The sequence below is a fragment of the Ruditapes philippinarum genome, unplaced genomic scaffold (assembly GCF_026571515.1).
Source record: "Ruditapes philippinarum isolate M1 unplaced genomic scaffold, ASM2657151v2 ctg1153_1_1_1_1, whole genome shotgun sequence".
NCBI classification, from domain to species: domain Eukaryota; kingdom Metazoa; phylum Mollusca; class Bivalvia; order Venerida; family Veneridae; genus Ruditapes; species Ruditapes philippinarum.
The window spans coordinates 90,341-234,298 of NW_026856520.1; the positions used below are offsets into that span (position 1 = coordinate 90,341).

The 143,958-nt window shown below is 32.3% G+C and overlaps 2 protein-coding genes across 2 annotated transcripts; both read right to left on the minus strand.

The window, feature by feature from the left end:
- Positions 1-17,286: 17,286 nt before the first annotated feature.
- Positions 17,287-32,496, minus strand: LOC132746869 (uncharacterized). Its single transcript, XM_060736145.1, has 3 exons — positions 29,335-32,496; positions 23,627-24,947; positions 17,287-17,424 (listed from the first exon to the last, which is right to left on the minus strand). The coding sequence occupies exons 1-2, from the start codon at positions 30,659-30,661 to the stop codon at positions 23,632-23,634; spliced, it is 2,643 nt and encodes an 880-aa protein (XP_060592128.1). The 5' UTR covers positions 30,662-32,496; the 3' UTR covers positions 17,287-17,424; positions 23,627-23,631.
- A 13,481-nt stretch (positions 32,497-45,977) lies between these two features.
- LOC132746870 (uncharacterized) lies at positions 45,978-114,858 on the minus strand. Its single transcript, XM_060736146.1, has 16 exons — positions 114,237-114,858; positions 97,391-97,651; positions 82,463-83,479; positions 80,395-80,444; positions 73,198-73,372; positions 72,004-72,107; positions 69,503-69,601; positions 68,523-68,612; positions 61,897-61,986; positions 61,482-61,571; positions 59,484-59,573; positions 57,091-57,186; positions 55,123-55,212; positions 53,641-53,730; positions 50,267-50,362; positions 45,978-47,757 (listed from the first exon to the last, which is right to left on the minus strand). Exons 2-16 carry the CDS (start codon positions 97,434-97,436, stop codon positions 46,207-46,209), a joined length of 3,774 nt encoding a protein of 1,257 aa, XP_060592129.1. The 5' UTR covers positions 97,437-97,651; positions 114,237-114,858; the 3' UTR covers positions 45,978-46,206.
- Positions 114,859-143,958: the final 29,100 nt, after the last annotated feature.

Sequence of the window (143,958 nt, forward strand, 5' to 3'; positions counted from 1 at the left end):
GAAGTATAAACTTTTGTATGTAATGAGTTTATAACAATTTCAAAATCAGATTTAATAACTTAAAAGCTTCCTTTAAAGTAAAGATTGTATTAATAAAAAAGTGTAACTATCATCCAGTTTGTAATTTCTTTTTATCATACAACAAGTGATATTTTTAGATTCAAAAATTTTATTGTGACATGAAAATTTGTCACATAGTAAAGTGCAAGACCTGAATGTTATGTTTTTTGAAAAGGCTAGGTAAAGTCAGTCAAAAAAATATAGAATTAAACAAATACTAAAGATAAGCGCTCTTCTAAAATTAATGGTTGAGCCCTCCACTAGTTTTTGAAGGCAGACTTGACTGTATTTTATAATTTAAAAAAAATATGCATCCATCCAATTATATTTTCTAAGGAGGACCATACTGTAAATGGTATGGTAATGGTTTTGTTACAGTAGAGTATGTAGAAGGTTTTTGAGTACATGTATTAGTTTAGCTGAAGTTATTACTGAAGACTCAAATCCTTTATGTCTGAAAATCCATGATGTGTATCCAATTATACCAAATTTACATAACATGTAAAACAGTATTATTTGTTTAAGGGTAACTGTGGTAGATTGTTTTAGATAATTTCCTAGGACATGCTTATGTAAATACAGTGCAGCTTTATAAACACAATATCAATTAAAAATGTTGTACTTATTTCATAGAACATTTTAGTATTCTTCATTTACACTGATTGAAAAAAAAACATGTACTTATTTCATAGAACATTTTAGTATTCTTCATTTACACTGATTGAAAAAAAAACATGTACTTATTTCATAGAACATTTTAGTATTCTTCATTCAGACTGGCGAAAGAAAATGTGTACTTATTTCACAGAATATTTTGTATTTTTCATTCACATTGGCTGAGGACTTTTAACATATGATATGAAAGTAGTATTGATGATGCTGTTTCTGTATGATTCACCTTTTTTGTTTCCCCTGTTAGTGATATATTTTGGCATTTTAGTTAGGTTGTAATGAAATTTATTTTTTACATTGTATTTTTATTATTTCCTTTTTACTGCCATCTAGTAGATTTAAGTAATCAAGATCAAATTTTAATTATATTATGGATAATTTGTTTGTATAGATAATAAGAAGACTTTGATGAAGTGATAAAGAATCTGTCTATAATATAGTATAAATTGGCTTATATATGTGATCCTGAATCTTGTTTCAAAACCATTATATTGATATGCATGAATTTATGATGTTCAATAACACACTTATTAATGTTAAGTAAGAATTGGACATTTATATTGAGGACAAGCAACTAGCGACTAGATAAACAGTCTGATGATGGCTTTATCAGAAAGTCTACTAGAGGGTGAAACAGATACTGATGATCTACCTGTAAACATAAGAATTTCTGAACTTTAGTCAGATTATCATTATAAAAAATTACATTGAAAAAGAATGTTAAGACAATTTAGATATAGAGGGAAAAAAGAATGTTAAGACAATTTAGATATGGAGGGACTCTTAAATTTTACACCAGTTAGCTTATATTTGTTATTAACACTGTTTACTGAAGACTCTTTTTTGTTTCCCCTGTTAGTGATATATTTTGGCATTTTAGTTAGGTTGTAATGAAATTTATTTTTTACATTGTATGTTTATTATTTCCTTTTTACTGCCATCTAGTAGATTTAATTAATCAAGATCAAATTTTCATTATATTAAGGATAATTTGTTTGTATAGATAATGTTGAGCCAATATCTATTGAAGAAGACTTTGATAAAGTGATAAAGAATCTGTCTATAATATAGTATAAATTGAATCTTCCATAGAAGCTCATAGGGAAGATTGGGCTTGCCTAACTATGTTGCCTCTTTAAATAAAGTCTTTATTATTATTATTTACTACAGATAAATAGATACCCATGTGCAATGATCATCAAGACAAAATGGCGGCATGTGAACCTGATTAAATGAATATTATATATTAACAAGACTACTCTCCAGTTGTTTGTCCCATTATAATTTGTCCAAAAGTAAAATAATCCTTTGAAATGAGATATTTGTAAGTGTTCAGAAAATTGATGTATAACTTGTGTTAAATACTTTACTATACCACTTCTTACCTCAAAGAAAAAAAAACACACAGGATTTTATCAAAATGAATAATCTTTACAAGAAATGTGAAGAGACTTAAATCTCTTTTAACCAGGAAAAATAGATCTGAACTTTAATGTTTTTAGTGTTTCTTTAAGAGTTCATTTATAATGTTATATATGTATACAGTGCTTTTACATCCACATTGGTTCGAAATTTTTTACATATATGTTAGCCATATGGAATTAAGGTGTTCATTTGTTAATATGAGCATATATACATTTAGTAATGATTATAATGAAATTTTTAACTGAACCCATGACTGCATTTTATAGTTAATTGTATTATAACTATACATGTATATTTTCTGTTTTCTTACATTGTTTATTTTAATTGTTATGAATTTTCATTTTTAGTAACTGTATGGGTGCTCACTTTTTAATGAATAGTCACTTTAAAAATAGTTTTATTCATGTTATTTCTATGTTAGTTATTTTTGTAATGTTGTAAATGTGCTTTTTAAAATCTTTATTTGGTTTTATAACACTTTGTAGCAATGTATTCACACCAAAACAGAAAGCATAATTTTCTTGGTAGCCACATGCAGTTCTTTTAAGAATTCTATGAAATTTAAAAAAGAAATCACATACATAAAATCATTTAACTCCTTAACCTGCTTGAACAGAAAGTTATCAGCCTACGTCACCAGTATAGATCCCAGCCTGTCTGTACAGTCTGACCAGGTATAGATCCCGGCCTGTCTGTACAGTCTGACCAGGTATAGATCCGGGCCTGTCTGTACAGTCTGACCAGTATAGATCCGGGCCTGTCTGTACAGTCTGACCAGTATAGATCCGGGCCTGTCTGTACAGTCTGACCAGTATAGATCCCGACCTGTCTGTACAGTCTGACCAGTATAGATATCCCGACCTGTCTGTACAGTCTGACCAGTATAGATCCCGGCCTGTCTGTACAGTCTGACCAGTATAGATCCCGGCCTGTCTGTACAGTCTGACCAGGTATAGATCCCAGCCTGTCTGTACAGTCTGACCAGGTATAGATCCCATCCTGTCTGTACAGTCTGACCAGTATAGATCCCGGCCTGTCTGTACAGTCTGACCAGTATAGATCCCGACCTGTCTGTACAGTCTGACCAGGTATAGATCCCGGCCTGTCTGTACAGTCTGACCAGTATAGATCCCGGCCTGTCTGTACAGTCTGACCAGTATAGATCCCGGCCTGTCTGTACAGTCTGACCAGTATAGATCCCGGGCCTGTCTGTACAGTCTGACCAGTATAGATCCGGGCCTGTCTGTACAGTCTGACCAGTATAGATCCCGGCCTGTCTGTACAGTCTGACCAGGTATAGATCCCATCCTGTCTGTACAGTCTGACCAGGTATAGATCCGGACCTGTCTGTACAGTCTGACCAGTATAGATCCCGACCTGTCTGTACAGTCTGACCAGTATAGATCCCGGCCTGTCTGTACAGTCTGACCAGGTATAGATCCCGGCCTGTCTGTACAGTCTGACCAGTATAGATCCCGACCTGTCTGTACAGTCTGACCAGGTATAGATCCCGGCCTGTCTGTACAGTCTGACCAGGTATAGATCCCGGCCTGTCTGTACAGTCTGACCAGTATAGATCCCATATAGGCCTGTCTGTACAGTCTGACCAGTATAGATCCGGGCCTGTCTGTACAGTCTGACCAGGTATAGATCCGGCCTGTCTGTACAGTCTGACCAGGTATAGATCCCGGCCTGTCTGTACAGTCTGACCAGGTATAGATCCCGACCTGTCTGTACAGTCTGACCAGGTATAGATCCCGGCCTGTCTGTACAGTCTGACCAGGTATAGATCCCGACCTGTCTGTACAGTCTGACCAGGTATAGATCCCGGCCTGTCTGTACAGTCTGACCAGGTATAGATCCCGACCTGTCTGTACAGTCTGACCAGGTATAGATCCCGGCCTGTCTGTACAGTCTGACCAGGTATAGATCCCGGCCTGTCTGTACAGTCTGACCAGGTATAGATCCGCCTGTCTGTACAGTCTGACCAGTATAGATCCCGGCCTGTCTGTACAGTCTGACCAGTATAGATCCCGGCCTGTCTGTACATCTGACCAGGTATAGATCCCAGCCTGTCTGTACAGTCTGACCAGGTATAGATCCCGGCCTGTCTGTACATTCTGACCAGTATAGATCCCGGCCTGTCTGTACAGTCTGACCAGGTATAGATCCCGGCCTGTCTGTACAGTCTGACCAGGTATAGATCCCGGCCTGTCTGTACAGTCTGACCAGGTATAGATCCGGCCTGTCTGTACAGTCTGACCAGGTATAGATCCCGGCCTGTCTGTACAGTCCTGACCAGGTATAGATCAGTCTGACCGGCCTGTCTGTACAGTCTGACCAGTATAGATCCCGGCCTGTCTGTACAGTCTGACCATCCCTCCTGGACATAGATAGATCCCGGCCTGTCTGTACAGTCTGACCAGTATAGATCCCGGCCTGTCTGTACAGTCTGACCAGGTATAGATCCCGGCCTGTCTGTACAGTCTGACCAGTATAGATCCCGGCCTGTCTGTACAGTCTGACCAGTATAGATCCTGGCCTGTCTGTACAGTCTGACCAGGTATAGATCCCGGCCTGTCTGTACAGTCTGACCAGGTATAGATCCCGGCCTGTCTGTACAGTCTGACCAGTATAGATCCCGGCCTGTCTGTACAGTCTGACCAGGTATAGATCCCGACCTGTCTGTACAGTCTGACCAGGTATAGATCCCGGCCTGTCTGTACAGTCTGACCAGTATAGATCCTGACCTGTCTGTACAGTCTGACCAGTGTAGATCCCGGCCTGTCTGTACAGTCTGACCAGGTTTTATACTGTCAGTAGCTCAGATAGAAATCACCACAACCTGTTCACACAAGTCTGTTACACAAATTCAGTAGGTTAAGAGTAATACGGAAGAATTTATGTTATTATACCCCCAAAAACGAAGTTTGGGGGGGTATATAGGAGTCACCCGGTGGTCGGTCGGTTGGTCGGTCGGTCGGTCGAGCGGTCCCTTGCATTTTCCTTGTCCGGAGCATAACTTGAAGACTAATGGTTGGAATTCAATATAACTTCATACAATGGTCAAGCACATTGAGAGGAAGTGCAGTGCACAAGAACCATAACTCCATCTTGACTAATTACAGAGTTATTGCCCTTTGTTACTTTTCCTTGTCCGGAGCATAACTTGAAAACTACTGGTTGAAACTCGAAACAACTTCATACAATTGTCAAGCACAATAAGGGGAAGTGCAGTGCACAAGAACCATAACTCTATCTAAGGTAATTACAGAGTTATTGCCCTTTGTTATTTTTCCATTGCTTTCTTTTGTCCGGACTATAACTTGAAGACTAATATTTGGAATTCAATATAACTTCATACAATGGTCAAACACATTGAGAGGAAGTGCAGTGCATAAGAACCATAACTCCATTTTGACTAATTACAGAGTTACTGCCCTTTGTTACATTTCCTTGTCCAGAGCATAACTTGATAACTACTGGTTGGAATTCAAAACAACTTCATACAATGGCCAAGCACAATAAGGGGAAGTGCCATGCACAAGAACCATAACTCCATTTTGACTAATTACAGAGTTATTGCCCTTTGTTACTTTTCCTTGTCCGGAGCATAACTTGAAAACTACTGGTTGAAACTTGAAAACTACTGGTTGAAACTCGAAACAACTTCATACAATTGTCAAGCACAATAAGGGGAAGTGCAGTGCACAAGAACCATAACTCTATCTAAAGTAATTACAGAGTTATTGCCCTTTGTTATTTTTCCATTGCTTTCTTTTGTTCTTTGATACTTTTCCTTGTCCGGAGCATAACTTAAAATGTACAAGTTGGAATTCAAAACAACTTCATACAATGGTCAAGCACAATAAGAGGAAGTGCAGTGCACAAGAACTATAACTCCATCTTCAGTATTTATAGAGTTATTGCCCTTTGTTCCTTTTCCTTGTCTTTCTGGACTTATTACAGAGTAATTCAATAAAACTTCATCAATGACCAACCACATTGAAAGGAAATGCAACATACAAGAACCACAACTATCTTTAATTGCCCACAACCATAACTCTATATTTCAATTCTTTTACAAGATATTCTGTTACTAGTAACATCCTCATTTCCGAAGCAGTCTTGTGGGGGTATTAATCACATTTAGTGATAGTTCTAGTTTATTTTTTAGATTGATAACTTTTATAACTCAAGGTTTGTATTTGTCTTTGGTGTTGTGATTATATTAAAAATGGAACAAAAAGTTGGCAGTTTCGAAATAAATTTTTTTCCAGATTATTGAAAATGAGAAATGTGTTTTAAAATTACTCTCCGTTTTATATATGCATTTATTATACATTTTGACCTAAAATAACTGAAATGAGTGAAAATTTATTGTTTCTTTATGGAATGATGTGTGTGACTTTTTTTTATATGAAATGTACAATTTGTATGATATAACATAATGTCAAAATAAGTTACCAAAGATTTTGTTTAGTTTTAAACCATAGTATGCTATTGTTTATTATGAGAAATTTGTTAATTTGTAGTTAAATTCAACATGACCTTTCTAATAAAGGTTCAATGTATGTCTGCACAGCAGCAAAATTAATTTGATTATACTTAATTGTAGCAATGAATTGTGAATGTCACTGACAAGATATGTAAGTTTTATTAGAAAGGTCAACCTTTATAAATCTATATGAGGAAAAACAGGGATTCATCCGAGGTTATTACTTTAAGTTGATAAAGTTACTGGCTAGTGTTGTTGTACACTGTCTGTATATGAGATATAGATGAGATTTCTACCCGTTGATAAAAGTATTAGATGTTGATAAAATATGTGCCATACTGCATTGACTTTCAGGCAATAAATGTTTTATGCCATAGCTTTAAAGGTTGAAATAATGAACATCCTTACAGTCAAAAATGGAGAGACCCCTGAGCATAACTTGAATTATCTTGTTTCATCAACCAATCAAAAGATTTGAAATTTATTATTGGAAAGTATGCATTTTATGACTGGTCTTAAATTTATCGAGTTAATTAAATAGTAAAAGATAATGTCATGCCCAATCTGATTAAAATCAGCTCTAAATAACTTTCCGCCTTTAGATCTGACTGTGACCAAATACGAAATCATTTCTGGTGACCTTTCACACAGTCAATCATCGGCGAGCTTTCATAGTTTTGAAAGCGATACAGTTTCTAATTTTAACCGTCCAAAAACCAATACCGAGTTGGTAATTTTCATGATTTCCAGAACAAACATAGCGTTGTCCATATAGCTGACAGGTAAACTGGCAAAACAATCTTGCCCATTAAAAATGGACTCAATTTTTTCAAGTTAATTTGTTAAAAATTATATCAAACAATTTTTTTTCTAACAAAAATCAACAATTTGTTTTAACTTCCACAGATTACATTCTTCTAATGCCTATCTGTAAAAACTGGTTTGATTGTATGGCTAAAAATAGCTTTCTCGGGAAATCCTAATAATAAAGAAGGCGAAACATATATGGTCGTCATCAGATCTACATGAATGAAATAAATAAATCTGAACTTTAGTCAGATAGGTGTCATGTCTTTTGTTATTGATCTTTAGCTCAGATCATTAAGAACTGCTTTATATCTAGTTACAAAAATGACATGCATTTTTGGGCTTTTTTTATACATTAACTGATTAAAAGAAAAAACTTGAAAAAAATTTCTTGTTGAAACTTAAATACCCAGGGCGGTAGCATTCTCAAGTGATTCTCTGCACAAAGTGTATAAGGCCCATAGGTCAAATTGCCATTCTCCCGGTGGGGGGGGGGGGGGGGGGGGGGAATCTTCCATTCGACATGATGAGTGATTATTGAAAGTGTCTCAATATAGCTATTCAGTTGAACTGTTTACACATGTTTTTAAAGATTTGATCATTTCAAATTTGTCTTTTAAGAGGAATATGTGTTTCAATAAACAAATTTGAAATCTAGTCAATGTATATGTTCTTAAATTTTTAGATTTACACCAATCAATGTTTTGATTTCTTTTTCATTATTCCATAACAATAACATTTATAATCAAATTTCATGAATTCAGAAATGATTGTTTACTGATGTAGTTATAACTCTAATATATCAATTCTTTTCTTGGGGGGGGGGGGGGGGGGTATTTAATGAGAATGTTGTTTCATATAACATACTACTATATACTATTGGTTAAGTAATAATTTTATGAGATCAAGATTTGTTTGAAAAGATCATAAAACCAGTAAATCAGTCTATAAAACAAGATAAAAAGAGAGTTTTGGCTAACCTAAACTGTTTGATTGAAAGAAACCTGTCTAATATATGAGGTAAAAAGTAAGTAATACAGAAACCAGTCTGTTTAATTGGTTAACCAGTTGGTTCAAAAAAGGAATTAACTGGTCTGGCAATTAGGTAAACCAGTTTTTATAGTGACTGAGATAAACAAGTCTGAAAGATTTCAATGAATAAGGTAATCTGAATGTTGGTAATAAGGTAAACCAGTTTATTGGTTAAAATATATATGTAGTGGTCAATCAGTTGTATTTGTAATGAGGTTAACCAGTTATTATGTCTCCCCCACCTCGGGGGGAGACATATTGTTTTTGCCCTGTCCGTCCGTCAGTCCGTCAGTCCGTCCGTCAGTCCGTCCATTCTTCGTTTCCGGACGATAACTAGAGTTCCTTTTGACCTACAGCCCTCAAACTTCATAGGATGATTGGTCTTATAGAGCTGATGATCCCTATTGTTTTTGGGGTCAGTAGGTCAAAGGTCAAGGTCACACTGACCGTTGGTCAATTTCTCGTTTCCGGATGATAACTAGAGTTCCTTTAGACCTACAGACCTCAAACTTCATAGGATGATTGGTCTTATTGAGCAGATGATCCCTATTGTTTTTGGGGTCAGTAGTTCAAAGGTCAAGGTCACAGTGACCGTTGGTCAATTTCTCGTTTCCGGATGATAACTAGAGTTCCTTTTGACCTACAGCCCTCAAACTTCATAGGATGATTGGTCTTATAGAGCAGATGATCCCTATTGTTTTTGGGGTCAGTAGGTCAAAGGTCAAGGTCACAGTGACCGTTGGTCAATTTCTCATTTCCGGATGATAACTAGAGTTCCTTTTGACCTACAACCCTCAAACTTCATAGGATGATTGGTCTTATTAATCAAATGATCCCTATTGTTTTAATGGTCAGTAGGTCAAAGGTCAAGGTCACAGCGACCGTTGGTTAATTTCTCCTTTCCGGATGATAACTAGAGTTCCTTTAGACCTACAACCCTCAAACTTCATAGGATGATTGGTCTTATTGAGCAGATGATCCCTCTTGTTTATGGGGTCAGTAGGTCAAAGGTTAAGGTCACAGTGACCATTGGTCATTTTCTCATTTCCGGATTTCTCCATTTCCATTCCTGTTTCCATTCACAGTTATTCTCAGCAGTGGGGGAGACATGCGCTTTTTTACAAAAGCATCCTCTAGTATTTGTAATGAAGTTAACCAGTTGTAGTTGTAATGAGGTTGACAGTCTATTTGTTATAAGATTGGACAGTCTGTTAATATTGAGATAAACCAGTCTATATGTAGTGAGGTAATCCCATTTGTAAGAGATTCATCTGTCTTCCACATTTTTGTCTGTCTTATATTTAAAATTTAAATTGTTTTATAAGCAGTTGAAACACAGTTATTGTTGTTTAAGGAGACAAGTTTATTTTCCAAATCAAAGTCAACTTTAGTGTTTAAGTTTTAGATAGCACTACATGTATAAGACTACATGTATAAGAAAAACGTGTTTTTATTCTTATCTTAAGAAACATATATGACAATTTTTTAAGAAATAGTTGTTAGCTCTTGTATATTAAAATAGCATTTTTTATTGATTTAGTTAAGAGCATTTACCCACATTATAACACTACTGTAAATACCATAACAATTGTTGACATGATTGATCCATGCTTGGCCTCCATCTATTTTTGACTGTATTATAATGCACTGTGCACAATTTTTCAATCCATTTTACACATTTGGTTTTGGCCGTTTAAATTGTTTCAATCAAAATGGTTCACTGAAATAAAATGGCCAGTACAATAGTTTGTAAAATCTCATTTTGTTTGTACATTTCTATCATATATAGCAGGGCCGGATCCCTAAAATCCATGAATTAGTGTCGTCTTCTCATGTTTTTGTCATCAGTTGTGAACAATTTGATATAGTATAGTAAATTCTACAGATGTTGTATAACATTGTGTTGTTTTATTTTATCCACCAGTTTTATTATTACCTCCACTTTTCTGGTTCAGAGGGAAATACTAGGTAACTTACTATAACACTTTTGGTGCCCCTCTGAGGTTCAATACAATATTTGGTTTATACAGAATTTATTTTAGTTCTATTGTGTAGGAAGCTATATGCTTATAAACTCACTTTCGAATTTGTTCCTGGAACCAACCAGTACTGAGCAATGAGTGTAAAGTTTCTTGCTCAAGGAAACATTGATTTGCCCCTACCGGGGTTTGAACCCATGCGGCTAGCGATCATGAGATTACTAGTCCGACATGTTAACCTCTCGACCATATTTCGGTCCTGTGAGCACCAAAAAGAATCATCAACCTTCCATAAGCAAGCTAAATTGCTTCCTAATGAATAATTCTCATAATTCAATGTCTGTGCCTGGATTAAAACCCATAGCAGAAAGTAGTGGGTAACCGTCCTGCTTTACAGTTGGAGGCAGTCTAAAAATGCTTTGCCATGCACGTTTTGACTTAAGCAAATACCCAAGTATAACCACTGACATTTGTTAAGCTTGTTGTATGTTTCCACTCTTGGAGAAGTTTCTGATGAGTTATTTGAAGCCACAATAAGGATGAGAACCAGTGGCCCTCACCACATTGTTGCAGGTCAGGAAAATATCAAAGAAAAAAACAACAAGAACACATATTGAAATGATAGGACCTTTAATGCTTCCTTAAAGTTATGCCACAAAGATAAAAAGCTAAATGTTTCCATATTTCTAGTTAAGCTCTAAAAGCTACATACTTGTAAATAAGATCCTGTAAAAATATAAATATTAAGGTTGTAGTTAACAATAATAACATCTAAACTGATAGTACAAAGTTGTTTCTTTGATTTATAACATCACTATGGTATAATAGACTTTACAAAAGGTGAATTCAGCTTGAAATTATTTCATTTTCTTCCTTTGTAGCAAACAACATTTTGTGTCTTATGTTGATTCTTTCAATGTATTTTATAATATAATCTATAGATAGACTGGCTTATATATTAATAATAATAAAGTCTCTGCCAACATGGACATTGATGTTGTGTCTTTCAACAGCATTAAAGGTTCCTGCTTTCATGTTACACAATCATTGTTCTATGACCTTTAAGAATAAGATATAGTATTCTTATGAAACTAAAAGATCTTTTCCTCTTTTAAATATTCAAAGTAGATCGATTTGAAAAACACCAAAAGATAAGTAACAAGTTCTGTCAAAGAAATAAGTGTGTCAACAAAAGACAAAATGGACATAATGTTGAAATTGTTGTTAACTTAGTTACAATACATTCTCCATATGACAATATGAAAGTCTACAATCTGATTGATTTTAATTTATTAAAAGTTCATCACAAAACTGTTCCTATAAACTTACTCTTACATTTTGTACAATGAAATTTTTAATTGTGGACTTGTTCATTATTATATTAAAGGGTTTTAAATAACAGTATAGAGTGCAATCTCCTACGCGGTCATCTCCCCTTATCAGTACAGAGATCTCTGCCACCACACACATTTTTAACAGCATTTTGTTTAAAATATTTTTTCCGCTTTTGAATATATTTTTCATTATTTTGTATACTTTTGATAATTTTTGATAAACTATAACAAACGTAGGTACGAAAATGAAAAATAAAACAAAGAGAAAAATGACGTTAGATTTTTCTATGTAACAGTCGATTTAGACATTACGTCATGTGACTTTTATCATCATGTGACGTCTGTGAAGGCAGCGATTACAATCTGTCAAGGGAGGTAATCACTGTGAGGAGTTTGTATAGAGTGTAGTAAGACTACATGTAAGGATGGGTGTGCCATCATCACAAAGTTATATTCACACAGTAAAGAACATTTCTTAGAGAATACAAACCTTAACAAGATCTACAGCATACTGTATGTTCCCAGTATTTTTCAAACAACCCTTAAATAACACTTTACTATAATTCTGCTTAACAAATAATTCTTATGTGATACATAAATAATATTGCTCTAATGTACATTCTGTTCATAAACAAAATACATGTAGATATAAAAACAATATTTTCCACATCACCAATGCCTATCCTGCAAAAAAAACATAAAAATAAAAAAAATGGTATATTAACCAGCCTTGCACACGAATCTAAAAAAATGTTAAAAATGATGTTTTCATTTAAGATTGGCAGATCTAATGAAAGAAAAATTGATGAAACAATAAATGAATTCAGTAACAATAAAATTTCCTTCTATTTAATCATTTGCTAGAACTAATGAATCAGTATCAATTTTCTGTTGATAAATTAGTAAAAGTACTTGATTAATCAATTCTGTATTGATAAATCAGTTGGAAAACTAATTTATAAATTTTATATTGATATCTCAGTAAATTGATGAATCAATTGCCTAATAATGTTTCAGTGAAACTGCTTATGAATCAATCTCCAAATATCAAATGATAAAAAAGTGGTTGTAAAGTCAGTGATATAGACAAAACACAAGTCATATTCTGTAATGTTCAACATATCAATGAGTTCAATAATGTACACGATGTAAAATTAATGTTTCATACATAAATGTAATCTGGTCATGATTTGAAATTTTCATTACAAAAATTGTATCCTGTATATAAACAGGTTGAAGGTAAAGTATTTCTAAATTCTTACTGTGTTTTGTTAACTATATCTCTCAAGTGATGTTAATGTGCTTTCATCTTTCACAAATTAGAAATTATCTGGAAATTGATTATACATAATTGTCTCTCTTTCTTAAAGTTAAACAATTTTGTAAAGTTAATGCAATGTAAATGAGACATTTGTAAAGTACTCGCAAAAAAATCTTCTGTTATACTATAAATACATACATGTCTTAGTGGCAAGCATAGAGTGTAAACTGTAGTATGTAATATACACAATAACAATGATACATCAACTAAAAATAATACAACTAATAAATCATAAAACAATAATGGTGTTTATATATGTGTACATTATATATGTAGTGTAAGCTATCCGTCATCCAAATATCTTATTAAACAATTGGCATTTAATATATTTATCTTTTTTTGACATAGTTCTCAAACACATCTCTAATGATTTAAAAGAAACTAGAACTGCCACTATCATGGCGTGAATACCCCTGCATACAACTTTGTCAGAATCAACAGTGGCCATTTAGAGCTCAAGGACAACCTCCCTGCCAAATCTGAGGTTACTAAGCCAGTGCATTACTAAGTTATGTATTCTACATGCTTCAAATGTGAAAATGTCAAAATCAATACAATGCGGACAGGACATTTTTTAGGAATTAAGAAGAAAAGCTTTTTTTTTGTCAAGGTCCCTGTGACCTTGACTTTTGACCCAGTGACCTCAAAATCAATAGGGGTCACCTTATAGTCATGATCAATATCCATGCCAAATATGAAGACTGTGGTCAAAGGGTCTTAAGTAAATGGGTGGACAAACTTTTTGAAGTCAAAGTCCCTATGACCTTGACCTTTGATCCAGTAACCTCAAAATCAAAAGGGGTCATCTACTAATCACGATCAACATCCATGCCAAATATGAAGACTGTGGGTCAAAGGAATCTAAAGTTATTGGGCGGACAAACTTTTTGAAGTCAAAGTCCCTGTGACCTTGACCTTTGACCTGGTGACATCAAAATCAATAGGGGTCATCTACTAATCATGACTAACCTCCATGCCAAATATGAAGACTGTGGGTCAAAGGAATCTAAAGTTATTTGGCAGACAAACTTTTTGAAGTCAACGCCCCTGTGACCTTGACCTTTGACCTGGTGACCTCAAAGTCAATAGGGGTCATCTACTAATCATGACTAGCCTCCATGCCAAATATGAAGACTGTGGGTCAAAGGAATCTAAAGTTATTTGGCAGACAAACTTTTTGAAGTCAACGCCCCTGTGACCTTGACCTTTGACCTGGTGACCTCAAAGTCAATAGGGGTCATCTACTAATCATGACTAGCCTCCATGCCAAATATGAAGACTGTGGGTCAAAGGAATCTTAAGTTATTGGGCGGACAAGCTTTTTGAAGTCAATGCCCCTGTGACCTTGACCTTTGACCTGGTGACCTCAAAATCAATAGGGTCATCTACTAATCATGACTTACCTCCATGCCAAATATGAAGACTGTGGGTCAAAGGAATCTTAAGTTATTGGGCGGACAAGCTTTTTGAAGTCAAGGCCCCTGTGACCTTGACCTTTGACCTAGTGACCTCAAAATCAATAGGGGTCATCTACTTATCGTGACTAACCTCCATGCCAAATATGACGACTGTAGGTCAAAGGAATCTTACGTTATTGGGCGGACAAGCTTTTTGAAGTCAAGGCCCCTGTGACCTTGACCTTTGACCTCAAAATCAATAGGGGTCATCTACTAATCATGACTAACCTCCATGCCAAATATGAAGACTAAGGGTCAAAGGAATCTTAAGTTATAGGGCGGACAAGAAAAAACCGACGGACGGCCGGACAGCCGGACGGACAAGCCGATTCCAGTATACCTCCCTTACAACTTTGTTGTGCGGGGGTATAATAATCCCATAAACAGATTCAAACAAAATAAGAAAAAAATAAAATAAAATTATAGACACCAATAGTCCCACACAACTCTTAATCTCGGACAAACATGACAACCCCTGTATGTTAAACATGTGTAACTATGTATGTAAAAAAAGATTTCAAAATATCTATAAAAGCAATTACACAATGTATATGTAGAAGCTCTGCTTAAAATTAATCTTTATACAATATAATGAAGTTTTTGACAAATTAAAATGTGTAAGACATTATTAAAATCAACCCTTTGCCGACTCACTCACACTTTTGGCAAAAAATAAAATATTAAAGATTCAGTTAGATGAAGCATTTGAATGGAAATCACATCCTTCCATGGAATTCTGACAAACAAACATGTACAACTTATTTCATCATTCCCTTATCAAATGACTTTAATTGATGATTATGATAATTATGATCTCACCTGATTTCTAAAAAGCCACAAACTAAACATACATTCATCTTTTATTCATACTGAAGTATAATGTTGAAATTATCCACTCAAATGTGTTTTTCAAAGAAAAAATATAGACACAAATCAAAATGTTTACGAGTATTTTCACCTACTTAAATAATTATAATATTAACAAATCTCAAGTCAAAAATATCGTACAATCTGGATTATATGCTGTACATTGAAATCTTCATAAAAGCCAAATTTTATTATATTACAAATGACAAAAAGCAAACTATTCACTACATTGTGCTGTCAAGCATACAAAACTATTCATAACTATCATCCACCATGTTGAATGTGCAGTAAAATGAAAGTATATAATGACAGTAATACATACATAATTTCATCATTAAATGTTCAAATACTATGGTAATGCAATGATACATGTGAGAAAAAAATGTAAATCAAATTGTCTTTGGAATAAAACATGGTTCTTAAAATACTTGGTATAAATTTAAAAGCTAGAAAATAATCTGATAAAGGTTTTCAAATTTATGGTTTTAAAGACATTATAGACACAGCTGTTGATACCATTTGAAAATATGTAAACAGTTTCCCTTTCAGTACTTACACAAAGTTGATATTATCAATCATCAAGACTAAGGGCATTAATGAGGACTTGCAGTTATGACAACCTAAAAACTATTGCCATTTAAATGATTTGACAGCATTTTAATAAAATATGCTAGGTAATTGTTTGGTTTTTATTGAGGGATCTCTATTGAAGATTTTACATTTAGTATAACTATTTGTTTAAATATGTTTGTACAGTAGTTAATCCTAGCAAACAGGCACTCTTTCTTAAGTGCTGTGCTGCCGTATCATGGGTATGTATTGTTCAATATGGTAAATTATCCTCCCTCTTTAAAATTGCTTGTTTAGTATTTGATGTATACTGTTTAATATCATTGATATTATAGAGCAAATAAACTATAATTAACCAAGTCATTATTTATTCCATACATAAAACACAATCCTTATTTCTGGTCTACATTCTGGAAATCCAATATTTACAAAGGCAATGTAATTGACCTATATTTATATAGAGTATTCAAAAATATACAAAAGAAACTTAACTGTTACATGAGAATTAACATAATCATTATAGTTTTTATGAAATAAGGCATACATAGAATATTTTCTTATATAAAAAGCATCAATGTGTCAATTAACATTATTTTATTGGGGTAAGCATTGAAAGCCAACAAAAATCCCATACTAATTAAGCAGTATTGAATAATGACTATGGAGTAATGTAAAAATATGACACATTATTTGTTTAACAATATCAATATAATTTTGAACACCTTGTTACAACACCTGTGTAATAAATATACCCTTATCAATACTATCTTACGAGAAAGTATTTACTCCAAGTTGCCAGAAAATATTCCACACACAATAATGTTGCTAATTTTATTCATAAATAGATCACTTAACAAGCTTTTAAAAATTTGTCTTATTTGACATATTTATGTTTAAAAAAAGTGACATTTCTTATTTTAGAAACACTTTTGTCCATATCCTGTCTGACAAACCATTGCTCCATAATTGAATGCTAAAAACTTCAATCTCCTGATAATTACATTATCATTTGTCAATATATACGAGACATGTCACATAAAACATACCATCTATTGTTTAAACCACAAAGTTTCTGAAGACTAAAAAGACAAATGTCTTGTTTTGTTAATAAGTAAAAAAGTTTTCATAACAAGAAGAAAATAGGTTTTCTCAACATTTCAAAGGAAGACAACAAAAAAAAAACACAACATTTTGTTTTAAAAATCAGACACAGCTAGATGGTAATTTTATTACATAACTTCACTTCTCAAAGATGTTGAACCATGTTTTATTCCACAAGACTGCCATCCTGTGATGAGGTTACACTACCAGATCTCAGGGAGCTCCGTCTCTCCCCAGTACTGGCTCCAGTGTCCGTACGGGCCTTTGCTGTTTCTTTGAAGTTTAATTTCTGTGTTTCTATCTGAAATTACATAGATAGGTATATGATTGATTGATCATTTTTATAATAATTCAACACTAAAACAATTACAAAATTTAAAGACATTGGTATTGACTTTTCAATAATCACAATAACCAGTATTGTAACATTACAAAACAGAAAACTGAAAAATGTTAACCTTATTGTATAGAACTAAAGAGATAAGCTTGTTCTGCTAAGAAGATAGCACTGTCAATTAGTTGATTACTTTAATGGATTTTAATAGAAAACTATAAAATAAGTAAACAGTAAAGAGTGTGGTCAGACTACACATTTGCTATCATTACTGCTGATACTACAAGAGTGTGGTCAGACTAAACAGTTGCTATTATTACTGCTGATACTACAAGAGCGTGGTCAGACTACACAGTTGCTATTATTACTGCTGATACTACAAGAGTGTGGTCAGACTACACAGTTGCTATTATTACTGCTGATACTACAAGAGCGTGGTCAGACTACACAGTTGCTATTATTACTGCTGATACTACAAGAGCGTGGTCAGACTACACAGTTGCTATTATTACTGCTGATACTACAAGAGTGTTGGTCAGACTACACAGTTGCTATTATTACTGCTGATACTACAAGAGCGTGGGTCAGACTACACAGTTTTGCTATTATTACTGCTGATACTACAAGAGTGTGGTCAGACTACACAGTTGCTATTATTACTGCTGATACTACAAGAGTGTGGTCAGACTACACAGTTGCTATTATTACTGCTGATACTACAAGAGTGTGGTCAGACTACACAGTTGCTATTATCACTGCTGATACTACAAGAGCGTGGTCAGACTACACAGTTGCTATTATTACTGCTGATACTACAAGTGTTAACTCTTAACCTGCTTTTATGTAATGGATTTACCCTTCTTTGAATTTGAAACAGTATCAAAGACATTTCAATATAAAAATGCAAAAATAAAATAACCAACAGTATAGAGCTTGGTCACATTGTACATAAGAGCAGACTGGCATGACTCTAAAATGACGGCAAATTTTAGACCAATTACTTTTGGTTACAGCAGGGTAATGGTTCAAAACCATTTACACTCCAACAGACTTCTGTCTCTGTCAGAGTTAAAACCATTAACATTCAAAGACCTTGAAATAAACTAAATGTAATTCATCAAGATTATCCTTCATGATTCTGAGGAACCCTTTTAAATACTTTTGTAGCAAAGAAATCAAACTTTAAGCGAAACTTATTTCATTGAGAAGGTAATTTTCAAAATTGTAAGTCAACTGCACTAATTTTCAATTCAAATTCAAAGTTTTCATTATATTGTAAATAAAATAAAACATACTGTAAGATAAGAATAAGTCAGAAAGAAAACTTGAAAACGCTTCACTTTAAGTACATGTTCTGATGAAGAAAAATGTTGAAATGTAATAACGGTGCTTCAGTGATACTAAACAAAGCTGGATTAAAATGTTCTGTTTTTATAAATAAATATTCAAGCCTTCATCAGGAAAATGTTGAAATCTGGTTAGAAAATTTTAACTGACAACTGAATTTTCAAGCACTCAAATTTCTCTGTACCTCTAAATATATCATCAATTTAGTATAGATTTAGCAACAATTAAAAAAACCCCACTGAAAAATCATACCACAGTTAGAAAGATGAATGACTTCCCCCCTCACATTAAATAGATAGAGCAGCAAGCTACTGTTACAACATTAACATCATATTTATTGTGACTAGTTGTCTTATCTAACTACACAAGGTAATCTTCAACAAACAGCTCTGTCTTATCATTTCATACAACTCTAATTGATTCTAGGCCAAATTTCTTAATTGTTTTATATTTTAGAGATACTCCAGTTCAAAGAAGAGCAGCATTTAACATTTAAACTTTTATATTGAATGTTCAACACAACTCTGTCCTAAATATTATCACTCTTTTCTGATTAACATCTACTCTCATCTTCAATTAAATTTAGTTTGTCTCCACCACACATATTAACATGTTTACACTTGTAAGACTTGATCAAAACAAACTGCTACATTACATTGGCCTTAAATTCTTGTAATTCTAAAATTATCAAATACCCCAGCAAAAGCTTTCATGAATCTCACAGAAAATGTGCTGACTCATGATATAAATTCCAAAATTACATTTAATTGGATCAGTTGCATTAACTTGTTTATACAGATGTCACATGTTTAGTTAACTGTTCATTACACTATAAAGGGAAACAACTCTGTATTTGCATTATTACAGTTATAAATGAACAAGTCCATACTAATGTATTAAGATAATTTAGATAAAATCAAACATTTTTTTTTTCTAAATAAAACAATGAACCCATTATTTTATAACTGCAAGTAAATTAAGCAATCCTTACACAAACACAAACTAATTAAACAAATGAAAGAGTTATGACCCTTCTTTTTCTCCAAGCCAAGTGCCAGTAAGAGCTACCTTCAGGTTTGGTCTACTGTTCATCTAAATTTAGTTTATTCAGTCAAATCTAAAAATATCAAACTTACTCTTTCAAGTTTTTTTTATGATTTGCAATTTTCTCATTCACAATTTTATCTCCAGACAAAATGCTGCAGGTTTAATGCTTATATCTTTCTCTATCTATGTATATTCAAGTGAAAGAAGCTAAACTTAAGTACCAAAGAATTATATCACCAGTTATGATAAAAATTATGATCAAGGATATGTTCTATCATCAGGTGGTTCTGAAACAAGGCCAGTGAGCTAGATATTGCTGTAAGACACTTACAATAAAATTTCATCTTTCACTCATCTCATATAGTGAAATTCTTATGAAATCTTAAGATAATGAAAACATTTTTATAGTTAAAGGTAAACCATACAGTCTTGTATAAAATGTTTAAAATTTTGTGTGTTTCAACTAGTGTCTCTGTCTTCTATACAACAAGCTGTATACTAGAATTTGTTCATTACATAACGATAAAACATTTATCTTGCACTTGTCAATATATCTTTATGAAAATTTAAAACACAGATAACTTAAATAATTCTACTGTAAGAAACAACTTTGGAACAATCATGCCATAATTGTTTGTGTTAGAAACAGTTTAAAAAGATAAATTGACACAAAAGGCTATAAAAACTTTTCTTGAAAATAAAACACTTTTTACTTTCATTTTTACAACAGATCTTTCTTGATATAGGTTTGAAACTATCAAAATCTTGCCACAATATACTTGTACCTTCTAATACATTCAAAACTTTGTTTCTATTAGAAAAAACCTTCCAACAAGATTATTTTTTGCTATATCTTAAAAGGATACAGACTAGATAAAAGTACCATAACTACAGCTAAATGACTGTACATAAAAAGTACAATAATGCACTACTTCATTACGTAAGTTTATTTTTTGCTGTTTTAATGTGAATGAGGGCTTCTAAAACATTGAACTTGACATCAAATATACAGGGTACGTATTTGTTTTTTACCCAATCAATTAAATAATCATTACTTAACTTCATACTTAAAGAAAAGAAGATTAAAGATTGATCTCCTGCAATTTATGTTCAATAGACCTCCTACTTTAAACAAACATCTGAATACAAAGATACAACAAATGACTTCAATATTTTAACAGCAATATTCTCTTCAACATAAACTGCTGTATTTTTTTCTTGTTTTCTAAATCTGCATTAATGGTTTGCCTTTCTTTGACAACAGTCCATTCAAGGTTTATGGGAAGAGATATCCCAGATTTATTGAGTGTATATGTCATTTTAATTAACAAATAAGATTATACAACTTAAGAATAATAGTTACTTAAAATTATTACTTAGGTCTTTTTTAACTTGAATTTTAAAACAGTTCACAGGACTTCATGTGCAGTTTAGAGGCACACATATTGACAGGTTTAAATAGATCTATATTTAAATAGTAAAATATAAGACAAAACCATGGGTATATTTGATGACTTAATATGTTACACAAGAATGTCTTTTGATCACAATAATCAGCTGTCAATTTAAAATGACATATACACTCAATAAATCTGGGATATCTCTTCCTTATACAATGTACGGAAAACTATATCATGTACTTCATCAAAGATTCACGAGTGACAAGACGGCCAATAATAAATACAATCTCTCAGTTACTATCAAGTCTGCCTACAAATACAAACAATATGCTTAATCATTCATTTTGTCTAATATAGATAAATGCACTCATTATGAACAATGAGCCAATATTTAAAGTTTAAATACCATTTATGTAAACTACCAAACATGTGTTTACTTGATCTGACAATAAGTATTATAAGTATTACCTCGACCTCTTCATTCAAAGAATGTTGACATGGGGAAAGTAACACTAGCCAACATGACACCACCTTTGTTTAAATTATTATGCTTGAAGTATTTTATAACTTAACCAAATCAGGTTTAAACTGGAATGGTTAGACATATTCTATGATTATATTATACATGACAAGTTTCTGAAAATTATACCTATTTCTGTCTTACAATGTAAGAAGACGGAAAGCAAACCATCCCAGTAATGTTTAGTAAAGTATATAAAATCTGCATATCAACAGATATATCAAACTTAAATTCTGTAAAAAGCTATTATCACTAATAGTATTGCACCTATACTAGTTGCCTATATTTATAAAATTTCTAAACTGAAAAAGAGACATAATTTTGTAAAGACAAAATAATGCACATGTGCAAACAAAGTAAAAGTGATGGTCATTGTAAGTATTCCATGTTTCAAAGAAGATAGTACAAAAAGGAGGCATAATTTTGTTGCCAGTTATAAATACTTATATACAGGAATAATTAAGTTAGATTATAATTTCTCACTTAAAAAATAAAAACAATTTAAAGAAAGTAAAAATGAGGAGTTTGGACAAAAATGTTGTTATCTCAACATGATATTCGTCATATGAACTTACAGTGAAACTGCAGCTAAAAATACGTGATTCATAACCATTTTAAGCAAAAAGAAACGCAAAAAGGTCAAAATGCATTAAAAATTTGTGAACTAATCTATTAAATTGTCAAGGAATCAAAAGTAAGATTAATTTAAAATTTCACACTTAAATAAAGATCCTAGTTGTACTACTAAAGGGGTCCGTAAAGATTTTTCCATAACATCCTGACATCAAAAAAGGCACAACGTTTTAAAATAGTAAGAAACAATTTGTGAAAAAATCAGGATATTAATAAACGCTTTTAATGTCAAAAAAATTAATGTTTTTATTGTGTTATAATGGTACAGTCTGTGGAGCCAAGGCTCGTTCTCGATGGAACCGATCACCCTCAAGTTGGGATTTCCCTATCCTCTATCAAACCCAATGATAGATTCTATTATACTGCTGTGACACTGTAAGTTATAATAAAACACAATTAAGAGAAAGTAAAACATTGTGAAGAGAGTCATTGAGATGCAAGTAAACCCTTGTTTGTATCACTCTTACAACATGATATTCTGTCTAATTATGGAAGCTTTACAGTGAAACTGCAGCTAGAACACTACATGGTGATTTCATAAAACCATTTCCTCTGCAACATCAAAGCACCAACAGCAAAACATTGAAGTGAAGCAAAAGGAGCAGAACAATATTTGTAAACATAATTATTAGTCTATTAGGTTAAAGTCAAGGGAAACACGTAAAGAATGTCTTTGTGAAGACTCTAATAAAGTTTTACATTTAAAAAAAGATCACCAAAATTAAAGTTTGTACACCAGATACTGACAGGTGAATCAAGCTGTAAAGAACTTGTTATGCCAGAGACATCCTAGCAACAAATCCCAACAAAGAGAGTATCAGCTAGACAGTAAAATATATAAGGAATAAAAGGTAAAAGATAGACAAGTTTGTGGGAAAGCAAACTCAGATATGAAAGTATTACATAAACTGCATTTTAAATTGTAACAAAGCAAAACTGTAAATGAAAGAATTATTTCAGGTCCAACATGTGCTTAAGCTCAATAGACCATCCCCAACAATTGATCCACACCTTCAAAAACAGGCCATAAAACAGACAGCATGACCTGCCTTTACTGCAGGTCATCACAAAATCATTTTTCACAAATCTCAATAGTTTTCTTTACAGACATGTGTGAATGTTTCACTCTTAAGAGATTGTATAACCCTTAAAAATTTCAGTTGTTTGTTTTTGTCTCAGACATTAAATGACCAAAGGTTGTAAGAATGAAGGGCTGACTTACATCTCTCATGGTACAGTCTGTGGAGACCTAAATGAGCTCCCAGTGGAACTAGCACTATATCTTAAATCCTCAGCCATACTTAGATATCCTTTCTGTTCTGTATACTTGGTTTCATATTTTGAGTATTGAATCTTCCGTTTCTTGCCAATATTTGCAGGCTTATGGTGAGCATTTGTAAGTGAATCTACTTTTGGTAATATACCGTCTTTAAAATTCACGTTGTTTTTTGCTATAGTTACATGACTTGGTTTTGGCTGCCAACCAACATTTTCAAGGGAATTCACCTTTGGAATCTTTGACCAATGAAGATGGTTTTTATGGATCCTAACATCTCCACCACGTGGTCTATAGTCCACATTTGTTAATGATTGTATTTTAGGCAGAGCACGCCATCGTGGAATTTCATTCACAATATGTACATCGCCACCACTGGGAGTATACATCTTGTTTTCAAAACTATTAACTACCGGTTTAGCATCCCATCTGAGGTTATGTTTAGGTATATGAACATTTCCACCACCAGGATAATGCCTCAGATTGTCATTATCAACTTTTGGATATGCTCTCCAATGCACTGGTTCATTAATTATCTCAACATTACCACCTCTAGGTTGGTACATATGGTTATCATCATCGATTTTGGGCTGAGCTTTTATTTTCAGTGGACTATTTATGATTTTACGAGTGCTAGGGGGTGGAGAGTAACGTATATTTTCACGTGTATTAATTTTTGGTTTATCATGCCACTTAAGTTTCTGGGTAAAAACTTGAACTCCTCCACCTTGAGGTTTGAATTTAACATTCTCTAATGAATTAACAGCAGGTTTTGCTTTCCAATTCAGTTTTTCAGTATGGATTTTTATTTCATGCTGACGTGGCGTGTAGTCAATATTTTTGAATGTCTCAACTTTGGATTTCTTCTGCCAATGCGGTTTCTCATCTACAATTTTCACCTTTGGTTCTGGGGGATGATAGTCCTTGTTTTCCAAAGACTTTACTTTGGCCTCTGCTTGTATTTTTTCTTGATTGACTATCATGTATGCACCCTTCTCAGTATATTCAACATTTTTTAAGTTCTCTGTTGGAATATTTGGTGGTAATTTAATCTTTTTAGTCAGATCTTCAAGTGCCGGGGTATATCTTTGTACTTTTCTCATATGCTCTACATCAATTGAATTTACCTTTGCCTCCCCTTTCCATCTTACAGGCTGAGTTTCTATAACTTTGTTCCCACCACCTGGAATGTAGTTTATATTTCCCAGAGTTCCAACTTTAGCCTCTGCATCCCAGCCCATATCGATGGGCGGCACATACAACCAGTCTGCCATAATTAAAATTCACCACCTTTGACTCAAGTATAAGACGTCCACTGTTTCATAATGAAGAAATGCACAAATTCATGATTCATATTTGATGTCATTTGATGTGAAGATGTCTTACATACTCATCATTGTCACTATGTAAAACGTCAATCATAATGTCAAGCTTTCATTTAAAGTCAATATCTATATAGTCCAAATAAATTATAAATCAAACTTCTTTTCTGCCAGTCCAAAAATCTTTTTCAAGCCATAATAATTTCAAGTGAGATTTTAACTTGATGGACTCTGATTAATATTATAAGTATCCATTATAAACAAAGAGTCAATACTATAAAACATGGTTTTGTTATATGAATCTTATAAGAGTTGAAATGAAAGTTTATAATAATTATGCCATTTGTCACTGGTAACTAAGTGTTGTAAAGGAAGTTACTGAAGTGAAAAGATATATCATATAGCCCAAATTAATACCACAAAAAGGAATGCTACTTATATAAATGACAAAACCTTCAATAAAAAATAAATCAATTTTACCAATATATGGCTTTAAATGACAAGGATTCATAACATTTAAATTGGTAAAATGTTTTGTGAAGAAGAACTTCAATAAAAGGAATCTATTGTTTCCTTTAAATGGCATTCACCCAGCTAGTTTTTCCTTTCATTAACAATTATAGACAGTGATTTTATACAAAGGGCCATTGTTTGCATATATTTTGATTAATTAAACCTTAAATGCCATTTATTTACTGTGTGCCCACTCTGTATGTGGAATATACATGTCCTGGTTAATCTTTTTACCATGCGTCTTTAAATTAAAACATTATTCTGAACAGATATTATCCGGCACAATTCCATAATTCATTATATACACTGTCTATAATTTCACTAAATTGTTTCATTTGTTTGGTTTTTATCAGTTATATTTCTTTCAAGTCAAATGTGAATAACTGAGGTTAATGTTGCTCAAAAAAGATTCACCAAGATATCTTCCTTCATGTTAAAAGATAATTATGTTGAACTGTCTATGAATTACAGGAAAATTTGATTCTTCTTTCCATGCAATATGAACTAAAGTAGAAAGAAACAAATGAAGGTAAGAAAACAAAGGGAAACAACTCTTCTATATTATTTCTATGTTACTTGTTTGTTATCTAAATATTTCAGTGTAAAATTATGTATATTTTCCTGCTTCTGACAAAAGCATATGATGTTCTCTATAGCTGATCCATAACTTTCTATAATCACAAATGATACAGGTATGAAACTTTTAAAATGAACTTTGATAAGACAGAATTTACGATAAGGAGCCTACCAGTTACCAAAATTGCTATCTGTTAACATAGCATTGAGTCTTGCAAAATGGTGCACCTGTTTTTAACATAGCAACCTGTCTGTTCTGATAATCATAAACAACATCTTAATCTTGGGAAAAAAAGCAACTAAACATTTTTGAAAATACGTTTCAGTAATTTTATTAAATTAAGCTAAAATGGAGTTGAAATAAAAAGTAAATTGAAAGCCAAGGAGCTATCCTGACATAAACCTGTTAATGGCTAATTTAACTTTCTATATCTCAAGTGACTATGATTAACTAGATACATATAAATGAAGACTGTTGAAAGCTGTTCAGTTTCCTCCCTAACATTTAGGAATTAAGAAATAATACAGCTGTTACATTTTACTCCAATGCACATATTGTGCATTTAACCCTTTACCTCATATAGACATGTTTTGATGGCTTTTCGACCCCCACCCGTACATGTTTTTTTCATGCCAAGAAAATTTTGAACATGTGACAGGCTAAAAATGGCCGCAGGTTGCCTATCTCAATCCATTGAGAAGTTGCAGCACTTTGAAATCAGTTTTGATGGAAATAAACAATGCAAAATAGTGATTTTTGGCAATTTTGAGAAGGCCCCCCCCCCTTTGCCAAGGTAACAGAAAATTTAGGATTGAGCATGCTGTTACAGAGGCTATGGTCCAGTCAACATTTGTGCCATGTTTTATCAGTATTGAAGCTTTTTTCATAGTTTTATAGCAGTTTGAACTTATAACAGGAGGATTTTCAGTGAAAACAGTGAGGTTAAGGGTTAACACAGTTTACAACCTTAATTTTAGAAATAATTAATAGCTTGTAGCAATTAATAACTAGGATATTGGCAATATCTTTCGATAAAATGCTTTAAAAAGTATGTGGCCTTGTCATATAATTAATATAAATACAGACCTATGTTTAAATTTTGCAAACAAAATAAAATACAATTTTAAACATCTATAATTTCATATTATGAGTTGTTGCATTAGATAAGGCAACTTATGTTTACATGTCTTTGCTCAATTATAACCTGTACAGTGGGAGGGTACCCTATATAAAAAGTTAAAGGTATTAAGAGATCAATAACATTTCAATAAACAACTTTCAAAGTACTCTCTCTCTCCCTCTCTTTCTTGATTGATTCATATTCCAATATAGTCCATTGACTAGAATATGAATGAACCATTTCAAGCTTTTTGAATACAAATGATAGCATTTATGCAGTTGATATATAATTATTGGTTACTACATGTAAAAGTGCAAACTTTTATACCTGAAAAATAAACATTTACATGTAAACATTTTGAACCTAAAGCTAGAAGAGCTGATTTACTCAATATATTTCATTTATTGAATGTGATCACTTAGATCTGCTACAGAAAGACAATAGATGCCCTTTTTTGTCTAGTTAAAAGTAGAATTAGGTAGCATTTTATCCGGTCAAAACCAAATAAAAGGAGAACCTCAAACTGCCACACTGATTGACCACACAGTGACAGGTAACAGCAAAGATAGGGTCTGTGACAGGTAACAGCAAAGGTAGGGTCCAAGATAGGTCACATCAAAGATAGGGTCCGTGACCAGTCATGGCAAAGGTAGCCTCTGTGACTGGTCACAGCAAAGGTAGGATCTGTGACAGGTCATGTCAAAGATAGCGTCTGTGACAGGTCACAGCAGATAGGATCCATGATCAGGTCATGGCAAAGATAGCGTCTGTGACTGGTCAAAGCGAAGATAGGATCCGTGACAGGTCACAGCAAAGATAGCATCTGTGACTGGACACAGCAAAGATAGAGTTTGTGACAGGTCACGGCAAAGGTAGCATCTGTGACAGGTCACAGCAAAGATAGAGTTTGTGACAGGTCACGGCAAAGGTAGCATCTGTGATAGGTCACAGCAAAGATAGCTTCTGGTACAGGTCATGGCAAAGAAAGTGTCAGTGACAGGTCACAGCAAAGATAGCGTCTGGTACAGGTCATGGCAAAGACAGCATCTGTGACAGGTCACAGCAAAGATAGCGTCTGTGATAGGTCACAGCAAAGATAGTGTCTGTGATAGGTCACAGCAAAGATAGTGTCTGTGATAGGTCACAGCAAAGATAGCATCTGTGACAGGTCACAGCAAAGATATATAGCGTCTGTGATAGGTCACAGCAAAGATAGTGTCCATGACAGGTCATGGCAAAGATAGTGTCTGTGACAGGTCATAGCAAAGATAGTGTTGTGCAGGTCACAGCAAAGATAGTGTCTGTGACAGGTCATGGCAAAGATAGGGTCTGTGATAGTCATACATACACTTGTAAAATATGAACTTTCTCATTTAATTGGTGTGTCTAACAAGACACATTCTAAGAATCAGGTTACATAAGGTACTACACTTGCCTATGTTACCTATCTTGTTACCTTTAAAATGATTGGTCAGAAACAAATTCAACTTTAATAATGGTACACCACAGTTTTAAACTGGTCTCAAATGTCAACATTAATAACCTTGGTACTTGGTAAAAAAAAAACAATTACAGAATAAATAAATGAAAATCAATTTGCTTCAAAGAATACTTTTATTCTAATGAAAGTGGATTTAGTTTACTGTTAGCTTTTGCTGTGTTGATGTCTAATACCTATATCATATTTCTAAAATGAATAAAAGACAATTAGCTTATAGAAATGAAAATTTGGTCTTCAAGATTTTGTGTATCTGAATCAATATAAAAGTTCTAATATCATATCTATTTTATTCTTCTAATAATGTTCTACTGCTTGTGATATTTTCATAAATTTAAATTTCAATCAAATCATATATATACATGTATTAGAAATTTCCATGTTGAAAAGTTTGAAACTTTTAAGGACAATAATATTGATGTTATGCAAAAAGAAAGAGGAAGATCATTCTAGAAGCCATACAGAGTATAAATCATTAACTCATGTAATCAAATTTTATCTAATTTAAAAAGGGAGGTAACTGGAAAATTGCAATCTTTTCAAATCAATTTTTCAATAAGTTAAATTTGTATGTTAAAATTTTGATCATCTTACTTACATGAACTATCATGGTGAAGTATCAAGGTACTGTCTGAGCTGAATTTCTTGAATATGCTCGACTCAATGATCTAGAAAACCGCCCAAATATACTTGGATCATACATGGTTTCATCTTTACCATACGTCAATTTAAAAGGTTTATTGAAATGTCCTGGTTTATAATGAGCATTTTCTAAAGATCCCACTTTTGGCGAAACTGTTTTTCTGTAAGATGGAATAGGACTGGATGATATTGACTTCTGTCCACCACCTGGTCGATGATGAGCATTATCTAAGGAACCCACTTTGGCATCAGCTTTCCACTTTGGTTGATCGCTAAATATTGGAACATTTCCGCCACCTGCTTGATGAGTAGCATAATCCAGTGAACCTACTTTTGCTTCTGCATGGTATCGTCTTGGTTTATTTTCAATCTCAACATTGCCACCTCCTGGTCGATGGTTGGCATTAATAAGGGATCCTACTTTTGGATTGGCCTCCCAAATTGTTGGAATAGTAGAAATTTTCACCTGACCTCCAGCTGGCTGATGATCTTTATTATCTAATGATCCAATCTTTGGGCGAGCATTCCAGTGTAATTTTGTATCTACTATTGGAACATTACCGCCACTTGGTCTATGATCTTTATTTTCAAGAGATCCAATTTTAGCTGGTACATTAAAATTCACTGGGTTATCAATGATCTTCTTAGTTGGCTGACGTGGTGTATGATTTTTATTGTCTAATGATCCAATTTTTGCCTGTGTTTCCCAGTGTAACCGCTGTGTTGGAATATGAACACCACCACCACCAGGCTTGTAATCCTTATTGTCTAATGATCCCACTTTTGGTGTTGCATTCCACTGAGGTTTTTCATCTATGATAGGTCTATTGCCACCTTGAGGTTTATGATGGGCATATTCTAATGAACCCACTTTTGGTTGAGCCAGCCACTCAGGTTTTCTGTTCTCAATCTTAAAATTCCCACCACCTGGCTGATGGTTTTTATTATCCAGAGAGCCAACTTTTGCATGACCATTGAATTTCTCTTTTTCCACACGTATGTAAGGATGACCTCTCTCATCATAATTCAAATTTTTAAACTTTTTATAAAACTCATCTCTGTATGGAAGTAAACGTACAATATTGTCTCCAGGTTTGTTGCCATGCAAAGATTTAGGACGTGCTAGTTCCATGTGCCTCTTGTCCAGAGACCCAATTTTTGACTTCTTTTCCCAGTGAAGGCGTTCAGTATGGATAAGTTTATTCCCACCACCAGCCTTGTGGCCAATGTTATCTAAGGATCCAACCACAGGCCCACTCTCCCAGCCCATGTTAAATCCTTTCGGTAAATCATTATATGGATACGACATTTTCTTTATTTTTTTCTTGCTGTCAACAGTACTTCCTTAGATAAATAATACTAATACATTCCAAGAATTACTCCTTACTTTTATACAGTAGTAAGGAATAGTTTCTTCCACTTCTAGTAGCAGTGAATAGTTTCTATGACTTAAAACTGACTCCCTGATATCTGCTTTCAATACATGCAATAAAGTTTTTGTAAAGTTATTGTCAGCGTATAAAGAGATCTACTCTTATCAACATGTTGCAACCCTTTGTATAATTTTATATTTGTATATTGAGCTATTGTACAGGCATTATACTTTTTTGAAGTTATTCTATCAATATATACTTCTAAATCCTTCTACTCCATATACAATAACTCGTCACCCGCAAGTTTATTTTACCTATACACTTCTGAATACTCCAATATTTAAGTCCATTTATCGTTTTATCCAACCCTATATTTGTTTTAATTGTCACAACAAAAAGTCCTTTTTAACGACAAAATAATCCTTTTAATACTTAGCAATACAGTAAAGACTTTAGTGTGTCTGGTCTGACATAAAAATTCTTTTCCAATAATCTATTACCAGTACGGATGTAGCTGTCAATATACATAAACAATTCACACAATAAAACTTTTCAATGACATTCAATTTTGATTTCTTCACAGCAAAAAGAAGGAAATGTCCTCAAAATCCGAGGTTATTCTAAAAACACATGCAACAATAAATGAAATATGTCAATAAAAACAGTCCTAATCCTTTAATCCATCGAGAGCAAATTAATCCACATTCTATTCCATAAAATCTACCATAATTCTCTCTATATAATCATTTTGATTTCAGGGTAGAAACCAATATCTCTTTCAGTGGGTATTATGCATTGACTGAACTTCAAAAACGTATTGTCACAAATTATTTGCTAACATCCATATCAATACATCCAATAAATTATATCTTCCAATTTATAAGTCTTAATATAATGAAATCAAAATGTTCATCGAAATGATACATGTATAAAACTTTGTTGACATGTAAAATCTATCTGTATTCCTACATATGTTATCAGAGATCCAGCATCATGGAACAAATTTATCAACACTCATTAAAATTCTATCTGTAAGAAAAATTCATCCTTATCTGTCTTCAAAGTGCCGTATTTCTTTCAATTCTATTCACTCCATCAAGAATAAGTAATACACCTGGATGCTATTCTACTACTGCTAGGCAGAAATTCACTTTGTTTATTTTTTCATCAACAAGTCCATGCTATATAGAAGAAGAATTTCTTTCAAGACATCATTTTCTCCCCACTAAAATCTGAACTGCAATACAGGTCCATCCTTAAAATCAGATTGTTTGCTTTATCTCACAGATTTGTTTTTTTGTTTTATTTTTAATTGCAAATGAAGGTTGGCCAAAAAATCAGAGTTGTTCCAAACGAAAAAAAGAAAGTCACCAATATTGAATATTTGGTAACTAAGGCTGTAAGGTATGAAGATATCAAATTTTCTCTGTGAATTTTGAACAGTATTAGAGAGGTATAGTGGACTCAGTAATCAATGATCACCCATGATTACACTTGAATACAATCTACTGATACATGTGCTCATGGTTCGTCAATAGGCAAAAAATGTTGGTACCGTACTTCACCTATAAACAGTGCACATAATTGCCAGCCAACCAATAAACTTATTTAGTATGATATAATAAACTTATTTAGTATGATATTGTAAGTACCTATTTTTATTTGATCTAAAACTAGACTCTGAGAACAAATTGTTTTTGTTTTGTTGTTTTTGTTGTTTTCTGACAAATCTGAAATTCATGAATCAGACATAACAGGTTGTTGGTTAAAAGTCTTAGTTTAACCTTTTCCCTTATATAAGCGTGTTTCGACGGCTTTTTGCCCCCCCCCCTTTTTGAGGCCTCAAACAGTGAAAAAATGTCCTATTTAGACCCCAAACACTGTTTTTCGTTTGAGAAATGTTGTTAAAAAAAGTGACCATTTTTTCTGCGCCGTCCCCCATCAAAATAATACATCAGGGGGTTGCCAGAAGGGGGATGTGCCCCCTTCTGTTTGGGGGGTTTGATGGGGGGCGGAGTCCCCCTCATCGCCAAGAAAATTTTGGACTTGTGAGAGGCTTAAAATGACCCCAGGTTGATCATAAAGTAACGTGTAACCAACGCTGAAAAGCCTTTGACTCTATCTCAATCCATTGAGAAGTTGCAGCACTTTGAAATAAATTTTGATGGAAACAAGAACCGGTTGAACCGGGTGATGCTCCCCGAGAAGGTTCTGGACACAGGAAAGTATAAAAAAAATGAACAAAGGGCAATAACTCCAAAATTAGACCAGGCTTTGTTTAGGTTCTTGAAGCGTTGCAGTTCTATCCAATTATATCTAGCTACCTACAAAGTTTCATGTTGATATCTCTAATAGTTTTAAAGTAATGTCCAGGACAAAAGTCAAAAAGTAAAAATAAACAAAGGGCAATTACTTCAAAATAAGGCAAGGCAGAGTAATGATTCTTAAGCACTGCACTTCCACCCAATGAGACCTATCTATCTACAAAGTTTCATGTTGATATCTCTTATAATTTTAGAGTAATGTCCCAGACAAAGTTCAAAGTGTCAAAATGAACAAAGGGCAATAACTCCAAAAGTAGGCAAGACAGTGTTACAGTTCTTGTGCACTGCAAACTTACTCAATGAGATCTATCTACCTACAAAGTTTCATGTTGATATCTCTTATACTTTTAGAAATATGTCCCGGACAAAGTTCAAAGTGTAAAATAAACAAAGGGGGATAATTCAAAAATTAGGCAAGGCAGAGTTACGGTTCTTGTGCACTGCACTTCTACTCAATGAGATCTATCTACCTACAAAGTTTCATGTTGATACCTCTTATACTTTTAGAGTTATGTCCCGGACAAAGTTCAAAGTGTAAAATAAACAAAGGGGAATAATTCAAAAATTAGGCAAGGCAGAGTTACGGTTCTTGTGCACTGCACACCTACTCAATGAGATCTATCTACCTACAAAGTTTCATGTTGATACCTCTTATACTTTTAGAGTTATGTCCCGGACAAATTTCAAAGTGTAAAATAAACAAAGGGGGGTAATTCAAAAATTAGGCAAGGCAGAGTTACGGTTCTTGTGCACTGCACACCTACTCAATGAGATCTATCTACCTACAAAGTTTCATGTTGATACCTCTTATACTTTTAGAGTTATGTCCGCGGACAAAGTTCAAAGTGTAAAATAAACAAAGGGGATAATTCAAAAATTAGGCAAGGCAGAGTTACGGTTCTTGTGCACTGCACTTCTACTCAATGAGATCTATCTACCTACAAAGTTTCATGTTGATACCTCTTATACTTTTAGAGTTATGTCCCGGACAAATTTCAAAGTGTAAAATAAACAAAGGGGGGTAATTCAAAAATTAGGCAAGGCAGAGTTACGGTTCTTGTGCACTGCACACCTACTCAATGAGATCTATCTACCTACAAAGTTTCATGTTGATACCTCTTATACTTTTAGAGTTATGTCCCGGACAAAGTTCAAAGTGTAAAATAAACAAAGGGGGATAATTCAAAAATTAGGCAAGGCAGAGTTACGGTTCTTGTGCACTGCACACCTACTCAATGAGATCTATCTACCTACAAAGTTTCATGTTGATACCTCTTATACTTTTAGAGTTATGTCCCGGACAAAGTTCAAAGTGTAAAAATAAACAAAGGGGAATAATTCAAAAATTAGGCAAGGCAGAGTTACGGTTCTTGTGCACTGCACACCTACTCAATGAGATCTATCTACCTACAAAGTTTCATGTTGATACCTCTTGTTGTTTCAAAGTTATGTCCCGGACAAGAAAAGGGGACGGACGGACGGACGGACGGACGGACGGAAAGACGGACGGACGGACGGACGGACAAGGCGGCGACTATATGCTCCCCCGAAATTTTTTCGGGGAGCATAAAAATCGAGGCAAAATAGTGATTTTTGGCAATTTTGAGATGTCCCCTCGTTGCCATGGTAACAGGAAATTAAAGACTGAGCATGTCGTTACAAAGGCAATGGTCCAGTCAACATTTGTGCCAAGTTTGATTAGTATTGAAGCATTTTTCATAGTTTCATAGCAGTTTGAACTTGTAAGAGGAGGCTTTTCAGTTAAAATGGCCATTTTTCACGATATGCTCATGGGGGAAAGGGTTAAGTTAAGAGAATAAAACAATTTCCCTTAAAGTATTCTATTGATTGGTGGGCTTATAGGGAATGATTTCTGTACATGCACCTATCACTTAATATTGTTGTATCAAATAAGATTCACCTCTGTACAGCAATATACCTCTTAAATCAAGAAACGATCTAATAATGAAACATAAACATCAACGAATATCCAGAAACAAACAAACCTGTTTGAATCTAGAATCAAAATGAGCCTATATTCAGTGGCAAAATCTGCATCATTTCAACTTCCAACTTGTACTGAAATGATTTCCTAAGATTCATAAATGTTCCAATTTTGTTTTAGTTTCAAACTTTTTGCCAAGATCATCCACTGATAAGTAAGCATTCCAGATTTTGATTTTTTTCTCCCTGTGAAGTGGTACAACAACTCAATAAACTGTTTATAACTTATATCAGAACTCATATCAGATATTCGTCTTGCTGAAATTAGGCAGAGATCAAGCAATTATTTCTATGAAATCTTGCAAGAGTTCAATACACCACAAATGTACCTAAATACAAATAAATAAAACTCAAGTGTATATCTTGAACAATTGTTTCTTTGGTGCAAAACGTTCAAAACTTTTTATGATTAATATTTTCACAGAGAGTAAGTGTACTGTTTCTTCAATTACAGTTAAAGCTTGCAAATATTTTGAATATATGAATTTTCACTACTCTTTCATGTCATATGAGTTCTTCATGAAGATTTCATAGAGACCATCTAAAGGGGTTTAAAGTATAATGCCTCAACCTTGATGTTGGATAAGTATCCCCCTCCCATACCATGATCTCTGGTGACGTTAAACCAACTATGTCCAACATGTAAATAAATATATATTGCTCTAGTTTTAATATCACAATCAATTGAAATTGCACTCAAGTTTATATATTATATATCAAAGTACTTGTGAACATAGGTGGGTGCGTTTACAATGGGAAATATGGTTTGTAAAGGTTAACATATAATAATTAAAACACTGTAATATACACATTGATTTACACCTTTAAAACAATAGCCTTCAAACAAAATTTGCATTGATTTTTGACAAAGTTTTAATTTTCAATATCCTTTACAAGTTTTGTATTTGTTTATTACCTATTAACCTTATAGAATCAATACCCTTTAAAACACATTTAATCCAAAACTAATTATTCCTATACAATGGCCTTCTATCATAAATAACCTCAAATATGGTTACATAAATTTAATAAATAAATAAATATATACATGTACATCATAAATATATTTTCAAGGTTTTCATTAATTAAACTAGAAATGTGTCCATAGGACACGGATGCCCCCACACACCACTGTTCTGTCAATCTTATGACTCTAGGTCATATATTTTATGGACTACAATGTGCCACAAGTTGAAAACTAAAAATCAACAAAGGGCCATAATTCTGTTAAATTTGGTCGCAGCAAAAATTCCTTCCTTTACTACCATCTACACATTAAGGTTGTTCATCCCTGGAAGTCAAAGCAAAATCTGCCCTCCGGTTTAAGAGGAGTTGCGTTCACAAAATTTCTACATAGTATATAGTGAAAAAATCAACAAAGGGCCATAATTCTGTTAAATTTGGTCGCAGCAAAAATTCCTTCCTTTACTACCATCTACACATTAAGGTTGTTCATCCCTGGAAGTTTAAGCAAAATCTGCCCTCTTGTTTAAGAGGAGTTGCGTTCACAAAATTTCTACATAGTATATAGTGAAAAAATCAACAAAGGGCCATAATTCTGTTAAATTTGGTCGCAGCAAAAATTCCTTCCTTTACTACCATCTACACATTAAGGTTGTGCATCCCTGGAAGTTTAAGCAAAATCTGCCATCCGGTTTAAGAGGAGTTGCGTTCACAAAATTTCTACATAGTATATAGTGAAAAAATCAACAAAGGGCCATAATTCTGTTAAATTTGGTCGCAGCAAAAATTCCTCCCTTTACTACCATCTACACATTAAGGTTGTTCATCCCTGGAAGTTTAAGCAAAATCTGCCATCCGGTTTAAGAGGAGTTGCGTTCACAAGATTTCGGGATGTACAGACGGACGGACGGACGTACGTACGGACGGACACTCGGACGGACAAGTGCAACGCTATATGCTCCCACTCTGTGGGGGCATAAAAACTGTTTATGTTTCGTATTCCTAAACAAGTGATTTTAAGAGACAGTCTAAGTTGAAAATGGGAGATCTTTAACTTATTTGCAGCATACGGTACTTGAAGACACATTTCTTTATGAAAATATAAGAATTGCTTCAATAAGCAAAATGCTGTCATTAAAGTACAATAGTGAAAATTTGTTTGATCATGTGGCAATATTGAAACAAATTGAAATATGCTACTATTACTATTACTGGACAACCAGTTTGCTGGTTGTTATAGATTTGAACTTTCTACAATTTATAAATTAAAGATTCATTGGTGCTCTGATATTACACTGAGGTCTATAGTTTGATCTTCTGGTAACTAAAATTATTAACAGTCGATTGGATCTGACTTTGAAAACCAAAGTCCAGTGCTTTAATACATTTTTATGTTATTGAACCTAATGCTTCATCTTATGAATCAATTGACTACTCTAGCCCCCATCCCAACTTGCTAAAAACCAGCCATCATCCTCACTTGCTAAAAGCCAGCCAGCCACTTGCTAGAAACAATGATATAACTTTTCTACAACAAGATGAGTTGGCCATACAGTTTCTGGAGAAGATTATAGATAATTGAATGTATTATCACTGGAGTATGATGACTTCAATTCCTTCATACATGCAGTATATTTCTCTAACAAAGGTAAAAGCACAAACAATAAATAAACAATTGGTAATGGATCAACAATACATTGGCCTACCATGAGCTAATGAGTTAGAAAAGGAAAAAATGTGTGCCAATTCTTCTTTGCTGATGCTCTAAGACTCTGCAAGAATGCCGTCTGCTATTCATTGAAGATTTTTGCTAAGCTTTGTATATCAAAGCTTTGTATATATTTTCATCAAATGTTATTTCAAAACAGTTTGAGTTATTAGGTTTATTACTAATCTTCTCCTATAGATTGTTTTTGAAAATATACAAAAATTGTTCTTCCTATCTAATCTAACTACCATTGCTTCATGAAATTTTCTTATATACAAAGAAATCTCTCGCTCTAGAGTTAAGAAAGCAGATGTCTCTAAAAAGTATTGTTCCTTCTATCATTTGAACAAATAAATGAATAAATTTATGATTCAGCAAGCAAACAAACAAATAAATGTGAATGAATGAATGCGAGTAAGCAATCAAGCTTACTACAAATGAACATATGAATAAACAAATTAACAACTGAACTGAATCAAACAATGTAGGAAAGCTTTGTTACAGGCCAGACAAATTTCAAAAATTTCACCAAAAAACAACATTTTTTTCTATACACCATGACAAGTATCTGTAAATTAAAACTGAAAACTTACATCTAAATTTATGCTCAAGTGTATCAAAGAGACCTTAAACACACATCATAATCAAAGAATAAAAGTGCCAACTTTTAAATAAACAGAAATTCCACTACAGGAGATATTTCAAATTTACAAGCAGATTAAAGGATATCTTTTTTCTGATTAGGTCTATTTTAAATCTTTGAGGCGATGTTTAAAAGGATTTAATATATCTGAGAGAATGATATCACTTTCTGTAATCATTTAAAGATGTCAAAAAAAAAAATAACATCTGTTATTTTTTTTTTCTAAATATTTATGTAAATAATCATCTGGAGGCGTGCAGCTTTAACAGTCAACCATTATGTCTGATATAGATATATTTACTGTAATTGTTAAAGAGTTCAGACATTATCAATAGAAAACATTGGTATAACAGACAAATAGTGGCACACACACTCCAACTGACCACTGTATGACTGCCTAACTGACCACTGTATGACTGCCCAACTGACCACTGTATGACTGTCTGCATAACAAAGGACAGAAATAAAACCCAGTATAATACCTACCCATACTTTTTATGTGTTGGAATAATAACTTACAAACTAAACCATTCAAATCTTTATTGACTTATTCAAGAAAATCAAATTTCATTTTGTAGTTACAATTTAAACAAGTCCCACTATTAGATGCAATATAACTGTCACTGCCTTCCAAAATGAGGAAAAAAAGGTTACAAATTTGAAAAAAAGCAGCAATATTTGAAATTAACTTCAAGTGTTGTTTGAAAAGGGAATTTAATTTCATTCAGCCTATAGGCCAAAACACCGTCAAATCTGAATATATTTAAACTACCTTATCTATAGGCATTTGACAGGTTCAATAATATCAAATAGCGAAAGTACAAGTTTTGAATGACATCTGATCATGTAAGAATATGATCATTCTAGAATTATGAACCATAAAATTTATATACGTGTTATGAAAAGAATAACCAAACCCAAAAGGCATGTCGCCACAAAACAAACAAAGTAACCAAGGAGGCATTTAAAGTATACAAGACAAGCACCCGAGCCGAAAAGAAAAATAGAATATACTTGAGGACATTTCATTTAGAACAGATTATCCCCTCTGTTTTTTACTTCTACTTCAAGCTATAATATATGATACACTTGACATGGATATTGAAACAGGTGCTCTTGCTACTGAAATATTTATATAAAAAATTTAAGTCAGAAATGTGATCGTAATTAAGAAATTCAGCGAACTATTAAACACTAAATTAAGAAAGCAGCCCTAATGATATCATTTACCTCTGTACAACAACAATATTATTCACAATAAAGTTAACCTTTCTAGAACAGCACCTCTAGGCAACAACCTAAACCTTTTGTCTCCCATAGAGTTTAGGTCCATAACTAGTTGATTGATCTTGAAGTGATTATGTTTTTGGGAGAGCATTGTAACTGAGAAGATATCTTTACATGTAAACTATGGTCTTTATAAACAGATGATTGGTACATACAGGTGATTATTGTGGTAAAGCTATTCAGCTATTTTTTCTGTCTTTATGACAAATTAGAAAATTTAGGCAGTTTATGCAAGGGAAGTTACTCTTTCAGCTTTATGGACAAGAAGTCTAGAGTTTACTGCTTATAAACATAATTATGATTAAGATGAAATAATTTGAAAAATGGATTTCCTTTAAATCTATAAGTCAAAGTTTACGTTAAGAACTTTTTTTGAATGACTACACTAGGACCTCTATTCCCCCTGAATAATTTGTGCTCCAAGTGAGATCTAAATAACATGTTACAATTTAAAATTAAATATTTCAAAATTTGAAAATCACCTTCCATTAATTATTTAAGGACTTTAATATATACAGTATTCCCTAAACTCACTACGGACAGTTCAGTATTTAAACAAGAGCTGTCCGTAAGACAGCGCGCTCGACTTTTTTATTGCTTGCCAATAAAAAAAGTTTTTGCAGTAAAAGGCAATACAAGAATCTCTGTATTTTTAAAGTGAACAATGGCCATGAGCATTAAGATATTTAGTGAAGAATTATTTTACTGAATTGTGTGATACCCTTGAACACTGCAGCAAAGTTTGAAATGTTTAAGTCAAAAGAGGGCTGGTAAGAAAGAAAAAAAAACTGAGTTGAGCCTTAAATAAATTTAATAGTATTAAACCCACTTTGAGAGAATAAGGTATTTTTACGTCACTCAGAACACCTTGGTAAATGACATAATAACATAATTTTTCAAGAAATCTATGCCAAGGAAGCAGTATATTTTTGTACAATCAGCATAATATATAGATTTGACTTTGTATGTGAAAGTATTATAGTTACCTTATAATACAAGTAATAGATAAATTTTATCAAGCTTTTTTAGATGTTGTCAGTTGGTCACAAGTGGATTCTCTTTCTAAGTCGATAAAAGGCCTTAATTTTTAAAACAAATCCTTGACAGAGTTACCTTCTCTTGCGTACAGATGGGGGTAATGATGTGAAATAGCATTAAAAGTTTCAAAGCAATATCTCAAAGGGTTAAGGCAATAAGTGGATTTTACCCATATTCAATGTATTTTCTAAGTCAAAAGGGGCATAATTCTGTCAAAAACCTTGACAGAGTTATGTCCTCTTGTCTGTTGATGAAGTCGTGATGGTAAACAAGTATGGTCAGTTTCAAAGCAATACCTCCAATGGTTTTGAAATAAAGTGAGGTGGTACAAAAAAACTTAACCAAGCTCAATACACTTTCTAAGTCAAAAAAGGGCCATAATTCTGTCAAAAACCTTGACAGAGTTATTGTACTCTTGTCTGTAGATGGAGGTTATGATGGTGAACAAGTATGGTAAGTTTCAAAGCCATACTTGTAATACTTCTGAAATAAAGTGGGGTGGTACGAAAAACTTAACCAAGGTGTGACGCCAACGCCGACGCCGACGCCGGGGCGAGTAGGATAGCTCCCCTTTTCATAGAAAAGTCGAGCTAAAAATGTTCAAGTCCATCACACAGATTCAGCAGAATAAGGATTGTTTGATCAAAAAATACATTATAGTGACAATGGACAGTTCCAAACATTGTTTCACTAGTCCATTTAACGTGATCTTGGAAGGTTAACACAAACTTTCAGAAACACAACAGCTTAACAACCCTTTACTTAACTACCCTTAACCCTTTACCTTATATACGCGAAACAACGCACTTTCGACCCCCCTCCCCCCTCTTTAAGGCCTCAAATAGTGAAAAAAATTTTGGACTTAAAGAGAGGCTTAAAATGACCCTAGATCAATCGTAAGGTAACATGTAACCAACACTGAAAAGTATTAGACTCTATCTCAATCCATTGAGAAGTGGCAGCACTTTGAAATCAATTTTGATGGAAAAAATCAACGAAAAATAGTGATTTTTGGCAATTTTGAGATGTCCCCTCGTTGCCAAGGTAATAGGAAATTTAAACCTGAGCATGTTGTTACAAAGGCAATGTGATCCAGTCAACATTTGTGCCAAGTTTGATTAGTATTGAATCAGTTTTTATAGTTTTATAGGGATTTGAACTTGTAACGGGAGACTTTTCAATGAAAACAGCCATTTTTCACAAAATGTTCATGAAGTAATGGGTTAAAATGTTGTACATATGACATTGGCCAAGTCAAAGAATACAAAATTAAATTTGTAAAATATTGAAATTCCAATTATACTTCAAATTTTAATTTTGCTTATTAAAATCTTCTAAATTTAATTAATGTGTACTTTCCTCTTGTCTTAAGGTAAATTAATATATTCTTGATAAAATTTCTAGTTATGTAAATTCTTGGCTAACTATCTGTAACTTTTGTCACTTTACACATATTTATTGACCAGAGAAAATTAAAAGCAGTAATACCAATGCAAATCATTTAATCATGCTTTTTCAAAACTGCTATGGTAACAATAATGAACGCTTCCTAAAGTCAAAGTTTAAACTAAAATGACGATAAGTGCTGCATTCATGAAAACCTATGTAGTTAAACAGTGACCTTCAGATTAGAGGTCCATTGAAGGTACTAACAAAATATTTATGATGATCAGTCAGTAAATGATGGTGTTGTGTAACCCTTTACCTCATATATACGCGAAACAACGCACTTTCGACCCCCCCCCCTTTTTAGGCCTGAAATAGTGAAAAAATGTCCTATTTGGGCCCCAAACACATGTTTTCGTTTTAGAAATGTTGCTAAAAAAAGTGAGCACTTTTTCTGCGCCGCCCCCCATCCAAAAGATACATCAGGGGGTTTGAAGGGGGTGGAGTCCCCCTCATCGCCAAGAAAATTTTGGACTTGTGAGAGGCTAAAAATGACCCCAGGTCGATCATAAGGTAACGTGTTACCAACGCTGAAAAGCCTTTGACTGTATCTCAATCCCTTGAGAAGTTGCAGCACTTTGAAATAAATTTTGATGGAAAAAATCGAGGTAAAATAGTGATTTTTGGCAATTTTGAGATGTCCCCTCGTTGCCATGGTAACAGGAAATTTAAGACTGAGCATGTCGTTACAAAGGCAATAGTCCAGTCAACATTTGTGCCAAGTTTGATTAGTATTGAAGCTTTTTTCATAGTTTCATAGCAGTTTGAATTTGTAACACGAGGCTTTTCAGTGAAAACGGCCATTTTTCACAATATGCTCATGAGGGAAAGGGGTAAGTGTGATAGAAGGAAGAACAGATGACAGACAGAATGAATGACAGAATGATGGACAGATGGAAAGGTATGGCATAATGTAGGATATGTGAGAAGGTATGGCAGAAAAGACAGCTGGGAAGGTATGGCAGTAAGGACAGGTGGGAAGGTATGGCAGTAAGGACAGGTGGGAAAGTATGGCAGTACGGACAGGTAGGAAGGAATGGCAAAGTGAAGGACAGGTGGGAAGGAATGGCAGAATGAAGGACAGGTGGGAAGGTATGGCAGAATGAAGGACAGGTGGGAAGGTATGGCAGAATGAAGGACAAGTGGAAAGGTATGGCAGTAAGGAAAGGTGGGAAGGTATGACAGTAAAGACAGGTGGGAAGGAATGGCAGAGTGCAGTACAGGTGGAAAGGAATGGCAGAATGATGGACAGGTGTGAAGGAATGGCAGAATGAAGGACAGGTGGAAAAGAATGGCAGAATGAAGGACAGGTGGGAAGGTATGGCAGAATAAAGGACAGGTGAAAAAGAATGGCATAATAAGGGAAAGATGGGAAGGAATGGCAGAATGAAGGAATGGCAGAATGACGGACAGGTGGGAACGTATGGCAGAATGAAGGATAGGTGAAAAAGAATGGCAGAATAAGGGAAAGTTGGGAAGTAATAGTAGAATGTAGGACAGGTGGGAAGGAATGGCAGAATGAAGAACAGATGGAAAAGAAAGGTAGAATGAAGGACAGGTGGGAAGGTATGGCAGAATGAAGGATAGGTGGAAAAGAATGGCAGAATAAGGGAAAGATGGGAAGGGATGGTAGAATGAAGGACAGGTGGGAAGGAATGGAAGAATGATGGAGGGATGGAAAAAGAAGGCAGAATGAAGGACAGGGGGAAGGAATGGTAGAATGACAGAAAATGTGGGAATAAATGGCAGAATGAAGGACAGGTGGGAAGGTATGGCAGAATGAAGGACAGGTGGGAAGGTATGGCAGAATAAAGGACAAGTGGAAAAGAATGGCAGAATAAGGGAAAGATGGGAAGAAATGCCAGAATGAAGAACAAGTGGGAAGGAATGGCAGAATGAAGAACAGATGGAAAAGAAAGGTCGAATGAAGGATAGGTGGGAAGGAATGGCAGAATGAAGGACAGGTGGAAAGGAATGGCAGGATGACAGACAGATGGAAAAGAAAGGCAGAATGAAGGACAGGTGGAAAGGAATGGCAGAATAAAAGACAGGTTGGAAGAAATTGCAGAAAGAAGCACAGGTGTGAAGGAATGGCAGGCAGACTGAAGGATGAAAGGGAATCCAAACTGCCAACTTTATGCTCAAGTAAACAATCAAAGGAAGCATAACATTCAGGTATCAATTTAATCATTTGAAACTGAAATATTGACAGTATGTGTGAAGAATGATTGATTGAAGGAGTACGGCCTGGCCAATCTATTTCATAGACTAATTCTTTGAAATGTCAAACAATCTAGACATCTCTTATCTAAAACCTTTCTATTATAAGACATTTAAGTTAATTATACACATGTATTAACTATACTATATAGGTAAAATCTAAAAGACTGTGTCTGTTCAAAATATTTTAATCAAAGAAAGTCACAATAAAATCAAACAGGAAATAGTGCTACTGGCAAGATAATGTAGACATATAATTAATATGTGAAAAAATCAATGACTGTAAAATAGTAAATTAAAAGTAATTACAAAGTGCATGTACTTGGGAGAACTAAAAACACATCATCTTTCTGTTAATAATGCCTTGTAATTTTCAATAAATAAAAATTCATGTTATCAATATTATAAGTTCTCATAATAAACTGTTGGTTACACTCAACATGCTAAATATGCTTGTTTTGACATACCAATTTTTAATTTAAAGGCTCATTAAGCCTCTAAATTGGTATTTTATTTCTCGGAACCATTTTACAGTGGTTTTTTCCCCCCACATTTTCTTACATTTTATCTGAGCCATCTCTTGTGTTTGAGCTACAAGTAAGTACAACTTTGTTTATGTTTTGCTAGTTTTCTGATAAATTCTTCTTATTGAATGCTGCTTTCATCATGTGATAAGCATCTGACATGCTCCATTACTAAACATTATAAAACAGTTTGGTTTTTTTTCATATATTTCAATCATAAAAGTATTTTTTAAACAGTGGGTCAAGCTAATTGAGGTCAAGGCTACAGAGAACTTTACCTCTGTCTTCTATAAGCCATGACCAAAAAATTCAAAATGTCAAAAAACCTGAAAAACATTTATCCATGCTTCCATAACAAATCTTACTAGTTATTAGTGGACAAAAATTAACAGGACAGACAAAAGCCCACCAGTGAAAATGCCAGGGCTGATGAAAGCCCTTTTTCCCTTGTGGGACAAGCTTTCAGTGCTCATGAGGGCCATGGTGACATCGATCTACTGACCTCAAAGTCAATAGGGGTCATCTACTGGCCATGGACAATGTACCTACTAAGTTCATAAACCATGGTTATCTCCTTAAGTTATTTCTCAGACAAGTAAAACATTAATATGTAGGACCAACACCTACCAACAGACCAGACACATTATACTCCATTTTAAGATGGGGATATATACCAGTAAAAACACTTGATGAGTAAGGAATTATAGAAATGTATACACAATTGCTTGCTAAATATCTTGCCCTATGTAGTTTGGGTTATATAAACTTATTGGCCATATAACCTTTCAAATAATGTTCAATAATATATCACAACTATCATTCTCTGATAAATAAAACAATATCATTATCAACCAAGGATAGTTGATGAAATATATATTACCTAAACCGAACGAAAAAATCAACATCCTGATATTTAAACTTTAATCATCAGTCTTAAAGCAAAAGAAAACCAAATGAACCTATCAATTAAATAAAACATCACTTGTAATGGAAAAAAAGATACATTATAAAAATAAACAAAATCATATTAATGTTTTATGCTGTTATTTGTCAAACATGTCATAGCTAACATTTCATGTACATATATTACTATATAATGACTCCTTTGTATTCATAGCCTGTGCTTTGTAGACCTTTATCAATAGATAAAACAATAAACACAAATGATGTATTTTAATCTAGCACTTGTGCTACACACTATAAAAATTTAAACACAGCCTCCCCTTTCATATAAAAGAAAGTAATGCTCTTGCATTTTCATCTTTTTTTTGTGAGTGTTTAATTGTCGGAATGTTTGGTAAATGTGAGATGCCAGGTACTTAAATTACACAGTAAATGGTTCAGAGCCAGCATTGCTGAAACTCTGACCATCATAATTGTTGTCATTCTCACCAAATAAGCTTTGATAGTCATAGTTAAATTTCCAATGTGTATCTATTTTTGATTTAGCTTTCCAATTCAATTTTTGATCTATGATCTGCACATTACCTCCCCTTGGATAATGGCTGACATTTGACAAGGAGCCAACTCTTGATCGAGCAACCTTATTCCAGTCTTTATCAAAGTGAGGAACTTTAAAACGTCCCTTTCTTGGGGTATGATCAGTATTGTCTAATGAACCAATTTTTGATTCTTTATTCCATTTCAATTTATCTTCAAATATCTGTACATTACTGCTTTTGGGTAAATGAGTGACATTATCAAGTGATCCTATTTTCGATTCTTTTTTCCACTTTATGTTATTTTTGGGAATATTTACATCTCCTCCACCTGGACTGTGACTTATATTGTCAAGGGATCCAACCTGTGATTTGGCATCAAGCTTTTGCCTACGTAAGATCACGTTACCACCAGGTGTGTAATGAATGGATGTGAATGACCCTGATGCAGCACTTGCTCCAAATCTAGGAGAAATGTTCGGAAACTTTGGCATGTTCTGAGGCGATCCATCTGTCCTTGATGTATTTGGAAGAGATCCCACCTTAGCTTGGGCTTCCCATTTCAATTTGAATGAGGGAACCTTATGTGTCCCTCCACCTGGATGATGATCGTAATTATCTAGTGAACCTACACGTGAGTCAACGTGAGAATACCTAGTTTTCATAGGTGGTAGATATGGCTCATAGTATTTCCTATTCATTGACCTTTCAATGAAGTTACCTTTGGTTGACCAACTCCAGGGAGCTTTCTTTTTTGTCCATGATTTTTCTGGACCAAATATATCTCTTTGGTATTTGTGGTCCACTCCATCTGAAGTGTCAGTAAACTGTGTATGTATTGGTCTTTGCTCAATTACAACATAACGTCCATTTTTTCTTTCAACAGAAACATTTGTAAATCGTCCATGAGCAAAGCTTCGATGTGGCACATAAACAACAGTTGGAGCTGGTGTTTCAAAGTCAACAAATTTTCTACCTTTCTTTAACTTTAATGGTTCATTAAACCTTGGGAGAGTAAGGGGATGGGAACCAACCTCTACGTTTGCAGTTTCCATTGTTGGTGATAATCTGCCACTCTCCCTGGACCGATGTGTCATTTGACTTGTTGTTAACATAGACCGTTGAGTCAGCTGACTCTGTCTTGCTGTCTTCCTAGGTGATGAATATTCCTCCCACTGCTCTGAATAATCAGGAGAACTAATTGTTGACCTTTCATCTCCGGTAAGCTGACCTACTTCACTAGATCTGCCCAAGTTTAAATTCAGTGGCTTATAATCAGAGTCATTTGACTGATTTAAAGAAGAATCAAACTGTGTAGTGTCCATTTGTTTTGACCCTGTCCTTTCTGGTTTGGGCGATTGATCCCTTGTAGAAATAGGGGACACAGACGGTTGTGGAAGCTTAGTAGTTTCACTCATTGTCCTGGTATAGTCTATCTTCAATCATCAATTATAGAAACAGCTTTTTCACAATATATTTCCACAGTTAAGTCTGTTGATTTTACATTTTACAGTCTCAATTATTTTTATGCCTCCTCTCCATTCATCATGTTATAGGGATCAAACAATCAAAGCAAGAAGTTAGCTAATAAATATCCAAAGCCTGTAAATGGATCAAAGTTTCTTATCAATCCAGTCAGATGATTGCAGTTCTTTACACATGTCACATAACAGCATGCTATTTTTGGTCTCAAAAGGTTACAATAATTTCAATATTGTCTCGATCAAAATTAAATTTCACACTCAATAATGAGATATTGATTCATGCGGGTCAATGTAGATTTCTGCATAGGTCAATTCCACATAAAAAGCCACCTACAGAGTTCTCTGACATTTTATTCAATCATAGAAAAGCTACCAGTCTATGCTGAACAAACAATGCTTCTATAACCACTTCTGTCTGTATATCTGACTCTTTAAACCAATTGAAAGTTAAATAGCAACACAAGATTATTCTTATTCCGAATGTTTAAATTGCTTATCTATGTTCATAAAACAAGATTTATTAAAATCAATTACCATTCATTTAAACTAAACGCTGACGTCATCATGTCCGAAATTAAACTTTTAAGTCAATGTATCAAGTTTGAATTTTTCTATAATTTCACTGTATAATTTCACTGTCGCCTATTTGCTAGATGTTGCATAATTCCTTTTGAAAGTCAAATTGTATTCTACACCTTTCCTTCACATGTGTAAATAGAATAACTAATCTAATCCGATCATTAAAAAATTTCTTTTATAACTTTGACCTACTGTTTGATTATATTTAGCAATATTTTAATCTTCTTGTATGTCCTGACCAAATTAATTAGGCATAACCTTGTACTTTTAAATACATAATTCTATTATATTTTTTCAATAAAAGAATAACTAATTTGTATTTTATGTTATGCTACTCTTTATTTAATAATCATAAAAACACATCAAAATTTTCATTTTTTTTGTTTTTTTAAATACCATTTTGGCATTGTTTATGGAAACATGAGATCTTAAAGTCAAGAACCATTTAAAGAATGTTTCATGACTGTCATATCAAGTCAGTTCATGTTGTTAAGTTTGGAGCACTTTTTATTTTATCAAATTACAGACAGTTAACTACATGTTTATGTCCTTGTGCCAAAATGTATGTTCAAATTATTCTCACATTTGCCCAAATTTATTAATAAACATTTATTCAAATGTTGTACATTTTACTTTTAAATTCAATGGAATATTCAATCATTAAAGAAGAATTCAAATTATGTAAAGTTAAGTATTTTTCATTTTCTATAAAATGATTTTTCAAGCTGAATATCAACACATGATAGAAAACACAAGTCTTTTTTTGGAAAAAAAAAAACACAAGAAAATAGAAATAATGCAGATCAGAAGCCAGTTTGTCTTGTAAACATTGCAGATTTTATTCCCCTTTGGTCAAATCTCCGATGACATTTTACTATCAATTCTTTATTATTATATCTGAAATGATTGAAATCTTGTCATGTTTTCAAATCAGATTATACATGGAACTCTTCTTCCATAAGTAAATCTGAATAAGATTGTATGAAATAGAATTATTTTCTTTGTCATGCCTGTTGTTTTATGATTAACCTTACTTTAAAATGATTAGTGAAAAACAAAAACATTTAATGTGAATAAATGATTTCTTATTGTTTTTTGCCAATTTTTCAAAACATATTCAATCAAGCAGATAGTCAAACTTTCAATTCAAGTGATTATGATATATTTGTTAATCTTAAAATCAATACATATTTATACATGTACAATATACGTTTTGTAAATCATCCAAAGAAAATACCAAGGGAGAGAACTAAAGAATCAGGAAGAAGTTTCAAGCCCTGCTTAACTCCCTTTACAATCCTCACTGAATTAGAGAGAAAACACTCTTTGCATATTAAAAAGAACATGACCTAAACACAGATTAACAATACCAGAATATATAATGTATGACATTTGTGTTAAAAGTTTAATATTGCTTCATGCTCTTGACTTAAATTTAGATATTCAAGATGAGAAAATTAATGACATGATATCAGATGTAAACTAATGAGATTGTAAAACAAAATGTGACATCTATACATTTATTCAATAATATAATTATGTACTTTTGGAATTTTGATTTATAAACTTGTAAGCATATTGAATCTGTTTATCTTTCTTCCAGTATCCTTGTTTTTTTTATAAAACTTAAACAAAAGTTCATTTCTGTCTTTATACCACCAGGCCTGTGTACTCTGACCATGCTCTATATATGTCTTTATCATTTTTATATTCAAATTCTTTTAACTCTGAACAAACTTTCAAAAATTAAAGCATGAAAATTCTATTACATAAATGTCACAATGTATAGAAGACTCTAGTGTGTAACAATAGGAAAACTATAACAAGAGTTTTTCTCATGATTTCTTGGGAACATTTCAAAATGATAATGCCAGCAACTTACCTTTTTATCCCCACCCCCAGGCTGATGTTTCACTTTATCCATTGACCCTACTTTAGGTTTGGCTGTATTGGTAAAGTCTACTTTCTCATCAAGAATCTGTAAAACAAACAGTTTACTTTCTAAACTTTTTAATAAATTTGTATTAAAAAGACCACTCTTTGAACATCAAAAAAGTTAATGGAACACTCATATCTAGTGTAGATATATACAAAAATCTGCTCAATTTTCGCCTGTACAAATATATAGATTTTCCTTTACAATACTTACAAAGGTACAAGTTATAACAAAAAAAAAGTAACTTTAAAAAAAAAAACATTCTTAAAGTTTGAATTCATAATGTTTTTCTCACTTACATTACAATTACATTATAACCTGTTCAACATGCCTGGCCGCCCTGCAATAACAAAAGCTAGGTTCACCTCATTAAACTTATTACCTCTATTTCTACATTAAACATCTCACCATCATATTAATCAAATATGTAGATCAATGATCCTTATTTCTTGTCATCAGTCATAGTTTATATCAGATCTCAATAACCTTAATATTTGGGTGACTATTTATAAGAAAAAGGAAAATGAACAGATATAGAAAATAATCATCAACTACAATACATACAAATCACTTCAAAACAACATATCATTTTACATGTAGAAGAAACACTGTACCCTTCTTATATTGTGGTGCTTGTGAAAATAAAAACACACCAGACAGTTTTAAATCTACAGAGATTAGCCTTTATCTAAGGACTACAATGTTGTTACAATCTTTACCAAAACATGTTTCAATATGTTTATAAGGTAAATGAAGTAATTTTAATACAATATGCTAACTCTGAAACTTATGTTAATGTTAAATTTTGAATAAATTACAATATTATTCAAATTTTCATAAAAATGGCAAGTTTTGCATGTAGCATCAGGAAGAAATTTGTGAAAATGGCAGACTGAATTAATCATGTTCCTAAACACAATAATAATGGCAAGTTTTGCATGTTTAAACATTTAAAAATTTTAATAATGGTAAGTTTGGCATATCATTTCACAAAGAAAATTGTGATAATGGCAAGTTTTACATCTGTTAAAACACCAAGAAAATTGTGATAAAGGCAAGTTTGCATAATTATGTTAACACCAAGAAAATTGTGAATAAGTTTTGCATATAAATATCACAGGAAAATTGTGCTGGCTGCAGGTTTAACATGATTAATTATATTGACACTCAGACTTTGTGATCAACTCACATGAATGTCTCCACCCCCTGGTTTATAATTTACATTTCTCATGGAATGCACTTTAGACTGAGTACGCCAGTTTAACTTTTCATGACGAATCTACAGAAATAATCAAGTTGGTCAAATATAGAATACCATGCTTCATTTAATTATGTAATATAAAGAGCATCAAAACACAAGGCTATCTGATTTGTACAAGTGTTTTGATGTTCTTTCTCTTTTGTATCATAGTCAAACAAATAAACATGTTCCCTGTTGTCACAATATGAATCCCCAGAAAAAAGTAACCAATGAACGAGCATCTGAACATGATATTTCTATCACCTTCCCTTTCTCTGCCGTCACAATAAGTAAACCCCAGCAAAAAGGAACCAATCAATGGGCATGCTCTGGAGTGTGGGTAACTAATACCTGCACTCCAGTTAACGCACTGTGCATGTATATGTATAAGATTTAACTCTGACACATTTTCAACAGAAAGGTCTCCAAACTATGATACAAATGACTGATAGTGAATCAAAATAAAATAAATTTGTCTTGTACTGTGGTAATGATAATGCCTACATCACATTTATCTCTAGTACTCTATACTGCTGGCTGCTCAATAATTGAAATCTCTCAAACTTATATTATGCGAGCCTCTGGTGGGCATAATATCATTTCATTCAACGAGTTCAATAATTTAGTGATGACCTTACACAAATTTAATATTCTTTTTATCACATACCAAAAATAAAGACCGTTTAAAGTGAAAAAGAATCATTTTTCATTGACGCTCCTATAGTATAACTGTAACATTTGGCACATCTTAAGGACGTTTTCGGGAGTTTTCATATAGACAAAATTAAAACTGTTCCATAGAATTTCTTTAAACTTGGCATGTTATTGGTGACCCCAATTTTTTTTTCGCTTAAAATGTTTCTGTTATCATATTCTAACAACATGCCAAGTTTAAAGAAATTCTATTGAACAGTTTTAATTTTGCCTATATGTCTATATGAAAACTCCCGAAAACGTCTTGAACGCTATGTTTGTATTAGGAAAATGATGTAACATCAAAATATATGCACGGCCATTTTTAATGAGTCGCAAAAGCGGTACGGGTATGTGATAAATAACATAATTTTTACAGTGACTAAAAAATTACAATATGTACATGTATAATATCTTTATAGAAAGAAAGAAATTAAATCTGAAACATAACTTTAAAACCAAATACAACTGGTAAATTAACACAAACTTCAAAAAGTATAAAATAATTATAAAGATAGGCCGCTTAATGCTTTTGACTTTTTTTTTCCTTAAAAGTTGTGTTATTTTCTAGTCAACAGGTTGTTTACATATTTTTATGCCTTAATGTTTTAACATTAATTTACTCAGGCCACTATGACATAGTAGATTTAACCTAAACATTTATAAATGTTTATAATTAAATGTTCAAACTCTGCCAAATGGATAAATAGTGGCAAAATAGTAATATATTTTATATGCAGTAGGTATAAAATTTCACTTTATTACGAAAATGTGATTATGTCATTTAATTTAAGAAAGTTTATAATTTAGTTGAAAGAAAGACTACATTGTTTGCTACCATAGCAAGCTACATGACTCTGTCAATGTGACATACATAATTTATGCAATTCTGAGTTTATCAAGCAATATTATATGCTCTAATCTAGTATAAACTATGTTCTCTTTAAAATATTTACTATAAAGCTTGTTTATTTCACTTAAAATACAAATCCAGACCTTACGAAATCATTTTTACTGCCATTTAGAACAAAGAGGCAAAAGAAACTATCAACAACCACAATAAAATAGGAATAATAAATGAGCCGTGTCACGACAAAACCAACATAATGGGTTTGCAACAAGCATGGATCCAGACCAGCCTTCCCATCCGCGCAGTCTGATCAGGATCCATGCTGTTCGCTATCAGTTTCTCTACTTGTTATAGTATTTGTAAGCGAACAGCATGAATCCTGATGAGACTGCGCGGATGCGCAGGCTGGTCTGGATCCATGCTGGTCGCAAACGCAATATGTTGGTTTTGTCATGACGCGGCTCAAATATACTATAATGTACTAAGATAAAGCATTCTAAAAAGAACAACATTAATTCTATAATATGTTGTTTTTACTTTCACATGTCCGCCACCAGGAACATGGTCGGCATTTACAAGAGACTCAACTTTAGGTGCAGCCGTCCATACTGGCTTCTCATCGACAATCTAACAATATCAAGTTCACATTTATATTTTTTTATGTACAACAATTCCAGTAGGAAAATACTTGTAGCATTAGGGCCTGGTGCAGTATTTATCTTCAATATTATTTGATATATCACATGGTAACAACAAGGCCAACTTATTTCAAGAACACAGTACAATGTAATTAAAATATCTTTCACTTTCTTGTACCTACAATTTGCCATTTATAACATTAAACACTCATAAAAATTGGTCTCATGTAATTTATGACATAACATTAATTTTTGTAAACAAAACAGTCAAAATGAGGGTTGGTGCGAAACAGTTGTAACTAATTATGACATAAATGGAGTTACAACTGTTTTTCACCAAACTAAAGAAATACCGGTAGTCTAATTTAACTGTTTTTGATCAATAAGGAAATGTGAATTTTGTACAACTTAGTAAGTAAATTATTATGGCATTATGTGACTGGATTCATAATATTAAAAACATGATTTAGTTTGAATTACACCAATATTGTACAAAAAAGAAACCTTTTTTTTTAACATTATAATGACTTATAGACTATACATCATTTAATATGTTTAATTTCTTGAAAATACCTACCCACAAAATTTCCTGTATAAAATATTTATTATAAGTAACAAGCAGTGCTGCTCAAAAATCAAATATAAAGCTAGAATTTGTTATATGACAATTTGTTATATATAATAGCAAACAAAATAAAGCCATTTTATTAGTGTAAAAGCCTTGCAAATGCAGGATTTTAATCATTCCAATCCTACAACTATGCAACCAAGCTTAATAAAGGGAAAAATATTAATAATCACACAATTTGTTAAAAAACACAAAATCATATAATGTTACCTCCGACAGAAGACTACTGTTACTATGTATGTATAAAATAAGATACGTTTGAACGTTCTTAACACAATTCCCTCATACCCATAATTTAGAGACTACAAATTGTGCTCTATTAGAAAAAAAACAACAACAAATTTTGAAAATATTATTCTGGGGTCAAATTTATATTCAAATGAAAGAAAAAAGAAAATCTCGAAGATTTTTGACTGCAAACATGAAGGCTCTAGCTTATAGAGACCAAGGTTGAAGTAATTTGCAGATAGGACAAAAAAAACATCCAGGCCTAGAGGTTATAATATGAAACTTTCCGAGTTCTTTCTCAAATCTAAGTGTTTTAATTGGTCAGTGAACAATCTGTGGCTGTTTCTGATCAATGAAATACCTTAGATCTGAGACTGAGCTAAAAGATTTTCTTTATAATCTGATCTATTGACACAGATGTGTTCTGAAGGATAGACAAAAGTGTCGGGCACTACCAAGTCAACATTACTGGGCTGTGAAGAAATTCTTATATTGTGACTGTATGGAGTGAAAAGTCAAACCTACTTTCACATTTCCACCAGTTGGTACATGATCAGCATTTTCTAATGATTTCACTTTTGATGTGGTTTCCCACTTTAGCTTTTCATTATGGATCTGTTAAAATAAAAGAATAGACACACAATTCTCAAAACAAGAGCATTTCTTGGTGTGAATCTGTAACTCTGTATAACACCTGAAATCTTTATAATTCACATGAAAGTTGTGTGATGGTTGAAAATGCCATGATTGATGAAAATGGTGAAGATATAAAGATAAAATATGTAAAGATAATGTGATGAAAATGGTGAAGATATTGATACAAAAAACATTGAAGATATTGATATAGAAATGGTAAAGATATTAAAATGCCATACAGGGTAAGTTACTTTACATATAAATGTTTAAAAAAAACTTTATGTGATTCAAACATAACCAATGGCCTTCAGAGAAACTGGCTTAGATGTGTTGAAAAGGGAATAACTTTTGTGGCATTAGATTGTCACTGGCCAGAAGAATGACAACACTGTACAGGTAACAGAATTGTCAAATCAGGTTTTAAACAGCTAACACTAAATTTTGATTGAGCTAATGTACCAGAAATTTTTTTAAAAAGTGACATATTTATGTCAAAATACAATTTAAAGTGGTGAGCTAGCAGTATATGGGTTCAAACCCAGACAGGGGTAAGACATTGTTTCATAGAGCAATAAACTTTACACTCATTGCTTAGTACTGGTTGATTCCAGGAATGGATTGGCTAGTGTGTCTATAAGGTTATAGATATAAGGTTTAACAATGGAACTAGAGTATAAACTAACTAACATGACTGTTTGAAGTGGATGAATTGATGATGGAAGGAAAGATAGTACAGTGAAAACTGTATGGTTATTTGTTTTAAAGAGATTGCAGATTTTATTTTACTGAAGTACAATTCACTTTTACCTTATCATTTCATATTGAATAATTAGGTCACAATATTCATACATGTAGCCAAAATCAAGAATAATTCAATAAATGAATTATTTTATTTTATTAATGTATCAAAAAAATATGATAAGAAATTTAAGCAGTTATAAGTTCTAATCAATACTTAAATTTACAATATTATAAATTCCTTTTCTCCATACTTTACATTATAATGTAAGTTTTAGTAAGATGTTTCAATTTCAGATGAGAAGTTACAAACTGAAATCAATACAAAGGTCAAAATGCTCCTGTTCACTCATGGCAAGGTGCCTCACCTGGGGTAAACTTTCTTATAGTCATTGTGCTGGAAACTTAACAACAGGTAATCAAAATACAAGTTAAAATCAAAAATTTAAAATGTTTTGTTAGTCCATTTTGGTGACCAACAACATTTTTCACAATCATATTTTACTTTTCCAAACCAAAATCTTGCCAGAATTTTCAGCAACTATGACCATAAAAAAGTTTTGTCTTGCAGCAAATTATATTGAATTCAGCAAAGAATTATTATTATATAAAGCAATTATCTTGCATTTCTAGCATCAGGAGTTTATAATGATCAGTATTATCACTGTGAAATCATTTAAGTTGTGAATCTTGTAACAAGCACTTTATGTATGTCTTATTTTAATACATTAATCCACTTGTTTACAAACATCAAGTAACGGTATCCATTTCACCATTTGTTAATAATGGCTATTAGTCCCCAAACCATTCCACCAAAAAAATAGCTGCATGAATTAATTTATTCATGAATTAAACTTTTTAAAATGAATTTCTAATTATGTATCAAATTATTTATGATAATCAAATGCTTGTGGTAGGTCTTATACTTCCTAACATTAAAATTTTTGTTTATGTTTATCAAAACTGCAAACATTAAATGATTTCACAGGGGGAAAAGATTGGCATAGCATTGGAACAAATAATAAAAAAATATGCTTTCCAATATGCAAATCAGTCCTCATAGCTGTATTGGTTATATAACTTAGAAATTTTTAGTAAATTGTCAATATGACCACTTACCACAATATCACCACCACCTGGCTTATGTTTAACTTTGTCCAATGACCCGACCTTTGACCTTGCAGTCTCCTTGAACTCAAGTTTCTGTGATTCTATCTGGAAGCGGTAAAATAAAAACAAGATTGCATTTGAGAAAAATGCTATGCCACCGCATTAATACCTAAGCTCTAGGCCTTTTGGGCATTTACAAGAAGGTATTTTTAAGTTTTTGAAGCCTTGTACCTTGTACCTACAGACAATAAGATTTTTTTATTTTTTACTATATGTATATATTGAAAATCAATGACCCCCGGGGCGGGGGCAATTTTGACCCCAGGGCTATAATTTGAACAATCTTGCTAGAGGTTCACTACACAATGTTTCATGCAAAATATCTAACCTCTAGCATTTGTCAACTGCTAGAAGAAATTTTTTTTAAGTTTTTACTATATACATATAACGAAAACCAATGACCCCCGGGGCAGGGCCGATTTTGACCCCAGGGCTATAATTTGAACAATCTGGGTAGAGGTCTACAACACAATGCCTTATGCTCTAGGCCTTTTGGGTCTTTACAAGTAGGTATTTAAAGTTTTTACTATATGTACATATAGTGAAAATCAATGACCCCCGGGGCGGGGCCACTTTTGACCCTAGGGCTATAATTTGAACAATCTTGTTAGAGGTCTACCAGGCAATGCCTTATGCAAAATATCTAAGCTCTAGGCTATTTGGGTCTTTACAATAAGATATTTTAAGTTTTTACTATATGTACATATAGTGAAAATCAATGACCCCGGGGCAGGGCCGATTTTGACCCCAGGGCTATAATTTGAACAATCTTGGTAGAGGTCTACCAGACAATGCCTTATGCAAAATATCTAAGCTCTAGGCCTTTTGGGTCTTTACAAGAAGATTTTTTAAATTTGTTCTTATAATTCCTTTTGGTTGCCATGGCAACCAGATTTCTGCATGGAATGAAATTCTTTGAACAACTTTGGAAGCCCTTTACCCAAGGATCAATCCTGCCAAGTTTGGTTGAAATTGGACTATTGGTTTTTCACAAGAAGATTTCTTACGTTCACTATTATATATAATCTATATAACAATGACCCGGGGCGGGGCCTATTTTGACCCCAGGGCTATAATTTGAACAATGTTGGTAGAGGTCTACCAGACAATGCCTTATGCAAAATATCTAAGCTCTAAGCTATTTGGGTCTTTACAATAAGGTATTTTAAGTTTTTACTATATGTACATATAGTGAAAATCAATGACCCCGGGGTGGGGCCGATTTTGACCCCAGGGCTATAATTTGAACAATATTGGTAGAGGTCTACCAGACAATGCCTTATGCAAAATATCTAAGCTCTAGGCCTTTTGGGTCTTTACAAGAAGATTTTTTAAATTTGTTCTTATAATTCCTTTTGGTTGCCATGGCAACCAGATTTCTGCATGGAATGAAATTCTTTGAACAACTTTGGAAGCCCTTCACCCAAGGATCAATCCTGCCAAGTTTGGCTGCTGGTTTTTCACAAGAAGATTTTTTAAGTTCACTATATAATCTATATAACACACACACACACACACACACACAAACAAACACACACACACACAGGTGAATCTATATGCCACCGCATCGCAGATGCTGCAGTGGCATAAAAACATGCTTGAACTGTGTGGTAATACATAAATTGTGTTTTAACTACTGGTATAAGAGACTGAACTCCTGGGATGATGATATAGTATGTGTTATGCTAGAAAGAACAAAGCCCACAATGTATAAGAGAAAAAACTAGACAGCAGGAACACAAGATCAATGGATTTCACAAGTAAAATATTGTAATATACAAGGTGTAACAAACTTCAAAGCAACATCAGGGGTCAAAACCATCTCACCTGCTGGAGCTAAGAGATGCATAGACTCCAATTATTTTAACCAATTTAGTCACCGCTTATGATCACTCAGGGATAAACAGTGTCTGCAATTCTTATGCCTCATTGAAATTTAAGGCAACCCCTAAGCTACAAGACTTGAGACTTACAATGTTAGAGTGTTAGCCCTTATGAGGATTTGCCTATTTATAAAGCCTAGTCATCTATACATACTAACTCTTTACTATAGGTCGAGTATTTTCATACTGAAATCCCCTCAAACTACAAATGGATTGTTCCAAATTCAAAGCAGGATTACTCCATTATAAAAATTCAGCAGGGAAAGGGTTAACATTTATATCACCTATACCGTCTTTTTGCCAAGGAAAATTATATAAAGCATAGAAATCTTGCAAAAGCTTTAAAAAGCAAAATAACTGCCACAAATAAAAAATATTTTGTATAATATAATGACTTTTAACAATTGATATTTAGATATAATCAATGAATGTTTATAAAACAAATAGTATCTTCACTACCTTTTTATCACCTCCACCTGGTTTATGTTTTAAATTTGCCGTAGATCCCACCTTTGAATGTGCTTTAATTTCAATTTTCTGGTCCAAAATCTATAAATAGCAGCAAAACAAAACTCATTTAAACAAAGCAAAAGAAAAATAAACAAATTGATTATCTAATCTGATCCACCTGTCTGGAATTCATTCTCCCAATAATTACAACATATGTAGAAAAGATTTGGGATAATACAGTATCAAGAAAGTCCCCATGTATCATTTTACATATACACATGTAAATAGTGATGAATAATCATGATTAATCAACCATGCATGAAATAATGAATATTAATGATGTAAAGTTAATACATTAAAGTAATTAGTAGAAATTATAAAGGAATTATAATTACATGTTGAAAATGGAGTAACTATCACTTTTAAAAAATAAAATTTAACTTCACCAAATATTTGAACACAAGTTAATGTGTTAAATTAATATAAAAGACCAATTAAAAACAATTACTTATGCTTTGATGTTTTGACAAAGAAAAAGAAAGAAAATGCATGAAGATGACTAAATTTTTAAAACTTATGAAGAAGACCTTTTTAGAAACTAATTCTGTAACAATTCTATAAATACAACTTAATCATAAAATATAATATGTAGTCCTTTTCCTTATACAGCCTTCCTTCAAAATATTTTCTTTAACAGATGTTTTTCTTTTACTATGTTTTCTTTAAGATTCTGAGCAAATAAGATGTCATTTGTTTAATTCAAATTATAATCCACGTCTCACACACCCACACACACACACGCACACACTATAAATATAAAACTAAGTAAGAATCAAAGCTAAAGCTAGTGGAAAAAATTTATAACTATATATAACCTTAATTTTATCCAAAAAAATGAAACAAATCAGCAAATTTTTTTCTTAATTTACAAATTCTTTCCACTGACCCATCACCAGTTTTAACAGCAATGTACCATGTAAAACAATTATCCTTTCTTATCTTTTTCTTAATTGCATTTACAAATAAAGGAAAAGTAAGCACAGGCCTGAATTCAGATGTAACCATGTGGATGTATTCTTACATTTTAGCAAAATTTTAGAAACAAATATTAAATAATTAATATCTACTGTAATATACGGTACTTAAAAGTCACTATAAAAATTTTAATGCTTCACACTGATTGACAAATAATGAACATTAACTAATCTTGTACATGTATATAGTATTTTGTTAAAATTAAAGTGTTAAAGTGACTTTTTATTTAAGAAACTAATAATTTTGTTACATCTGAAATTCTGGGTTATCAGTGTTACACCTATCACAGACTATCTACATAACACTAACACATATACATGTAAACAATTTGACATCACTCACACAAAAATATCACCTTAGTGACTTGATATAAAAAAAAAATAACAAAAAGTAGTCATGCTTAAGAAATTTTTTGGCCCCCATTCAAATGACATAGTCTGAAAACAATTGCTTGAAAATTATCTTTGTTGTTAAGTTAGTGACTTTACAACAAAAAAAAAACCCAAACCCAAAACACCAGTTCTTTTACACAATACTCTATAAGTCCTTTAATTCAAAAGTTCATCGGACGGCCTCAAATTTAATTTTTTCCAATTCTTCATAAAATTCTAGTTTCATTTCAAAAGTAAATTATCAAATAAATGAAACAGCAACTTGTACCATACTACATGGTGTATTTTATTTCAATCTTTGTTTCAAAATAAAAAACAAGATATAACAGACCAACAAGATGGTTTATAGTTTACCAATGTTTAATATTTGCATGCCAACACTTGTTGGAAAAGTGTCTGTTGCTGTTTAAATCTAAAATCTCATAGTCTTTGCTTTTCACAGTTTTCATTCAAGTTTAGATAAAATCGTTTTTATGAGTCATATCAAAATTATTTCTAGGCCAAAAACTATCTAATAGCTTGGCACACCCAAACACATCCCAAAAACATGAGTAAAACTAGTGCACTTATTCTCATATACTTTAACTCTGCCACCGCCCGACCTATAATGCGCATTGTCTAATGAACCAACTCTAGCATTGGCAGACCAACTCAATCTTTGACTGACTACCTACAGGCATAGAAATATACACTCATGTTTTCTAGACAATTTTATAAATTTTTTATGTTATCCAATTCTTTATATTTTATATAACATATACGTAAAAACACAGGGTAGATCATATTTAGAAATGCATTAACAATTGAAATTTTACCATATGAACTAACTTACACAAACTATGGGTAAACACAACAAATATTGACGTAAACATCAAACTTAACTTAGAAATTACTGGTACAGAAAATGTCAAAGTGTGTTTCTCATCAACTAACAGTAGGTGAAGTTTAAAATAAAATACATAGTAATAAACTAAATGTCTAGAAAATGACTGTACTTTAACGTTACCACCGCCTGGGGAATGAGTCGCGTTTTCAAGAGATCCAACACGTGACTTGGCTGACCATGACAGTTTTTGACTAACCACCTGTGAAATATGGCAGACAAATTTCTTAAGTTAGACATTTTATATTAACTATATATATAAACATCCCATAGGTGACAGTATTTTTTTTTATATTTAATTACCTGAATCAAATACCCTGGAGTTCACAAAACATGAAATCATATCAAATAAAACAAAGTATGTTTCTTTCTGTTTCTTACAATGGGATGTTAACTGTTTGATTGTTTTTTATCAATTCAAATAATACACATTTTTTGTAAACATTTGCTATGAATAATCATTCAAATATATACAGTCAAACCTTTATAAAATCAACTGTATAAAGCAAATAAGAAAAAGTTACTAATCTGGTTAGACAAGTTTATCAAAAAAAATTAAACAGTAAAAAGGGAAAAAAATATATTTAATAGAAAGTTCATTGCATTTATAATTTCTGTAGAAGCTGCTTATTGCTGAAGATTAATTATAATACTTAAATTATTTTGTTCAATAATTATAGGTGGTTCAATTTGAAGTTGTGTTGTTTAAAACCAAGGTTTGACTGTACTTATGATGCTATACATAAATGTTTAACGTGAAACATGCTATAACAAACACTATCTTAACTAAATGTTACATAGATAATTAACTGCAGACTCAGTGTAAAACAGTTGTATTTTCTATTTCAACTTTTTTTTTAAAATTAGCCTGCAAAATATATAATTATAAAAGCTCACACAGGTATATGATAAAATATTGGTATTTGACATTACTTTATATATAAAAAAGCTAACATACAGCTAATCTAACAAGTATAACACACTTCATTATAAACCTCTCAGTAAATACAACAGATAATCCATATTTTAAACATGTATTCTATAAATGATGCATATTTGTAAATATACTAAAATTTCAATGTAATGTATTCACTTCCAAAACAAAACAAATGAACAATTAAAAATCTAAAAAAAAAAATTCAGATCAGTCAAAACTTATTGATTTTCTCCATGTTCTGGTAAAAATATGCAATGCAGCAGAAATAATTCTTTATATATATAGTAAAGAACTTGTAGATATACTCTTGTATAGACTGAGGTTATTTATTCTAACTACAACAGGCATGCTATATAATGATGTGCATATTATCACCATATCTTCATGTGTATTTGAGTGCCCTGAATGACCTCTTGTGTTGGAAATTGTGTTCAATGTTCTAACACTTTCACCTTCAAACACTCCAGGACATAATCCTGAACTAGTTCTAAATCTCTCAAAAGAATCAAATTTCAATGATTCATTATTTTTAGATATTTCTAAAGAACCATTTCCAGCGTCATCATATAGTCCTGATACAAAATCTCCTGTCATTTCTCTTCCACTTGTTGGTTTAGTAGATAGCAAACTACGTTCATTCTCTGAAGTTATTTCCATTGGACTCTTCTTTACATCATCAACTGGTGCTGATTTCAAATCAATCAGTTTAGTATACCTTGCTAAGTTTCTTGCAGATTCTCTATCTGATCCTCTCAAAATGTTTCCTGACCTCATATTGACAGCTCCACCTCTTACCATCATACTTTGGGTCCTGTTTGACCTTCCAAACAACGGTTGGGTGTTTTTGGACAGGTTGTCATCACTTAGGTATCTTCTCATTCCATACTTTTCACCAAAACCATTCCCTTTTCTCTCTTCTTCTGCTTGCATCCAGATTGGTTTTACTGAAATCTTAGGGGTTCCAGGTCTCGACCCTGTCTCAGTACCCTCATGTCTTCTGGGTGTCTTTAAAAGAGAACTCTCATTATCATGCATGTTAGCCAATACTGCTCTTAACTCCTCATCCAAGGTCAGCTCATGTTCGATTTCTTCTTGATCCAAATTTGATTTCCTTTCACATTTTGTGACAGTCTTATGCATCACCTTATTTTCAATATTATCAAATACATCTTTTTCAAAATTATTTCTTTCACCTAATCTATTTCTATTATTTTCTGGATTATTTGCATTTCTTTCCAAAACATTTTCAGTTTCATTTTTATCATCTGAAACTTTCATATTCTCCAATTTATGTACAAGAGCATATCCAAACTTATCGTGAGTTGGTGCAGATTCCTTCTTTGCGATGAAGACTTGATCAACACCTTTCTCAACATCAGTCCTTTCGTCAATACTTAGACAAGTCTCTGCTATCTTTTCATGTTTAATTATATTCAGTGGACTAGTTGGTCTCTTATCCATCTTGTATTTGAATGTTGTAGTTTGAATCCCTTTTTGAGATTTCCTGTTACTGTTAACTGTAAACTCTGCTACACTTGTATGTCTTTCTTCTTCAATGCTTTCATCAGTATCATCATCTTCGTTAGGACTCTCTGTATCTTCATCAGAAGCAACATCATCATATTCATAGCCTTCATTCACAAAGCCATTTACTGGACTTTTCTCTTGCATCTTTACATATTTTGTCTCATTCAAAATGGTTAAACCATCCACACACCTACCATTTTTAATATCTGCAACATTTGCTCCAAAATCAATATCTTGATAATCACTAACAACTCCTTCATTCACACTAATCATTTGTACATTTTCACAACAAAGAAGATCAAGTCTATCATTTTCATCTGTTATACATTCCATAGTTTCAACATTCATTTCTTTGTTTCCAAATCCTGATTTCCGTTTCAAAGTTGGTGAACCTGTCATTATTGTTGGTTTTCCTCCTTTCTTTGCCAACTTCGGGCTTTTATATCCCAAATTTGCAAGCTTTTCTATTGGCTCACCCTTTTCCATATGTTTCTTTTTCAGCACATTTTTACAGCTTTCTTTCTTTGATTCTTTGTCTTTTTCCTTTATAATTTTCCCCTTTTTTGACAATATAGGACTATGATATCCTAAATATTTAACCATAAGCTCAACTTCTTTCTGCTCTTCATTGGCAAATTCTTTAAGCTTCTTTCCCTTTACACTGATTCTATTTGAATTTGAACGATTAATATTATAACTGGTACTTGAAAAGCGATTTTCTTTGTCATTCTCTTTTGCTTGTTTCTTCTTAGAATTAGAGAACAAACATCTCATTTTATTTACAAATCCTGACTTTTTCTTGGATTTGTTCAGTGAAATATCTACATTTTCTTTCCCATCACATTTTTCTATAACCATTCTTTCTAACACTACAGTATCTTCCTTGTGGTCAACTGATTCCATTTCACTTTCATTTTCATTTGTTATATCATTGATTGGAATATGGAAATTGTTTCTATCATCCTTGATTTTAGTCTCTTGTTCTTCCACCTGCTTGGATTGATTATCAGATACATTTGTGTCTTCCTGACGTTCAACAAAATCTCTTTTCCTCAATATTTCTTCCAACTCTTCTTCTGTAAATGTTAAAATTTCCTTTTCATCTGATTTGCTAGTATCAACTTTTTCATGTCCCCAATCTTCATGAATGCATCTTGGTGGTTTGGGTGGTGGAGGTGGTCCCTGATTCCAATCCTGTTGTATAACTTTGGCTGTATCAGTATTATCTAATACCCCATCTGTTTGATCTATGTCAGGATCTTTTATTACTTTTGAGTCAACAACTTGAGATCTTAATGGTTCTATTTGAGTCTGATCCCTTTTAATATCTGCTGCAGACTGGTACTCAACTTCTGGGACTGGTTCCAAATAGGAGTGATTAAATCTTTCAGGGACTGGTTCTATAGTAATAGAAACTTGCTGCTTTGAACTGTCATATCTCTGCAGGTCAGATTTAACTGGAATATTATCATTCTGGATTTTGTCACTCTTTCTTTGTAGGCCAGTATCCACTTTAGGTTCTGCTTTCCAGTGTAGTCTCTCACTAAATATCTACAAGCAAAAATTACAATTCTTTATTTGAAGTAAGAAAAATAAATTATCTGTAGAAATATGATAAATATAAACTAAGAATGAATTATTATATTTCTTGATCAAACAATTCTTTTAAAATGTTTATGTATAAATGTATGATGGCTGAAAACTGACTGCAGATCAGAATAAACTTTGTGAATATAAATAATAAGATAGAAATCATTACTCCACCTTGACACACCCCCCTCCTGGCTCATAGTCAAGATTATCAAGTGTGTTAACTTTGGCATCAGCATCCCAATCTAAATCTTCTTCATAAGGCTCTGGAACCTGCATAAAGGTATTTATATTATATTTACTTCACCTCTTATCCTTCTCAATATCTAAAATGAACATTGTCAATTTTTTTCTTGTCCATTATCAATTTTTTTGGATATTATGATGAAAAATAAAAGATGGTCAAAAATACACAAATGTACAGCCTTAAGTGTCCCTATATTGGTGGCAAGGCTAATTATGTTTGGTTAAAGCAGAGAGGGGTGTATCTGTATATGACAAATATGACACAAATTCACAAGAATAGTTTAAAATTACAGAAATTGACATTGTTTTTGTTTTCCTTTCAAAATTAAAATCAAAACGAAGTGAGAAAAATATGTATGACAGGATGTTTTTTTTACAATGTTTATGAAAGGGATACCCAAAAAGTGATTATTGTATAATTATGATACGTACATTTCCTCCCCCTGGTTGATAATGAATGTTCTCCCTTGTATTCATTGTTCCAGTTACATAACCAATGTTGTCCTACAATATATCAATTATATTCTGTTTCCATGGTTACACATGTAATCATAACTTAATTTACAATTACGAAACCAGAATTAACATGTAATTTATATAATATTACCAAACCATAATCTTAGATATTTCACCTTTAACCATACATGTATTTAGCAGGTTTTTTATTGATCAATTGTGTTGCTTCTTACTTTACAAAGTCAACCCCACCACAAAATGTTTAAGTTCTTTTGACTGTGACATTGTTTTTATTAAACCATCTGATTGAATTCACCCAGTCACAATAAATCACAAATGTAGAATATGAAATATAATAGTATATTGTATAATTATAAAACAGATCATTTAAATAAAAGAATTGTTCATTTTGTTCTTAATATAGCTGGTACATTAAATCTTTATAAAGTTATAATAAGCAAACTTCACAACCATGCAAGTTATCATGTTTATATAGTATATATTATGCTCTAGGTGCTGATGAATATAAATGAAATTATAACTTACCTATATTGTTGCTTCTACCGATAAGATACAACCAATTCTTCTTCACACATTTTCAGCATAGTCAATATATTTGTTTTTGACTTACAAGCTTGATCTTTTCAATATTTATGAATGCAGCTGCTCACCATTTTCTTTGAAATTACTGTTGTTTTATTGTTGTTTTTTTTTTCCCTTATACTTTTCTTATACGCACATTGTACAAACAAAATGACTCTTCCCTAAACTATAATGAGGATTCAGTCTGAATACCTTCAATAACGCTGTTATATCAAATTTTTTTGAATATTGAATTTTCATGTCAGAAGCTGCATCACTACATGTCATGATGTGTGAAACAGTAGGAGTTAATCTATGACAAAACAATCTTTCAAATTTTAAAACCAGTTTAATTACATCTTTACTCTTACACAGTATCATATATCATTGTCCTTGTAATTTTATAATATACTTATCTAATACTATAATCACATATATAAATTTGTAAACACATTTTCAATATTTTATAAGTGTACAAAACAGCATGCATCAGGGTTGTATTCTCACACATCACAACTTGCATCCTTCTCAATCTCATTAAAATATGACGTAAAATAGTCACTACTGACAGCAGGAAAAATTAAAATGGAAAGTAAAAAATATTCACCAGCAACGAAAGTAAAAATGTAATAAAAATCATTGAAGGTAAAAAAAGTAGGTAGTGACAACAAGGTGATGCAGTCAGCAGATACTAAACTAGCTGATGACAAAACACTTGACTGAAGCAAGGCATATATAATGAAATTCAAATGTTAAATCATTTATCATAAATTATCTTGTTACAAATGGAAAGTTTAATATCAATTAAAGAAAAATAAAATGTTTTACTTTGATTTTTGCCTAAGAACCTAAAAAGAAAGTCTTAGAATATACAAAGGTACATCATGACATTTCTTTAAAGTTTAGTTTAGTAGAAAAAAATGTTTTTCCATTAATGATTTGTTTTAGCTGATAAATTTGTAGCTTCATCTGTGATTCCAAGTTGAGCTACAATAAATAAAAATTCTTAAGGCATCAAAAAGTATGATTGTTTCCAGTGTATAAACCTATCTTATCTTTCACTGAGAACACAGACATTTTAGAAGCCTAGTACCAATTATAATTCTACTTTAAATTCTTTTTTCTTTGATAATTGTATATGACCTATGTAATGTGAAGTAAAAAGCACTTAGCTTCATGAGAAATAGACAGTATAAAGTAATACAAGAATATGTAGTAACTGGTACAATGCTCCATATTCTTGTGTTTCCCAGGCTACAACAGCAGACACAATAATACATATTGTGTGAAAATTACCATCTGCCTCCCTTTTAATAAAATGCCTACCAGGCTACCCGATTTTGATGATGGAAACAAATACCTTTTTGCCTAAAAATAATCATATAATACAGACAGCATACTTTCAAATTTCCTCCTCCCGGCGTATGTTTCATGTTCTTTAAACTGCCAATTTTTGAGTCCGTCTGCCAGATTAATTTTTGACTTTCTATCTGTTAAAAAAAGCCACACACAAAAGAATTGAAAAATTTATCTGTTAAATTCAATGCCATATCCATTTCCTGTAAAAGTAACACTGAAATTTTATTCGTGCAAAATAAAGAATACAAAATGAATGCAAAAGCTGATCAATTTTTTGTGTCAACTAAATAAAGCGCCACACAGTATATAGGTTGTAGGTACATGTATGATTGTATCTACATTATTACTATACTTAGGTAAATTTCTATATTGAAGCAAGCTTAAAAACACAATTATTTTTAACACCACAAGGCGAAATAGATGCATCACTAGTTAAATATTTAATTTCCCCAATAATTGCCAATGTCCAGGTAAATGTTCAAAATTAAAATTGAGCATTTACTTTCAATTTCATCATAAAATTTACTGCAATTAACATTTCAAATTTTGATAAAGCACCTTGGTATATACCTTTGAACAATATTCCAGGAATGAGTAAACCACAGGTTACTATATTTATTGCTTTGGGCTAGCTTTTATAGTTAAAATCTACTGACATCAATGCTCAATGTTATTCATTTAAAACCATTCCTAGATAACATGTTTCAATCAATTCTCTGACAATTTCCAGCACACTAGCATTCATGGCCAAATCTTACAATCTATCACCTGATTGGTCAGCAGTAAACACCAGTTCAAAACTGATCAATGACCAACTGTCATTCAACAAAACTTCTCTCACAACTATTTGTGATCTTTATCTGCAAGACTTGTTTCAATAACCTTTTTTTCTAACCATTTTGTAAATATACAATATATATCTCACAGCAAACTGATAATAATTTAATAAAGCTAAACATTATAAAAACCTATTCTAAGCAGATTGGAAAACCAAACGTGAAATAAAATCTTGATCACTTACCTTTTTATCACCTCCCTTTGGTTTGTGGTCAATTTTGTCCTTAGAACCAACTTTACTTTGAACATTGGAAAAATCTACTTTTGCATGCAATACTTTAATCTGTAAGAAATGATAAACAACACTTATTTTCTGTAATGATATTATAAGTTATTAATTTATAAAAGATGTTTAAGATGATTAACATTATAAATTATGAGCTATCATTATGTAATACATTTTTACAATGATCATATAAGATATTAATCTGTCAGACATGTGTTGGATATACACTGAATAATCAAAAGATTGCACTGGTTCTTCAGTAACTTTGTTTTATTTCTGATTACCGGAAGTCATCTCATATCAATGATGTCAAACATAACAACATATAGAAAGGTGCGTCACGCTGATGTGACGCTAATATTGGCATATTATTCCATGTACATGCATATGTACTTTAAAACATCATTGTTTGACAAAAATATTAAAAGCTTTTAGTCTATAAGACATAGTGTATAATGATAAAGTATTAATCTGTTAAACATGTTTTACAATCTCATATCATAAGATATTAATCTATATGACATGTTTTACAATCTCATATCATAAGATATTAATCTATATGACATGTTTTATAATCTCATATCATAAGATATTAATCTATATGACATGTTTTACAATCTCATATCATAAGAATATTAATCTATATGACATGTTTTACAATCTCATATCATAAGATATTAATCTATTATGACATGTTTTACAATCTCATATCATAAGATATTAATCTATATGACATGTTTTATAATCTCATATCATAAGATATTAATCTGTAAAACATGTTTTACAATCTCATATCATAAGATATTAATCTATATGACATGTTTTATAATCTCATATCATAAGATATTAATCTATATGACATGTTTTATAATCTCATATCATAAGATATTAATCTATATGACATGTTTTATAATCTCATATCATAAGATATTAATCTGTAAAACATGTTTTACAATCTCATATCATAAGATATTAATCTATATGACATGTTTTACAATCTCATATCATAAGATATTAATCTATATGACATGTTTTATAATCTCATATCATAAGATATTAATCTATATGACATGTTTTTTACAATCTCATATCATAAGATATTAATCTATATGACATGTCTTTTTATAATTCATATCATAAGATATTAATCTATATGACATGTTTTACAATCTCATATCAAAAGATAAATCATGACAAATATCATATATTATCTATATGACATGTTTTACAATCTCATATCATAAGATATTAATCTATATGACATGTTTTATAATCTCATATCTCTATATGACATATAATCTCATATCATAAGATATTAATCTATATGACATGTTTTATAATCTCATATCATAAGATATGTTTTAATCTATATGACATGTTTTACAATCTCATATCATAAGATATTAATCTATATGACATGTTTTATAATCTCATATCATAAGATATTAATCTATATGACATGTTTTTATAATCTCATATCATAAGATATTAATCTATATGACATGTTTTATGATCTCATATCATAAGTATTTTTATAATCTCATATCATAAGATATTAATCTATATGACATGTTTTTATCAATCTCATATCAATCAGATCATAAGATATTAATCTATATGACATGTTTTACAATCTCATATCATAAGATATTAATCTATATGACATGTTTTACAATCTCATATCATAAGATATTAATCTATATGACATGTTTTACAATCTCATATCATAAGATATTAATCTATATGACATGTTTTACAATCTCATATCATAAGATATTAATCTATATGACATGTTTTACAATCTCATATCATAAGATATTAATCTATATGACATGTTTTATAATCTCATATCATAAGATATTAATCTATATGACATGTTTTATAATGATTTCATAACCAATTAATCTATATGACATGTTTTATTATGATATCATAACCTAGTAATCTATTTGACATGTTTTATAATGATATCATAACCTATTAATCTATCGGGCATGTTTTATAATGATATTATAACCTATTAATCTATAGGACATGTTTTATAATGATATCATAACCTATTAATTTTACAATAATATCATAAGCAGATGTCTAACAATGATGTTATAAGTTATCAATCATTTACCTTTCAATTTGTAACACATAAATTTAAATTCATTAAGTTTCTATGTGTTTATTTCTAGCTATTATGCATTAAACTAGAACTGGTTATATAAATTTTTCAATGGGGTTTTTACCCAAATTTCTTGGTACTTAACAGAGAGGTGTTGTTTATGTTGTTAAATGACATTGTGGAAAATGACAGCCAGTGTATGTCAGCCATAATGCTATCACTCAGAACTATGTGCTTCTAAGAGCTAATAGAAATTCAATACAATCATGTTAAGTAATAAATGTGTTTTTATTTTCATTCTCAAGTAATTTTCCTACCTGAACAATGGAACAAGACAAATACTTACATTACCACCTCCTGGTGAATGCTTCACATTATTTAGAGATCCTATCTTTGATTGCACATGTTTGGTGTTGGGAGTTGGAGCTTTTGGGAGAGAGGGAGCCCTGTCTGTAATAATCAACATCAAAATCAGTATAGTTTTTGGCATATTGCATCTATACCTATGTGACAAAGAAAGCATTTGAGCCGCGTCACGACAAAACTAACATGTTGCGTTTGCGACAAGCATAGACCAGACCAGGATCAGGATCCATGCTGTTCGCTTACTAAATCTATTACAAGTACAGAAACTGATAGGGAACAGCATGGATCCTGATCAGACTGCGCAGATGCGCAGGCTGGTCTGGATCCATGCTGGCCGCAAACACATAACGTTGGTTTTGTCGTAACGCGGCTCATTTACTACAGAGTAGAGTAACAGAAACACACAGCAGCAATAATGATACTTCTCCTCTAACCCTTCAATGTGATTTCATTGAAGTAGATATGATCAGACAATTCTTGGTTAGACGTATGTTATGAAATACTACATACTATTGTGTATTCAAGATAATTTCCAATGTTCTAGTCATCTTTATTGAAATTTCCTAAAATAATACTATCTATGCTTCCGACATGATTGCCTCTTCCCTGCATTAACTAAAATATCATGTCTTACATTATTGACCTTTGATACAAGGTGACATATATCAATTTCACATTTTATTCCAGGGTTGGCTTAAATTTTGACATAAAATTTGTGTTATCATATTTACAATAGATCAAGGTAGATTTACTTTTATCTTCAAACAGGGAAAGGTTTTATATGACAAGTTGTTAACAAATACAACCATCAAATATATCACTGATATACCATTTACCTTCAGTATTTCCATTTCACTTAAACAACCTATAAAATGGTGAGCCTTTAATGCCACTTTATGTGGAATAGTTAAAAGAAAAAATTTGTACCGGTAAATAAATAAGTATAGTTAGATAAAGACCAGTATTTAGCAAAGATGGCATCTTTAAACTGTATCATTATGGCAATATTTGATTGTCCCAGTAGGTTGCTTCCTACATACTGTCTCCTGTAACTGTATAAGTCATACTTTCTCACTTACACTAGCTTTACAACACATTACATTGTGATTTTGTGAATATATTTAGGCCGATCTGAAATTAATAAATTGTGCTTAAACTTGTAGGGTATATATACCTTTGGAAGGGCTTATTCTGGGACTGAGAGCTGATCTAGGTTTAGTTGTGTCGGTGCGCGGGGTCACCGATCGTGTATCAATTTTCTGTGAGAACACCTGTATGTTACCACCACCTGGTCTGTACCTTTCATTCTTTGTATCTGTCCCATATTTCTTCTTTACATCTCCAGAACTCTGAAATAAATATTTTATTTATATTATAGTTAGTTGATGCTTATACTGTTTTTTTTAATGAAAGTGATGCTTACACTTGAACAACATTCATGATAGATTGCACAATTTCCATCACAATTTCCATGGAGTCTAGTCAATCTTTATGCTCATTTTCTGATTTTTTTTTTTATCTTGAAACCCTTCCAATTATTCCAAATTCAAAACAGGGCCAATCATGTATATAAAGTCTGGAGATGATTTGGTTTATAAAGTTAAGTACTTAAAGTATTGATACATGGACAAAGTGATTCTTTATTTTGAAGGATAATTCATTAACACTGTTTAGTTCTCACTAGAAGAACCATTTTGTTACGGGTAAAATGGGTTAATAATGTCATTCAAAAAGCTTTATAATTTATGGTATGACCAGGTCATACTGAAACAAATAGATTATTAACCAGTCTGTGGTTAAATTATATAGTCAAAGCTGATATATTAAAAGGTATGCCATATATAGTCATTCATGATATAAACTGTTCTATTAAAAAAAAATGACATTGAATGAATAACAATAAAATTACCTAATTAACAAAATTAGATTGAAATTGCAACTTTTGTTATAAACAATACTTACCTTAAGGTTCAAAATACTAAAAAAAACACCACCAAGAAAAACACAAAAGAACATGGAATTTTAAAAATACATAAACTGATGAAACTATAATTACATTAATGGTATAATATGGTGATATATCCCCAAAATACACAATAGGATGACCCCTGGTCTGTTCACAAAAACAACTTCCCATGGTACTAGCCATACTTGATATATCTTAATACTTTCCTAATCTATACACTATTACTTGAAACTTCTATAATCTTGTAGAGTTAAATAACAAAAACTTTAGGCATGTAAAGTGTTAAGAAAATCTTATCTTTGTTTCTTCAATGAATGAAATGTCAACAGCTTATCTGATTGCCAATGTAAATACTGACAAAAAATCACTTTGACATTTGTTAATTAAGTGAAATGCAAAAAATAATGACAATGTTTAAAGCTGTTTCAAACAACAGATCTCATTCAGAAAGATTGTGTTAACTAAAGGTGTTGCTTCATTAAAATGATGTTGTTTGTCAGTATAATTTATGGTTATTCAGAAACAAAAACACCATGACTTTTATCTCAACAAAGACAACATGATTATCCTGTAATACAATAAGCAACCTTACCAAACATAATCAACAAACTATATATGTGTAATGGACTCACAATGTTTGGAATTTGTAACAATTGATTGTTTATATAAGGGGTTTTAATATGAAAATACATGTATTAAAATAAGCAGCAAACATGTATCTTCTGAGCCTTTACTTGACTGCATTTGACCTGTTTTGAACTAAATAATGTTCATTGCTTATATAGTTTCTGAGAAAATATACCTTAACAAAATGTTAACCAAAGCCCACACCTACACTGATGATCAGTGGGCCATAACAATAGCAGCTAAAATACCAAAATTGATTATAGAGCCTGGCAACATGGATGTCCAGTCTGACCTGGCTCTATACTTGTGACATAGTACATTCTCTACCACTACTAACATCTAGGACTAACTGCAGTAATATGCTTAGCCCTTCATTTATTTAAGCATAATAATGTTTCAAAATTTAAATTTAAACCAATATCTAAATACTAAAAAGCACTTCATGTCATAGTTTTAAAATATTATAGTAACTAGAAATGTGTCATCATGCCACGGATGCCCCCGCATGCAGCCAAAATTTCAGATGGTGCATTAATTTATTTTTTTTCATTTTAAGTTCAAAGCCCTTAAAACTTTTCAATGTTAACACAAACCATTTCCATACAACGTTCAAGGCACTGAAATTATTCAGTCTTAACCTTTAGAAAAAGCATATTGCATATTTGTAGCCAAAATAATGGCTAAAAGAATGAGTGCTGAAACTGAAAGTTCAAAATTTTTCCAACATTCAGGAAAGATAAGTTTGTCTAAAATCATTGAACCATGACCAAATTCAAACTTAAACTGCTTATTCCTAAGATGTATCAAAGTGAAAGGGACATAACTCTGCCAAAAAACCATCAAACCATGACCAAATTCCAACTTGACCTGCCCATTCCTTTGACATATCCATATGTCAAATTAAAATTGAATATGTAACACTGTCATTTCATATTATTTTCAAAGTAAAAAGGGGCATAACTCTGCCAAAAATCATCGAACCATGACCAAATTCGAACTTGACCTGTATTTTTTCATGACATATCCATAGGTCAAGTTTGAGTTGAATGTGTTGTACCGTTTGGGATATAATGAACAGAAACTGTAAATTTCATATTATTTTCAAAGTGAAAGGGGCATTACTCTGCCAAAAATCATTGAACCATGACCAAATTTGAACTTGACCTGGGCATTCCAAAAACATATCCATATGTCAAATTTGAGTTGAATGTGTTGTACCATTGGGGAGATAATAAACGGAAACTGAAAATTTCATATTACTTTCAAAGTGAAAGGGGCATAACTCTGCCAAAAATCATTGAACCATGACCAAATTTGAACATGACCTGCGCATTCCATTGACGCATCCATATGTCACGTTTGAGTTGAATGTGTTGTACCTTGAGGGAGATAATGAACGGAAACTGAAAATTTCATATTATTTTCAAAGTAAAAGGGGCATAACTCTGCCAAAAATCATCGAACCACGACCGAATTTAAACTTGACCTGCGCATTCCTTTGACACATCAATATGTCACGTTTGAGTTGAATGTGTTGTACCTTGAGGGAGATAATGAACGGAAACTGAAAATTTAATATTATTTTCAAAGTGAAAGGGGCATAACTCTGCCAAAAATCATCGAACCATGACCAAATTCAAACTTGACCTGTATTTTCTCATGACATATCCATATGTCAAGTTTGAGTTGATTGTGTTGTACCATTGGGGAGATAATGAACAGAAACTGAAAATTTCATATTATTTTCAAAGTAAAAGGGGCATAACTCTGCCAAAAATCATCGAACCATAACCAAATTCGAACTTGACCTGTATTTTCTCATAACATATCCATATGTCAAGTTTGAGTTGAATGTGTCCAACCGTTCTTGAGATAATGAACGGAAACTGAAATTTCATATTATTTTCAAAGTAAAAGGGGCATAACTCTGCCAAAAATCATCGAACCATGACCAAATTCGAACTTGACCTGTATTTTCTCATGACATATCCATATGTCAAATTTGAGTTGAATGTGCCCAACCGTTCTTAAGATAATGAACGGAAACTGATGATGACGGAATGACAGAATGACGGAATGACGGAAGGACGGAAGGACGGAATGACGGAACAGGGTAACACTATATGCCCCGGCCATTACATGGCGGGGGCATAAAAATATAAATTTACTGATCCAATAAAAATGATTTCACAAGTACCTCAAAAATTCAGTTCATAAACTTAACTTACCATATTCTTTAAGTTCAATTATCTATCTCAATTCATCTAAAGTTTATCCAACTTTTATATAAAAACACAGTATAGTACAAATTTTCAGGCTCAGTTAAACACTTGGTTTGATGAAAAGGCCTCTAGTCCGTATACATTAGATTTCAAAAGTGCATCACAATAAAGGTGTTTATGGATTTAAATAAATCCCCATGGAATGATGACACTATTGGACATCAGAGATAATATTTCTTTTCATTTTCGTATCTCGGCCATTAACCGTTTACAAGGTAACTGATAACTTACAGAAACATCTTTACTATGGGTAATAATAAAATAAAAATTTCAGTTTAATGAATACTTGTTATGTTGTTGTTTATTCCAATTTTTATTACCTTTAAATAATTATTTTTCATGAACTTTATCTATATGTTTTCACAATCTAAAGAAGATTAAAAGTTTTTGGTTTTTTGGGTTTACAAAAGGAACAAAAAATTTAAGATATAATCATATTCTAAAATATCAAGTTTAATTACAATAAACATTAGATAAGATGACAAAGGGTGTTTACCAAACTCATATTTGTTTTCATCTTTTTATTTACCTTTGTTATTTAATAGTTTTAAGACAAATTGAGATTAAATGACAACATTTGAACTTCAATGACAAGAAAAGATCTCGATGACATTTTGTTAATATCAGACATAACAAACAACAGCTAAGTAAGTTTGTATGTTGGTAAAAACCTGTAAATAATCTGGTATCTTACAAGAAGGGGAGCTAAACTCAGTCTTACAGAGTTTACCTCAGTCTAACATAAAAAGGAGCTAATCTCAGTCTTAGAGAGTTAATCTCAGTATAACATGAAAAAGAGCTAATCTCAGTCTTACAGAGTTAACCTCAGTCTAACATGACAGCTAAACTCAGTCTTACAGAGTTAACCTCAGTCTAACATGACAGGGAGCTAACCTCAGTCTTACAGAGTTAACCTCAGTCTAACATGACAGGGAGCTTACCTCAGTTTTACAGAGTTAACCTCAGTCTAACATGACAGGGAGCTAACCTCAGTCTTACAGAGTTGACCTCAGTCTAACATGACAGGGAGCTTACCTCAGTCTTACAGAGTTAACCTCAGTCTAACATGAAAGGGAGCTAAACTCAGTCTTACCGAGTTAACATCAGTTTAAAATGAAAGGGAGCTAATCTCAGTCATACAGAGTTAACCACAGTCTAACATGACAGGGAACTAACCTCAGTCATACAGAGTTAACCTCAGTCTAACATTTAACAGAGCTAAACATCAGTAGCTAACCTCTTCTTAGATGGAAAAAGCTAACCAGATTTACAAGGAGAGCTACCTCTGTCTTACAAGGAGAGCTGACCTCAGTCTTACAAGAATGGGAGCTAACCTGAGTCTTTGTCTTCCAAAAAAGGGGATATAACAAAAAAATTCTTCATTTACATCCTCTGCCTAAAGCTTTTTTCTACTTTAATTTTATGTGCCCACAAACTACTTTTATTTGGGAGTGGTCTGTCTTAAGAAAACTTTAAATAAACAATAAACCTCTTATAGAACAATCAATTAATGGTTATTGTCCAGTTGTATATCACTTTAATACATCATGTATGCAAATAATATGAAGTAGTAAGTAAACAAGATAATTACAATATGTAAATACTATAAAATATGGTATAGTTATAACTACTTTAATTAGGAAATGCACTTAAGAGTACTCCTAAAGAGTAAAGACACATATTACAATTAAAATTTTTTTAACAAAATGTTACGACTTAATACAATTGAAACCTAACAGCAAGCTTACTAGATAATGTAAAGATATAGATCTGAGGTCATTTTTTCAGCTTGCAGGCAAAAACAAAATTCTTACCATGTTTAAAACAAAGTGTTTTTTTAACTTGTTACTAATTTTTAATGTATGAAAAAACTAAATTTATAGAGGCTAAAATCATTTTAATTCTGTCAATCTATCATTGCATTTATCATGTGCAGTATCTAAATTCCAGTGAATAGTTTTCATATTTTCAATCATCAACAATTTAAAATTTGTCAGATAATGATGACATAAAGGGAAATAATTACTGCCAAACTGTCTTAGCAAATAAACAAACCTCATTATTTACCCTTCGATGTTTACGTTCCCATTTCATGCCAGGTAAAAGACAATTTAAACAGTTACACAGCGCAAGACAACATGGCGGACATTCCCCGTCACAATCCCCACAGTCTATAAATAGATTACACCCTAATTCCTCCTCCCAGCATTCATCACTCTCAGAATGGCTATATTTTGGCTTTCCACAAATTTTGCACAATTTTTCTTTCTTCGGACGTTTACAACAAGCAAACATTGTTTTTCAAAATCGCTTGATTTATTGTTTCAAGAGACTTTTTTTAAAAACACTTATAAATTTAATTTGACCCTAACTACAAAATCTTTTTTTATTCATTTATAACAAATATAAGTTCCAAATCATTATTTTACAAATTATCTTAATTTAAAACTTTCTTTTTCAATTTTTGCGAAATATTTCAAATAAAGTCAAAAACAACAATCCTTCAAACATCTGGTTGAAATTCACAGTCCAACCAAAATAAGTTTACCAGTATATTTAATTTTGATTATTTTTCAATTTTATGTAGGAATTTGTAATATGATATTTGACAAATTACTAATTTACTCTAAACGCTCGTTAATCTGCCATGAAACACACCATACCCAAAAATTATGCATTAAAGGATAAAGAACGCAAGTTATGTACATGAACAAAATCAGCGTCTTTATAAAATAATTAGCCGGCCTTGGTTGGTGTAAAATAATACATCTTTATATCATTGTGACAAGAATTAGCAAGAAAAAAATTGTGTACCAAAGTTTTATTTGCTTTTGATTATAGTCATAAATGCAAATTTGATACAATGATTTATTCAAAGAGAAAAATACATGTTTAAAAATGTTTTTCATATTCAAAAGTAAGTTGAAACATGCATAACTCTGACATTAGAATATTTTATTGAAACAAACATCTCTAATTTTTTTCTTTTTGGCATTTTATATTATTTTTTAATAATTCAATGTCTATTGTGGGATTTGTACCCTTAACAGAGAGAGGCAAGTAAATCTAAATCAGAGAACTTAATCACTCAGCCAAGGATGCCAAACTTTTGATTTATATATTCCTCGATTATACAAATAAATAAATAAAATATGAAATAAAAACAAACAGCTTCTTGTCTTTATCAGCATTACATAACACATGTATTTACTGTATATTAATGATCAATTCTGACTACAGAAACAAAATGTTACTAATACACAGGTTGGTGTTTAGATTTATTTATAGGGTCTACTAATTATGATGTTATAAAGTAGAATGTTTAGTATAACTAGATCAATATGACATCACAGAAAAATGTTGACCAGCGGAAAACATCCACAGATGATCATAACAACAATGGTGCTATAATGATGTTAACTAGCTAGAAAAATTACCATTTAAATATTGGCCTGTTATTAAGCTGTTACATGTAGAGTAAGGTTAAGACAGTTACCTTTCTTGGTGATTTGGCCTCTTCTTCGACTCCACTGTCCGAGGAAGCATCTGTAATTGTAAGAAGACTATTGATTACTGTTTGTTTTACAGAAATTGAAGTAGCATTACATCTGTAATTATGAAAAAATAACAATTACCGTATAACCTTTAGAATACTAAAAATACTACAAATTGATAAAATAAAGGGAAGAAGTTAACTGTTAAGGCAATATAACTATCATGTACATGATTAATTGAAATCTTATAATGAAGAAATTTATATCATTCTATATAAACAGTAAAATATGCTTAAAAGTGAGGATGAAGCTTTTCGAGAATGAAAGAAAAATCAAATGATTATTTTATCAAGAGCTTTATATCATGAAATTAATCTACATGTTACACATAAATTTAAAGCATTCACTATGCAACAACTGTTAAAGAAACTGAAGTGGTGATAAAATGGTAATAAAAATGCAATAACAAGAAATGTCCAAAGCATTACTGGCAATATACATGTATATGTTACAATACTTATTTTTACTCTAGCAAAACTCAGGAAAAATATAATTAAAGTTTACAAAGGGAGGTAATTCATACATGCTAAATATCATGCAGTATAAGAGTTACCTACCACTATAGATTTGGATAATGTTAAAGGTGGGTATATAATAAGTAACATTTTAATATGTTGTTTTTTTCTTATAATTTAAATATCAAGAAAATGTCATGCAAAATCTCTTAAAAGTCCAAACGTGTCATTTTCTCAGATTCAATAGTTATTGTGTTGTTGGTTTTTTTTGTTTTGTTTTTTCAGATTTGACAAATTGGCAGACCTTTGAAGTCTTGTCACTAATGCTAAAGAGTTCTCTGTTATAATAAGCCTGAATCACAATCACAAAACCATCAACATGTTTTATTTACTTGGTTTAATTTATATAACAAAAGGGTATAAACATAAAAAGTCACAAGTATATAGCTCTATGTAAGCTGCAGCCAAATGATATTCCCTTTTATAATCATTACCCTTCAACCCTTTCTCTTATACTTAAACTATTATATAATCAATAGGATGTTCCTCTATTACATCAACACTAAATAATTCCCCCTTACCTCCTCTACCCTACCTCAACCTTCAGACTAATGAACATCAGTCATGTCATTAAATTTAAGCCAACAAGAACTTTATTCAGAATATGATTTAAAGAATAACCCCGAAGTAAGCAATGAAGTATTTGAAGAGGGTTTAATAATGTTCAAAAGCTCTATATCAATTAGTGTGCATTACTGCCAACAAAGTCTCTTATGTTAACAACATATACTGTACTTTACATCTATCTAAGTTATGATAATAAAACAAAACACACACATATATCATAAAAATTAACAAGACTAGTAACTAAATTAAATAACAGTAACTAAATTAAATAACCTATCACAATTAAAACACACAACTAAAATAATATAGTAAACAAGCAAAACATAAGATGTGAAATAAACTAAAAATAGAACTACATGTAGTTATTAATAAAACATGCAGAAATACAAAGCTAAAACATACTGTAAAATCATCTTTGTTAAGTTGGAATTATGGAACAATGTGTTAATAAAACAAGTTTTGGAAACGAAAATAATAATTTTATTTCAGGGTGATAAATGCCATGACTAATTGCACACCACAGCATGCCTTTTTTGTTTTCAAGGACTTTAGAAACAATTATAAAATCCATGAAGATTGTTTCTTGTGTTAGAATGATGATGTGACAGTAGTAAAATAAAGTCTAGATTACATACAGCCACACAATGTATAATGCACAAGCATAGAGATTATTTTAAGTAGTTCATCAGTGCTCTCTCATGCAGTCATTTCCTCTAGTAGGAAGCTACTTTAACAAAACTGGGGAAAATATCAATAGTATCAGACAAAAAAATATTGGTGCCTTAGCACACTGAAAGTTGCCAGATAAACTGCAAACTTTACTTGGAGAGATGCTGGAATTTTTGTTGTTTTAAGATGGGTTTTTTTGTAAATGATGACAGAATGTTGAAGCACTGATAAAAGTAGAGATGGCAAATATTAAAATAACCTTTAGCATTGTGGCGTGCTGGTGCTGTTCTCGGCCGGTGTAACCGCGGAGGAGACGGAGGTGGTAAGTCAGCCTGTTTACCAATCAATGTGGGTTTCATCCTGGGAAGTTTTGGTATCACTACGTTATCATCCCAAGGGGGCAGTTCCAGAGGTTTCTTAGTTTTAGGTTTTGGAATTCTTCGTCTTCTTGGTGTGCCTTCGCATTCTGACCTTGAATCTAAAGATTCTGTTTCCTCGGAAGATATTTGCTGGGATCCCTGGGAAGTTAAGTCTGGTGTTTCAGCACCTTCTGACTTTGGAATGAATGGATCTTCTCTGTGAATATTGCTCATTATAGGTTCAGACATAGGTCCAGGGTGAGACATTTCAGAAGGGGAGCTTATCACATCAGAGTCCATATCACCACCACTTTCTGTATGTACATAAGGTGAGACTGACCTTTCTGGTGACTGTGACCTTCGTAATCTCTCAGGATCCATTTCAGGATGCCATGAATCTGGGTCAATTTCATCATTGTCATAATCAACAGGTCCATCAAAATTCTCCCTGTCATCATCCTGAACACTATCATCGCCCAAATAATCATTTTCAACATACTGATCATGTAAATTTTGACTAGGGTCTTGACTAGAATAATCACCTCTGGCACTATGATCTTGAACATGAATATCTACTACATTATTATCCTCCTCCTCACTGCCACCAGTATATTCAACTTGTCCAGTCATCAATGACTCACCATATTCATTCTGATATCCTAAAATTTCACCAGTACTCATATGTCTCGGAATTTCACCCTTTTGACCTACACATTCACCTTGACCTTGATTAATGTATGAAGGGTCAGGAAGGCCTATACCAGCCTCCTGATCAAAGGACACATGTTTGTCATCACCATTTGTCATTTGTCCATTTTCATAACATTCCCCTAACAAATCCACAGGTTGCTGTCCATTATTTATACTAGCCATTTTATTTTGTGGAGCAAAAGGGTCAAATTCACTTCCATCAAAATCTGTGAAAAAAGAAATTGCAATTTAAACCACCACCAAATAATCATCCATTCTAAACAATACTAAAAATCAACCTATTAAGTTTTTATCATCCTGAAACATTAAGATTTTTTTATCAAGTTGATAATCTATAGCATTTTCAAATGTCTAGGTAATATATACATTTATAAAATCCTGAGTGAAAAGTTCATTGAAATGCATACAACTTGACATTATATCATATTTTGTTCATCTGCAATATGAGACAGGAATGATTCACCATACAGTGGTGGCCTGCAGTGGCAGCCTGTATTTTACTATATTAAAAGGATGAGATATCCTGTTACAAATTTCATTACGTTAGCAAATAGAAGCTTTAAATATCCAGCTGAAAAAACCTGCCACCCAAAAATAAAAATATTTTACCCATTGCCTGGTGTCTAAATTTTCATCAAATATTTAAGATGTTATAAATAACATAATGAGCGTTATTATAAAGATGGAGCATTTTGGTCTGTGGGTTGATGAAAATCTGAGTGTCCTTGCTTTTACTTGTTGGTATATAACAATACAATATATGTATTATCAAGCTGGTAATTCAAAGTTAAAGACCCTACTACTTCCCCAATTAAGTCATGGAGCATTATCTTGTAACCTACATATTTAAATAAAGTAACATAATATATCTATTCACAAATCAGTTTAATTTAAAAAGAATCATGTAAAGCAATAAATGAAAATTTCCTTTACCAATCCAGGAATTTATGAGTGAAATGAAGATAGATGGAATAGAGCAGAAAGCTATCAATATTTAACCTATGTATGACTGGTATACAGCCAGGCCAGTCAGTACATCCGTGCAGTATGACTGGTATAGAGCCAGGCCAGTCAGTACATCGTGCAGTATGACTGGTATACAGCCAGGCCAGTCTGTACATCTGTACAGTATGACTGGTATACAGCCAGGCCAGTCTGTACATCTGTACAGTATGACTGGTATACAGCCAGGCCAGTCAGTACATCTGTACAGTATGACTGGTATACAGCCAGGCCAGTCTGTACATCTCTACAGTATGACTGGTATACAGCCAGGCCAGTCAGTACATCCGTGCAGTATGACTGGTCAGTACATCGTGCAGTATGACTGGTATACAGCCAGGCCAGTCAGTACATCTGTACAGTATGACTGGTATACAGCCAGGCCAGTCAGTACATCCGTGCAGTATGACTGGTATACAGCCAGGCCAGTCAGTACATCTGTACAGTATGACTGGTATACAGCCAGGCCAGTCAGTACATCTGTGCAGTATGACTGGTATACAGCCAGGCCAGTCTGTACATCTCTACAGTATGACTGGTATACAGCCAGGTCAGTCTGTACATCTTTGCAGTATGACCAATATACAGCCAGGTCAGTCTGTACATCTGTGTAGTATGACCAATATTCAGCCAGGCCCGTCTGTACATCTGTACAGTATGACCGGTATACAGCCAGGCCCGTCTGTACATCTGTACAGTATGACTGGTATACAGCCAGGCCCGTCTGTGCAGTATGACCGGTATACAGCCAGGCCAGTCTGTACATCTGTGCAGTATGACTGGTATACAGCCAGGCCAGTCTGTACATCTGTGCAGTATGACTGGTATACAGCCAGGCCAGTCTGTACATCTGTACAGTATGACCAGTATAAGCTTCAATGGCAAGCCAATATTAGAAATTCAGGTTAAAGGATAGAATAAAAAATACTATAATTTTATCAAATCTTAGTATTTTTTTTAAGTACAATGTACTTTTCAAAATTGTCAGCTAAATTTAAAAGAGAAACAATACATGCCCTATAACTCTATATTACATCGGAGATATCACTTTCTTTGTTACAAAAAAAACCCCCTCCACAGAAACCCTAAAATGTTTTGCTATTAGTATTGTAAAAATGAAATCAAGCATTTTGAAGAGAACATTAACACCAAGTTTTATAACCTTACAGCTTTTTATTTGAACTGAAGGTTTGTAATCTACCAGCATTTCACAGCTCATTTATATGTTAAATTGGCAGATGGTGAGGAAAAAACTGAATTTTTATGTGTACCATACTTTTTCAAATAAAAGAACCAAAACATTCTTTTCTTATTCATGCCTAATGTTGAAGTTTTGATCCAAATAAATACATTCTATTATGATTCTGTGGAATTAATTAAGTATCAAAGTTCAATAGACATATTGTTCTTCTCTTACTTACTGACTAAAATTATCTTGCATTTTCATATTAAAATATTTCGCTCAAAAAAAAGTTTATTATTCTTATATCATTTCAGCATTTCATTCAGATACTATGGACAAAAAGTTCGATTTTCAGAAAGTTGAAATTCATTATTTTTATTGTCTTTCTGAACAATACCAAACACCACCCCACCCATCCCAGTAAAATTTTATCATAAGAAATAAATATATTTTATTACCAACAATTGGCAGTGAGTAAGAATACATGTATATATATTTAGTTTAATGATATGTTACATGAAGATGTGCTGCTTTAAACAAGGCAATTTGGCAAAACTTTTATTTTCTATCTAGAGAGACAATCTGAGATAGATTAACTTCTAATAAATGTCAATGCCTCCAGAAATTGTTAGATCACCAGAACTTTTATTCCTACAATCAATATCAAGTTTGTGCAATATTCCAGTACAAACTTGGCACACAATTGACATTCATGTTTAACTATTTAGGCTGTTCATGAATACTATAAATTTTATGAAGTATAACATTAAAGAAATGTTCCAGTTAATTGTAACCCCTCCCCCATCCACAATGAAGAGTAGGGCTTAGAGGTTGAAAGTGCTTTTATGTCACAATGTATTTTGTGCTGGCAAAATAGAAAGTATGTCAAATTCACTGAGCAGGGGGGGTGTTCATTTTAGTGAGGATTTTACAATTTTACTTCCCTGCAGGCATGGCGTGTTTCATGGATTTGACATTCACAAAATTCCTTAGGGTGGGGTTGAGGTTTCTTGGATTATAACCTACTGATGAGCAATATTATTTTTATAGGTACGTGAATGATTTCAAACAGTTTTCCCCAAAATCCAGTTTGCCTAAGCTATTACAAGTATCTTATTTGTTTTAGATAGGCTGCTTTCAGTAATTTTGATAAATAGATTTGACAGGAAATTGGCACATCTTAAATGTAGTCAGATTACATTCCAACAGAATGATAATACTTTACTAATTCTAATTAATGTACTCATGTTTATCTATATGCAATTAATGATGGTATAATTGTTCCCAATTGCTGGTTAAACCACAGATGAAATATTTATATGACTGTGTATATAAATAAACCAGTTTATTAAATAATAATTCTTGGACAATACAATTTATATAGTAAACAGGTGCTGATAGTTATTTTGTTCTTGATGATCAAGGGGTGATTTTTTATGGTAATTTGACCGTTACTGGCCTGGCAAATGTGCCGAATGCCTGTGGTCAATAAACCAATGATGTCATGAAAATTATTTCTCTGCTCAATACAGCTTAAAATATTCCTATCAATTTTCTTTCTTTTTAGCATGTGAGAACAGAAATCAATTTTTCATGTGTTGTATGACAGTAATATAATCAAGCATTGGTTTATCATTCAAATAATTTGTAAATTATCACTCCGGCCTATTGGTCTAAGTTATTATATTACTGTGTGTTGGAATTATTCAACAATAATGCACTATAAAGTGATATCTACCTTAATCTCTTCAACTGAATACATACAGTTTAGCTAACCTTATAGTGCCCTTTATAAAACATCTAAACTGTTAAACATTTAACCCTCATTTCACTAATTTTTTCAAAAATGAACACTGTGAGATGTCCCCTGAGATGCTTTTTTGCCAATTTTCCAGGAGAAATATAGTACACAAATATACTGCCAAGAGCTGCTGGCTTGAAAAAACAGATATTCACTTAAGCTGTTAAGATGTGTATCTTTTACAAAACCTAGATATCAGAAAGGTTAATTTTGATAACTTACATTTGATAAAATACAACTATTTACATTTCCCGTAATAAAAATAGCAATGTGTATGTGTGAGAAGTACTTACTTCTTGTTTACATATAGTAAAATTGTTATTTCTGTCACAATGTTGGAAAAAATCATTGAAATGTAACAGTTGATCATAGCTTGATAATTACAGTAATGATAAATTATGTGAAAGATCAGTGATTGTAAAGAACATTTATATTTCAGATATAAAAACTAAAATTGATTTAGCATGACAAAGCACAATGCATTCAACTTCAAAATTCATTTAACTTCTATTTAACTATTTCCCTGCAGACTTTTTGCCATGGAGTCTTACCATGTTTTTTATATGGGAGATTTCTCATTCTAAGTTTGAAGTTTCATGATGATTAGAATCCAATATACTTATTAATAAATTAAGCTGATTATTAACAGTATTTCTGGAAATTATATGAAGAGTATCACATATGATGCTGGTGATATTAGTACACATATATTTCAAGTTTGAAGTAAATTGCTGAAGAAATAAAGAAGTTCCAAGTTGCAAGGAGAGATAATTCTAAAATAATGACAGCTAGACTTATGAACCTTATCAGATTTATTCATTGAGGAAGTATGAAGAAAATATCTTTAGAAATGTCGTGGGGACATATAAATAATTTCATAGCAAAACTTTAAGTTAAGAATGTACATACTAATATAGGTGCCTAGGTTATATAAACCTTGTATATATGATGTGGCTCAAGAAATGTTCATTAATTTGAAGTTTGTAATCACCCCAAAGTTATAGCTAGTAAAAATATATTACTGCATAAAACAGAAATCTTAATGTGGACCCTGCAGTGACTATAAAAATCAGCTTAAAACAGTTATTTAAACTGCCTTCAAACTAATCATTTACCAAATGACCTAAAATATTGCACTTTTACATTTTCGTGGGAATGGTATAAAATTTGCACCTAAACAAATATAAATCTGAAATGTTAAAATAAGCAGTACCTTGATTTTGCTTCATCTTTGTATTTTCACACAATACTCTTTATTCCAACTTAAGTTTTAATTTATAATAAATAATTTTACTATATAAAATGTATAATAACAATCTTTATTTGTAAACAGTCATTTTCCAGGTGAGAGCATATGTACAGGTGTGTGTCAATTGTATAATTATAGAAAACAATGGAACTGTTACAGTACAGATTAAGTTTCATAAACATTTTAATGGAATATCCTATATAAGTGCACATTTATGACTAGGTTAAGGATTGGCATGATTAAAAGTTTTCTTGTTTTTTTTTCAGATAGCATAAAGACAAGTAATTAAAGGAATGACAAGTACAAAGTAAGGATATAGATCCACTGATCAGTCCACACCCTTAATAACTTCCACAAAAGTGGTAATCAAGTAAAATGAAGCAAACATGGTGACCATTCAACTTCCATTGCTTACAGCCCTATAAGTCATCATTTTGGATTGAATCTAAGCAGAAGTATGTCTAAACCTACTGTCTCTAAAATGGACGGGATCAACAAACAAGAGGGCCATGATGGCCCTGAGGTCGCTCACCTGTATATAGGGCCCCGGAGCGGGGCCAGTTTAAACCCCAGGGCTTTTATTTGAACAAACTTGGAAGACACCCATAAGAAGATGTTTCACGATGTTAAGTTTTTACTACACACATATAATGAAAAACAATGATCTGCCCCCTCCCTCACACCCGCCAGGGCCAATTTTAACCCAAGGGCTTTTATTTGAACAAACTTGGTAGACACCCATAAGAAGAGGTTTCATGCTAAACATCTAAGCTGTAGCTCATTGGGTTTTTTAAAAGAAGATTTTTTAAGCTTTTACTATACACATATAGTTAAAAACAATGACACCCCTGGGGCAGGGCCAGTTTTGACCCCAGGGCTTTTATTTGAACAAACTTTGTAGACACTTACTAGAGCATGTTTCATGCTTAATATCTAAACTCTAGCTATTTGGGTTTTTTCAAAGAAGATTTTTAAGTTTTTGCTATACACATATAAGGAAAATCAATGACCTATGGGGCAGGGCCAATTTTGACCCCAGGGTTTTTATCTGAACAAACTTTGTAGACACTCACTAGAAGATGTTTCATGCTTAATATCTTAACTCTAGCTATCTAAGTTTTTTCAAAGAAGATTTTTTAAGTTTTTGCTATACACATATATAAGGAAAATCAATGACCCCCAGGGTGGGGCCAATTTTGACCCCAGGGCTTTTATTTGAACAAACTTGGTAGACACCCATTAGAACATGTTTCATGCTAAATATCTTAGCTCTAGCTCTTTGAGTTCTTTAAAAGAAGATTTTTAAGCTTTTACTATATACATATAGGGAAAATCAATGACCCCCTGGGGCGGGGTCAATTTTGACCACAGGGCTTTTATTTGAACAAACTTGGTAGATACCCATTACAAGATGTTTCATGTTAAATATCTTAGCTCTAGCTCTTTTGGTTCTTTAAAGAAAGATTTTTTAAGTTTTTACTATATGCATATAGGGAAAATCAATGACCCCCTGGGGCGGGGCTAATTTTGACCCCAGGGCTTTTATTTGAACAAACTTTGTAGACACTAAGTAGAAGATGTTTCATGCCAAATATCTAAGCTCTAGCTCTTTGGGATTTTTAGAAGAAGATATTTAAAGTTTTTTCTTTCGGCTGCCATGGCAACCAGAGTTCTGCATGGAATTAAATTCTTTGAACAATTTTTAAAGGTGACCACTAAAGGAACATTCCTGTGAAGTTTGGATGAAATTGGCTTAGTGGTTTATGAGGAGATGTCATTTAAAGTAAAAGTTTACGGACGGACGGATGGACAGACGGACGCCGGACGAAAAGCGATCACAAAAGCTCACCCTGTCACTTTGTGACAGGTGAGCTAAAAACTAGCTACCAGCATTATGTGCTTTCTCAATTTATTTAGATAGACTTCTTACTTTATTCTTAGAAAGGAAATTGTTTAAAAAAAGAAAAGATCTTATTGTATATCAGAAGAGGATTGTTAGAAATTACAGATAGACGTGTAATTATGTATTATAAGTTTTATATTAGTAACTTCACAGCCTAGTATAGGAATCTACACCCCTGGTTGACTTTTGCAAAAAAAAGTAACAATATGCTTGAACATAAAGCTAATTATTATTTTTCTTTCTTTTTTGTCTTTTTTTATGTTCTTAAATGTCATTTTTGATAAAGTCATTCTGTAAATATTATGATAATAAGTCTCTTCAGATTAAATAAAGTGATAAAACTAAGGTATTATTTTTATTAAGGTTAACCAACAAATGGTGTTTCAGTTAGAATATAATAGTATCCTATTTTTTAAACATTTCTTATTTTCAAACTTTATCTTTCAAGTTTATATTTATCAGTTGAAGTTTTCCCTCAAGGGTTTCTTGACATATGACATTTTTACAGTAGAAAAATATTTAATAGCAGATTTAATAGATAACAAATCACCATAGCTTGTAACATGGTTAAATATAGAACATAGTAAAATCATGTTTTATATGTCCCCTTCTCAAACTTACATTTACATTCTGCACAAATTACATTATACAATGTTTCATCAAAGACTACATGCTGTTTCTTTACAGAAGAAACTAAGCAACTGGAGTTTCAAAATGTGCAACATTGAGATATATGATACCTTTAAAATAATATAAACTTTAGTTTGCTTGTTTTCACAATTTCAATTATTTTTTAATTTTAAAACTGAACCTTGATTAACACAGATTATAAAGACTTTGAAATATTTCAAGATTCCAATCAAAATTGTACTACATCATTTCATTGACTCAGATTCAAGATACATTAGCATTTCAAAGTCTAATAAATTTAGACATTTTGAGATAAATGAATGAATTAAATATGTTTGTAAACTAGAACTATCGCTGAATGCGATTCATACCCCCACCAATGTCCTTGACAGAAGACAACTTGGAAAGGTGGTTAAGGGAATAACTTAAGTGACACAAATACATAAAAAGAAATTATCTCTGGTGAAAAAAAGACTACAGTCTAACTTGCCCATGCGACCACGTGTATTAAGCGACTTTTGTCTTAAACGACCACTTTAAATTCCCCCCGATCATTTTCTCTCTATATCTTTAATGTATTAAGCAACTTTTCCTCAACGCGACCAGCGACCGCTAATTAGTCACCTAATTGTGATCAGTCTTTTCATTAAACGACCACTTTTACCTGTCAAGTAATTGTGTTTTTAGAGAACGCTGCCTCGTAAAGTGACAAGTGTCAAAAATCAAACACAACAAATAAACGTGTGAAAAACTCTATTTCCCAAACCGTTTTAGCGTATGCAAATGAAGTTAAGTATATGCGTGACGTGTATTATCCAATAATATCGAATAAACAATGCAACGCTCCGCCCCTACTGAGATGGTGTATACGCTTCGCTTGTTGACATTACGACTGCATTGAATTGACCTTGAACTTGATCAGCAATTAAATTCATCGTAACAATTAGATGTAGTTTGTTTATTTCAAACGAAAAAATGCACAACAGAAAGTATCTTCACTAATGGGGTTTTCGTGTTGGAGTAAAGGACAAACAACGGAGAAGTAAAAAAATTCTGGAAAAAATGTCAAACATGTACTTAATGGATCAAAACTGTTTTGTAAATAAATATCAAAAAGTTTTTTTACATAAGCATCCATTTAGATTATCAGAGCGTACTAATTATTCAACATTTATATAAAAATGATGTTAAAAAACATTCCCACCGCATTAGAAAGATGTCATGTATAAATTTTGACTTTTATATCATGCTTTGTCTTAAGAGACCGTTTCATTAAGCGACCGTTTTGGGTGTTTCCCTTGCGCGGTCGCTTAATACAAGTTTGACTGTAATTGTACAGGTAATAGTAAAAATATCTATTATCAAATCATGTTCGAAACAGTTACAAATAACCTTTCATTTTCCCAATATACTAAACTTTTTATAAGTCAATTTTTGACCTTCAAGTGTGGCCTTGACCTTCAGCTGGCACAAGGGTAAGATGGGTTCTGCACATCGCCCAATTGGAGTGAACATTTGAGTAAAGTTTGAAGAAAATCCTTCCATTAGTAAAGAATTTATAGAGCGGACACAACATATTGTCTAGTATTGATTGTATGTAAATTTAAAGACTTAACAAGAGCCACCGCCGGGCGGGGGCAACGCTCGACTTTTTACTTTTTCTAAACGCAAACATAGAAAGGTTTGAACATATATTAACGTTTCCTTTTTATAAATTTAGTTTGTCTGTCTTGTCACATTAGTTTTCTTTATATATTTTGTATATATATGAATAGAAACATTAAGCATATTTCTAAAAATAGCAACAGTACGCAATTTCTTAAAATAGCAACATGACGCAATTTCTCAATATAGAAAAAATGACGCAATTTCTAAAAATACAAAAAATGACATAATTTCTAAAAATAAAAAAGTGATGCAATTTCTAAAAATAGCAACAATGATGCAATTTCTAAAAATAGAAAAAATTGACGCAATTTCTAAAAATAGAAAAAATGAAGCAATTTCTAAAAAAAAGAAAAAAATGACGCAATTTCTAGATATACTAAAATAGAAGTTATGACGCAATATCTAAAAATAGAAATTATGAAGCAATTTCTAAAAGTAGAAAAAATGACGCAATTTCTAAAAATAGCACCAATGACGCAATTTCTAAAAATAGAAATTATGACGCAATTTCTAAAAATAGAAATTATGACGCAATTTCTAAAATATGACGCAATTTCTAAAAAATAGCACCAATGACGCAATTTCTAAAAATAGAAAAAATGACGCAATTTCTAAAAATAGAAATTATGACGCAATTTCTAAAAATAGAAAAAATGACGCAATTTCTAAAAATAGCACCAATGACGCAATTTCTAAAAATAGAAATTATGACGCAATTTCTAAAAATAGAAAAAAATGACGCAATTTCTAAAAATAGCACCAATGACGCAATTTCTAAAAATAGAAATTATGACGCAATTTCTAAAAATAGAAAAAATGACGCAATTTCTAAAAATAGAAAAAATGACGCAATTTCTAAAAATAGAAATTATGACGCAATTTCTAAAAATAGAAATTATGACGCAATTTCTAAAAATAGAAAAAATGACAATCTCTAAAATTAGAAACAATGACGCATTTTCTAAAAATAGCAACAATGACGCAAATTCTAAAAATAGCACCAATGATGCAATTTCTAAAAACAGAAATTATGACGCAATTTCTAAAAATAGCAAAAATGATGCAATCTCTAAAAATACTAAAAATAGAAATTATGACGCAATTTCTAAAAATGCAATTTCTAAAAATAGAAAAAATGATGCAATCTCTAAAAATACTAAAAATAGAAATTATGACGCAATTTCTAAAAATAGAAAAAATGACGCAATATCTAAAAATAGCACCAATGACGCAATTTCTAAAAATAGAAATTATGACGCAATTTCTAAAAATAGAAATTATGACACAATTTCTAAAAATAGAAAAAATGATGCAATCTCTAAAAATACTAAAAATAGAAATTATGACACAATATCTAAAAATAGAAAAAAATGATGCAATTTCTAAAAATAGAAATTATGATGCAATTTCTAAAAATAGAAAAAATGATGCAATCTCTAAAAATAGAAACAATGACGCATTTCTATAAAAAAAAAACAAAAAAACAATGACCCAATTTCTTTAAATAGAAACAATGACGCAATTCTATAAATAGAAACAATGACGCAATTCTATAAATAGAAACAATGACACAATTTTAGTTATTGTTGTTGTTGTTGTAAATATATATATATATAGACACACACACACCAATAAATATTTAAATATGGTCATTTACTGCACAAATCTGAGAAAATTCAGTAATTTAACCTTCAAGGTCAAGGTCATTTAAGAGCCCAAGCAAAGTTGGGTTTGATAAACAACAAGGTCTGGTCCTTAAGAATGTTCTCTAATAATATGAAGTTGATCCCTTCAATAATAGCAAAGTTACAGTCAGTGACCGCCAAAACAATGAAAATTTCAATAATTTGACCTTCAAAGACAATGTCATTAATGTGTGAAGGTCAAGGTCTTCCGGTATATCTTTAACAGTAATCTTTGAAGATTATTATGTTCAAGTTTCAGGACAATCCATTCAAAAATAACAAACTTACAGCCAATAAAAGCCAAAAAAATGAAAATTTCAATTATTTGACCTTCAAAGTCAAGGTCATTTATGAGTGAAGGTCAAGGTCTGGCTGGTTATTTTTAAGGGATATCCTTAAAGATTATTATGTTCAAGTTTGAAGACAATCCATTCAAAAATAACAAAGTTACAGCCAATAACAGCATGAACAAGCAAAAATTGGACTTTTAACCTTGAAGGTCAAGGTCATTTATGGATGAAGGTCAAGGTTAGTGTGGTCTACTGAAAGGTCTTGTCCCAAGGGTTGTTGTGGCCAAGTATGAAGACAATACACAAAGAAATAAAAAAGTTATGATCCAGGTACAAGTTTTCGGACGGCAACGGCAACGGCAACGGCAACGGCAACGCCGACCTGACTGTAGCAATACCTCTATTTTTTTTTTCAAAAAAAAAAGTCGAGCTAAAAAGGGGCATAACTTTGTCAAAATCCAATACAGAGTTATGAAACTTGACCTGCATATTGTAATTGTGACACCTCATATATCTTTTAAGTTTCAAGCAAATACCTATGCTTGTTTCCGAAATATTCAAGAACATGTTTTAATCTAAGAACATTTTCTAAGTCAATTTTTGACCTTCAAGTCTGACCTTGACCTTTAGTCTGCACAAAGGTGACATAGATTCTGCACATAACCTTGTTAAGTTGGACATTTGAGAAAAGTTTGAAGAAAATTCTTCCATTAGTAAAGGATTTATAGAGCGGACACAAACTAAACTTTTTATAAGTCAATTTTTGACCTTCAAGTGTGGCCTTGACCTTCAGCTGGCACAAGGGTAAGATGGGTTCTGCACATCGCCCAATTGGAGTGAACATTTGAGTAAAGTTTGAAGAAAATCCTTCCATTAGTATAGAATTTATAGAGCGGACACAACATATTGTCTAATATGTGATTGTATGTAAATTTGAAGATTAAAAAGGGGCATAACTTTGTTAAAATGCAATACAGAGTTATGAAACTTGACCAGCATATCTTAATTGTGACACTTCATTTATATTTTAAGTTTCAAGCAAATACCTTTCCTAGATTCAGAAATATTCAGATATATGTTAAAATTAAAGAACATTTTCTAAGTCAATTTTTGACCTTCAAGTGTGACCTTGACCTGAAGCCGGCAAAAGAGTGACATGGGTTCTGCACATAACCTTGTTGAGGTGAACATTTGAGCCAAGTTTGAAGAAAATCTTTCCATAAGTGTAGGACTTACAGAGCGGACACGACATACTGTGTAATATTTGATTGTTTGATATTTGACCTTCAATTGTGACCTTGACCTTGAGCTGACACATGAGCAACATGGGTTCTGCACATCCCATTGTTGAAATGAACATTTGAGCCAAGTTTGAAGAAAATCTTTCAATTAGTGTAGGACTTACAGAGCGGACATGACATATTGTGTAATATTTGATTGTTTGATATTTGACCTTCAATTGTGGCCTTGACCTTAAAATGACACATGGGCAACATGAGTTCTGCACATCCCCTTGTTGAGGTGAACATTTTAGCCAAGTTTGAAGAAAATCTTTCAATTATTGTAGGACCTACAGAGCGGACACGACATACTGTCTAATATATGATTGTGTTTGATATTTGACCTTCAATTGTGACCTTGACCTTGAGCTGACACATTGGCAACATGGGTTCTGCACATCCCCTTGCTGAGGTGAACATTTGAGCCAAGTTTGAAGAAAATCCTTCAAGTGGTATAGGAGTTATAGAGCGGACACGAAAATGGAGACGGACGGACGGACCGACCGACCGACTGACCGACCGACGCGACAAAGCGAGTCCATTATAGCCCCCCCCACATTTTGTGGTGGGGGTATAATTATTCAGTTTTAAGATGTATCAGTATAATAGATTTAGAACAAGTCCACTTCTGAATAAATTATTCAAATATAAGTCATTAAATTATCATGTTTAAGTCATTAAATTATCATGTTTCTACAATAATTCAGAAATTGACACAGGCTAGTAAGAATTAATAACACCATTTAAATGTTTAAGTAAAATTCAAAATAGGACACATAAAACTTCCAGTCTTTCAAAATCATCAATTAAAAGATATTGTATACTAAATGTATTTAATATTTATCAGTCCATAAAGAAACAGTATAGTAATTTTCTGTATATATAATCTTATTTAGTGACCTACCACAGATTAATTATTTGCAATAAAAAGATATGTATGTACCTTTTACTAGTGTTTTGAAGCTCATTAATATAATTAGTGTCACATATTAACTTCTCATAACATTTCTGGTGCTATTAGCATCTGTGTTATTATTTTAGAATATACAGTTTATAAATATATATCTACCAACATTTTTGCCAAATTGCCTGCTTAAAATCTTTAAGCCCACCCAAATTGCTAAAAAATGTTAATGAAGAAATCACTCAGTTAATATATTAAAAATAAATGAACTACATTTTGGATAATGTAATAACTTATTTACAAACATGTTATAACTAATGTATTCAGATGTTAAACCAATAGGAATGCCTTTATTCCTAAATGCCCTTTATCAAAAACATTCTGCAAGAAAAAGAAAACAATATTAAACCAAATCAGAGAAGAAACAACTGATTTTCTTATTGATTGACCTAGTATAGACAGGTTGTTGCTGTAAATATTCCTACACTGACACACATCAGTGTCATTTAGTATTTTCTTTACCTTGGATGTTCATATTTTGCAATTTTTCCTCTGCAGTGTCTGCCATTTTTTGTTGCTAATTTTAAAATAGTATCCTGTTATCAGACAAAAATTATACTCCAATCTCAGAAAACACAAAACGCCTTCAATCAACTTCACACAAAAATTCACTGGTTGAGATTCCAGAATATATCCTAAGAATTTTCCAATCAAGCTACACTATATTATGTGATGAGAATCTCCTCTACAAATTCCTGTCACTGTCACACTATGATCATCTTTCTGAAATTCACAAAGCATAACATGTAACATTTGATTATATTATAAACTCATAAATACACACTTTTTCAAAAATAAATGCAAACAGCCGTTACCATGAGAATGATAATAAATCTACTGAGGGACATTCTCAAGATTAACTTGTTTTATTTTAAATGAAAACTTATCAGCTGTGTTCATTTAGGTTTACATATGCATGAATATAATTATGATTGCAAATGTTCAATTATGTTTGTAATATTTTATTCATTCAGCTACAGTTTATACTAATTTGTCAACAAAATTTGACATACAAATCCTAAGTAATAAGTAGCAATATACCACTAACCACATCCATCGTAAAATCAATGTAGAAACATATATAACATAAGTATCAACAGAAAGCTGTATGAGGTATACCTTAAATATTTTGCTATCAAAACGGAGCCACTTCACTATATACAAGTAAAGAGCTAACATCTGCCGCTTAGATTGAAAAGAAAGTTTTTCTACAAAACATGTTCTTTACCTATCATAAATCAAGATGTATGTTTATGTACTGTATAATGAGTGTTCATGTATATATTATTCATTGTATGTTAATCTTTTTTGCCAAGGGCATTTACTCATATCTTTTTTCTTTCTTTTTTTTTTGTAACAAATATATAACATTAATGTCACATTTAAATCACAGGCCACACATCCATGGAATAGCAAGTCTTTTTAACAACTGAATTTTCCTGGTAATGGCAGGAACAGTCAGATGGTAAAATCCTCACTAAAAGCCATTAGTAACTCCAAGTTCTGCTTATCGAAAGCGTTTTGACCAAGCACAGATAAAACCTTGACTAATTTCATTATGTTCTATTTACATGGATATATATATATATAAATCAAAAGATTACTTTTACATCAAATAATAATGCTTAAAAACTTCAAATAATTTATATAACAATTCATTTACAAATAAATAAAACTTAAAAGAAGATGATGTTTCATAGTTAACTTACAAAGAGAAAATTTAGAATTCCAATCCAGCCAGTAAAAATGATTGTGACGAGTCATGTAACAATCAATAGAGAAAGTATAGTTTACATCTAGAAGACTTCTCCAAGCAGAGATGTCAAAGTGAGTTTCTAGACAATATCTTGACAGATAATGATATGTAGGTTGTATTTTACATATATACATGACATCATACACAATAGATGCTGTCAGTCACAGCAACAACTAATATTAGTGGTCACTGACCTCATACATGTTTTACTATGTTGTCACAATATGTTAATTCTTCTGAGGTCAACAGTTGAGAAGCATGTAAGAATCTCATTGGCGTCCGCGCCGAAGCGCGGCGCCTATTATGGAATGAAATCAGATTTTGTGAAAGGGCGACAGCAACTTCTCGAGCCTTTTATAGTTGTTCATAATAAAAGCCGATCATTCCGATCGGTATGAGGGTGCTTGATTATTAATTAGTCGCGATATGTACAATGAATAGCGAACTGGAGAATTTCACAAAATGAAATAACCTTTTCTGTCAATAAATCGCGCTCTTCGGGGTATTTTTATTTATCATTTTGTAGTACACAGTGGGTTATTATGGTATGTTATTCTGAAAGCTGTAAATAGAATGATGAGTTGATGACCTAAATATTCCGAAAATCTATTTATAGAGGGATGTACTCCTATCGGTAATTCCCGGTCTCTCCCGGGATTTACTAGTGACCGGCGAATAGTACCACACGTTTATTGTCCGGTCTCTCCCGGTTTTGGAGTAGATGTTTGATATCGTTACAGAACAGAACAAATATTTTACAGATAAATAAGCTTTTTTTCAAAATGAATGTTTGTCACTTAGTTTTGTTATAATAATTAATAAACACAGATCAACTCTCAAATTTATTGATTAATATTATATATAAACATACAATTCGAAAAAACCCAACAACACAAATCGCATGTTTTATTTTATCTATATGAGATAAAAACAATAAATATGTACAATAATTGAGAAAAAATGTACATTTTTTATGGCATTAATATGACACTATCAACTTTGAAACATTTTATTTAATTTGTTATTCGTGTTTAGTAAAGATGCCGAGGAATTATTCAAAGTTACAAATCAGATTTTATGAATTATTCATAAAGAAATAACAAGTAATATTCTAATTATCAAAGTTATAAATAATGAACAATGTCTTTCGTCCGTTCATTCATAAGTGATATACAATTCTGGTAAAAACCAATGAACCATTGAAAAGTTTATAAGAATATCTTCTCATCATATATCTACTAGTTCATCTGCACCTGCTGCATTTCTTGCTTGGACGCCCTTTGATGCTTTGCATCAATGCTTTTCTTGTTCACACTTAGAATAAACTACCTGTTTGCTATATGCCAATGAGTTATACAATGAACAAATCCATCCACTAAGAAAATATTAAACATCTTCTCAGCCAGACAATATAAGTCAGTAGATAACATAATTCAATACTACTATTGCAAGTATTTAGAGAACTTTCATCCATCTTAAACTTGATTTAATTTCTTTTCCCTTTCAGACATACTTCTCTATCTCTTTTTATAATTTTTTTCTCACTCAGAGATGTGAATTCAAGGAAAATGTATGACCAGTAAAGCATGTAGTTTTGGAGAGTTGTAATTACTCTAGGTACTTTCACCTTTCACCTGGCTGACAGCTGGGAGATGCTGGGGTGATACAACTGTCAATACTGATGATATATTCTCCTCTATATCTCCACATACTGGTTCTTATTTATTCTATAAACATAACAGACATATTTCAAACAAGAAATAGGTATGGTAATTCTGTACCTATAAATAAAGATAGGGTAATCAGCAGCCTGTTGCAATAATATTTAAAGAAAGATATTACAGAATAATACATGAAAATTGAAATAAAAATGGGAAAATATGAAATTAAGTTACATTGTACTCATTTGATTGATGAGCAGTTATAAAACAATAGAAGGGTATGAGCTGAAATAGGAGAGCCCGACAACATACAAGACAGTAGGTGAAGAGTGAAGTAGAGCAGAAATAGATATGAAATAAGAGAGCCGGACAACAGACAAGACAGTAGGTGAAGAGTGAAGTAGAGCAGAAATAGATATGAAATAAGAGAGCCGGACAACAGACAAGACAGTAGGTGAAGAGTGAAGTAGAGCAGAAATAGATATGAAATAAGAGAGCCGGACAACAGACAAGACAGTAGGTGAAGAGTGAAGTAGAGCAGAAATAGATATGAAATAGGAGAGCCGGACAACAGACAAGACAGTAGGTGAAGAGTGAAGTAGAGCAGAAATAGATATGAAATAGGAGAGCCGGACAACAGACAAGACAGTAGGTGAAGAGTGAAGTAGAGCAGAAATAGATATGAAATAAGAGAGCCGGACAACAGACAAGACAGTAGGTGAAGAGTGAAGTAGAGCAGAAATAGATATGAAATAAGAGAGCCGGACAACAGACAAGACAGTAGGTGAAGAGTGAAGTAGAGCAGAAATAGATATGAAATAAGAGAGCCGGACAACAGACAAGACAGTAGGTGAAGAGTGAAGTAGAGCAGAAATAGATATGAAATAAGAGAGCCGGACAACAGACAAGACAGTAGGTGAAGAGTGAAGTAGAGCAGAAATAGATATGAAATAGGAGAGCCGGACAACAGACAAGACAGTAGGTGAAGAGTGAAGTAGAGCAGAAATAGATATATCAATAAATGTAGATGGAAATTTAATTGAAAAAATGTATGCATTAAGCTAGTTGCTTGTGGTTTAAGAATAAAAAACAAACCATAAACTTGTGAAATATTGACATAACAAAGTAATTAAGTCCAGAAGAAGTAGAACAAATGGGTCTTCATTCAATCAAAATAAGAGTGATAGTCACTAGCATATAAATCAAATAACATAATTAACTGTATCAGAATATAATTAATGATTTATTCAACACATTTTTTTTTCATTATTGCATCAGACACTGTCTTTGAAACATCTTAAATGAACTTTTCTGAAATTTTAATCTAATTTAACTCAGAGATATCTAGCCAAAGATAAAATTAAAACTGACACATCATTTGAGCAGTTTGCTCTTAAACTGCACATTCTATACTGACAATGATTAATGTTTCCAATTAAATAACAATTTAAACATCATGCATCTTTTACTAGAAAGCTGGAAAATATTCTCCTTCTGGTCCACCAATTTTCTCTTACAAACTGTCCTAGGTAAAACACTAGTCAATGAGTGTAATTAGAAAAGATATAGTGACTTTTTGGAAGTTGTCAGTAATTACAAATTTATTGATTAGCTTCCCCCACAGGGTGTCTACTTCACATCTCTGTCCAAATCAAATTTTAATTATCTGTGACAAGTTAAAATTTATTAGCTTTCTAATCAATAAATCAGGAAAAATTGCCCTATGTGATTATAAAAGGGCCATCATAATTTGCTTTGAAGTGTGATATAAAACTACAGGGGAAATGTTGAAATTTCCAAATTCAGTATCATGTGTTGTTTTAATATTAAGATCCCACAAATAATTGATAACTGTAACTAACAAACAAATTAGATCTGTTAAAGGTTTAAGCACAACACAACCACCTAATAGGTTAAAACTCTCAATCTTCATGATGAAAAAATAACCTCAGCCAACTCAGGCAGCTACTAAATCTACCCATGCAAACAGTTCAGCTCAACATCAGGTGGACACATTCATACTATTTTATTTGAAATTTTCCCTAAAAATGATGAATGGTTTTGTTCAGATTGACACATGGAGTTTTCTATTTAATATAATGAGGAAATTAGTGCAATCAAATTTGTCCAAATTTCAACTACTGAAAATGAAATAAAGATGCTTAGGTTCTGGATATCAGAATGCTTAAGACTAACCAAAAGCAAAACTACTGTATCCAAAAATCAATTTTGTAACCTCGAAATGAAAGACCTGTAATTATCATCAGCCAATAGGCAGATAACCAGATTCTTCTATTTCTTTTTATTTTATTTCCATGAAGAATCAATAACAGCTACAGGCATTTTATCAATAAACAAATAGAAAGAATATGACAAAGCTAAGATAACAGAGTCTGAGTAACACAGACATATGCCCCTGCTATTTTTAGACCTCTAATGAATAATTTTACTCATACTTTATGAGATCAAGTTTTTTCATGCCATATGCGCTTACAGCATTTTTACACATGCGTGCATCACTAACTTAATGAGTTGCATCAAAATGAAACCACATATCATATAATGAAGCATGCATTAATGATGCAAAGAATCCATATAATACTGCAGCAGACATGATTTGAGTGCCAATAAAATACAGAGTCAGGCTATGATTTTCTTGTAACATTTTTTATATGTCTGAATCAGAGAAAAACCAGTATACAACATAATAATGATGATAAAATTTCAATTATAATAAATTCTGTTATCTCACTTTGGTAAAATCATTACAAGATTGTGAGTTTGACAATGTACATGCAGTAGTATTTGGTACTTCAGGCAGGTTAAAGCCTACTTGGATGCACAATTTTCAGGCTCTTACATCCAAATGGATACATAAAATATAATGCAAGCATTATAACTATTGTTCAGTGGCGGCATGGCCGAGTGGTTAATGCGTCAGACTAGTAATCTAATGATTGCATGGGTTCAAACCCCGTCAGGGGCAAGTCGTTGTGTCCTTGAGCAAGAAATTTTCTACAGTGTTATATATTATCTCATTACTAACATTAAATTAATACTGTAACCAAATGTTTCTATTGTATAATAACTTCAAAATATTCTGGTTTTCTCATTTATTGTTATCCCAGCAATGACAAACATTTATAGACTTCAGATCAATGATAGTGTTAACCTATCCTGGCTGGATGATGGCTCTCTCTCTCTCTCTCTCTCTAACAATCATATGTCCTTATAAGGACACAGACTACACAGAAACATGCTGTTTCCACCACTCTATCTTTATTGTCAATCTATCTCTCCAACATGATCTAGTGCTTGGATACAACCAAGATTGATGACTTTTACTGGTAATAAAAATATCCAAAACACATTTTCTTAAGAACTTGTAAAATCATTACAAGACATTGTGAGATTGACCTTGTAAATTCCAAGTTACTTTAGAGCTTGCATCTTTATCATAGGACTATAACTATACTGATCTACAGTGTATTCAATAACATCATAACTACAATCTAATTAACACTCACAGTAACCAAATATTCCTTTTAATAAATATCTGCAAAATATTTTGGCCTGTGTGCTTGAGCTTTAAATTGTGTCCTTGTACTTCTGCAGCAGTTAATGTACAAAAAGGTGCATTTTTCTTGCTATTTCATTTTGCAAACTACAACATTGATATTAGGAAATAAAATTAATTTGTGTTAAATTTAATTCAAAGCAAATTCTATTCTAAGAGTAAATAAAAATTGTAAATCTGTAAATCTGTAACAATTTGCTGGTTGCCCAGGCTCTTTGATACTTAATGATACTGATAAAATGTTTACAAAGTTACATAAACTTGGACTCTTTACTTCTTTAGTTATTGACAATACCACTTATTTCTACAAAGTGTAACAGTGACCTTGACCTTTGACCAGAAAACACCAAAATCAGTAGAAAACATCTACACATGTACTGGCCATTGGCAACTGATTAATTGGGCAAAAATTTGAAACATAGTGCCACTGTGACCTTGACCTTTAAAACCATATGATCTTTAAATCTCAGGATTGTAAGCCAGTATTCTCTAGTTTCTACTGACCTTAAAATAGGAGTCATCTTCAGGTCATAACCAATCTAGCTACACAAAAAATTTAAGGACTGTAAGCTAAGGGATTTTCTAGACATTGGTTCTTCAAGCTTTCAGTGGTCAAGTCTATGGTCATCTTGACCTTTGACCTTATGACATCAAAATGTTAAATCACTAGGGGTCATCTACAAGTCATGACCAACATCAACTCTAAATCTTAGATACAGTACACCTAAGTTCTCTAGATATAGGTATGACAAACTGTCAGTAGTTAAGGCCATGTAGACATTGACCTTTGATCTACTGACCTCCAATTCAATAGAGGTCATCTACAAGCAATATGTTACATAAACCACTACTTATTCCTTTACAAATTACTGACTGGGCCATCCCATCATAGTTTGCTCCCACACTTTAATTGGGGGCATAAAAAGAGAAAATGCTGTAACAATGCTGCTAATGTGATTTTCATCACCCAGACATTGCCAGGAAAAAGGTTTCAGGAGGACTATATCAGTATAATGATGTAGTATGTCAGAACTTTAAAGACACTTACATGATCATTTCTCCAAATCAAATCTCATAGCAGAGATAATATTGATTATCCACTCCCTTGTATAGCTCCAGACTTTAGTTTTATAATACAGACTCTGTAACTGCATGCTTTGTATGCAACTTATAACAAGGGGTTGCGTAATCAACTTTAATAACTGTTCATTGTAGGTTTGAAGGTTTATAAAATTGAGCAGCTGATAGGTCATGGAGAGATGTTGTAACTTGGTATCTAATGAAAAATCATAAAGTCAGGTCTAAGACAATGTATGGTGTTAACATCAACATTATAGCCATATGAAAACTTCTAAAATTTTATGATGAAATGGAGTACTATATGTTTGTCAAGCAAATATATTCTGTTTTAGGTTTTACCATAAAGTAAAACTTTTTTAACTAGACCTGTGCCCATAGGACATAGATTCCCCTGTAACATGGGTTTAAAGTTGTCAAACCAGTTTCTTTTTTTTAAATGATGCTCTATTGAATTCAGACATAATATAACTAGACTAGTGCTGAAAATATAATAATGTAAGTAATGAAATTGGTTTTGAAAATCAGATGCATGTAAAAATACTTAAGGTATTAGGACCCTAATGGGCACTATCAGGAACTAAAAAATTGACATCATAAGTCAGATGTATACCTTAAAGTACACCTGTATGCAAAATTTAAACAAAGTTTACCGTACGGAAATCAAGTTATGGCCACTTTTCTGAACTCAAGCTAGGATGTTATGAGGGCCCTTTTTTAGAAAGTAGGAACCTTTAAATTATCTGCAATAACATTCTAATGAAAAATGTTTTCCCATTAATTTTTGGTAAAAAACAAATAGTACCATTCAGCTAACAATCCAAATAAGCAAAATTATGGTTTCTACTTAAAATATATGAAATCTGTATAAAAATGTTACACTACCCCACCCATTTTTACCACGTGTCTGACCATTTTTCTACTTAGGGAGCCTAATTAAAAAAATTCTTAAAATTTACCCAAATGATTGCCTGTTTTCAAAGTTTCCCTAAATTTTTAAAAAAGTATATTGGTTGATCTTGTGAAATATGAAATACTTTTACCGTCTAGTTTTGATTATATTACACTTTGAAAATATCAGGTACCATATTTATTACTAGATTTAGCATAATTTAGCCAATAAATACCTATATAAATTAAAAAAATCAAAATTAAACACTTTTTTCTTTCCAAATGGGACATGAGAGATACATAAATAATGTTAAAAGAAAAAAAGAAAGAAAAAAAAAGTTGACCCTTCTGGGGATTGAACCCATGGCCCTCATTTTCAATGTAGTTAACAGTAGTTCTAGCCAATTTGAATACTCTTCAAAGCGGAGGTAATGCATTAGGGTGCTAATACCTTAAGAATATATTAGATATCCCTTCATGTGACCTTGACCTTTGACATTATGACATAGGACATGCACAGAACTCATCTTCTACTTGTGGCCATGTGTAGCATTTAAAGTTCCAAAACATAAATCTGCACACTTTAATAATGAGGAAAAGTTTACTTCCCTGCTGTGACCTTGACCTTTGACATTATAAGGGACATGGTTTTAAATATGATACAATATCTACTTAAGATGGTCATGTGTACCATCATGCATTAACATACATGCATGCACGCTATTATAATTAGTTCATTTAAAGTAAGGAAATACATCATTTTACCAAATAAAACATGGTATGATAGGAAATTTAATTGAACAGCTCAATGTAGAGACTTGCGTGTGTAACCTTGAACACATGTAGCAATTCTTGTAAATTTTATAACTATAATTATTTTGTACTGCAATTATCACACATCATCAGCACATGGTGCACCCTAAGCCAGCTGCACTATGCTATTATAGAGATAAATCATGATTTTTTTCTGCTTCAATCAGTCTATCTCTTTTCTAGCGAAAGTTTTCACTCAACCTTGATACACACTCCAGATAGGAACTATTTCCTTGCTAGACAATCTGTAAAATCCATCAAGATTTATTTTAAAACATTTCTTTTTTCTGTACAACACAGCACTGAAAGTTGCAGTTTTTGCTAGGTTGATTGGGTAAAAAAGGTTAAGGCTTGTGTAACTGTTAACAATATCCTGGTTTTAGCAAATCGTAAGATTATAGTTTCAGGGTTTGATTACTTATCCATGATCTACAGTAAAAACACAGGAGACGGTTTTGTGGCATCTGCTTGCTTTGGCTTTTGAAATAGCAGAAAAGAGAGTAGAATCCTATAGGGAATTTGACAGCAGCACCTGATATTAACAATTTTCAACATGCAAGGGATTGTTCTGTGTGAAGAATTGCTACATTAGCAGATTAATGTCTTCTTTTAAGGTATTTTTTCTGATACTTTTCAGATGTTTCTATTTAACAAGAGCATTGCATGCTGTTTAAACAATTTCTAATATTCCAAGTGAATAAGGGACATAACTCCAAAAATATTGCTTTCAGAATTATGCCCCTTGTCTAACAAGTGTGCCATGTCATGATAAGCAAGCATTTCAAGTCTCACATTGATAAGTTTTAAATTGTTTGAGTAATTGGCTAGTCTATTTAAGTTTTTGCATGATGACAACAACGCCACAGCAATCTTGATAGCTTGACTGTTTCTTGGAAAAAAGCAAACTAAATTTGACAAGAGTGTTGCTGGGCTGATTGAAAGGTATATTATCATTTTTCTTTGGGCAATTCATGCATGGTCATACTCGCCTGGCAATATTTTTTGTAAAGTGTTTTTACCTACATCCGGTACATGTCTAAGGCATCCTTTTCAAAACAAAAGGTAGACTTGTGACTACAAAGTTTGTGCATGATGTATGATGCCTACAGAAACATGCATGGGCTATTATACTCTATGAAAATAAATTTGTTACAAGTACGAACTGTCTTTGTATCTTACAACTCACTGAGATAAAGTTAACATACTCTTCTAACTTATGAAATTGAATTAAAATGTACTTGAATGATAAGGTTTATCTAAAACTGTAAGCAAACAAGAGTTCCATTTTGTCACAAAATAAATATGCTCATCACAAAATGCTCAATCTCACAAAAGTGTCATTTACATTAAATCTCACAATCCATGATGACTAAATGATCAATACCCACATTGACCTTAAACCTATGCATGTGACAATGACCTTGGCCAAAGGGACCTACATATTGTGCACAATGCTATGTCTTATAATGTTGTGCAAGTTATAATATATCAACCCCTTTATGTACAAGTTTCACTATGAACAGTTGGCTTTTCTCTGACATCTAAGTGTGACCTTGACCAAGGGATCTGGTACAATGCCTCATATTGATGAACACTTGTGTTAAGTAATGCTTAAATACCTTCATGCTTATAGAAGATATGTTCCTGACAAAACTGAATGCTGCCTGGACATTTTATCATCTCTGATAACTTTGACCTTGCATATATTAACCTCAATTATGCTAGCAAGACTCATAATTTTTTTATATAATGCCTCAATTCAAGACTTTTTAATTACATACAAATCTTTTCATATTTTTATATGATCTTTGACCTCTAAGTGTGGACCTTGACCTTGGACACAGTAATTTGAATTTTGTGATTTTGTTCTGGACAAGCCCTTTCCTTTGACCTCATGTGACCTTTTACCTAGAGAAATGGTCCTTATACCCAACACAATGTCTCAGGCGGTGAATATTTGTCTCAGCTGACAAGTAATACTAAAATCCCTCCCAGAATGTAGAACATAGGCTACAGACAAAGCTGGAAGCTACCTGAATGTAGAACATAGGCTACAGACAAAGCTGGAAGCTACCAGAATGTAGAACATAGGGTACAGACAAAGCTGGAAGCTACCAGAATGTAGAACATAGGCTACAGACAAAGCTGGAAGCTACCAGAATGTAGAACATAGGCTACAGACAAAGCTGGAAGCTACCTGAATGATACAAACCTGACAGCAGGCCATAGGCTGAAATCTTATTTTATATCCCATTTTCTTTTAAAATATATAGGCAGTGTTTATTTATACCAAGCAAAATTCATAGAGCATTAGTGAAAGGGAATATAAAATTTCTTCTGTATACATGACTTCGAAGCAGTGCATGGTTATTATAAATATATAATAAAATCATAAAAGGTTAATATGCTAATAGTCTAGTGAGTGGAACAAAAATAATGGCACATAACATGTTGCAAAGGTTAAACAATCATTATTAGCATGGGCATAGAATCCATAAAAATTATTTTAAGGGTTCAGCATAAAGTATTACTGCTGGTTCATATCTTATATGATTTATATTTGGGACTTAAACTCTTTAAATGCTAGCAATGTCATGTAGACATTATTATTATTATAATTAAAACAGGTTAGTCAAAATATGTTGTCATCTCAAGCAAATTGTCAGATTCAGAGTGGAGGAGATATCCACATACATCTTACAACAACAATTTCATAGACTTGACAAAAAGCCATTGTCAGCTTGCATACCAGTACAATGTGACCAGGTTCGCACAATTTAAGTACTTCATTTAGAAATCCCTCAATCTAAATAGACTGCTCCAAATTCAAAGCAGGTTAAACCCATTACAAAAATTCATCAGACTGCAGGTTCAAATCTTACAAGGTGGAAACTCACAAAACTATGGTTTTAGTTTTCTCATGCACTTTTAACACATTTGAAAATACAGAATTAAAACATAAAATGCTGTTTAAATTTTTTTTTCATATGAAATAACTGCTGTTATTTACTCACGCTGGCATAGCTTCAATAAATTCTACTAAAATCCAAACACTAAAATGCAAGAAACTACATTTTTACAACAGTACTTATTGTTTAACCAAACATTAAGAATGTATATAACATACACCCATACACACAAACATCTGTGAAAAGGTATTGAGAAATTCCAGACAACTAAAATACTTAATAGCTTACAAATATTTAAAGCAAGTTCTAAAGTCTCAGGATGCTCTGTATGAAATGGAACTCTTGTTTTTCTACAAGAATAGCAGAGCTCTTGTATTTCTTTATAAAAAGCAGGACACTTGCATTTAAACATCAACAGCAGAACTCTTGTATATCAACATTATCAGCAGAACTCTTGCATTCCTACATTAACAGCTGAACTCCTGTATTTCTACATTAACAGCAGAACTCTTGTATTTCTACATTAACAGCAGAGCTCTTGTATTTCTTTGTAAAAAAGCAGGACTCTTGCATTTAAACATAAACAGCAGAACTCTTGTATATCTACATTAACAGCAAAACTCATGTATATCTACATTAACAGCAGAACTCTTGTATTCCTACATTAACAGCAGAACTCTTGTATTCCTACATTAACAGCAGAACTCTTGTATTCCTACATTAACAGCAGAACTCTTGTATATCTACATTAACAGCAGAACTCTTGTATATCTACATTAACAGCAGAACTCTTGTATATCTACATTAACAGCAGAACTCTTGTATATCTACATTAACAGCAGAACTCTTGTATATCTACATTACCAGCAGAACTCTTGTATTTCTACATTAACAGCAGAACTCTTGCATTCCTACATTAACGGCAGAACTCTTGCATTCCTACATTAACAGCTGAACTCTTATAAATCTACATTAACAGCAGAACTCTTGTATTTCTACATTAACAGCAGAACTCTTGTATTTCTACATTACCAGCAGAACTCTTATATATCTACATTAACAGTAGAACTCTTGTATTCCTAAAGTAGCAGCGAAACTCTTGTATATCTACATTAACAGCAGAACTCTTATTTATCTACATTAACAGCAAAACTCTTGTATATCTACATTAGGAGCAGAACTATTGTATCTCTACATTAGCAGCAGAACTTTTGTATGTCTACATTATCAGCATAACTTTTGTATTCCTACATTAACAGCAGAACTCTTGTATTGTTACATTAACAACAGAACTCTTGTATATTTACATTAACAACAGAACTCTTGTATATCTACATTAACAACAGAACTCTTGTATATCAACATTAACAGCAAAACTCTTGTATATCTACATTAACAGCAGAACTCTTGTATATCTACATTAACAGCAAAACTCTTGTATTCCTACATTAACAGCAAAACTCTTGTATATCTACATTAACAGCAGAACTCTTGTATATCTACATTAAGAGCAAAACTCATGTATATATCTACATTAAAAGCAGAACTTATGTATTGTATTTCTATATTAAAAGCAGGAGTCTTGCACAGAACTCTTGTGTTTCTACATTAACAGCAAAGCATTAAAAGCAAAACTCTTATATATCTACATTAAAAGCAGAAGTCTTGTATTGTATTTCTATATTAAAAGCAGAACTCTTGCATTTTAAACATTAACTGCAGAACTCTTGCATTCCTACATTAACAGCTGAACTCTTATAAATCTACATTAACAGCAGAACTCTTATATATCTACATTAACAGCAGAACTCTTGTATTCCTACATTAATAGCATAACTCTTGTATTCCTACATTAACAGCAGAACTCTTTTATTCCTACATTAACAGCAGAACTCTTGTATTCCTACATTAACAGAATAACTCAACTCATGTTTATCTACATCAACAACAGAACTGAATCCTCTCATGTTTACATGATTTAATTCATGTATATATATTACTATTTGGTTAAAGTTGCATCAATCATTGATGACATCATACTTGTTGTAATCTATCACTATAATAATGATGTGAGAACAAGGACTTACTGCAAGTATTGTTACCATATTTATACATCTTATTAAGTTCTAGCTTAAATTTTTTATACATGTATAACAATTTAATATAAATGAGTAGCGAAATTGACAGTCCAAAAGAAAAACATCAGGTTAGACTACCTCTTTATCTATCAGGCCTTTAAACTATTCATGGAATATCAAGACATTAATGCTTAACAAGGCTGAAGCATTGTTAATGACATTATAAAATGATTTGACATTAACATCTGTATTAGTATCATCATTCTGTATCTAACTTCTGTTACTACAAATAAACCACCTACAGATTCTTGGCACATCATTAGATCATATAATTCCCCTTGTTTACTCAAAATAATCTTCCACATTCTCTGGCAATACAAGGACTATGCTGTCACAGTTAAATATGTTTACTTCATCCAGGACACTAAACTCACAACAACATACATGTACCTGATTATTTTACAAAAACACTGATGGCATCATTCTTACTGGACAAAATAATATAAAATAATTGAATAATACTTGCCATACAGAAACCATACATGTTTCATAACTTCCCAGACCCCTCAAATTTTTAAAATTCATCTGTTTATTTCCAAAGTACACATACACTCATGTTATTTGTTGAAATGCAGAATTTTTGGTTTTTGACCACAAAAGATTAAAATACATGTAACAGTCAATTTCATAAAAAAAGAAATTCAAATACAAAATTATCCAACTTACTTATAAATGTGAAAACAGATAAACCTCAATAGGACTTTCAACAATTTTAGTGGCCCTAAGTGCAGTAGCATAAATGTTGTAGCAGGCACTGTACCACTACTGTAAAACACAACAGATAAATCTCAAATTGATTAAAGAAATACATTTTTAATGAGATTTAAAGATAACAAATAGCAAAACAAAAATGAACTTACATGTGAAGTGAAATGAAATTTCCTATTTAATGTCACAAAACCAGATTATCAGACCATGGAATTTAATAAAAGCCACCTAACTTATTTTCACATATCATATTTCAAACATAGTGTTTTGTTAGGTTTTGTTCGCCCCCTTTTTTTAGATAATTGGTTTTCACAAAACATCTGCCGATCTGGGGACACTGGGTACAAAAATGAAATGTCAACATAATCCCTACCCACTATTTACCAAGGACATTTTAATACAAAATTAAAATAACATACAGGGCTAGAAATAAATTAATGTTTATAACTCAGAATAACTTGGAGACCAAATTTAAGTATGAAACAAAGGTAGATTTTAGATACTCTGTCAATGACTTTAAAGATATACTATGCTCATATTTGAGTAAAATATTTTAATCAAAGCATTTTGTTAAAACCTATGAAATCCTCACTGAATATGTCTAATTTGAATAAAAAAAGAATTATCTATGTATTGGAAGTCGCGTTCCCTTTTTCAGGACAAGTAAAGTTGGTCTTTCCTTAAAAAAACTGCCAGTTGTTTTTTTAACGTCACTATATATTCATATTGTGATATATTCATATTGTGACCACATATAGTGTGTAGAGTTTTATACATGACATATCTACTTTGTGTGAAGTCAAAACATGTTTATTTTATATTTACAAAGACACTATTTAGCAATTACCAATAATTCGTGATATCAAATTAGAGCATAATATATCTTTAAATTACTTGCCCCTGACTGTAGATCAGCTGACTTATGGAAGGGGTTTGTGGTTTAAACCTGATTGAAGTATATGTACCAGTAATATAACAGAGTGCATCTGGTCAGTCAGTGTTAAGTATGATAAGTATATGAGCCCTAAAATATCCAATAAATCATTAAATACTCAGTTATTCCAAGTTAACATAAATCTCATTATAGCTCTACTGAATTATCATTAACATACAGAGAGAAACAGAGAATCTATGTTAGTAACCTGAGAATAAACATGTCAGCCATCATATCATTCTTACCAATCATAACAACATTCTCATGTATACTTTAACACCAACATACCTTTATATACTGGACAAACTTTACACAAACATGTTCAAAGCTGCATGTTTCGTAATTATTCATTAGCAGTACAATAAATATGGTTCACTTTGATATCAGTATTGTTGGACCATACTACAGAAATTTAACTATTCTCTATGCCACTTTATTTCTGTGCATTGTATTGCAAGCTATTACGGGACTTCAGTGTTCCAAAATCTAACAGCTCAAACTTAGTCTTAGGTTGACATGGTTTTTAGTGTAACTGATGAAATTACTGACATCATTTTAATTTAGATTTTTCTTAGCTTAATATTGAATAATTATTTATATCAACAACAAAATCATATATCATTCACTCCATGCTATGCCACAGGCAATCGCACATTTGCCCTGCCAATAATGGTCAAATTATCATAAAATAATCACCCCTTGATCATCAAGAACAAAATAACTATCCAGCAACTGTTTACTACATAAAATATGTACTTCAAATATGCCTATGCTATAAATTAAATCAACCTGTAACCAATACATCTTTGTCTCTATATATGACAAAACACAGTGATTCACCTACCAAGAAGCCAGAGATAGTCCCAAACGTCTGCAAAATATACCCCAAAATAATCCACAAGTCTTGAAAATTTAACACTTTAAAATTGCTGTCTGTTTTCATTAATCTCCACTATTCACAAATATTGAAAGTTTAACATAAATGCAGGGCTCACTAACTAATGTTTCCTCTTGAATAGAATGTTCACAGACTGTTGTACACATACAATTATGTGACTCATATTATCTACACTGTCATAATAAATACACTAGGAATAATTTTTCTGGGAGAGAGATATTATGCCAACTTCTGGAGTATTGGGTTTTTTGCTTTTATCCAGTATCTAGCTACAACAAGACTACACTTTCCAGTATATTTTCCAGCTATTTTCCCAGTCAGCCATGTCCCAAAATCAATACAATCTGGTATTGAACTTATTGTTGTTATAAATTTCCAATTTTTCTCTTTTTAATACTGCTGAACAATTGTTGCACATGTTTTGTTCTTCACCTCATCTACCAACCCTGGCAAAACATGGGTTGTCTCCCAAAATCAAATCATACTTTGCCATGTAACAGACATATAATATAATAAGTCACCATATAATATTTCATTAAAACCAAGATGCTGTCCATATCTGATGAATTGTGATTAAATCAATCAATAAAACTATCCGGTTTAGTATAACAAGGAAAAACACTTTTTGTGTTAACTGAAATGATGTTTGATATGCATGCACAATTTGCTACAGAGAGTTGACCATTAATAAAAAATGTTGAATATAAATGTTTATAAAATTAACTATACAATTTTTTGAAAATCTGTATGCCATAGTTAAAGCATATCATATATTTTCCTCCATTCAGCTAAACAAAATGGATATCTTGTCAATACCAGTAAACACATTTAACAAACACCCTGGTAATTAAATTCAACAAATAAAATATGTTTGAGCATCTTATAAAGAAACAACACTTACATCAACCATGTAGATATTCTAAACCTTCCTGTTACATAAATATATAAACACTTAAAGTAACACACTTAAGAAATATATTTCAATTAATGAGGCATTAAATGTGCTGTTGTATCCATTTAAATGAGGTGAACACACCACAGTACATTAAAATAATGTCACTAAACAATTATCCATGGATGCATGCATCATGGTTCTTTAATACTTTATGTACTGTTTTATTATATGAAATAGAGTTACTGTAACAAAAAAATCTTTAAAAAGCCAATTTTTTACCTTTTATGTATTAAAATATTTAACTTAAATTACTTTAAAACTTGTTTTTTGACAATCAAATAACAAAATTCATAAACATGTCAATAACCTTTTTAACAAACATATAACTTAACATGGTACTGATAAGTTACACCTAACTTCACCCCAAATCTGAAACATAAACAAGTTGCACATTTGTGTGAATTTCATAATATGTAAATATTTCATGAATTCAATCAAATACCTGAATCCTTTGTAAAGCAGTGTATCATCCTAAATGATGTTAATTCATCAAAATCTAATTTTCATTGAATGACAATATTTAGTAACCACACAACATAACCTAATTCTGGCGGCAAAAAGCTTAACAAATACACATCTTAAAGGGATTTTGTTTAGTTACAAGAGGATACTCAAAACAAATATCCTTCAACAAGCCTATAGCAAACATGTGATTTAACCAACATTATGGGTTAAGTATGGGTATTTAAGTCATGACATCATGCGATCATAAAACATTTATCAGATTATGATAACAAATCTTAATACAAAATTTAGACCAACATATAAAATGATTCTGATCTTTATCTTACTATTTTCTATCCACCAAAGTTTATATTCTCAAACCAAAAAACTACAGGGGGCAAGCAATCTGACAGTTTTCAACCTTTTTTACCTTGACTAATTATTTTCTCTCAAGATTAAAATTTTCAAATATTTTCAAAGCTTGCCTCATTGAATTTCAGATATCTTCCCATTATTGTTCGATTTTATACTGTTTTCTATTCCAGTTTTCAACAAACAAAAACATTTTGTACCATGAACCAGAAACAAGTTTATTGTCAATATTTTTCTAAACATTTTTCCCAGTATAAAGAGGCTGTGATATCTAACACTACTCCAAACTACCTTCTCCTTTGCACATTTCATCAAAGAGAGTTCTGACAACTTTTGAAGCCTTTTACCTATCTTCACTTTCTCAACACTTTCAGCTTGTACACAAACACTGTAAAATCCCTTTCTTCATTAAGAGCTTGTTCAAAATCTACAAACACAATCTGATTAACATCAGCTATATGTAAACATAAGAAAATCTGAACTTTAGTCAGATTGCAGAAAACCCTGGTAACCTTCCAGTAGAATTTTATAATATACACAACTTTATAACTCAGTTCTTATCTTTAGTGAACACTTAACAACTAACTTTAGTTAAGAAAACTACAGAAAACACACTGTCCAAAAGTAATTATACTGTTATTTACATGCATTACCTTATCAGTAAAGCAGTGACTTTTTTAAATATTTTCCCTGTTTCATACTTAGTTTACAATGCATAGAGAATTTCAGATAAGATAACTAGTTTACCTGACCTATGTATTCCAACGAATAAGGGCACTGACCTTAATTAAATCCTAATTTGAATGAATTAACATCAGAAAAACATTTACAAGTTTAGAATTTTTATCACATATTTAAGATAGCAAGGCCAAATAGTTTTAAGCCATTAAGCAAAAAGTGTTACACAATTGACGGTAGGCCCTGAAGGCCAACAAGGTGAGTATCTACAAGCACTATTCAATAGCAATGATTGATAAATCCTTATCATATGTTAAAAGTGGAAGTTTGTGCACACATTTATCAGCCAGGTGTAATATACATGTGTAATATTTATTTTCCTAATAGATGATTAATGAGTATATCCTACTGTATAGCAAGGTATGGTGCAGTATTAATTATCACTGACTTGCCAAGTAACATACCGGTAGGTAATCTGTAATTTCATTTATCATAGTTTCCACCATACTCTAATTACAATTATAGCAATTATAAGGTGTTTAATTATTAAGTTTTTATGATACATTTGTAAATTAATTTAAATATCTTTCCTACTACCTCACAACAATATATACATGGAAATATTTCAACAAGGGGAAGGTGTATGCAAATATGTATACATATACCGATTAAAATTTGCAAAATACAGTATATAGGTATCCTTTGATTACATATACCTGAACACCTATTGTTTACATAGCCAATTATCTGCTTATCTTAGTCCACTGTAATTACCAATTGTGAGTACCACTAAAGCCTCTTTCTGGAATAACAACATAGTATAATCATGAGAGGGAACTTTAATATAGTACAGCATTATTGGAAACAAGCACTAGAATCACTATTTATCATTCCATTGTAGGTCTATAAGGACTAATTGTTGTAATTATCACACAATAGCAAATATCATGTGACACATGCAACATGACAATACAAATCTCAATAACAGCCAGCTGGTCACTTAAATAATGATGATGGTAAACATTTTATTGACACAGAAGCTACTTCACACAGCACAATATTGACCAGGACAAAATTATTTCATCAATAATCACCAGCAGATGGTCAGTCACAGAAAAACTTCCATTTCAAAATTCAATTAATTTGTAAATTCTACCAGTGAAAATAGTTTCAGTATAATAGTTTTGGTATAAATGAAATAATCAAGGAAATGAGATCTAAATATTTCTGATTGTTGGTCTTCAACATACCGAACCCTATATTACCAATACCGGCAAGCCCCAGCACAAGCTCTGAAACCATCTGTCAGGATGAGTACCTTTGTTTTAACTCGGACAATGAACTTATAATCAATGTAAATAGAATATATGGACTTTTCACTAACAATTAAGAACTCTATAAATAATAGACCAGCATTTAAATAATTTATTGGCATATTGCCAATATTAATTCTATTTTAAGTAACAATATATCTATATTTAGTAACATACGTCATATTACATAGCCGTTTTTTTACCACCTTAAAGAGACAAAATTTTTATTAAAATTGTCCTGTTGAAGGTCGTATAGACCGAAACTAGTAGACACAAATAAAATATTGTAAACTTGCTCTGGTGTTGATGTGTATTACTCGTTAATTCATATTTCCTTGGTTGATTATTTCTGAATTAGTACAGGTGAACAAATATCAACCATAAACCTACAAATGATTGAGACAAAGTCACATATTTTAGTTAATTTGCTATGTATTTTGCGAAAGAATGTATCAGATAATGAGATGTTTAAGTTCATAGTGTGGTAATGGTTACTTTATAACTTTTTGAAATCAGATTGATGAAAAAATAAGACATTATAGAGCATTAGAAGATACCACTGTTTTATATATCTCAAAGAATTAAAACAAAACACTCACCTTACAACAGATGTTTTTTGTTTGTTCATTGTTATAAAAAAAATATTAAAATTATTCCTTTTTACCATTGGCCAAAAATTCTGTTAATAATAAAATAAATTGTAGCTGTAATCTATTCACTTTCTTTACTCTTGACCTATTTGATGCATTATTTCATACAATGGAATATAAAACTATTTATTTTTCTATTTTGTATGGTCTTTTTTCTTTCTTAGATATAAAGTAGAAATAAAGTGTGTGCAAGTAACATTGTAATTTCCAGCATAAAATATCTTAGGGTGTAACATCGTATTACCAGTTAAGGTCAAGTTCAATTAAAACTTGTCTTGTCCTAAAGATTGTTGTGCTAAAGTATGAAGACAATCCATTTACTTACAAAGTTATAGCCAATTATAGCAAAAGAACTGTATAACTGTATTCATAAATAACAAAGTTATAGCAAATAATGGCAAAAAAAAATAATCAGGCAAAATTCAGTAATTTGATCTTCAAGGTCAAGGTCAGTAATGATTGAAGGTCAAGGTCACTTAAGTCAACTTGAAGGTCTTCTCAAAAGGATTGTTGTACCCAGGTATGAAGACAATCAAAACATAAGTAACAAAGTTATAGCCAATGTTAACAAAAATCTAGCAAAATTCAATCATTTGACCTTGAAGGTCAAGGTCATTTAAGAGTAAAAGTCAATTTCAGTGTTGTCTACTTTAAGCTCTTGTCCAAAAGGTTGTTGCGTCCAAGTACGAAGACATTGAGTAACTTAAAAAATGGCCAGTGTTAAAGTTTACAAACGGTAGCGGCAACATGACTGTAGCAATAGCTTTTTTTCTTCAAAATGTTACGATTTAATTACTAGTATATGAAGACATGTGAACATTTCTTACACTCTCCAAAATATATAAATTTTAATTATTATACAAATATATGACAATTTTTTACTTTATCTTACAGTGGAACCTGTCCTAAATCTAGAATCTTTGTGGCAGATCCTTAACATACATAAATGTAAGGGTCATATCACCAGAAATACCGTAACATTACAATTGATCAAAACTATTATCAAAGTTATTTTACTATATACACATAATGAAGCAGCAGTAACAGTTGTCAATGTATTCCAGTTAGCTACCTTTTGTCACTTAATTAATATAGCTGAAATGACAGTCTAATAAAATAGACAGTTTCATGTGTCAATAAAAACTGTTCATAACTGCATATGTGTTATAACAACAACAACAACAAGAGGGCCATGATGGCCCTGAGGTCGCTCACCTGTATATAGCCCCCCCCCAACCCCCACCCCCCAACGTTGCAGAGCCAATTTAACCCAAGGGCTTTTATTTGCACAAACTTGGTAGACACCCATAAGAAGATGTTTCATGCTAAACATTTAAGCTCTAGCTCATTGGGCTTTTTAAAAGAAGATTTTTTTAAAGTTTTTACTATACACGTATAGTTAAAAACAATGACACACCTGGGGCCGGGCCAGTTTTGACCCTAGGGCTTTTATTTGAACAAACTTTGTAGACACTTACTAGAAGATGTTTCATGCTTAATATCTAAACTCTAGCTATTTGGGTTTTTTCAAAGAAGATTTAAAGTTTTTGCTAAACACATATAAAGAAAATCAATGACCCCCGGGGCGGGGCCAATTTTGACCCAAGGCCTTGTATTTGAACAAACTTGGTAGACACCTATTAGAACATGTTTGATGCTCAATATCTTAGCCATAGCTCTTTGAGTTCTTTAAAAGAAGATTTTTTAAGTTTTTACTATATGCATATAGGGAAAATCAATGACCCCCCGGGGCAGGGCCAATTTTCACCTCAGGGCTTTTATTTGAACAAACTTTGTAAAAACCCATTAGAACATGTTTCATGCTAAATATCTTAGCTTTAGCTCTTTGGGTTCTTTAAAAGAAGATTTTTTAAGTTTTTACTATATGCATATAGGGAAAATCAATGACCCCCCGGGCGGGGCCAATTTTGACCCCAGGGCTTTTATTTGAACAAACTTGGTAGACACACACTAGAAGATGTTTCACGCCAAATATCTAAGCTCTAGCTCTTTGAGTTCTTTAAAAGAAGATTTTTAAGTTTTTACTATATGCATATAGGGAAAATCAATGACCCTCGGGGCGGGGCCAATTTTCACCCCAGGGCTTTTATTTGAACAAACTTGGTAGACACCCATTAGAACATGTTTCATGCTAAATATCTTAGCTCTAGCTCTTTGGGTTCTTTAAAAGAAGATTTTTTAAGTTTTTACTATATGCATATAGGGAAAATCAATGACCCCCCTGGGCGGGGCCAATTTGACCCCAGGGCTTTTATTTGAACAAACTTGGTAGACACTCACTAGAAGATGTTTCATGCCAAATATCTAAGCTCTAGCTCTTATGGTTTTTTAAAAGAAGATATTTAAAGTTTTTTCTTTCGGTTGCCATGGCAACCAGAGTTTTGCATGGAATTAAATTCTTTGAACAATTTTTAAAGGTGACCACTAAAGGAACATTCCTGTGAAGTTTGGATGAAATTGGCTTAGTGGTTTATGAGGAGATGTCATTTAAAGTAAAAGTTTACGGACGGACGGACGACGGACCGACGCCGGACGAAAAGCGATCACAAAAGCTCACCCTGTCACTTTGTGACAGGTGAGCTAAAAAAATAGTATGTTAGTGCCAAGCAATGAAATTGAAAACATAATAAATCATTTTATCTTATAAGATCACTGTACAAGTTAATAAACATTCCAGTGATTGTTGCTATACTAGTAGAGCAGTGTCTACATGTGAATCTCTGTCAGTAGTAATCATCATACATGTCAAATTAGCTCCCTTTATTCACAGCTTGAGTAAAGTAACTGCCTATTATGATACATGTAACTGCTGCCATTTTGAAATAACTGCTATTCTTGATTGACAATTAATACATCAGAGACATTCCTAGAAATGTTTATTTATTCTATACTTTAGTTTCAGCAATGTTTAAGTTTAGTAACAGATTTTCAAGAGTGAAAGCAGACCAGAATCATGCATGTCTACAGAGCATCCCTCCATAAAATACGGGGATTTCATTGTCTAGAACCTTAAACAATGTCAAAAATAAATGGTAAAAGTTTAAAACCCCTAAAAAAGAAAAGAAATAATCATTCAAAACATGCATTGTTTGTGAAACTGTATTGCCATTCCAGGTATTTTTATGATAACTTAAAATAAATATGTACAATGATCAAATCTATTATTTGTTATTATCATTATTTTCATTTAATGCAAATATTTTACTAAATTAAAAAAAAAACTTAGAAAACTGCAAAACATGAAGTGACAAGAAATTATCACTAACTCAGGTTTTCTGCCAATATCATATGGAAAAAAACAACAACAAAAAGCCATTATTCTGCCAAAATTAGATCAAATCACATAATTTTAAAAATATATACAAGTTATGGATACTTGATGCCAATCTTTATGTAAAAGTTTGGGTGAAATGTAGAAGTTGCTGAGGAAAGATTTATGCCCAGCCACAGACTTGTCAATTTTAATATTCAGCATTAATTACCTTATTACTAGAGTGTTTGTTTGGATAACCTGGTTAAATATTCCTTATAACAACTTTTATTTAATTTCAACAGCCTAATGAATGTGTATGACTCAAAACTCCAGCATCTTATCAGCACTAATTCCACCAGCACAACAGAATCCTAAACATTAGAGAGGGAAATAACTTTATATAAATCTATTTTCAGCCTAGTAACAGGAACATAATACAATTTATACATTTTTACCATTTAAATAATCTACAGATATAAATACATATCTCTGATATCATAAGTTACATAGATATTAAAGCAGTATTCAACACCAAAGTTTAGATTACTTTACTTCAACAATAAAACATACAGACATTAAAGTTGATGTTTGTATGAATGTTACATGAACTTTATTAAGGTAATTAACAGGGCGGGTATTTATGTATTATACATTAAGTGTAATGTTTGATGTATATAACAGACTAGGAGGCAGATATTTGCAGTGATGCTTTTAGCAATTTGCAGACAAGACAGATGTATTAATTTGATGAATGAGTAAAATATGTAGCATATGCTGTTTTTGAAATGAATTTGGCAGCAGAGTTTTACACTGCTAATATTCACACATGAGAAACACAGTTTTTAACAATCTAGTTTAAAGACATTAAAATTCACAGGCAGATTATTATACACGAAGACTGCAGGAATTAGTTCCATTATAACAATCTTGTGGAATAAACTCTTTTGCATTGAAAAGATGGGAAATGACATTTCTACAAGCAACTAACACATACAGTAAAACTTATGTTTTTTTTCTATCAATTCTTATGTGTCATTTATAGATCATTGGCATTATGAGGTAACAAAAAGGTTGAATGCCAAAAGACAATGCCTTTTTTTACTACCACATAGACAGGTTAGATTTGAACTCTGACATTTTAACCACATTAATATTGAATATACTTTTAAAGTATTAATCTTATTGCACACCATCTTAAATGTTTAAATTAAGTTCAAAGTTACACAAAAATCCATTATTTCAACAACATCATATCTCGTAACTTTGTGATAAATATTCCTTCCAAAAATTTGGGAGAAAACAAGTTGCAACAAAAACGCAAAACCAAATTGTGATGAAATTAACATATTCTTCACCTAACTTCATGCATTTTAAACAAACTAATTCTTAACTAAACCTCATGCTTTTGATAAGAACATATTCTTCATGCATTTCAAATAAACATTATATTCTTCACTAAACTTCATGCATTTCAAATGAACATTTCAGTCTTCACTTAACTTTATGTATTTGATATGAACATATTCTTCACTAAACTTCATGCATTTCAAATAAACATTATATTCTTAACCAAACTTCATGCATTTCAAATAAACATTATATTCTTCACTAAACTTCATGCATTTCAAATTAACATTTCAGTCTTCACTTAACTTTATGTATTTGATATGAACATATTCTTCACTAAACTTTATGCATTTCAAATAAACATTATATTCTTAACCAAACTTCATGCATTTCAAATAAACATTATATTCTTAACTAAACTTCATGCATTTCAAATAAACATTATAATCTTCACTAAACTTCATGCATTTCAAATAAACATTATATTCTTCACTAAACTTCATGCATTTCAAATAAACATTATATTCTTCACTAAACTTCATGCATTTCGTATAAACATTATTCTTCACTAAACTTCATGCATTTCAAATAAACATTATATTCTTCACTAAACTTCATGCATTTCAAATAAACATTATATTCTTAACTAAACTTCATGCATTTCAAATAAACATTATATTCTTCACTAAACTTCATGCATTTTAAATAAACATTATATTCTTCACCAAACTTCATGCATTTCAAATAAACATTATATTCTTCACTAAACTTCATGCATTTTAAATAAACATATATTCTTCACTAAAATTCATGCATTTCAAATGAACATTTCAGTCTTCACTAAACTTCATGCATTTCAAATGAACATTTCAGTCTTCACTAAACTCATGCATTTCAAATAAACATTATATTCTTAACCAAACTTCATGCATTTCAAATAAACATTATATTCTTAACTAAACTTCATGCATTTCAAGTAAACATTATATTCTTCACTAAACTTCATGCATTTCAAATAAACATTATTCTTCACTAAAATTCATGCATTTCAAATAAACATTATATTCTTCACTAAACTTCATGCATTTCAAAAAAACATTATATTCTTCACTAAAATTCATGCATTTCAAATAAACATTATATTCTTCACTAAACTTCATGCATTTCAAATAAACATTATATTCTTAACTAAACTTCATGCATTTCAAATAAACATTATATTCTTCACTAAAATTCATGCATTTCAAATAAACATTATATTCTTCACCAAACTTCATGTATTTAAATAAACATTATATTCTTCACTAAAATTCATGCATTTCAAATAAACATTATATTCTTCACTAAACTTCATGCATTTCAAATAAACATTATATTCTTCACTAAAATTCATGCATTTCAAATAAACATTTTATTCTTCACTTAACTTCATGCATTTCAAATAAAAATACATTTTCTTCATTTACTTCAAACTACATTTTAGTAACTGAACATATTCTTCTCTAAACTTCGAGCTTTTGAAAAGAGATTTTCACAAAATACAATTTTCATCAAACAAATGTGGGAAAGACTTTTAGGAATATCCAAACATCTTTTTTTGCTAGGCTTTTTGGCACAATGAAGCTATGCAAATAAAACTGGCAAAATCACTTAAACTTGCAAATTTCTTTCAATAAAACTCAAAATTCTGAATAGAGAAAAGATTACAATTTTTTTTTGCTCTTTTCCCTGGAATTTGCACAAGTAAAATTCAATATCTTGTTATCATTTGGTACTTAATCAGTCTCATATTTATTAGCTGTTTTATAGTATTCTTTAAGAATTGTAAGGATCATAGTTTTTGTATATTTCTTCATCTTTCTCAGGAGTAAAAATATGTTGGCTATAAATCAAGAAACAATCTTTTTAGAAGCAATAATTCCAGTGAAACAAAACTGTGTCACTGGGTTTCAAGTTAAAATTGGTCTAAACCTAAAACTGTTCCTGTTCAATGGTTTACTTAATTTAATCTTAGCCCTATATTGCTACCAGTTTATGAATGAATAAGCTTTGTTTCAATGAAGACATGAGAGATGTTGCACTTCTTATTCTCTTAGTCGCAACAGTTTAAAGTAAAGAGATAAATATTTTCATGGTAAAAATAAAAGAAGTTTTCATGGTTTAATTATGCTTACAGTATCTAGAGAGTTCAATTTAAAGTATGTTCATGATTTCATAGTTGCAAAATATTTTTGCTGACATTAAACATGCAGAATGTGGCAATCTGAAAAAGGAAATGGTTGAGACAGAATTGGAAGGTTCAACATTACAATAATGTACCTATTAAAATGAATGTGAAATACAATACAGCAGTGAAGCTTTAAGCCTGCAAAACTTTACAAGAAACATACTAAATTAGTTCACATGTATATGTATATGTAAGCTAGAATAAATTCATACCAGATATATTTTGTGTAAATACTTATTCTACTATACTTACAATAAAAACATATATCCAGCTAATTTATCAAACTCAAAGATTATGATTTCTCTAGAGAATAGTTTCCACAAAACACAGCTGTTTTTCTACAAAATCCCCATCTACTGAGTTAACACTGCATTTACCCAGCGTATCCTGTCTACTTGGATAAAGTGGCACCTAAATTTTCCCCTGGAATATAATTATGTCAAAGTTATTGCAAAACTTAATGCAGCTCCATCTTACCATGCATTGCAAAAATCTCAAATAACAATAACACATTCTATAACAGTCAAGTATCACAATGATGCCTTAATGTAATGCATTTTGAATAAATGACAAACTTTATGTCTTGCTATTACAGGTACAAGTGACCTTCACCTTTGACCTTTCAGCCTGTAAAAAAGGTAAGATTTTTCAAGGAGGGTTCGCATATAAGTTGATATTAAGAAAATGAAAACTTAACCAAACAGGTTAACAAACGCTGACATCACCCTGTGGTCATGATAATAGCTCCTTTTTTCAACAAGAGGGCCATGATGGCCCTGAGGTCGCTCACCTGTATATAGGCCCCCCACCCCGGGCCAATTTTTACCCAAGGGCTTTTATTTGTTTATTTGAACAGACTTGGTAGACACCCATAAGAAGATGTTTCATGCTAAACATCAAAGTTCTAGCTCATTGGCTTTTTTAAAAGAAGATTTTTAAAGTTTTTACTATACACGTATAGTTAAAAACAATGACACCCCTGGGGCAGGGCCAGTTTTGACCCCCGGGCGTTTATTTTAACAAACTTTGTAGATATTTACTGAAAGATGTTTCATGCTTAATATCTCAACTCTAGCTATTTGGGTTTTTCCAAAGAAGATTTTTAAGTTTTTGCTATACACATATAAGGAAAATCAATGACCCCCCCCCCCCCGGGCGGGGCCAGTTTTGACCCCAAGGCTTTTATTTGAACAAACTTGGTAGACATTCACTAGAAGATGTTTCATGCTAAATATCTTAGCTCTAGCTATTGGAGTTCTTTAAAAGAAGATTTTTTAAGTGTTTACAATAGGCATATAGGGAAAATCAATGACCCCCGGGACGGGGCCAATTTTGACCCCAGGGCTTTAATTTGAACAAACTTGGTAGACACTCACTAGAAGATGTTTCATGCTTAATATCTTAGCTCTAGCTCTTTGTGTTCTTTAAAAGAAGATTTTTAAGTTTTTACTGTATGCATATAGGGAAAATCAATGACCCCCTGGGGCTGGGCCAATTTTGACCCCAGGGCTTTTATTTTAACAAACTTGGTAGACATTCACTAGAAGATGTTTCATGCCAAATATCTAAGCTCTAGCTCTTACAGTTCTTTAAAAGAAGATTTCTTAAGTTTTTACTATATGCATATAGGGAAAATCAATGACCCCCAGGGGCGGGGCCAATTTTGACCCCAGGGCTTTTATTTGAACAAACTTGGTAGACACCCATTAGAACATGTTTCATGCTAAATATCTTAGCTCTAGCTCTTTGGGTTCTTTAAAAGAAGATTTTTTAAGTTTTTACTATATGCATATAGGGAAAATCAATGACCCCCCCCGGGCGGGGCCAATTTTGACCCCAGGGCTTTTATTTGAACAAACTTCGTAGACACTCACTAGAAGATGTTTCATGCCAAATATCTAAGCTCTAGCTCTTTTGGTTTTTTAAAAGAAGATATTTAAAGTTTTTTCTTTTGGTTGCCATGGCAACCAGAGTTCTGCATGGAATTAAATTCTTTGAACAATTTTTAAAGGTGACCACCAAAGGAACATTCCTGTGAAGTTTGGATGAAATTGGCTCAGTGGTTTATGAGGAGATGTCATTTAAAGCAAAAGTTTACGGACGGACGGACGACGGACGGACGACGGACGAAAAGCGATCACAAAAGCTCACCCTGTCACTTTGTGACAGGTGAGCTAAAAAGTGGAGCTTAAAATGCTTGATGTTAAATTGTGTGTTGGGGTTTATTGCATCAGATTCAAGGAATGTAAATATTCACCAGTTAGACCATAAACCTGATCTTTAATACTAATCAACAAATTCTCAACATATATAAATATTTCAGGGATTTTCCCCCAATATTATGTTATCTATACCAGTTAAGTATGTAACTCAGATGCTCTGAATGTCTATGGTGTTCATTATTATAGTACTGAATTCTTACTACACAAAAATAAAGTGGGTTTTTTTTCACTTTGGCAAGGCAAATGGAGAGGACAATTGTGACATGTAAAAATATGAAAACAGTCTATTTCTTTTTACGCTGTGTGATACCATCTCAATCTACAAAGATTATCTCATTCTCTTTTATAAAAAAAAAGCTTTTTTTAAACTGGACTTTTTTTTCAGATATGAGGGAACATTTTTATTCTATTTGTAGAGAGTAATATAGTGCCAAATTCATTTCAAGGGTATAACTTCACTTTATGATCGTAAAAAGTTCCAGGAAGAAACTCTGTAATTTCCAATCCCCATTATGCTGTTTATTATTTTTTTTAGTTTGAACCGGTATACAGCCGATGTTGGTAAAGATCCGTACACATTGTACATATGATAGTTTCTCTTGTAATTCGTTGTGCTGTCGGCATACCATGACAGGTGCCACACACAGAACCCATATGGATTCATAGCGGTCATGCTTATTAGTAAACAGTCAGTGTAAAATTCTTTTAAATTGACAAATGTCACTTTTTCTTTAAAGTGACATTATGCTCATATTTTCATAGTCAAGTTGAGCTGAATTTACTTTATATTTCTAAAGGTTGACTGTCAAAATGGTGTTTGACAAACAGTTGATATTGGAAAATGTTTAGGATAAAATTATAAATCTACCTAAAATTTAAAAAGACTGCCCCACTCTTTTTATAAACTAAGCGGTATACGTAAATTCTAACAGATATTTACAGAAATTCCATTTGGATCTGTGTGTTATCTGTTGTTTATGTGAACTTAATTATTAAATTAAAAAGGATTATGGCAAAATGAAAACATATTTTGATCTTCACCCATTCACTCACTATATACCCTTGGATGGGCATAATGTCATTATACTCAGTAAATAATTTATGAGTGCAAAAAAGCATGCCTACTTGATTAAAAAAGTAAGAATACAGTCATGTAACTGTGTCATTGAATATTGGGGGTACATTTCAATAATAGGGATTCACGGTAGTTCAAACATATTTTGCCCTTTAACTTTATATAGGTTTTGTTTGTTTTGGGTTTTACGTCACATCGACACAGTATAGGTCATATCGCGACGTTCCAGCTTTACTAGTGGAGGAAGACCTCAGGTGCCCTTCCGTGCATTATTTCAGGCACAAACGGGCACCTGAGTAGAACAACCGTTGTTTCGTAAGCTAGCTAGATAGCTTCCTCACATGAAAGAATCCAAAGTCCCTGTCAGGATTCGAACCCACAGCGGTGAGGGGCAAGTGGTTTGAAGTCAACGACCTTAATCACTCGGCCACAGGCACCCCTTTATATAGGTAAAAAACAACTATTTGCTAAAGTAAACCAAATCCATATCTTCTAAAGTCCATGACATAATGTGTATGTCCAAATTAATAGTTTTCAATTTGCACTGAATGATCAATTTCATTTCTATAAAGTGGCAGTATAATGTCAGCTTAACATCAAAAGCACTCGCCACATGCAAAAATCATGCAAGTCAGATATCTGATTGGCTAACGTCCTGTCATACAGTCAATTGTTTTAGCGATGAACATCAATTTGGTACATATTTCACCTTCTTAATCTCATTGTTGTCAGTAAATTTCCAAGTTACATTAAATTGAACTAGACTGATTGCAGAGGGTTCATCACATTTTTTTTCATTGGATTTATTGCATCACACTAACACAGTAAAGGTCATATGGCAACTTTCAAGCATCACTGGTGCAGAAAAACCTCAGGCGCCCCTTCGTGCATTATTTCAGGCACCAATGAGCACCTGCCAAGTAGAACCACAGACGTTCCCATTCTGGAAAAGAATAACATGAAATGTTTGGCCAAAATATATCTTTTACTGTACATGCTATGCGCCCCTGCCTGCAATTTTTATGCATTACTGTGTAACTTTATGCATGAATCACACACTGTAGTGTGTGAATGGGCATGACTCTTTCTATATGTGTTTTTGGGAGAACTCGGTGTAGTGACAGTACATTATAAATACATGTATACATTGTGTAAATGTTAATCCAAGTTTTAATGAAATAATACCTTTTGTTCACCCTGGAAATACTTACAAGGACAAATAGATATTCAAGGAGAAACAAATAGACTTTCTATGTTAAACAAGAGGGCCATGATGGCCCTGAGGTCGCTCACCTGTATATAGGCCCCCCCCAACCCCCCCCCCCCCCCAACGTTGCAGGGCCAATTTAACCCAAGGGCTTTTATTTGCACAATCTTGGTAGACACCCATAAGAAGATGTTTCATGCTAAACATCTAAGCTCTAGCTCATTGGGCTTTTTAAAAGAAGATTTTTTTTAAGTTTTTACTATACACATATAGTTAAAAACAATGACACCCCTGGGGCCGGGCCAGTTTTGACCCCAGGGCTTTTATTTGAACAAACTTTGTAGACACTTACTAGAAGATGTTTCATGCTTAATATCTAAACTCTAGCTATTTGGGTTTTTTCAAAGAAGATTTTAAGTTTTTGCTATACACATATAAAGAAAATCAATGACCCTGTGGGGCGGGGCCAATTTTGACCCCAGGTCTTTTATTTGAACAAACTTTGTAGACACTCACTAAAAGATGTTTCATGCTTAATATCTTAACTCTAGCTATTTGGGTTTTTTCAAAGAAGATTTTTTAAGTTTTTGCTATACACATATAAGGAAAATCAATGACCCCTGGGGCGGTGCCAATTTTGACCCCAGGGCTTTTATTTGAAGAAACTTGGTAGACACCTATTAGAACATGTTTGATGCTAAATATCTTAGCCATAGCTCTTTGATTTCTTTAAAAGAAGATTTTTTAAGTTTTTACTATATGCATATAGGGAAAATCAATGACCCCCCGGGGCGGGCCAATTTTCACCCAAGGGCTTTTATTTGAACAAACTTGGTAGACACTTATTAGAACATGTTTCATGCTAAATATCTTAGCTCTAACTCTTTTGGATCTTTTAAAGAAGATTTTTTAAGTTTTTACTATATGCATATAGGGAAAATCAATGACCCCCTGGGTCAGTGCCAATTTTGACCCCAGGGCTTTTATTTGAACAAACTTGGTAGACATCTATTAGAACATGTTTGATGCTCAATATCTTAGCCATAGCTCTTTGAGTTCTTTAAAAGAAGATTTCTTAAGTTTTTACTATATGCATATAGGGAAAATCAATGACCCCCAGGGGCGGGGCCAATTTTGACCCCAGGGCTTTTATTTGAACAAACTTGGTAGACACCCATTAGAACATGTTTCATGCTGAATATCTTAGCTCTAGCTCTTTGGGTTCTTTAAAAGAAGATTTTTTAAGTTTTTACTATATGCATATAGGGAAAATCAATGACCCCCCCCCCCAGGCGGGGCCAATTTTGACCCCAGGGCTTTTATTTGAACAAACTTCGTAGACACCCATTAGAACTTGTTTCATGCTAAATATCTTAGCTCTAGCTCCTTGGGTTCTTTAAAAGAAGATTTTTTAAGTTTTTACTATATGCATATAAGGAAAATCAATGACCCCCCCGGGGCGGGGCCAATTTTGACCCCAGGGCTTTTATTTGAACAAACGTGGTAGACACTCACTAGAAGATGTTTCATGCCAAATATCTAAGCTCTACCTCTTATGGTTTTTGAAAAGAAGATATTTAAAGTTTTTTCTTTCGGTTGCCATGGCAACCAGAGTTCTGCATGGAATTAAATTCTTTGAACAATTTTTAAAGGTGACCACCAAAGGAACATTCCTGTGAAGTTTGGATGAAATTGGCTTAGTGGTTTATGAGGAGATGTCATTTAAAGTAAAAGTTTACGGACAGACGACAGACGGACGCTTGACGAAAAGCGATCACAAAAGCTCACCCTGTCACTTTGTGACAAGTGAGCTAAAAAGGTCTTGTAATTTTCACTAGGTCTTCAGCTAGCATCATTTTACCTAATGAAGGTTGCCTATAATTCATGATACTTTGAATAACTGTCTCATCTTGTCTTATCTGGACATATCACCAACAAAGTTTAAACAAGTTGATTATTTTTTACTAAAACACACATGTCAATTTGGAAGATCTATAGGTAGTGCTACGTATGCAAATAAGGACATTTTCAGATAACTGGAGTCACATTACATGTTACTGGTGGATACAGGACAGGTTTGAAAGCATTCTTCACAATGACTTTTGAGGAAGTTAGTCTAAACAACTTTATGGTATAATATAACTCATTTATTGTTTAAAAAATCCATTGCAAACTTCAATTCAATAAACACTTAGTTACTGGTCAGTGACTATTAAATGAGTCTGAAATTTAATTTATGTTTTCATACATTCTGGATATTTACTGTGATTATCACAATCACGTTTTAAGTGTTAAAAATTGTGACTGTTAATAAATCGGGCAGAAATGTGCGATCATATTTATTGAAATGCTATTAATATTCTGGTTTAAAATACAGGATAGACTTATTCTGCATGGGGCCGATTTTGTAAAGGACTGAAATGTCAGGGGCCGAAACATCTTTAGTAATTTGGGACCGAAATGTCTTTGGGTCGAAATGACTTGAAATCCCTCCAACTACATGTACCATATTAAAGTCTACTATCCTTCCCCATACATGCATTGTTCTTGGGAAGAAACTCCCTGGCAACATTGCCACCTTGTTTGACTTAGGTCAGTTCAAACGAGAAGAAGTAGGGTTGCAGAATAAGTCTGCTCCCAGTGTTTTTACTGCTACACTGTATATCTTTTTCTCTCAGTCATTAAAATAAAAATCTTAAAGAAGCATTTCCATTCTCATTGCTTTCCGAAATGTCTTCTCACCTTTTATTAACAATCCAGTGATCTTATTTCCCGCTTATTTCCTGTCTTTAACAATCGTGAGTGGGGTTGGCAGTATTCAGAGATAGTAGCAAAAGTAGACGTGTATCATTTCTTGCGAGCACAGAAATGAGAAAGTAGATGTGTTTACCCAATGTGTACTGGTTGGGGACCACCAAAACCGGACAACCACCAAACCCGGACGGCCCCGAAAAGGCTTGATTTAGAATTTTCTTTGTTCAGTGGTTGTCAGTCACTTTTTTATCAACAATAAATGCATGTTTCTTCTAAAATTAAGTAAATAAATTTATTTCAACCTCCGTAAATGGTAATATTTTAATGTCTATTTCAAGAATGTTGACGTTAAAAATTTGGGGGTCAAGAAAGCAATGCCTGACCTCATATAACAGCAATAATTATTGGCAGAGTAAACAATAAAATATCCAAAACTTCAGCATTTGCTGCTGAAATATTGTGTGTCATGTTAAAAATAAAACAAAGAAAACCAAAGCTTTTATCTGAATTAAATCAACGTTATTACATATCTGTCCGGACACATGGTACTGTAGTATGTACAATTTATGTAATTTTGATACGCTCCTTGACGGGCCTCGGATATAAGTGTCAACATAATCAGAACTAAACAAACTAGTTTGTTAGTTAGGAGAAGAACCTAGCTGTACTGTGTCAAATTTTCGTACCTCTAGCTTTAAAATTATGAAATTTGTATAGAAAAATGATCAAAAAGTGTCCGGTTGATGGTCCCTGACCAGTACACTACTGACTAGGAAAGTCAACAGTTGATATTATTTTTGTTGGATCGTTAATATTCACCTGTCTGAAATATGTGTTGTTTTATTTTATAAACTGTGGACAGTTTGCATTTTAGTGGAAAACAATACCTCACGATTTCTCGGAATAAAATGCACATGGCGTCAGAATCTAAGGGAAGTAATTCTGCACAGCACCGATCCAATCGCATCTTCTCGGCTCTTTCCGTCAGACTTCAGATAGGGACTATAATAGCCGAGCTGTTCCGGTAATGTAACGATTCGCCACACTAATGATTCGCCACATAACGATTCGACACAGAGTAGGGCCTAATAACGATTCGCCACAGTTAAATAACGATTCGCAACGTGTTCAAATACAAATTTTTTTCACATCTGTTTTCAAACTGTTGATGGAAAACTTTTTTCCATTTTATATTTCATTTGTTAATTACATAAATTAATTACACTAAATACACATTTTATTGAATAAAAACACACGAAAACCAAATATATACACCCCCACCCCATAATGGCACAGTAAGGGGCCTCCGTGGCCGAGTAGTTAAGGTCGCTGACTGGAGATCACAGGTCCCTGACCGCTGTAGGTTCGATCCTCACTCGGGATGTGAGGAAGCCTTCCAGCTGGCTTACGGAAGGTCGGTAGTTCTACCCAGGTGCCCGCTCGTGCCTGAAATAATGCCCGGAGGGGCACCTGGGGTCTTCCTCCACTAATAAAGCTGGAAAAAAATTGACGAAAAATCTCGGCGGGACGCTCTAGGATGGCCCGACTTGAGTGTACGGTCGCCCATATGGGCTTTCCGGTGGCGACCTTGAATAAACGCATTAAAAAAAAAATGGCACAGTCTGTCCGTGCCAAAGGTGAACGTCGCGTGGCCATGACTTACACTATACCCCTGTTCCCCCTCTACAACCCAAAACCCTTAGAACATCATCCAAACATCATATGTATTGACAAAAATAAATTTTATGAAAAAAAAAATTACGACTCTAGAAGATTATAATTATATAATTATATAATATTTTAGAGTCATAAAAATTGGCCACGCGACGTTCACCTGTGGTCCGTGCTAACAAATTCTGTTCAAGTTTCACATCTCTCCATTTCACTGCATAATTTTGCATTATTCTATTGTGGAATGTTTGAGTGGGTAAAATGAAAATGATATTCACTGATATTAATTGTTAACGTTATACACATAAATATAGTTCCAAAACTATATGAGCCGCTTTTTAAACGCTCCTATACGCTCCCTTCGCAGCTTAGTGAATACACTATATATTTAACGTTATTTCACACAAAAGTGAACAATTATGAAGCGCAGGAAAGTACCGTCCTTTTTTTTGTACGCGATCTTAAAAGCTATGGACCATATGATAGTTTAATCATAAACTGGTGATAGTGTAAGCAGAGACCCTAAAATTGGGGTGTGGAACTCCAAAGGCGTTAAAATATAAATAAATTGTATATTATTTATCTTATGTAGCAAGCGAACGTCAGTGAGCGACAATGGGTTATTCACAATTTACGCAAGTCATTTATTGGTTACGACAATCACGGATTTATATTACATTAATACAAATCCATGCGCGCAAGTCGGTATCATTGCAGGCTCTGTGGGATGTAAGAAACGAATGATGATTTATCATCAGCAACATTTATGCGTACGATTTTGTTTCTGGAAACTTCACTAAGCTGTAATAACTATATATATTTCAAGACAAACCTTCTTCCAGCCCCTCTATCTGCACCATATTTGCTCTAGAAGAAATGTTGGTACGCTAAACTTGAACAAGGATCGAATAATTATTATGTAAACTTGGATAGTTTTACAAATAATTATACAATGTAATAACAGATTGGTAAACAAGCGTCATCAAATGTCACTCAAGGCCTAGCTATTTACTTAATATGTTGAATACCGCCACCCTTTCCTCGTTGACGTTTGTTCTCATAAAGCATATATGTTTATTATAGCAAAAGATTACAGTTTTGTATTGAAATATTGCCCTATAACAGTATACTGCTTTTAAAACATAATCACTTTTATAAATCAAATCTTGTGACAAAATATTTACCTCTGAACATGTGAGAAAACTGGTTTCGATTAATAATTGAATTCAGAAATTTAGATAAGGTTTTGATTTAAGAGATTTGTATTTTCATTATCAGACCCTTAGAGACAGCTGGAGTCTAAATCCTGAATACTGAATTTGATACTTTGATACATTGTAGTAAAAACACATTTACATTTTCCTGTAATTCTTTAGAAGTTTTAAAATTGCAAATAAAACTGGTTTATATTACACTCATGGTTTGAGAACCCCTCAGAGGTGCAAAACTTTAGCGCATTATAATCATCTCGTCATTATCCTCTTGTTAAAGATATATCCAACAATTTTTAAGCTACCATATGAAAAAATAGGCTGATTTTCATATGTTCTCTAAACATCTGAGGTTCATATTAAATTATAAACATGAGAAAAATGTTCTTCATAAGTAGATAACAACATTATCATAACGTGACTCGTAGGGGACTCAATATCAAGAAACCTATTCCACCGCTATCAAACAGACTTAGTACTCTTGGATTTCCCCAAAGCCTTTGACAAACAAGTTAACCACCTTATCATAAATGTATCAATCATGCTGTTAAATGCACCAAGTTGCATTAAGTAAAGTCCTTCCTGATTCTTAGAGGCCAATCTGTTGTAGTGTATGGCGAAAGGTCAAATGAAAATCAAGTAACACCCGGAGTCCCAAAGGGTTCTCTTCTATGACAATCTAGGACTTCTCTACATGTACGTTATGCCTGAAAATCTAATTTTACAGGTTAGGTTATTCCCTGACGTCGATGGACGATACTTTTGTTTATCTTGCTGTAAATAACTCACTGCTAAATATCCTTAAACAAGATTCAAACAGATTACAAATATGGAAAACTTCATGGGGCATGGAGTTAATCCATTCAAAATGTACTGTTCTAAATATCACTTGGTCACGAAACTCTTAAATCTCAATGCCTGTCCCATGGCCAAATTCTAGAAACAGTCAAAGTTGCCAAATACCTTGTTGCAATAAGCATATAAACTGAAGCTACCTGGACACTCAACTTTATTAAACGCAAAATACCATGCAAAATCCCAAAGTATTCGAATTAGCTTGCAAAGCTTTACTCAGGCTTCAGCTTAAAATGCTAGCTCTATGGAAATCTCACATACACTATAATATACATTGTACACTAAATTGAAATATTATATATATCGCCATGCAGCAGGTCGTGCAGCACGTCGTATAAATCAGAACAACACCATATACAGCAATATCACAAACCTGTTGGCTCACACTGAAATCTGGTGCCTGACTCATTATGTAGCACGTCGTGTAAATCAGAACAACACCATATACAGCAATATCACAAACCTGTTGGCTCACACTGAAATCTGATGCCTGACTCATTATGTTTAAAAAATAGTGCACGGGCTGGTTGATATAGTAACCTCATATATTGAACCCCTTAAATCGACAAACACGACTTACGAATCTTCATTTATTTTCCTACATTTTTAAATATAAAAACAATATTCGGGTTTTTTCATTAAAGGTCGTTGTTGTGCGGTTTTAGCAGTGATATTATGCCATTTCTTCCACCAGGAACAACACATGAAGATATTTAAAATGATTAATTATTTGTTAATGGGAAGTTTTGTAAATATGCAGCTATTACAAATTAATTAGCCTTAACATACATCAGGCTATTAAGTATTCATGCATATCAGAAGGGGTTATCTGCTAAAACCGTGCCTTGTACACACCTCCATCTCCATCACGTGTCAGATAAGTCGCGTGCTTTAAATAACGGCATACCCGCGAATCTTTTATGAATGAATTGCCTTCTTAGGATGAGGTCGTTCAAAAAATTACGTTTCCATAAAATTAAAATATAAGTTTTCGTATTTTTTTTCTGAAATATCATTAATATGTAACATTCAAGAAAAAGAATCAAACATCTGCTGTCATCTAAGACAGGGATATATTGCTCTCGAGTAATTATTAAGCTGAAACTCGACAGAGCCTGGTTGGCGCCTTATACAGTTACCCTTATTCAGTATCGGCAGCTTGTGTAAGATAAGTATTCTAGCATATCAGACAAAATTATCTACTGTTTACACCAGTACGTGTTTGAAATGGCTTACAGACACTTCACCCCCCAGACACTTCACCGTAGGCCCTTTTTTGCAGACACTTCACCCCTCAGACAGCTCACCCCTCATTTTAATAAAATTGATTGAGACACTTCACCCCTCATTTTTTTTATTTTGTGTTGAACAATTATTTTTATGTAGAAAATGTTTTATGCTAATTTCAATTGAACTAAAGGTGATATAACTAATTGAATAATATTTCTAGTGAAGTGTGTGAACTTTTGTGTGAATTTTCCTTTGATATATATATAATAAGAGTATATATATAATCTCTTTTACACTTACTTTGTGTCTTTAATTGACAGTATCTTGTTTTATGGTTTGAAAGCAAAATAGGAATACAAAGCTGTTAGTTAGCTGTAATGAATTATGATATTTGTATTAATTATCATGTATTAATAGTTTAAGTAATTCATATTCTTTTAATGTAACTGAATAATTTTGTTTAACAAGCTCATATTTTTGAGATATCATAACTGCAGATTAGCTTCAAGTTTCAATTTTATTAGCATCATCAGTAAATCAATTGCTAAATGGCCATTTACAAAGAAAATACATGAAGTATGGCAAAGACATACAATACAAAATAGTAATAACAATACAAACTCATACAAAGACTTTCAAGTAATTTAAAGTTAGCCTATAACCCATTGTCAAATAAATTTTGAGTTGATTTAATTCTTGAAGTTTTGGTACTTAAGTTTGTTTTCAGTTTGATCCTTACCATATCAAGTTGCGTTTATTTGGTGACGATTTGTGCTTTAACCTTTTGCTTAAATTAATTTACATAACTGGTGCAATTTATTTGTTTAATAAATGACATTATGAGTGATCTTTGTATAAATGTAGGATAATTGTGTCTGATAATGATGATAAATAATTTATGTTTCCTATATTTTATAAAGCAACCGATTCATTCATTCATTTATATTCATTTTATTTATTTATTTCTTCAATTTTATAAATATATTTAATTTTCATACAATTATACCATTTTAATTCAATTATTTAATCAATTATGAGATAACTGTTGAATAAACAACCAATCAACATGTTGAATAAACAATTAAATAAGGTGACATGCAATTAACACTTAATGGATGGAAGTGCTTTGTATATCATTTGGCAATACAACCAATTAACCTAAATCAGCTTTAAACTTAGTAAAAATAAAGGTATTAAGCAAAATTTAATCAAATAATACTAAAAATAATTAATATAAACATAAATTAGCATTTTGTTGTTGACTAACTTGTTTTATTTACTTTATAGAAAAAAATTGGATGAGGGGTGAAGTGTCTTACTGATTTTGGGGGGGTGAAGTGTCTTAAGGGGTGAAGTGTCTTCAAAATTTGAGGGGTGAAGTGTCAGGGGGTGAAGTGTCCTGCTACCTTTGAAATTATATGCTTTCATTTTAATGATAAATAACGAGGAAGACTGTACTTTTCTTTTTAAATATTGGATATACTTTTAATTAATGTTTGGTATTTAAATCTTATATTTATATTTTATCAATTTTAGTGGAAACACGACATAACCTCTTTACCGCCGTAAACAGTTACCCTAGCTTAAGCAAGATATTCCGGTTTGTACCGGCAGTTTTACACTTTACATATCCATTTGAACATATCCATTTGTAGGAGATAAAAGACCCATGGGAATATATTTAAAATAATTCAAGTGTTTGGGTTAGTTGTGAAAAGCAGAAAATAATCTGTATAAAAATTTAGTACTTTAGAACCATCTATGACAATTCCTGTGTACGGTACATGATGGGAATTAGATATTTCAAACTATGCACTTTTAGTGACGTCACAACTACAGTACACACGGAAGTGAATTTTATCAAACTAAAAAGGTAATATTGCAATTAAATTCTTATCGTGATACAAGTTGGTGCCATAATTCCTTCTAGGGCAACACTAGATTTTTTTTTTAAAAAATGGTTATAAACAGGAGTACAAGTTAAAGATGCGGAAGCAGATTTATCATAAGAAATTAATAGAAAAGATGGTTATTTTACAGAATAAAAACAAAAATTTAGATCTATCCTGGTTGTACTAGATCTATCTACTGGGAATGTAAGCCTTATTAGGGTCACCATCATATAATACAGAAGAAATCTAGGATGAAACACTTCTTCACTGAAGAAGCTACCAATTTTTTTTTTTATAAGAATAACAATTTCCAAAAGAAATTTTAACTATTGTTACACATCAAAAGATAGTTCTGTAAATAAACAGGGCTTACACTGGCTCAAATAAAATAAAAGCCAATATTAAAATAGCCAAAAGTTCAGCGGACTATTCACGATTTAGCGATTAACAACATAAGCAGTTGATTAAATAAATATTACATATAAAACTTTTTCAGTTTTATAAGGATTCTCAAGTAAACTGATAGATTTGTGTATATTGAATTGATAACTACCTTTTTTACATTGAACCTCAACTTTAATTGTTATTATAGAACAGAATAAAAATGTTATATAGTATTGTGTATAACAACAATATTAAAGATTCATTTAATATAACTTTACATAATGCTGCTGTAATGCAGACAATTTCTTTTGTTTGTTCTAATCAAATTTTGTCAGCTATAACCACTGTCAATTTCCACATTTCATAGTAGCCTATAGAACTTATTCACAGAATGCAGCCTTTTTTCTGAATAACTTACTGAAAAATGTCATCATCACCAATGTAATACAAATTTTCTGCCATAATAGTAAAGATTTTTAAACAGAACATAGCTTATTTTCACCTTTAAATAAATATCAAAAATCACGAAAATATGTGACAATCGTTTTTTTCCCTTTTTTCTGAAGAAATATTCACAATTTTGGTTGTTGTGCAAATAGTTGTTTAGAAGTTAATACTTTTTGAATATTTTATCATTGTTTTCCACTGGTGATTTAGTCAAACAGCTTAAAACATAAAATTTCAAAATTTGCAATTACTATGGTAAATTTTGGGTTGGTCAATATCCAGTTCATCAATTTTAAGACGATTTTTGTGGCTAATTGACGAATATTTGATGGCTATAATAATGCTGGACAATATCTTTAAAGTACTTATACAATTTTACATCTCGCATGTATTTTTATCACCTCGGGCAATATAGTAATCAGCATGTGACCGATAAAAAGTTGACACTCAATTAAATCCACCTCGCTGGTGTTAATTTGGGTTTACTGCATTCTTTATCGATTTTTACACTTTATATAAACACTGTTGAAAGTAAAAAATAATTGCCAGATTTTGTAGCCAAAATGCAAAAATAATAGCCAATCTTATAAAATAATGGCAAATGGCGACTATGGCGACCGACAGTGTGAGCCCTGAATAAAGAATATGAGTGACAGCCATCTTTGTTTTTAAGTACTTAATACCAGGAATGACTTTTAAACAATCAATAAAAAGTTAAAAGCATGTGTAAGTGGTCCATTAATACTGCTAATGATACTAAAGCTCTATTCAATATTTATCAATTATCACACAGTAAAAGGGTAACAATTTGATAAGCATTTGCACACACATTCAAAATGTCATGTTGGGTTCAAATAGTTAGCAATAGTACAGGTTTTTATGCGTAAAACACATTTATGTGAATAGGGTTATTAAAACTTAGAATTTTCTACAAAAATGCCATATTTTGTATGAAATTAATGTGAAAGACACTTGCATACAAAAGAATTTTTTTTATGTAAGTATTATTTGTAATATCTGGACATTCCCGGTACAAAGTAACTCCCGTTATAAAGTACCTTGAGGATATCTTAAATATTTTTGAAAGTAAATGATTTAGATGCTGATCATCATGATGATTATTCGAATATATTAAATTATCACTTAACATGGTTGGATCGAAGAAAATAGACCAATTTTTTTTTTTAAATAATAAACAAAGATGTCATTCTAATATATATACATATCTTCCAAAAAAAACATTACAACTAGTTATGTCTCTGTTTAAGTTATTCATTTTAAGTATGTTTTATGATAATTTTAAGGTGGGGCAAATCATCACTATAAATGCGCTGAAAATTGTCACTAAACTGGGGCAGTGTTATCAATTCAGGCTGTTAAAACTTTTTTGCTGAAATTAGTACAATGCTTTTTAGCTCACCTGTCACAAAGTGACAGGGTGAGCTTTTGTGATCGCTTTTCCTTCATCCTCCATCCGTCGTCCGTCTGTAAACTTTTACTTTAAATGACATCTCCTCATAAACCACTGAGCCAATTTCATCCAAACTTCACAGGAATATTCCTTTGGTGGTCACCTTTAAAAATTGTTCAAAGAATTTAATTCCATGCAGAACTCTGGTTGCCATGGCAACCGAAAGAAAAAACTTTAAATATCTTCTTTTAAAACACCATAAGAGCTAGAGCTTAGATATTTGGCACGAAACATCTTCTAGTGAGTGTCTACCACGTTTGTTCAAATAAAAGCCCTAGGGTCAAAATTGGCCCCGCCCCAGGGGGTCATTGATTTTCCCTATATCATATATGCATATAGTAAACACTTAAAAAATCTTCTTTTAAAGAACCCAAAGAGCTAGAGCTAAGATATTTAGCATGAAACATGTTCTAATGGGTGTCTACCAAATTTGTTCAAATAAAAGCCCTGGGGTCAAAATTGGCCCCGGGGGGGTCATTGATTTTCCCTATATGCATATAGTAAAAACTTAAAAAATCTTCTTTTAAAGAACTCAAAGAGCTATGGCTAAGATATTGAGCATCAAACATGTTCTAATAGGTGTCTACCAAGTTTGTTCAAATAAAAGCCCTGGGGTCAAAATTGGCCCCGCCCCAGGGGTCATTGATTTTCCTATTATGTGTATAGCAAAAACTTAAAAAATCTTCTTTGAAAAAACCCAAATAGCTAGAGTTAAGATATTAAGCATGAAACATCTTTTAGTGAGTGTCTACAAAGTTTGTTCAAATAAAAGACCTGGGGTCAAAATTGGCCCCGCCCCGGGGTTCATTGATTTTCTTTATATGTGTATAGCAAAAACTTGAAATCTTCTTTAAAAAAAACCCAAATAGCTAGAGTTTAGATTTTAAGCATGAAACATCTTCTAGTAAGTGTCTACAAAGTTTGTTCAAATAAAAGCCCTGGGGTAAAAACTGGCCCGGCCCCAGGGGTGTCATTGTTTTAAACTATATGTGTATAGTAAAAACTTTAAAAAAATCTTCTTTTAAAAAGCCCAATGAGCTAGAGCTTAGATGTTTAGCAAATGAAACATCTTCTTATGGGTGTCTACCAAGTTTGTGCAAAAAAAAGCTCTTGGGTTAAATTTTGGCCCTGCAACGTTGGGGGGGGGGGGGGGGTGGGGGGGGGGGGCCTATATACAGGTGAGCGACCTCAGGGCCATCATGGCCCTCTTTTTTATTTTAGCTGTGACATAATTTGTCCCACATTTCACCAAAACACACCTCCACATTTATCCTTATTTTCATGAAAATTTTGTGTAAAGGTATTTAAAAGTAAGATATTGGTAATGTGAACAAAGACAGTAAAATTTAACACATTGCAAACGGGTACTAACAATCCATGTAAAATTACCAAAACTAGGTAAAAATATGCATGAATATCCCTGATTTGTGTTAGTAACACAGTAGAAATATGGTGGTCAATATACTGCAAAATCAGTAATTTATAGTACATACATGTAAGATATGAATTATTATTTAAATCTAGAATCTTTTTACCATTTCTTCCACAGTCTTATATTAGTAAGCTTTCCAAAGTTTTTATCGTCTTAAAATATTTTGGCTCATCTGGAGGCATGCAGCTTTAAAGTATTTGACAGAGGTGTATGTCAGTTTTGACAAATGTAAATTTTCTGCCCAGTAAGTTTTGCATAAATCAGGTTATGTAGATATCAACATATAAGTTGCTGCAGCTGCAGGTGTATTAAAATGATTTTATCATTTAAAATATTCAAGCAATCATTTATCGACTCAGGAGTGTAACAACAATATTTCTGGCTGATCAATATTTTTTTTTTTTTGTACAGATTTTACAGCACAGAATAAAAGAAACATGGATTTAAGAAGAGTAAAAGATGAAGATAAACTCCAGTTGTGTAGGAAATATTACTTAGGTTAGTGTGATGGTATAGTTTTTTGTAGTGTTAATACATTGTTTATTCCAACATGCTTC

Coding starts and splice junctions, on each gene's coding strand:
- LOC132746870 (XM_060736146.1), bottom strand. CDS start 97,436: ATGGCAGACACTGCAGAGGAAAAATTGCAAAATATGAACATCCAAG. Junction 57,187..59,483: donor CAGGTGGAGGTGATAAAAAG/GTAGTGAAGATA, acceptor TACCGCTTCCAG/ATAGAATCACAGAAACTTGA. Junction 55,213..57,090: donor CAGGTGGTGGTGATATTGTG/GTAAGTGGTCAT, acceptor TTATTTTAACAG/ATCCATAATGAAAAGCTAAA.
- LOC132746869 (XM_060736145.1), bottom strand. CDS start 30,661: ATGTCGTATCCATATAATGATTTACCGAAAGGATTTAACATGGGCTGG. Junction 24,948..29,334: donor AAATTCAGCTCAGACAGTAC/CTTGATACTTCA, acceptor TAATTATGGCAG/ACTGGTTGTATGTGCCGCCC.